Genomic DNA, 144179 nt, shown 5'->3' on the forward strand with positions numbered 1-144179 from the left:
GGCTGTGTCGACATAGCACACTGTGAAGGCCAGTCCTGGATTTTCATATATTTATCTCGTCAGCCTCCACTGTATGCACTCCTAACGCTGGAATTCCTTAAACCTGTATTCAGGGGAAACTGAGGCAGGTTTTCAAGCATCAGACCTTTAGAGAAGCTGGTTATTTCTATTTTGTAATGCTGTATGCAGTGAGATTTTGTCTCACTGGATGTTTTTTCTTCCCAGATGGTCTCTCTGGAGCAGCTGGAAAACTCATTTACACATTTTGTACGACTTCAGAATTACAGAGTGCAAAAGATTCTTGTCCCAAGTATTGCACATAAGGTTGCAACCTGTAACTAAACTCCCATCTTGCTTTTGTCGGCGCCACAACAGGACAATGTATCGCTGGTCCTTTATTTCAGAAAAGCAGCTTACATGGCTCATAATGGAAAAATACTATTATTAAAATTACAGGATTAAGCACTGTTATATCGCAAACTGGTTGAAACAGATCATTAAAAGAAAGATCTTCCTTTTGCATGTCCTGTAGCTTGACCAAGCTGCACTATAAGGAACAGGAGTGAAAAGTCACTGTCATCTAGTCTGCTGCTCGAGGAGAGCTCGTTTATAGTGAGGGAAAGAATCCAGTGCCCAATAAAAAGGGATACCCGTTTGGAAGAGAGCAGGAATAAATCTGCCTGAAGTATCGGCTAAATACTAGATGACTTTGTAACACAAAATAGTAAATGATCTTTTGAAGATACTAGTCTCAAGTTAAGAGTGATGGAGGAGTCAGAATATAAGTCTTTCAGAACATGTGGTAATGCTGCTTGAGTTTCTTATCCCGTGACACAAGCAATGAAACTTCACATTTTTAAGGCTTTTTTTTTTTTTTTTTTTTTTTTTTTTCCCCAGTGGTGGCCCAGCTTTACAACATCTTGGGAATGGAATCATAGAATCATTTAGGTTGGAAAAGACCTTTAAGGTCATCGAGTCCAACCATTAACCCCGCATTGCCAAGTTGGCCACTAAACCATGTCCCCAGGTGCCACAACTACAGAAAATGAACAGGATCACTGGTGAGGTATAGTTTCTTGGGTAGAAAACAGGATCTGCTTAAAAGCTCTGTTAATTTGATTTGGCCAGTATCCTGATTCTAGTTCTTTTAGAAGAGTTTACAAGGATAGTAAAAAGCAGGAATATACTACCTATAATGTAATTTTTAAGAGAGCTGCCAGCAAAGTTTCTTTCCCAATGTCAGATACAGATGGGTGAAATAAAGTGTTTATTTATACTCTAAAAGGGGATTCCCAGTCAACTACGCGAGTGATATAAGCATCACTGGTATATTTGGCAAGTTATATCAAATTGTGCATACGGACTTCAGAATGCAGACACTTGGTTTTCAAGACATTTCTAATTCCAAGCTGATTGTACAACATGTACTATATATGATGCCTGTTTTGTATGTAAACACTATAAAAGTAGATAGAGGTACCTAAGAATGATGCAGAAATGCCATTTGTTTACAACATTCGTCATTCAATACAATGCAGTAAAAAGCCTGTCTTTGCTCAGAAGTGTGGTTTGTTTTTCCTCACTGGCGTCCTACTTGATAATATCATACTATAGTAATTTAATATGCAAGAACTCATCTTAGCTTCAGATTATTAGCATTATCACCAACTTTAATAAGTACACTTCATATTAAAGTCTTCTTTAAAAAAATTCTTCTTTTAAGACTCAGGCAACTGAAAGTCTAGTCATAATTATATCATAAACATCCATCTCCAAGGTTGATCATGCTAATAAAACGAGTCATCTAGAAGCATGTTTTATCCATGTGAGCCTGAATTTCGCACAGTACTGGTATTTAGCAAAAAATATGAAAGAGGAGGTTATGTGTGAAATTAGAAAAATCAGATGCTCCTGAAAACTGAAGAATAGAGAGAATTAACTGATTTCTGCCTTTAAAGAAAGAAGATATTATTTTTCTTCACTGTGTGCCAGGATGAAACACATTATCTACTAGGGAGGGTCGTGATTATTTTCCTGGAAGCAGCTCTCAGTCAGCTTCAAAGTGGGAAAAGTGGTAAAGGCAATAGCAAATGGAAAGTACATCAAGAACGTGTTTTCATATTTTGAGTTGGAAATGACCTTGGGTGTTGCCTGATCCTTTTATTGCTACAAACATTCATACAGCGACTAACGTTGACACTGGAACACTCAGAAACAAGTACGTTAATTAGTCAACTTGATGAACAGGTTTGTGGTCGTGAAACTCCTGCCAGCCTACGTGAGTAATTAAAAGCTCCTTGCATTTGGTTTGAAATAGAGACATGAAATGCAGGACCTCCGTTGTATTCCCAACTGTAAGTTACTCTTTGAACATCTGCAAGTTGTGTTGTAAATGGTCCTGGTGACTGAAATCTCTTAGCAATGCCACGACCGATAGCCAGACTGCTTCTGCATGGAGCTGAGAATTTGTGCTCTCTGAAGGTGATGATTCCAGCAAGCCTGGACAGGTTTTCAATTTGAAGGAAGAACGGGGAGGCATGTTAATCAAACAGCTCATCGTTCGTCATCTGGTGGACACAGAAATCACTTCTCCTTGTAGGTGTATAAAGGGAAGGTCTGAGTGGCCTCTTCCATTAAATTTTCATTTAATGAAACAAAACCTCCCCCTGCTAAGACAGGAAAGTGCCTTTTGGCCAGTCCATTAGTGTGGTGAATATAATTGTTAATTCTTCAGGCTTCTGTATCTAAGCACGGAGACTGCTAGAAACAGTAACTGCAGAATGTTGGTGATGCCTGTGAATTTCTAGACAAAATTCATCTGGAAAACAAATGCAGCTGTTAGAATACATGCAAAAGGTTGCAGACCAGGCACTCTAAAAAGTGGTACATGCTAGAGTTAAGTTTGCTTGTACAACCTTGATTTAGGAATCTCGTGGACAGATTTACAATAGCCTTTAGTGAAATAATTCAGTGCTGTTTTTTTGCAGCCTCCTTGGAGTCAATCAGGTTGCATACTAGCAGAACATTTATCTTGTTGTAAAAGCTGGGAGGTGCACAAGGAGGCAGGAGGCTACAGGAAAGGGAAAGGATAATTTCATGCCTCAGAGAACTGAGCATTGTCCTGGGTAACTGAATTCTATCTGTGTTTGTACCACAGATCACCTGTGATACCAGACAGGTCACATAAACGAAACTTTTCACAGATGGTGACTAAGTGTATATGCTTCATTTTCAAAGGTTTTGTATTTGAGACACTCGGAAGTGATGAATGACCATAGCTGTAGGCAAGTCCTAACCCTGAAGCATGGGAGCATGGGAATTACCAGAAAAAAGGGCCACAGGAACTTCTTCTAAGCCAATGATCATCCTTGGGAATTGTTGAATCTGTTTTATGAAGTTGTCCCAATGTAAACTGACTGTGTGTCTAACCAGGTGGGGGAAGACATTCATCTTTAAAAACATAAGAAAATCATTAAAATTTGGTAGAGTCACAAGCAACACACCAGGACTGTTCCAGAGGAAAATGCTGGTAAATAATATGTGGTACTCTGTCCTTCTTTGGACTACCTCTAGATATATAGGGGAGCCAGTGGGAGAGATGACAAACTGAGGAAGACAGGGAAATTTCTATCTTTCCAGTTTTTAAAAGTGTATCATTGATACAGCATAGGCTAAACAACAAGGTTTTAAAGAGTGTAACAAGCCACTCACACGAGTGTCTCCATATTAATCATTCATTTGAAACGGGTTGCTCAAGTACATTTTCTAATACAGATCCTAAAAAACATTTAGATGCATTGCCTGCATCTAAAGGCAATGTTAAGCTTTGTATCTGCTTCACATACTTCCCCATCCTGCCATTATATCTAAGTCTACTGATTCTTTAATTCTAACAAGTCCTTTCTGAAATTTACCCCACCCCATAACTTAGGAGTTGTGCAAACCCATCAGCACATACTCAGCTCCAAGGTTATGACTTAATCCATTGCAGTCAGCCTTTCTGAGTCTTGGGTGTGATGCTGACTTCAGCAAGATCATGGTACCTCGTTATTGCTTGACGTAGTTGTTGATATTATTCTTACTCCTCCTCACCTCCACCTCTCTAAAAAATTTTAGGTCTTAGTACAGTCTCAGCTGACATCAGCAGTTGCTTGCAGTTGCATCGGAAGGTGATCCAGCTGAGGAAACTCGCCTGAGACTGTGAGATCAGTGTTCACAGAGTCACGATTCCTCTATAATCTTGTAATTGTCCACTGTTCATTGTAGACCTCATGTGGAGCTCACAGGTTTTGATGGCAGCTTCCATCACTTTCTTTCTAGAAATTGATAGAAAAATGACTCCCAAGTAATTATTCTACAGTATTTGGAGACTGATCAAATGTCTTGCAAGTCAATGACTTTCTGTCTATTTATTGAGTACAACTGGAAACACAGACACCTTGGCAATATTAAACTTGTCAAAATCAAACCTGAAACTCCTGGTTTGGTTTTCTGTTTGATGCCTCTCTGGGCTTTGCACTGAAACTCAGGAAAATGATACTTGTGGAAAATGGGGCAGTGAAAATGCTAGAAGTGGTTGAGCAGAGCCAGGGGAATCCCCCTCTACAAACCAGCCCACCTCCCTTCTGTGTCTCTGAGGACAAGATCCATATGCTGCCCCTGAAAATAAGCCATTTATTTCTGAAAAATTAGGAAAGAGAATACTGAGAGAAAGAATGTCTCTAGCTAGTCACTGGCTGCCTCATCTAGAGTAAGTTTAAAGAAACTAAAACCACATCCACTTAAAGAAGTAACTTTAAAGTGTTCTCCTAAAATACAATCCAGCTTATTTGTATTACTACATCATAGAAAGCCACTGGTTTAACCAGATCAACATTTTGCGCGTGTACTTGGGAGTGTGACTGGATCAGGGAAGCAATTCTATATTGGAATAATGACAAGGCAGAAGCCACACAGTACGTGATGTGACGGTGGTCCATGCAGGCTGAAATTCAGAAAGCGCAAGGGCCATTTCACCCTGTTCATACCATGTAGAACAGGATGTGTGAATTCCAGCAGATCTAATTTCAAGTTAACTCCATATTTATACTCGGGGTGCTCATCTGTTGCACCAAGAAAAGATCGTCTGAAAAATGTGATCCCTGTTAGTAGTAGCTAAAAGGCTCATTCAGCTCATCAAGTAAAGCAAGCAAAATGCTTACTGGCAGGAACAACAGCCGTATGCTTGACCTTTACCCATTCTCTCTTTTCTCGCTTCACATTCAGGACCAGGCTCGACGCATTCTTACGGCGCATGTATTTGGAAAGAGAGGGCTATTTTTGTTCACTGTGTGGTTTCTCAGCATAGTGGGTCTTTAGGAATATTTCCTTTCACATCAATCCCTTTAAGCATTTTATAGATCATAGTCTGTTCTGGGAAGTTAGTAAATTTGAATTCATGTTTTGAAGTTCTGTCGGGACTCGGAATACGATGTGCAGAAGGCAGACAGCACAGTTGATGAATAAAGCAAATGCAGACTATGGAGTCCTGCTAAAGCTATTACCAGAATATTTTACATTTTCCATGCACCCAAATTAAACCCTTTATACAAGCAAAGTAATCCAAAACCATCTGGCACTAGAATTTGGGATTTCATAATGCTTTAATGCAAACCATGTGAGCAGGGTGTCCAAAATGTCTGTGTCAGTGAGCTGAAATAATACATGTAAGAAAGATGAACTTTGCAATAGTTCTGTCCAGTTTTCATTATGTCCAGTCAATGAATACCTTGTACCACTGCTGTTCAGCAAGGATAACTTCTGCGCTGTTACCTTTCCTTGCCTGACACTTGTCACTTCACTGTTCCTGAATGCAGAGGAATAACCAGGATCAGAGAGTCGAAGCCTAAACTATGAAGCCAGATGTGCAACTCCAGCATAAAGCTAAATAGCCACATGATTTTTTTCCATCTTGTTACTGAATGACAGTAAGAATTTGCTACTGTGGGTCATCAAAGACCTATTTGGCCTTCAGTATGGAAGAGATGCTTCATCCTTTGCCTAGCTGTTCTCTTGATGTGCTTTCCCACTCTACATTTCAATTTTATAAGCAATGAGAATAACTCTGCCAAAGGGAACTCAGGATCACTTTGAATTCAGTGTCACTCTCCCCTCCTCTCAGGGCTGAAACCTACAATGAGTCACCACTGGGTGACCGGGCAGATACTGGTTCTGTGTAATGGAAGCCCAGTGTTTTCAGAAATCTGAGCAGATTGCAGCCAGACTGACTCCGTGCACATTTAACAAGCATAAAGTCTCTCTTTCCTGACCATGCCTCTCCAAAATGTGCTACAAAAGGTCTTGCCAAAACACTGTCTTTCCAGCCTCCTTGGGGTCCCTGCCAGTTATCTTGCCCACATGGATCCATTAATTCTTCTCTGGGCATTTTTTTGAGGGTGTTGCCAGAAGCCACCTACACTGTTCACACGGGGTGCCTGTGTCCTGGGGACACTCACAGGCCTGTCTGGCCTCAACCAGCCTAGTTCCTCCACTCACAGCTCCTGCACATGGGCCCAGGAGCTCCACTGTAGCACAGTCCTGGCCCTCCAGCCCTGCCCCAAGCTGGGTTGCAGGAGTGCTGCTCCACCACAGGTGCGCCTGGCCACCGGCCCCACGGACCCTGACCTCCGGGCTGACCTCCCAGCCTGACCTTGGGTCTGTCTCTTCACTATGGACCTGCCCAGCAATCACTGGACTGTACCCTTAGGAGACCTGACCCTGGCCCTGACTTGTGGATTGACCTGTTGGCCCTGTCTCTTGTCACTGTCAATGCGTGGGATGATCTGGACTCATGGCGGAACTTAGCTGCTACCTTTGGGTCTGGCTTTGGGTCTGGTAGGTCGCCATGGGACTGGACCCTGGCTGTGCTACCGCGCTGGGCATCGGGCTCCCTGCCCCGAGGGAGCAGCTGGCACTCGCTGCTCCCTGGCAATGGCGCAGCCTTGTCAGACTTGAAGTCCTTCTCAGATCCCCCAAAGTCCAAAAAATCCAAAATTTGGTGACAACAGAACTGAAAATAGATGTGGAAGAAATCTTCAGTAATGATTTGAGAACTCTGATTATTCCAGCAACCGCGCTGCAAACCAGAAACACTGTCCTGTGTTTATTTTGCATTAACCCATGCAATGCCCAGCTTGATGGGTGCCGTGAATGCTGCTGCCTGCTGGGCTGCTGGGACTGCTCTGCTCCTGACCTGTGCTGCACGCTGCTCAACCTGAGCTGGTGATGGTTCTAAACAGCAACGCTGACCTTGGAAGTCCTTAATACTGCATTTTGAGAGCCAAGCAACTGAGGAAAATCTAGGCTACTCTTTCACTGAGTGTTCACTTCTCATTTACATCAGATTTTAGCAGCATAGGAAATAAACTACAGCTAAATGCGTACCGCTGGTGTATAGAAGTGGGGAATTTCATACATTAGTCTCATCCTCTCCTTAAGAACTTCTTCCTGTGCCACCACCTTTGTCTTTTCCCAAAATACCTTTTTGTGGATGACCTGAGGTGCTAACCCCAGACTTGGGGTACAAGAGGACTTCCTCCCCGCTGCACAAATGTTATGTGGTGTTTCTCCTCTTCTCTTCCCATGTCTTGAACCTCCCTGCCTCTAGATAAACTTTATAACATTCCTCAGTCCTGGTGCTTTCACAGAAGAGGTGGCTCCTAACCAGATAAGATTGTTGCATCTCTAATGAGAAGAAATTGAGGGGTGCCAGCTTTCAGCTTGTACCTTGAAATGTGTACAACATGCAACAGGCAAATGCTGTGCCTGAATGTAAGAGACAGCTTTACCCTGCCAGGGTGAAGCAAGAGAATAGAGGACTCATCTGGCACCAAGCCTTTTTAGGCAAAATTTCAGATGAGAAAACCTTGTAATAGTGTCAGTAAAGTAATCACAACAATTACATTAATCCGGTTGTGCAGGACTGAGAAACTTACGGCAACTTCAAGCCTCCCTGCAGCACGTTGAAGATCACCATATGGTTGCTCAGTTAGGTCAGGTAATCACAGAATCATCAGATGGTTTGGGTTGGAAGGGGTTGTAAAGATCACCTAGTTCCAACCCCTGCTGTGGGCAGGGACACCTTCTGCTAGACCAGGTTGCTCAAAGCCCCATCCAACCTGGCCTTGAGCACTGCCGGAGATGAAGCATCAGTCAGGCAAGGACGAAATAAAGGCAGGAATCGATTTTATGAAATTTAGCTATGCTTCTATTGAAGCCCTAGGCAGCTATTTCTTATTTGTGAGCAGCACAGCTTACCTCACACACCAGTCACGCTGGTTTATATTTCTGTCTTCAGTATCTGAGCAGGTAGAGCAGGTTAGGAAGGCCAGCCTGGCCCACCATGATGAGCAAATGCCACACCACTGTGGTGGGGCAAAGACGCAGGTGCTCGTATCATCTTTGCATCCAGATTTTCAGCCACTTGTCTACCACCAGAGGATGCAAAGGGACACTCAGTTTAGAAATGTAGTTTCCAGACCATCTCTCAAATCTGCAAGCGTTATTCCTCTGGAGTTTCTCTCATTGTCCCTACCTTGAAGAAGCCACCCGCAACTCCTGGTTATCCATCCTTGCCGACTTCCCTTTTCTAATACCCTCCCAGAACACAAGCTATACTACATTAGCAGTATACTAAATAGTAACATGCTATATTAGGATACTATACTAGTAGTATAGTACATTACTACTAGTATAGTATTTTTAACAGAAATGTTTACTGATCATTTAGTAGTTACTTTATTCCAAAAAAATGGTAAATTCTGCTTTTCCAATCAGAAACGTCAAGTATTTTGTTATTCTCTTTTTATAAAGCTGTGGTTCTGGATCTTTGGCTACGGCGGTCACCGCCAGTTCAATGTCCCTGTGGCCAGGCCGGGGCAGAGGGTGGGCTGATGCATTTTAGGGCTTTAACGTGCGCTCCCCAACACGGCGGATCTCCATGTCAGCCACAAGAGGGAGGACGTGACATGCAGAACGCTGAAGGTTCCAGTTCACCAAAGGAATTTCCAGTTTACAGGACAGTTAACGCTAGTTTACCTTAAGAGTCTATTTTAAAGCAGTTTAGTCAAAATCGGTGCAAGAAGTTGGCTGACATTTGTAGCCAAGTATAAGAATAACTTATTTTGGGTTGCCATAAACATATCCCAAATTGACATAATCTAAACTAAGAGTCTTTGCAGAGGTGTTTATACCAGTTTAACTGAGTTGGTTGAAACCTCTGTGGAAGATTAACTAGTGGGACTTCTGTGTTTGGATAAACAATAAGCCTGAAATACACTAATTTAGCTTAGAATAGGAATGAAAAAGTCTGGTTTATCTTCAAAAGTAAACTGTGTACTATATTCATCATCAGCTTCACAGAAAGTCCTGCCTGAAGAAGAGACGACTCATCTGTATTTGTTTCTATTTTGCATTAGTTTTTGTTCTTAATTCTGCCTCATACAAACTATCTCTTGACGCTGGGGCATTCTGTGAGTGCAGCAACACAACTGAGAACAAGGGAGAAAACATGTTCTAGCACTTGGCCATTTGAGAACTTTGCATTTAAAGCACAATTTGTAGCACCTTTCTGGTAGCTCTCCAGAAAAAAATGACTCAATTTGTTTTAATGATGGTGCTGAGATGTTGCTGGTTCGTTTGTTTGCTAGGATAGAGGGGGAAATCAAGTCTGGCACGATTCAGTTTTGAAAGGTCTAGATCTGTAGAGTATCTTCTGAATTTTTTTTCCCATCACATGCTTCTCTCAGTTAAGATTGCCTTGTTCCTCCCTTTCATACACTTCCTCCTAGGCTTTGTAATCTACATCGCCTCAAGGAAATGCAGCTGTCATGATGGTTCACAGATCAAAATTCAGCCTTTAATGTAGCTAAGGCTTGGTCCATTAACTACCTTGAAGATTATGACCAAAGCCTTAAACTGGCATCTGAAATACGAAACTTCAGCATGAGTTAATGAGGCCCAGGGAAGCTGCACAGGAGGCAGCTATTGTGTCCAATACGATGTGACTATAAAGAGACAAAAGCAACTAGGGCTGCAGTGGGAGTAAGTAGCAGGGCAAAGTAAAGCCTGAGACAGTCTGAAGCAAGATTAAAGAGTAATTTCACGGGAAGTTCTGGCTATGATATGAAAGAGACATAGAAGCTAGCAAAGTCTGAAGACAAGAGTGACGTGACCTTGCTCAGATTCACAAGAAGTCAGGCAGCAGCATTCATCATGTTTAGGAGTTACTCTGAGCCACGCAAAGGACAGAGGGAGGTTGCCCTGGAAGCGAAAGGATGGATAGTGGTATTCCCAGAAAGCAGAGGAGCCACTTGACAGTGGGAGACTCTAGTGACATAGGTGGCAAAAATCCGATTTATCTATGGGTCACATCAGCTAACAGTAAATGGAGGAAAATAATCTAGACTGAGAAAGGATGGAGCAGTGAAGCCATGTGTTCATATCTGTAAGTTTGAGTGAAAAAAGAATTTCAGTACTTGAACTTGTTGTTAAAAAAGTTGTACCTAAGTGTCTGCCAGCACTAGAGTGGATGGACCTACAGTTTTACCAGGTCTGAGCTGCAAGAGAAAATGAGCAAGAAGGAATCAGAGTATCAATTAAGCAGGATACATTCCAACATCAGCATAAAGAGAGAGATGCTAAAATTAAGGATTGATCAGAAATAGCCCAATAAGTTTCCACTGAATCAACATTTTCTGATGGAAAACTGTCCTGGCTGGAACACTTTCAGCAAGCTTGAATTGTTACATTGAAAGTACTAGTTATCACTTCTCCGTGCTAAAAATACCAAGTGCTCACGATTGCTGGCTTTTCAAGTTTATTATAATTCTAAATATGATTATGCTGTGTGACTCATTGGAACAGATCAAATGACAGAAAATGTAAATTGACAAAACTTAGAGATTTAGGTATTAGGACTATTCCATACAGCATATGCTTCATGGAGGCTCCCATGACAAAAATATGTTAAAATTTAATTTTCAAATATTTAGCACTACCTGTGCGATTGAAAGTAAAGTCAGTACAACTTAGCTGGACTCTGCATATTCACTGTCTTCTATTTTACACATCACCAGCTGAATGAACATATATCCATCTGACTATCACAGAGGACAATTGCTGCAATAAAAGCAAAAAAATGAATGAATCAAATTTTGTATTTTCTGCTGGGCGATATTCATGAACAAAAAAATCTTTTATCAGCTGAGACAGTGAAAATGGTGATAGCTTTGTTCATGCAGGTCGTCCTACGTTATCCTTCAGCCTTCCCCACTGAGTCAGACAGGATTCAAAAAAGAATGGGTTTGAGATAGCAGGCCATCACTCCATTGATAATGAGCTATTTTTTTGTGATAGGAAGAGGACGGGACCTGAAGTCCAAGGAATTTCTTTCTAATTCTATGCCCTAATTTGAACAAGGCTATAGATTAACTCAGTTACTGTGAGTGAAGTAATCCCAGCAGAGTTGGTGCACGGCAGGTTGTTAGTGCCAGAACAATTACATCATATACAGGCACACTGTAACCTTCTGTTGAGGGGACAGTTCACCGATGACTTCCAAGAAGTGAAGCTCTAATTTAGAAGCAGATGTTAACCACTTACTGGTAGTGCTTTTGTTTTGACCAGGTATTTATTTTGCTTAGTTGTTTGGTAGCCAGCTGCCCTGTCAGGCTTGACTCCCTGCAGCTGAGAAGCAAAATATGAAATGCAGCTCAATTTTTCATTGTGACTTTTTTTTTTTTTTTAACTTCTTTACACTGATTGAAGTATAGGTATAAAGTTGTAAATCTTTGTGCTTGTTTCCTAGGCCTCATCTCACAGTTCATTACAAATACATGTATGGATTCTACAGCTCGATAAGCACAACTATGACAATGTCTTCGCACAGCATCTGTGCCCCTCAGAACAGCTCAGCCGGTTGTGCCATGGCAATGGTACAGTTACGCAGGCTCCAAAAACATCTTAAAATATAGAGCCCTCTATCTGCATGCTCAGTAATGAATTGTAGGGCTTCTCATCTACGCAAGCCCGGATACAGTTTGTGGTTTATGGATCGCAAGCACTTGGCTGCAGAAGCTTCCACATGTTCTTTATATCCTTGTAGTTGGAATTTTTGAGTCTAGAGCCATGACATGCCAGCTCCAGCACTCCCATACTACCAGTGAACACAGCACCGAGCCTCTAGTATAGCTTGGGGTTTTGTTTTAAATGTTTTGAGGAAGACTTAAGCGTTAACAAACCTTTGTGATCCAGGATTTGACTAAAGTAATCTGAAAGAGTGGTTTCAGATGTTCAGTGCCTTAACCCTTCTCGTCCACCCGCCCCTGCTGCAGCCATTATTTACTTGACATACAGCCGTCAGAAGAGATATTTGTCACTGCTTGTCTGCTAGCTGCAGAAGAGGTTTTCAGATGCTCCCATGCTGCTACACCTCGGTAGGTATTTGTTTCTAGCCACCTGCAGATATTTTGCAGGAGACATTGCTGTAGGGCAGCAGGGAAATTATTGTTAACCCTTTCCAGGCCAGTGTGCAATCAAAAAGTGAGCCAGAAATCTTGCATTAATGGAAGAATAACAGTGTTTCATTTAGGAGCTCCTGACATCCGAAATGCCACCATTGGCATATAGCATCAAACAAGGCTCTTGGCATTCTGAACGTTCAAAGTCAGAATACATGGGAAGTTGCCACTTGCCTTGACTCACAAGGGGAAAGAGCAGGAATTACCCCTGCTTGTCCTCTTGTTGAGCTCAAGTATGAAACTATGTCACTGGAGAAAATGTAAGTCCATGCAGAATGCATGTTTTAAGTCAGACAATTAATGCAATCTCCAAAATTATACAGCATATGCTCAGGATGGCATGTAGCCTCCATTCATTTGATCATCAGCCTCTTCCACGTCCCAGATCCAGACCCGATGCGCTGGGACCGGGTTTGTCAGATCACACCATCACTACAGCAGACTGCCTCAAGGGACCAAAGTCGGGTTGAACTCTTATGACTCTGGCTGTGCAATGCTGCTTTCCCCACACAGGCTGTGGACACTCTTAACTAACATTTACAAATTGCTACTGGTGTGCGTAGGAAAGGAAATATGGCAATAATAAGAATATGATGCAAGATCCCAGCCTGACTTGTTCTGTCTTTGACAGAATTGAAGCCTTGTTCAGACTTCCCAGGGGAGAAAAACTTTAAGAGTCCATTAACCAGGGCGTCAGAGAAACAGCTATAAAAATTTTCTTGGAAGAAATTTGAGTGTACTGGGTGGTACTGACATACCAGTACAGCATCTTATATCTTTCATTGGACAAGAAAATAAGAACATTTGTATTTTAATTTTATTATAGCTTTGCAATTAGTAAAAGGCAATCTATTATTAGCGGTACAGCCTCATTAAAGTCATCTGTGCTTACACAGATGTATGTTTCTCTGTCTCAGCAATGACTCTCTAAAAAAAATCTCATTTATTCATATTGGATCCTTGTGATTGGAAGGTATTTTCAGTTACTATTTCTGATTTCTAATGCTTATTCTGAGAATTAGAAGTACCCATTCACCGCCAAGTACTTTACCATATATAGGCTTAAAACCTTTCTTAAACAACAAAGAACAACACAAAGCTGTTACCCCCAATTCCATGTAAATGCAAGTAGGCCAGTGTCCCCAAATGCATAATTCATCTGTTAAAGACATCTGATTGTTTTATGACAGCTAACATGCAAAGTAAGAATGAAGCTGAAGAGTGTGGGTGGCTACCCATTTTACGGTCATTGAGTACATGCCCCACAGCCGATTTCAGAGAGGCACCTTCCCTTTTCTTGGGATATCCCACGAGTCACATCTGCCTGTGCAGTGCTCTCATGCCCCTTAACACTGTATTTGTAGGCTCACGTCATTCATCTTGTTTCGTCAGGGAAAGTACCTTCAACAGCACTGCCACCATGTGCCCCGAGTCGCTCAGCGGTGTTAGGAAATGCGCCGACAATTGCCCAGCGGTGGGAGATTTGCAAGGGGGGAACTGGGGGGAAGCATGACGGGCTCAGCGGGCTTGTTTCGTTAATGGTCTGGCCTCGCCACAAGCAATCATCTCCTCCATAATCTTTCTTGCAAAACTTTGGAAAAGGAGTGTTTTCAATGGTTTTCATTATGATGCTTTGTCACAGTGATGCATACATAGAATGATTCTTTGACTTCAAACCTAAAAAGTTGGATATTTCAGGCTCTGAGCATGTTCAGACTTCACAGTCAGGGAACTGGAAGCTCTTTCAAGGCCAGATGTAAAGTCCTTAGCCAAAAAATATTTCCACTGAAATTCTAATGCTAAACTAGTACAGCTTTAAAAGTCAGAAAAGTTAATTTTTTTCATTCTGTGCAGCACTTTCCAACATTTGGTGACTGTTTATGACTTTCTACATAACCATTAGGAATAAGGGGGACAGCAGAATTGATTTGGAGAATGGAGACTACAGCTTCAGGGAATCTGTTATTTCAGGGAGTCTGTTACTGATATTTTCTGGCACTCTGTACGTTCAGACAGCATGTGTGAAGGGCATAAATCCCATTAGACCAGCCAATCAGTAAAAAATGGATTAATACCAAGACATTAGTTTCACATGGGAGTGTAAAACTGAACAACATGAAACCTCTCTGAACCTCATTCCTGCTGCGTACAGCACTGTGTATCGTGCTGCTCCGCATCCTTGGCAGGAAGATGGGAATGGCTGTGATGGTAGCACAGAAACTCCAACACATTTTGCCAGGCTGCTTCCAGCTGGTGGAGACGCTGCCTTTATGTACCATACCAGGAAAAGGATCCAAGTTCCTTCACCAGCTGGTGCAGGCTGGCTCAAGTCTGCACTGCATAGCTCGGGGCCCCGTGTGGTTGTCCCGAGATTTCTGTGATTGTTGTTTCATTTCTTGCCTCAGCTGGAAATGCATGAAATAATAGTTGGATTAGTTGTAGCCTACCACAGCTGTGTCTTTATAGGATGATGCCAAAGGTATAGATCTCCTGCCTTCAGGCATCTGAAGACATAAGGACTACTAGAGAAGTATTAGAACAAATTTGGTACAGTTCGTGTCCATCTCTCCTGGTTGAAAATGTCCCCTGGTTTCCTTTCGGTTCTAGAAGGAAACCCAGCAGTAAATTAACCTGACTGGGGGCCTAAGATGAAGCAGTGGCTGAGCCCCACTGAATCTGTACCTTCACATCATTGAATCTTCAGTGGAGTTTAATGATGTAGGAATGATGATCCGCGTATTTGTATCTCCAACTGTTCCCTTGGAGCTTTTATCTCCCTCTGTACAGGAACCCCTGTCTTTTTGGAAAGAGTTCAAAGGCAACTAACACCACGCAGGGCCTGGAGGTATCCTCAGTCCGAGTCCTTGGCTGCCGATGGCCTAGGATGCTTATTAGCCAGCTACAGAACTCCCACTGGCAAGGGGAGGAAGGGGGCTCAAAAGGTGTTAGTAAATGAAAATGGTAGAATAACTGACTCTTGATTTTGGGAAGAACTGCACAGAAGAAATAGCTCCAATAAATACAGTATTTTATACTTTATCGGTAAGTTGAAGTTTTATACACGACCTTGGCAAACTCAGGCAGTAGCCCTTAAAAATGCAGTGCTGGTAGGCAGTTTAACACCCTTGCTTCTATTGTTTCTAGCTTTAATAAATACATTCCTCTTGGGTCAAAGCTCTCCATGCTTAGTTCTAGATCAAAGGCCAACTTTCGTGTTTGAAAAGACAAGTGAAATGTGTTTTCAGCTGTGAATTATTCAAAAGGGGGAGTAGGAAGGAAAGAGACTTTAATGCTGCGATGAAAAATGTTGCCCTCTGGTTACTAAAAATTTCTAATCACTTCAGCCATCTTTTCCAAAGTCTGTTTGGACTGAGGAGGATCAGCTCTCGGTGACTCTCGATTCGCCCTGACTAGTGAAGGTTGCTTTGGGAGACATTCTCTTCAGAGATTCTCATAGCTTTATTGGGGTCGGTGCACATGTGCTACAAAGAACTGGGGATCCGATTTCACGCAGTCAGCACTCCTGCGCTAAGCTTATCTGCTCAAAAGAAGATCAGGATATATAAACCAAATAGCTCCTTCCTCAAGATGGTGCAAAAGCTCTCCCATCCGAGTATCTCTACAGTTATGTGAGGAAGGTATGGCAGAAATATGAATGGCCCCTAAACCAAACCAAACAGACTGAGCATGCAAAAACTGGTGAACTTCTAAAGGTCACGCTGCTCTCATGCTAACTCGGCTCTGGCTATGCATTTCCCGTTGCAAGGTAAACCTCGACTGTTACTGTTATTTGCTCTTTGCATATATGTAATGAAACACGGAGGATTCAGAGATGCAGGAACACCTCTAAGTTAAAGAGTTCTCCGATTTAATACTGAGCTAAAGTTAAAATTTCACTCCTGGCTTGGCAGTTGCCCTCAGTCCTTTGCGGTGCCTCCTTCACCAATGACTTGCCCTGTGTCTGTTCTGGATGCTTGGCTGAAGACACAGAACTGCACGTTGTAAGAGATGCTGAGCCTGAGTCAGCAGCGTGCCTTTGGCCTTGTTAGACACTGGCTGAAGAGCAGAAAAATATGCAAAGCAGATCAGCTTGTTTCACCATATATGCGAGAGCCCAGTTACCTTTATATAAAAAAGCCTTAGGGGTAGGTGTCATTTGGAATTTAGACCCAGTCTGAAATAGCCAAAACCATTTCGGCAATATAATGAGTCATGGATAATGACTTAGAAGAAGACCTCACGTAACCACATGTGAAGGGCAGGCTCAATCTTCAGTGCTGCAGGTACCTGTGCCTTTAAAGGAGCTGACATTCACTTCACCTCCCTGGTATGCAGTGTCAGATAACCAGTGCTCTGCTGAACAATAGATAGAAAGCTGACAGACTTTCAGAGGAGCAAGCTAGGTTTACATTAGGCATTTTCCATAAGGTCTCTTGAAAAGGTACACCCAGCTCTGGAAAAGAGAGCAAGCAATAATTGCACTTAGTAGTGTGTGCGGTAAACAGACTTGAGAGCAGGTGACAGGCTCAGCTAAATAGAAATTCTAATCTTAAAAGTGACTCTAAAAGTGACATTGCGGAGGACTGCTTCAATCTGTCTGTCTTTTGTTCATTTTATAAACACATTTTTCCTTGAACTGCCAAGTCTGCCTGTTCCCCAGAGAGGCTGAAGTCAAGCAGGGTTCCTCCTGACTCATGCTTCATAGACAGCAATTGAAGATGTGTAAGTGAAACTCATTTAACCCTACCCATGACGGAAACTATTAGCATAGTGGTACTTTTCTTACTAGAAAGTAACTAGCACAGCTGAACACATGTGCAGCTTTCTCCTAGGCATCCTTCATCTACCTGACGAACTTCAGGAATGGTTTGAGGTGGCTTAACTGAAATCCTCAGAGAGATTCAAAGCATCACAGTTAGACCAGAAGACATGCTTTACAGTTACAGTTACAGACAGAAATATCAAGCATGAAATAATTTAAACATTAAAAATGATCAGAGGCTTCTAATATCACAAGTTGGTTTTCTGCTCTGTTCTTCTTTGAGCTTAGAGAAAGCTCACTCTAATTAGTATTTCTTCCACTATTTGCCAGGGTCTTCTATGTTTTGTATGGTAAATAGCAAGGAATGACCAAAAAAAGTTCATGCTGTTGCTTGTCTGAACTCAAAGGCTGAAGAAGATTCCTTTTCTCACCTGTACACTACTCTTGCAGTGGCTGTACGACCTACCCATGCCACAATTTCTCATCACTGAAAGGCTTCACTTCCCACCTTCTCATGTCTTTAAGGAAACTACTGGGCGAGACATAGGACCTTGTTAAAGTCACGCTGAAAAATAAAGTATCTCTGGCTTTGTATCAAATTCTCTGACTATGAATCTGTGCAAGAACTGTGCCGAGATGTCATGGTGGCCCTGATTGTCTCATTATGCAAATGAGGGTCTGTCTGGGTTGTACAGTTAGAATACACGACTCCAAAAAATACAACTTCTTATTGTTACTAAATAGTTAAATGATTAGGTCTGAAATTTAGCTGCTATTTTAATTTGGACTAGAGTTTCCATCATCTCACTTTTGTTCCAGAGAGAGAAACTAGATCGATTACCAGAATTAATATCTACCCAGTTTCATTTATTAATACATTTGCACAGTTCTGTTTGGTTTGTAAATACTGTAGGATGGAGATATATAGATATATATAGATATAGAGATATATATATATATGGTAAGTGTGTGTGTGTGTGTGTGTGTGTGTGTGTATATACAAAAAGAACCAAAAAGCTGTTTTCATAAACTTGATTTTTATTGTTGCTTTTTTACCCCTCTGTACAAATTAGAGAGAGCCCCATCAGGAGTCGGTCTCCACTAGGAGAGAAACTCAAGCACTTGCTCCCAGCTGATAACAGGAGAACATGGAGCCCAGGGACCCCTCCCACCCTACCACATAAAACAAGGCACTGAACATGCAGGATCCAGTTTCAACCACAAAGCAGTCTTATCAGCACCAAGGAGTGTCTTTGTTCTCATCCTGGCTCTTGACCTGTATCGTGAAGGTAAATATGCTTCACGGTTTCTTTTCCTATGTCTGTTGCATGGGTAAAGCAAGAATGAACAGCCATGCAAGTCCAGAGACCTCGTTCCAACAATTTCAGTTGAAACCCTGGCCTGATGTAAGTATGTATGCCACTCTTTATGCAACATTGACTTTAATGAAACTTCTGCTTACTTAAAAGGACCTAAAATGCTAATATTTTACATCTACCATACACACCCAGCAAGTACACTTTTTTCAAAATCCCAGTTATCTGTGTATCTTCACTGCTGCTGCATGCAGTTTGGATGGGATGTTGACCATGTTGTTAGTATAACATCCAATACTGTATTATTGGATTATCTTTTAATGGCATCATGGAAAATTCATCTGTGGTTACATGATGGTGGAGGTCTGAGACTAAAATCCAGAATTCTCTCCCAAAAGTCCTTGTTGTAACTGTTGACTCAGAGGACTCTGACATCCTTTCCCTGGTTTTCCCTCTGCTGAGATGCTGAATTGCTATTAGGGCAGTTTGTGAAGCCCAACAATTTAGTGCTCCCTGTTGAACTCATGACACGCTAGTTCACCCAGAATTACCAAAAATCCTCAGAATTATTAGAATCATCAGAATTATCGTGGTCATCAGTTTTAGGACGTAAAAAAAATGAAAGAGTTCTTTTTCTCCAAAATGATATTACTTCTGCATTGTCTTAAGCTATCATTTTTTTAGACTCAGCTCTGTCCCAGATATACAAAAAAACCTAGTTTGCTATTCAGTATTATGGTGTGACTATTCTCTTCTAAGAAAGAGGGAGGCTGGTGATACTTCTAAATGATGTAATAGTCATATGGGAGTTCACTCCCCGGCTCAGATTTGGTTCCTCGTGTTCAGTGTCTCCATCTACAAAGCAATATATATTACATGGAGATTTTAAGGGCATTGAGAGCCTGTGTAAGAAAGGCAAACAAAATATTACATGTAAAATTACATCATTTTAGAATATCAAAGTGCCTGGGTACAGTAACTTCTCTAAGAAATCTGGGATTTTGTTAATGTTGTTTTAATTTTGTTGAGCATTAACCCACAAGAATGAGGGCATAAGGCATATTTCAATCAACAGGGAGAATTCAGTGAAGTCTATCAGAAGATAAGAGTTTTCAGAAGATCAGAAGATGACAGAAGGAGATCAGATAGGGTAGCCTACGTTGATTCTAGGAAAAAAATCTTTAAGCACCATTATAAATGTTATCATCTAAAAATTTATTTATTTGGAATAACATATTTGCTCATTTTAGTGGTGAAGTATTTAACTGTAGCCAGGATTCTTACTTGCTACAGACATCCAGGCATCTGCTTGTCTGCCCTTCCCAAGTCTGTATATCTGCAACTTTGAAAACACTTGCCTCCTTTGGCCTTGGGCTTCTGATCTGGATGAACAACCATAAATCATACCCCAAAACAGTGAGAAAGAAACCAATTAAAAATACTGTAACAACACTCAAGAAGCAAGTCCAAGTCAATAACAGAATGGTATGGCTAGGAAACTGAGCCCCTTGAAAGTATTCTTTACATATATAATGTTTTTTTCATCACCGAATCTGTTACAGCTAGTTCAGATAATTTCCCTGCACACCAACAATTAGGACAAAGGAAGTACAAAATACATGTTCTAAATGAACGTTCAGTCTATTGATAAGTCTGCTTATGATACATTAAGAAATGAGGAGTATACTTATTTCCCCATATGGAGGAAATTCTTAGGGAAGTGGATATTTAGTGTTTTTGGCGGATGGCATAAATGACAAGCACATTGTCAGCTATGATTTGGAACTGCATTTAAAAAATGTGTCCATGAAAACCATGTATTAAGCAAAACAGCACTCTAGCTCAGAGATCTGAATCTGGTTAACATTTGACAGATGCACAATTTTTCACTCCCAGCAAAACAAGAGAGGAGATCACATCCTTCTCAGTCTAAAGCAAAATCCTCACATTGAAGGAATTAAAGTAAAAAGGTTTGGCTCTGCTGATCCTGGTGCACTCTGTACTCGAAAGAGAGATACAAGACCTTCCAGAACGTAACTCAAATAGAAAATGAGAGTCCACTTTTCCCCATAGAGACCCCAAATTGAGACACTGCAAGTTAGACTGCATGGGTACTCTTAATTCCCTCTCAAAAGCATAATTAAGGTTGCTCTCTTTGAAGTTACAGGACTAAATAAAAACCTTTGGATTTGAAATTCAGTTATCTGTGCCTTCCACAATTATCTCCACATCATTGGTTTTAAAATATGCCTTCTCCACAATACAGATTGCTAGGTTAACGGTTTTTTACCGTGTCCAAACCCAGAAAGAATAAGCCAATGCAGTAAAGAGCAACGAGCCTACAAGAAACGTGTCGGGGTAGGTAGGAAGCAATTTTTCTTTAGAGATTAGTTGAAAAGAAACTGTTTATTAGTGGCAGCTACACAGCACACAGATTAGGGTTTCAATAAAATACACTTGCATTTGAGAATAAACCAGAAGAATTTATGTTTACCCTAACGCATAGGACTCACTGTCTGCTTTACAAATATTTACATGCTGAGAGCTTAAGGCTTCTTGTGTGTCCTGCTCTCACGGACCCACTCCTCTATACTTCTTGGTGACAGAAATGCAAAAAGTCGATGAATCATGACCAGTAGTGGTAACTCAGGCCTCACAGTTAAGTCATCTGAGCAGCACCCCATTTTCTTTTTATAACTGCCTTGGGCTACCACGTAGGCTTCCTAGAATGTCTGGCTGCATTTCCTGCCCAGCACAAACATTTCTGCACCATCCACCATAGATAAAGCACTGCCATGTAGATTCAAAGCTGTAAACAAACACATACCACACTTAAAATCACTTTTAGTGAGGTAACTTATTAAATATGATGTAATATATACCCCAGAATTATACTTTGGATCTTGACATTATAAGGATTTCTATTCTGGCCATCCATGCTTTCTCCTGGAGGATTCTTCCCAAGCTGGGAAAAGCCGGGCTCAGAGAGCCCACGGTGGTGTCACACATTTTCTGACCTGGTGGTCACACCTGCTTTTCAGTGCTAATTGCATCTGGGGTCGTGCTAACCTCAAGAGGCTCCTTGGTGGTAGATAGTCCATAGGTGCTTCCAGCTCCCCAGAGACCAGCCCACTCTCAGCATTCACTGGACTTTCTGCCCTGAGCACCTTCTCCAAGCCCTGTGGACTAAGCAGGGAGCAGTCTTAATACTTCTGAGCTCTCTGACAACGGCTGTGTCAGCTCACGCTCTCTGGCATAATCTGTGTACATCTTGAATGTTAGAAAACAGGAAACAAAAAAAAGACAGATCAGAAACTTCCTTAACAAATCAACATTACTGTCTTGCCAATTTTAATTAAAAAAAAAAAAACAAAAAAAACCAACAAAAAAACCCCAGAAGAGTAAGTGAATGGGCAAATTGCCAACGAGCAAACTGCAAGAATCAGCTCATCGTTAAGCCACGATGTGAAGCATTTTCAAGTAGGTGTATCAGGCTGCTAGCCAGCAGCAGGAAAGCAAGCTAAGGCTTTGGGTCATTTAAGGAAAAATTTTGATGAGAAGAGCAACTCTATGGAAAAGTTGCATCAATGTGGGAGACTAGCAAGTTTTCCACTTCAGCTATGCTTGACACAGTGAGACACTGAAGCATCACAGTGGCAACAGAAGTTTCTAAACCGTGATATTCAGTGTTGGGGGTAAATAATATCACTTTTCTTGTGTTTCCTTTTAAGAGTTTGCTAATTGGTACAATGAGAGTGAAGGGTTATCCATGAACAAGGAGCATCAAGGAGAATCAAAAGGAACCGTGATGCAAAAAATAACTGAAAAATTAGAGGATGAGAATACAGCAGGAGATTACACAGGGCACATTTTTGCAATTTCTTCCCAGTTCATCCCACAGCTGGCAGAACTACTTCAGACTGACTGTCCAAGTTTCAAATTAGTTGAACAAGCATGAATACTGAACACCGTCTATGCCAAGGAAACATGCTCGTGTTATGTAATTTGCCCAAACCAGCTTTAAACATGCCAGGAATAAAATTTAAAAAAATGATTGAACCTTCTTTGTGCTGTGGAGAAAACTTACAGATAATGTTAATCGCTCTGTTCGAGACCTCTGCTTTTCAGTTCTTTTACTCTGAATTTGTTACTGGTGAAGAGTCAGAGAAAGTGCCTTGTAAGAAACTCATTTTCAAGCCATTTCACTGTTACACTAATCTATATACTCAATGTATTAGCAGACTAGCGTTCTTGTTCTCTCCAAGTGGGGTTTTGCTGTTGCGGTGTGCTGTGTTCCATTGCAAGACCAATGCTTTCTGGTTTTCTTCATTTGCACTCTTTCTTGGCAACAAACAATTAAGCCTGCCAAAACTCAGATAAATAACAAGGTGAAGTGTGAGGGCAGGAGCCGAGCATTTACCACCTAGCTAAATGAACTTTATTCCCTGGAGGCTGCAGGAGGAGCAGTGGTTTAGTGAGCTGCGTATGGGATGGGCAGTCTGAACACTGTATTCTAATCTGGGCTCTGCTGCTGACTCATCATGTCACCTTTGGGAAATAACTGCCTCAACACACTTGTTTTTTCCTTCCGTGAAGTGCTCACGCTCCATTGTAGACACTAGTTACCATAGTTACAGATCCTAGAATAGTTCGGGTGAACAATTTCTCCATCAGGTAGACTGGCAATCCTTTATTTTGCTCTGTGCTGCCGAAGAAAGGATCAGGGGTGATGGAAAATTAAAAAGCCACTTCAAGCAAGGTAATTCAGCTCCTTAGTATCAGAGACCAGATTTATTCCAGTTGCGTACCGTGAAAGAGTAAGGTAAAAACCTGACACCTACTCACCAAAGGCTGGGTGGAAGACGGTGGCCCTTAACCCGAAGCAGAACTGGTAGTTGCAGTTATGTGTGTATCAAACGAGCCATCATAACTTGGAAAATCTGACCTGTGAGATTACTGTCAGCGGTGACCTGCTGCCAAGCAGCCTATTCTTATTTATTCCACCAAAGTCAACCTTGCTGACACAAGCCGTTTTTAAAGGCACTCTGCTTTGTGCATGCCTGTCCTGTTACTAGGTTACTAGAGAATGAAATATCTCTCTTTTTTTGTAAATCCCTGTTCTTGCTTTTGGAAGTCTGCTCACACAAATCTGTTGTAGAACAGACTTATTTGCATCTTTGATTTCTATTTACTTACCCCTAACTTTTCCCAGCTATTCTTTACATTTTGATGAACTCTTCTTGCCTCCTTTCCCAAGCCCTGCCATAAGATAAATAGAGGATTCAGACTATTTGGTTTTGACCAGTGCCAAGGTTTGCGCTCTCGGCAGCATGCTGATCATGGCTGCAATTCCTGGCTTGCAGGGACTTGGGATCCAGTTACATTTGCTGGCGTCAAGCAGACTCTACAGACCACTGTGCAATACTGAATCTAAAAATAAAAGGGTGAAAAAGTACAAAACCAAAGAGAGCGGGATATTAAAATTCCAGGAAAACTGTAGAAAAGTTTGGAAGAGGCACACAAGCAGCCTCAGGGGAAAATGCTAACATATTGGGGGAGTTTAAATTAAGCCTGTGGGTTTGCCTTTTTTAGCTGTGTCACCCATGTGACACTCAAGAGTTCAGCCTGTGGGTCCAGGTATTTCTGCGAACACAAAGAATGCATTCGAGCCTTTTGGAAAGGCGCATCACTCTGTCTGTCTCAGCTTCTTGCCTTTGCTCTCCGTAAGATCTGTTAACCCCAGGTGCACTCGGTTTCTGTCCGCACACATCCTCCCAGCCGGGTCCCCTGGCAGCCTTTGGATTTCTCCTTCGGATCAAAACCGCTACCGATGGTGCCAGCGGGCTAGCTGGGTGTGGGAAGGAGTTCAGGCTCTGGTGAGTCCCGGGGGGGGTGGGGGGAGTATGATTTTCACAACTTCTGCAGCACTTCTAATTGTACAGTGACATATGGAAGATTAGTGAGTCTGCAAATCCAGGCTAAAGGGGCAGGATTAAATACTTGCTGGACCTGCTTCACAAGGTTAAATTAATTAGTCTGAGATCAGATAGAAAAGCCCGAGCGCTATTTCTAAGGAGCATTTTATGAATCTCATATAAAGACTTTGGTGGGAGTTTCCTCATTTGCTGAGGAAAAATCTAATAATCTTTCTCTACTTAGCTATTAAACCAGAACAAGAATTAAATTTCACCAAGTACAAAGTTGCATTTATAAGTGCAGCGCTTGTGACTGTCCTTTCCAGACCAGCACAGTTCCATTTTAGGGTTTCAGACTGCCTGCGTTTGAATTGTTTGTAAAAATTCTTTCTAGATTTAATCAAGGCCTATTTGCAGGAGACTTTATTTCTGCCCCCTTTTTGATGCTTTGAAATTAAACCCACGATGACTGTGGAACTGAGGTTTAAAAGTAGAAGTATGTTTGCATAACAATGTGTTATATATACACAATACGAGCTCCATGGCTACCCATAATTGCAGTGATAGTGTATCTGCAGCGGTAGCTCCTTGGAAGTTTGCATATAGGTCAGAAGTTTCCAAATGATGATTGAGATTATTATGGATTGTATTTTCCAAGTATGCCACAGTTTAGTCATGGGACTCACAAGCATCTGGGAGAGCTGTGAAGTTCTGCTCCTTCACGCTAAACTGAAAGTTCAGCTCCGTGGACCTGAACCAGCCCTGGTTCATGTTGCTGAGATATTGCAATGTCTCGCCTTACCTCTTACTTCAGCTTCTTAATGCATTGCTGCAACCCAGTATTGCAGTGGATGAAGCAATAGGACTCAACACCTTACTTGCTCGGCCTTGTGTGTTATGCAATTTTAGATTTGCTGTGGTTCTTGATCTTAAATACAGTAGCTCACACTGCACTTGCTAAAGAAACCTAGAAGTGATCTCCTGCTGGTATGAAGTGGATGTTTAAAACTTCATGGGTATTTTTGTTGGGGTTCTCTCTGATACCCTAAGACAAAACCTCTGTTGTCCCAACAGTGTGACCTTGAAAGTACTTCACATGCAGCATTTTATGCAAGTTGTTTTTTAATAGTATAGCTAAAAAGAAATGTTGTAATAACATATAACAATTTAAAAGACACAATCCAAATATTTAAAAACCTGTGCTGCTAATTTACATGCCTTCATTTCCCTCATTAATTTTCTAGGAGAAATTTGGACCTATGTATTTTAATAAACAGCAGAGGAAAAGCTAATGGAACCATCAGGCAGGCATTTGAAGCTGTTTCACAATGTCTCAGGCTGTGTGTGTTCTAAACAAAAACCACCTAAAAATAAATATGCGAAATGCCTGTTACTTATGTATATGAACCCGGCAGATTCCTTCATAGTTTTACAGCACATCAGGTTTGCAACTTAACAGCTGATTAAGCGCACCTTACAGTGAGAGACTCTGAGAGTACAAAGGAACCAAACACGTTGCTCTACTACCTTACGCAACTCACCAAGTCGGTGAGTCTGATTTAGCGTAACTCAAGGCAGAGTTGTGTGAGGACTCGTGGCCGTTATGAAATAGCCAGAGGGCCAAGGCAGGGTCCAAACCCCGCTGAGCCAGGCACTGCACCCGTATAGCAGAGGTTTGTTTACCTTCTTGCTGTCCAGCCCTGCTGGCTCCTGTGTTACCTCATCTAACTATTGTTTCAGCTATAGACCAAATCCTTTGAAGCCTCTGTTTAATAAAGGTGAGTGAACAGGCTGAATTTCTCATTAGAACAGAAAAGTCAAACTCACCCCCTGAAGATTTAGGGTTTGCATTTTTTTCCTAGATAGTCTGAGGTTTAATAAATTTCAGCTATGTATTTGGAATTCATTTTAAGGAAATAACAGTCATTCATATCCTCTGATAGAAAAAAAAAAATCCCAAGCTTTTTGATGACTGTCCACACTTGGACAATATCTGGCAGCAGGTCAGAAGTTACAAGAAAAGCAATAATATCCTCCTTTATCAAAGCCTATGTCAGCCAGGACACTCAGCACACAGGAAGGTCTGGAGTTTCTGCCCGACTCTTAAATTCTTCAGCTGCCTCAGAATCGTAACTCTCTTAACTCCCTCAGTCTTGTGTGTGTCCAGGTTCTCTCCCTCTGTTTGTCCATGTCCTTGTGAAATCCTTCTTCTCACTGCTCGGTAAAAATAAGTTATTACATGCGTTGTATGAAACCCTACCTTACCTTTTCTTATAACCAAAACACAGGTCAAGACAAAAAGTAGGGGACATGAAATACCAATTCCTCTTTTCCAAAACCAAGAACTGAGGCAGAGGCTAAGTAAGTTGCTCAAGGACATACAGTCCACTAGCAGTGAGGGAATCTAAAGAGGCTCACTGAAGCTCACAGGAAGCTATGAGTAGCACAGAGGAAGAGACAAGCAGGCTGTTGTACCAGAAAGATGCAGCGCAACAGTAGGACAGAAAGATGTCAAAATACACTGACATTTAGGAGCGGCAGAAAGATAAATTTCTGAAGGAAGGTCAAGATCAGCAAAAAAGATTTGTAGAAACCTGAAAGATGCTTAGCACAGTCCCAGATCTATTTCAGTGTAATGAGGAAACCAAGTGATAGGAATATAATGTATCATCTTTCTTCATCTTATCTTCTTTCTGATGTACATTCTAAGTAAAGAGTGAATGTGTTTACAGCCTCATGCAAAGTCTGGGCATTGTGCTCTGCCTTTATTGCATGTCTCTGACAGCACAAACAGTGGTCATGGAGTATGCTCTGGGGAACACACAAAAGTTTCTCGACAGGTCTGGCACAGATGTTTTAAGTTTTGGGGCTTCAACATTTAAACTCTCTCTCCACCATAAGAAAGCATAACTGGCGCAGTCTTGACCCCTTGCAGCCAATGTAGAAGCCCATGCTGTTAATTATTTCAGTTTGCTAGGGACTGTAAACGAACAAGTGATTCGGCCTGTAAATAAAACGGGTGGATATCCAGCAAGGGGAACTTCATCAGTCTACAAGATGTCAATAGACACATCCTTAACCAAAGCAACTAACTCACCAAACCTGAAGCACTTGCTTGAAAGGCTGGGCACACTGTAGGGTCAAAGAAATACTTGGAAAATGCTTAACAGAATAAAGTTTACTATTTCTCCTTCTTGACCAAGTGATGGTTGATATTTTATCCATATGGACGCACCCCTCTCCCCATATCACTTTAGGGCAGAGAGACTCAGTATGGAAATCTGCAGTCCAAATAATCTGTTGGCAAACTAATATGCAACAGAAATCAGGATTTTATGTTTGGGAATGTCAAGCGGGCATGGTGATCTGTACCACTTCGATGTATAGTATATATTATGTGTCACGTTATCAGACAGCTTTAAAATCTAGCTTACTGTCTTTACATGCTTCCTGTAACTCCATCTATTATTCTGTACTTTCTCCTTGGTTGTATGTAGCCATAAATGTTTCACGGAAGTCGGCTAACTTTTTGTTAACAGACTTGTCTAATATAACCCAGGTGTCTCCACATGCGTTTTCACTATTGTCAGCGGCAGGTGCTAGCCAGACTGGCACTGAGAACAATTCAAATGTGTGCACAGACTGCAGTGTGCGACCAAAATTCTTTGGTTATTAGATTGTCATAGAAACATTAATAATTCAAGATCTGCAGCACTGAGCAGTGTTTAATGACCTCTACACTAGCCCCACCGCTTTTACCTGTTGCTATATTTTGGGCTTGCATAACCAGTATAGCAGAGCTAGATCTAGCCCTCCAAAGATCTGGGTCACAATTAACCAGAAGCTGCTGGTTTCTGGAGTCACTAACTAAGGTAGCAGCAGAGTCAATTTTGTATGATGTCCTTTATTTTTTGCCTTATTTTAAAGAATGATTGCTGGAGCAAGTTGAATATGTTGTGTCTTGAGTATTATTGAGGCTGGAATGCAGCCAGAACAATCAGGGAGCAAAGCTTCTAGGCAGTTTTCCATATCTACAATAAAACTCAAGTCTCTAGCAAAGTTATCTAAGGAATCCAGGCTGAGAACAACTAATGAAAAAGGAATGACACAGATAGCGCTGTGCTATAAGGAAAAAAAGTTAAGCATTTTATGATTTTGGACAAAGTTTCCTGCACAGTTATATCACTGCATTGCTTTTATTTCTCAGGAGAAACTGAATCAACATACTGCCACTTCAGCAGCTACATTCAGGTTCTCATTCTCTGGAACCCTGGGTAAATCAAAATGATCTTAGAGAGACAGATCCAAAAGTTACAACCCAGCCTTGCCCATTCGTACGTGAAATAAACCATGGCCCTCTACCGAGGACCAAAATGTGTGTACTTTGATCCAGTATTTTAATTATTTGATGCCTCAGCTATGGTGCAGTTTGTTGAGTATTGTTCCATGCTTCTTTAAGAGCCAGAAGACCGTGCTTGTTGTGTTTTGAACATTAGAGTACCTTTCAAGAAAAAAACCCATTGCTGTATGAGCAGCAAAACTAAAGCAGCTTCACTACAGATTTATGTGGTCTCGTCCATAAGGCACCTTTGCTCCCCACTGTGATAAATAAGGATCATGTTTCTCATTTCAGTGTCACCCCCACAGGGGAAAACCTTCAAACGCTGTGGCTAGTTCAGCTTTAGGTAACTGCCCACTGTAGAAGGCAGTACAGTGTACCATGGTTGGTTTCTGAGTTCTTTCCTTCAGCTGGGGAATGAATATGGTTCCTTTCTCTGCCTTCAGTTGCTGACTTCCAAGAAACTTTAGAAATTTAATTTCTTTTGAGACCTTGGCTCATGTGTCAAATATGTTCGAAATTTGGAGCAAGAGATAGACTGAACCATTACATAAGCTTCCTTTCCTTAGGAAAGCAAGCTAATCAAGATTGTTTCGTAGAAAGCCCCACACCCAAATGACTGGAAGCGCATATTTATTACAAACATAGACCTATGCCAAACAACCACCATCAGAACCCCTTTGTCCAGTGTCCTTTCTCTTCCCGGTGACATATGCTTGTGTCTGACAATGAAGCACATACTTTGTCATCTGCTTCTTCAAAGCAGATGTAAATTAACTATTAACAAGTACATTAATTATTTACAAGTTATTGTCAATTAACTATTTGCAAGTTAATAGTAATGTCAAGTTATATTCCCAACTTCAGTTCAGTTGGATCCAAATCAGTAATAGATTATCATTAATCAGGCTGTAGGGGAAAGAATAACGAAGTGGAAATGTATTAACATTTTTTTTCCAGAATGTTAGGTTAGTGTATTTTTTCCTCTAAGCTCCAAAGATATACTGTATTTCATTTCATTGTCAGATATCCCAAACTTCTTAAAAATCTGAAGCAAAAAGATTGGGATGAGTATTCTGGACATTCATAGTATGTTAGATTAATATTGTTGGCTATCTACGCTGCATACCACAATTAAGTCAGCACTCCCGCATCTGCTAGCTAGTCTGGAGTCTGTTGTAGTTTATGTGGTTGCTACTGACTTCATATTTGAAGCCCAAATGCTATCTTTGGTCTGCTTTTTGTGTGTTCCTATGTACTACGGATCGTGCTGCATGCTGGGGTGCTCTGTGCCCCTTCCAGTGCCTCTCTTTAGGTGGGGGAACACGAGGATGTTGGCTGTACTTTTCCACCTAAGCACCAAGATACTGTATGGTTCCTACTGGGAAAGCCAAACGAGGGTGGTGGTGTCATGCCTATCACCAAGAGCAGTAGCTGCATGCAGAGCCAGAGGATGGACCAGCGTTTGCAAGAAAATGAACTGTGTTCCCTTTGCCATTGAACTGATCCTTGCACAAAACCCTACTGTATTTACACAGTTCTCCCACAGAAGATGTGGTTTGGTTGTATTTCATTTTTAATCATACTGCACTGCAAGTTTAATTTAATACCTGTTCATTTTGATACTCAGAATTTATATTAACTTTTACAATCAATTGAATACAAGCAGATTCAGTTTGATACTCAAATTTAATACTTGCTCATTTTGATTACAGAAGATGTACAGAAGTCCCTGCTTAAAGAACCTCATGTCTGAGGATCCTTAGCTTGTTCCCTGATTTAAATCTTGCCAGCCAGGGATCGCTCTTTTCCCTTGCCTCAGATCTGGTGAGAATCAGATTTTGTTTCCCTGGAATGTATCAGGTAGCAGTGTTGGGGGGTTAAAACAGAAACCTTCTTACTTTGGAGGCAGCAGAGAAAGATTCCAGAACCCCATTATAAGGTTTTATTCTACTCTATCTTGTACTCTTATTCATTTGGTGTACAAGAAGAAAGCATAAGTAGTTCCATAAAGAATGCGGACTTTTATTGAAATGGAAGAACACATCTCTCTGGTGCCCAAACACTCTGGTATGTGAAATGATTGTTTGGTTAGGAAAAGAAAAAAATCTCACACCAAAACCAAACACAAGCAAACAAACAAACAAAAAAAATAAAATCAAAGTTTTGGAAAGCCCTGGTTTTGCATGCCCCAAACACCAGGTAGACACCTGCACAAATACTGTTTGCATACAAATAAAACTGTGTACACAGAAGTCTGGAGGAAAAATCTAAAAGCTGAAACACACTATAGAAGCCAAGCCTCAAATCTCCATCTTTTACAGGATGTCATTATTGAAATAGTGATTAGTTTAAGGTAATTGTATTAAAGGAAAAAGTAGAATAAATTAAATGGTAGCAGATTCACAGCCTCTGACACTGGGACTTTTACCTAGTTGACTGAATTTTATGCAGAGGTATTTTTAGCTGCACCTGTAGGTTGTTTTTGCTTTTGTGAAATGTCTACACGCATATCTACAATCTTTTAAACCACTGTATCCACATGCCGATCAAAGCAGCACCACACACGTAAAGTATCATCTCATTGAGATCCTTGCCAACAAGCTCTCTGAAAAAGATGATTCTGCTTTATAATGTCCACAAGATTTACAATGTCCTTTTCTCTTTCTAAAAACGGGGAACCTACAGGTGGACAATGCAGGATTTAAGCTGTCGCTAAGCAGCGACCCTAAACCTGTCAACTAGTGCTGAAAGCTCTTCCAAGCCTGGCATGTCATGTCAGAGACTGTTACTGAACCACAGCCTGCTTCCCACTGTTCGCACGTGGTGTATCATCTGTAATCCAAGTGTGAACTGAAATGGAGAAAAATTGCTTGAACTAACCCCATGAATTTATGCATACCAGGCCAATATTTTCTTAAGCTGAAATGAAATTAAGTCTTCCCAACCAGCAGCTTATTTTTTCTCACTTTTACTTGAGTTAGTTAACTTCTTATCATATACGTGGGAATATTTTTACTATTTTTACTGGGAAACTAGCATTTAATCTGTTTGTCTACCAATTCACTGGTACCTGAAAAAGCTGGCTAAAACTGAGCATCATTCCGCAACTTCCACATCGAAAATTATTCAACCTTTTTTGTTTGAGCATCTGTAGTGGATTTGAAACAAACCTTGTAGTTGTGAGAACTAAACAACTTGAAACAGTTTTGGATTCAGAAGACTGAAACTTCAGGCAGAGAAAGAAGTGCTGCTATCTAGAGTAAAGGCTATCACAGACTTTCTATTATAAATCCTGTACTTCCTGTGCCTTCCAAAATCCAAATTTCAAGTACTTGGGATTTCTTATTTTCCTGGTGTCTAGTTCAGATTATTTTTTTTTTAAAAAAGTACTTAAAGCTATAAGTAAGAGTCCTTGATCTTTTGATGAGAATCATAGTGAGGAATGTGAATGTTCTACCAGAAATATAAAAGCCAAATTTCATTAAATGCCTCTATGTGCTGAAATGGCTTTGTGCTTCAGAGATGGCAGTGATATTGCAGGCATTGTCTTAGCATGCTTTGCAACATTCATTCTGCATTGTCTAGACTGTGCTCGTATTTCTGAATCTAGTTTCTTTGTCAGAGGATTTTGCATTTGGCTTATATGCAATGTGTTATTTTTAATTTGAATCTGCATGGATATATACCTGCAATAGTAAGTGGAGACTTGCTAGTAGTACAAAAAAAGGATTGTCCAGAAGCGGAACAATGCTGTAACGTGGCATACACAGGGCCTATCTAATGACTGACTACAGGAAAAGGAAATGGTTTACTGCAGGAAGGCTCTGTATTTCTAGTGCAATATTATCATGCTCAGTAGACCAGATGGGTAACATTTTAGGGAAACATTTCATCTTCCCACAAGCGAATTTACTTGCTTTCTACACAAAACTCATGTATATTGAGTGAAAAGCCTGGTTTGTCTTTGTCCAATACTGTTCTCGGGATTCTTGTCTACTTTCCCACATGTAGAACAAGGCAGAGGCCAGAGTGAAAGAATGGGCATGATCACAATAAAAAAAAAATCTAACAGAAAGAAAGAGAGCAACGTCTTTGCCTCCCCTTTGCGCTCTTGCAGAAAGAAGTCCACGAAGCTGCTGCACTGCAGAACATAGATCTACAACAGAGGAAACAGACAAAGAAAAAATACTGTACTAGTCACAGTGGTTCCACTCTTAGAGAAGCTGTATATTTACCGTCTACATGAGAGCGCGGACTTCGGTCCACTGACAGACAAGGAGGCTGTCCAGCAACCACTATCTTAATCTGGAGAAAAGAGAGCTGGTAACGACAGTAAATCTCTTATTTGCCACTCAGGATGCCAGCAGGAAGAAGAGGCTATAGGAACAAATGCAGGGTTTCTCAAAGTGAGAAAAAGGGAAGAAGACTTGGTATTTTAGTTCAAGCCCCTTTTTATTTTTCTGCTGTAGACCCATTATTGCTGCATTTATGCATTTGCATTTAATACTGCAGCCTCCTCCCCACTTCTACGTATGCACTGACTTTTAACAGCTAGACATATGAATAGAAGAATCTTTTCAAATTGTGGCAGAGGAAGAGACTTTATTGTAATGCATTTGCCTAAGTGCAAAGTGCCAAATGCAAAATAACAAGAATCACCCTGGTTCTGCAAAATGGGGAAGAAAAAGTGGGTCAGGCTTAAGCATACTCATTGCTGATCTGCTGAATTGCTAAGCACCTGAAGCTAGTGGGTAGCAGCAGCAACTGCAATTGCTTGTTGAAGTTGTTCTTGCCTTATTAAATCAAGTCAATACTTGCTCAATGATCAGAATCTCTCTCAGCTTCCATCTTGCATTGGAGCTCAGGGGAGGAGCCTTGCATGCAGGCTTTACTGTTCTTCTTGTAAGAACTAATAAACAGTATAAAAGTGGAAGCATGAACGATCTGTCATGCCTGGGGATATTATTGAAACCTGGTTACATGTAGATTCATTCTTATTTGGTGATGGCAACTCCCAATCTGAAGTCACCTGTAGCAGATGAGGAATTCCTTGGGTGTATCAGATACTTCATTTACCTTTGGGCAGATACCGAGAAAAATTACAGGTTAGTTAGCTAGTTCAAAAGGGAAAAAAATGCATTGCAATTAGAGAGCCCATTATAAGCAGGAGACTAATACCTGCCAAGCTGCATTCTGGGATGCTGGGATCTGTTCCCAATGCCATCAGATGACATGCAGAAAGAAGATGCAATAAGTACAAGGCTTTGATTTTGAAATTATATACATAAATATATATACACATATATATTATTATTTTTTATCTGAGGGAAGATTTTAATCAGTATTTAATCAAAGATAATGTTTTCAAGGTGCAGAAGCAGTTCTGGTCTTCTTCAGATTACATGTTGAAGTTGGCTATGTATTTATAAATCTTGTTTTGTCATGAGCAAGGGTTTCAAATTGTGGATATGGTTTTACTTTGAACAGTATATCGTATATTTCCCACTAAGTACAAAAATGTATGGTTTCTATCCTAAGAGAACTAAGCATTTAATGTATGATAAATTGGTACTATGTCAGTTGTGAAAAGCATTTAAATACCATAACCGATTTTACATGTGGGCTGGAGACAGCTCTAATTCTTTGTTTTTCCAAGGTACATGAGAGACCCTTGTGACAGTCTGGTGTCCCATTTGAATGTATTCAACTCATACATTAAATAAATACTGTTCAGAAATACTTTATAAGTACGCAGATCTTGAAGCCTACATGGCAACACTGACTTGAGCAACCAGAACTCAGGAATTTACACAGTCCCTGCAGTTAGTTTACAGACTAGTGGATGTGCAGTTTAAGTGGCTATGTTATCTTCCTCTGCTCAGATTAGCTCTTCCCCATCAAAGTTTCCACCCCTATACTGTGAATGGTAAGTGATGCTTTGGGAGTGTACAGGCATGTAGAAGAGGGGATTCTTGTAGCAGTTTTATTTTTGAGAAAATATTGTTAGATTTCATTACAGAAGTCATGATCCTACGTACTGAGAATAAAAAAAAATAATTTGATAATAATTCTCTTTTCCTAATGTAATTGAATAAACCTGTATCTGAAAGACTAGTAAAAATGCTCAAATTAATGATATGCTACTTTATTATTACTGAATTATTATTTTTAGATTTACACAAGACTCAAATCCTTAAGAGGAGTTCAAATCTGTCTAGAACCAGATTAGTGTGGTTTTGTGTATGTGAGTGAATGCAAGGGAAATCACTTCTCTATTCTATCGATAAAAATCTCAGAGCACATTCTAATACACAGATCTCCAAGATAACATTAGGATACTTAAAAGCATCCTGCTCCTATGTTGTTTTTCACATTGCTGCTACTTTCTACTGTGCAGAGGGAAACAGTAGCCAAGGGATGCAGGAGTGTAACCGAACCACATGTGACTTGAGCGTCTATTGTAGAAAGTGGCTGCAATGTAAAGGAACTGTTTCCTCTGGCTACAAAAGTGAGGGATGATAATAGCTACCTTTTTGCAGATAGGCAGCCCTCAATTTCAAAATCAAGTTTATAGTATCCTGTCTTGCTGATGAATGACATACCCATTCGCCAGAATGAAGCTGTAAGAACTAGCTTAGTGTAGCGCTGTGAAAAACAAACCAAAACCTGATTTCATTCCACCTCAGTTTCCCTGCCAGCTTCCTGGATTTAACTGTTCTCTGCCACCTTGCGAGTGGGTGCCTCGCACAAGGTGTTTGCCAGCACTATTCTGGTTTCTTTCACAGGCTTGGCATTTGGAATCCTTCACATATTGCAAAAAAAGACCCGGTGTCCTTTCCTCAGAGTCTCAAAATTCAAAATAAATGCTTTGCCTACCTTTTTCTGGTTATTTCTTTGACCCAATTCTTCTTCCAGACACCGAGCTGAAAGAATGCCATGACAGCCTGATTTCCTTCAGGAGTATGCAAGCAATTAGTATTGTTTAAGGAGCTGATAAATCTGCAAATTTCTAATTTGCATGAGCATATGCTAATTCTATTCAAAGTTTATTTGCTAACAAGGGCTTGTGGGAAATTTATTATTTCACCAAAGAATTTCTCAAATTCTTGTGTGCAGGCTAATGAAGGAGAAATATTGCATAAACCAGAGCCAAATTTTACATTTTACCTAAATGTAAACATTTAGGTCTTAATCAGACACTTGTGCAATACTGTTTATGTAACTTTCAGATTCAAATTTGGTTGTTACACCACTTAAGTCTAAATAGATGCCATGGTACAAAATAAGCACTCATATTCTGATCAGGATCACAGTAAATGAAAGAGATTACTGACTAAAGTGTTTATTTATGGACAAAGGTACTAGAGATGAGCCACGGAGTCAGTAGGACCATGATTCTTTGATACAGAGTTTGATGAAATGAATGCTTAGTGCTTGATTTACCGGTGTAGCCTTCACACTAATCCTTCTTATCCAGTGTTTGCCTCTCTTCCTATTTTCCACACCCACCACGCCTTTATGTTATTAACTGTCAATTTATATGAAAAATGTCACATGTTATTGCACCCTGCCCCTTTGGTTATGATGAACTGCACCAAGTCCCACCTTTCTGTATCCTGTATCTCTGAATGTGAGTCAATGCACACTCAAGAGACATTTTGTCTTCAAAAGACAGTTTTTTATTCTCCTGGTTTCAATTACACACTAAACTCTGAGATTAAAAAAAGATACGATGTTATTGCTTATGTGTCTCCAACTACCAGTGGATTAAAATAATTTTTTCTTATTTAACAAGCAAAATGCAGTATTTCACAGCTCTTTTCAACACTTTTTCAACACTTCAACATGTAGAAAACTTAATGCAATATTGGAGGCTTTTACTTCCAGGTTGTGCTACTTTTTTAAAAAGGCCATATGAGAAACAAAACCATCCTGGTCATGTTAACAGAGCTTTGGTGGTCCCTCTCCTATACTGCAGTAGTAAGACACAGAAAATTCAAGTCAGTCTTCCGTTAGGGGAGTGGGAAAATTATTGAGAATCTGGATATTTACAGTGATGCTTGTGTTGTTTACAGTAGCTTTTGTGCACATGGTGAGCAAAGAGTATTTAAGAAAAATGTATTTCAGAAATCCTAGTGCCAGTAACTATGCTCAGAGATTGAAATATCCAATAAATTCTGTCAGTGGTAACTTCTTGAAACGTTCCTAGATCATAAACATTGAAGCTCTTCAAAAGTTGTACTTGAGTTACCTACAGAGGGTGGACTAACACTCCCAGTGAAGGCTGTGTTAGGGGATTGGTAAGCACATCCTTCTTCTCATATTGTTACATGTCTAAAGGGCAATAAAACCAGCTGGATTCATCTTAAGCATAAATAATTATAGTAGCCCCTAGGGAAAATGTATATATTAAAGTTGCTTTCAAGGTTGACAGCCATTGTAACTTAACTGTTATTTTTACTTGTTCTACCTATACTAAAACTGGCATGAATATATTGTGATCACATCTTCTCTTGCAATATAGCATATATTGTAAGTACTTGAATGAAAAAAAGACTCATTATGTATCTGGTTTGAAGTATGCACAAAAATAATTTGAAAAGTTCAGATTCTTTTGTGTTCCTATAACTTAACTGCTTTGAGTCCCATAAATTATCACTTGATGGGCCTTAAGATTCTGCTTCAGTGGAATTTGTTGAGTAATATCAAAAGCAACTGAACAAGTTAAGAATGAAATATAGCTTCCAATCTAAACTGCAGTGTTCAATACTGAATTGTCCACAAAAATTGTAATTGCTTTCTAACAGGAAGCAAAAGATGTTTAATTTTTCGGAAGTAGAAATTAGTAATTCACAGATCAAAATCTATTCATATGCAGAGATTACTCATCTATAAATTGCAGCTGCTTTCAGAGGCAGTGTTAGATTACTCACTATACCCTGAAAATAACTACAAAGCAATAGAGAATGCTTATGTATCTTTCTTTCAAGCTAATTACTTATGCAAAAATGCATCTGTTGGATGACACTGATGAAGCTCATGACTTTCAAATATTTCCTTGTCCTATACAGTGATTACTCAAAATGTATCTGTTCATAAAGAGAACTCATCAAGAATCTTTCAACAAAATGCTTTTCCATTGGAAAATGAGATTCAAAGCCAAAAGCTTTGCATGGAAATTAATTTATTTTGGTGAAGCTTTTGTCAGGAAAGGTTTCCTTCTTCCAAGATAAAGTTTCTGGTTTAGATGAGACATCCCTTCATTCCAAATTATCAAATAATGTAGGCCAATTGCTTGGGACAAAATAAGTTCCACGATTTTACTCCTCTCCATGTGTATTCACACAAAGGAAACCAGTTCCATCAGGAGAGACTGAAAGAACTACTAAAACCAGCCACCAGAGCTGAGTTTGGGTATCCAACTTGGTTATGGCAGAAGCTGAAGACCTAGCGTGTAGGTAAGAGACTTTACCCCTAATGCTTGGGGGTTTTTATTGACAAGCTTCAAAAATGGTCTTGGCTTTATCCTCTAAAGCTTCTTAGGGAGCTCTTCCCAGAACACTTCCACCCCATGGTTAAGTAACTTCTAATCCAGAAAGATCTGTTTTGCAGATTCCAAGTACAGTTGCACTGTTACAGGCCTCAGCTAGGAAATAGATGTGCAGTCATTACAGCTTAAATAAGCCTGGATTCCTCCCTTCAGGGAAAAGTAGTAAAACTAACTTTCTTGAAAGCAGAGGCATCCTACTTGGAGCCTTTTGTATGCAGCATCACAGCAATCCTCATTTTTCAAGGGTAGGCTATTCAGCTAGGTTTTTCTCCCCTGGTACCGTCCTCTGTCATACTAAGTAGAATCTGGAAGACCAGATTCCTCCCTCTCTAGTATGCTTTGTGACGGGAAAACAAATGGATCATAACTCATTTTCCCGTTTCCCCTCATGGTCTAGTCTTGCAGACACCACTACAAAGGAGACATTAAACCTTTCATTTTCCGTGAGGGGAAAGAATGAAGAAAACCCAAACACAACATGTGTAGTGTTTCCTGAATTCTTTGCCTGTATCTTAATGAGTTGTATGTCTATGACTTCATGCAGTTCCATTACTTGATCTTCAGCTAGCACTCTCTGTACTAGCTATGCACAGACTCTGTGTTGAATAGCTGAAGAACATCTTTAACTCTAAACTGGGTGCTGATATTGCATAATTAACCTCAAAAAGCAAAGGCTGGATCCCGCAATATCCCCAGGAAGAAAACTTCCACAACAGCAACAAGAAAAGCATATGGAGTGTGTGTATGTGTGTATCTATTTATTTTATTATCCTGAGCACTCTGAACTGGAATCTGTTCCTGTTGCCAGTTCTCCTAAAAGTACAGAAGGTAATTTGCCTTTGGGGTATGGGAACTTTTGAAACTGCCTGATAATAAAGGCTTCCAGTAATGCCTCACATTCTGTTCCACCATCCTATCTGTTAGTGATCAACCTGATGACAACATCCCTCATCAATACTTACGGTACCCAGCTTTCATCTAATCATGGCTTTGATGCCCTTATTTACTTTCTGTTCCTTGTGGGTTGCAGCATGCACCTGCTTTTACCACAGGTTTGAGACAGCTTCTAGAGTGCTCCGGCCAAATGGAGGGGACCCCACGTGCTCTTCAGCCCTACTCCACACCAAGAGGGAAGAGCAAAGCCCAACTGACCTGTTTTTCGCAGGAAGGGTAGGGGGAAGTGCTGGGGGCTGGCCTGGACTTCTGGCCGCTTTCTGCTTCTTTTCTTCCTGTGAGGGCTGCACTAATGATTCTGCTTCCCATTTAACCTCAGCTGACTAAAATCATACTGGGTGCTGAAGGAGAGAAAGAAAGGTCCATCTGCCTTGTCACGTAATGAACTAGATGCTCCACCCCAGGAGATGGGAATAGCAGATAGTCAAAGGAGATTTCCACAGACAGGGTTGAAGATGATGTGAGAGCTGGAGCCGCTGGATTTCCAAAAGACTAGCTGGATCACAGGACAGAATCACTTTACTCTTCATAGAATCATGAGAATTAACAACACTGTACTGTCAAAGTTCAAAGGAATTGATCAGGAACTAGAGTCTGTTCCTCAAGCCAGACCAAGAGTATACCATGGATGAGCCGTACCACTGACAACATGTGCAAGAATTTCCCTTTGTGGGATTAAACACTGAGCTGTTATACGACTGGCTTCAGGAGATCAGAGCTTAATGCAAATAAAAATTTGTGAGAATTCAAGATAAGTTGTTGACACGTAACTTTTGATTTTAAACTTTCCACTGGAAGTCTCCATACATTTTCAAAAAAGGATTTGGAAACAATACTACTTGCTATTCTCCGGAACTCCTGGAATGTTTTATCTCAAGTGTTAATTGTCCTCCCCATTAAAGATTAGATGAGCAAAGAAAGAGAAAACTGCATGTCACAGGACAGTTTGGAAACACACTGGTCATCACCTTATTTTTTAGGGAACTTGCTGATTTGTGACAGCATTTGCATTTGATACTTCTCAGACACGATTCTGGACCAAATAGCCTCTGTAAAATAGTGCCAGAGGGGCAACTGAGGATCTCTGCAACTACTACAACATAAGCTGAGTGTTAAGTTTCTTTCTTCTCTTATAGGCCATGGGGAAAACAGGGCTGCTAGCCAGAAAAGTGCAATGTTCATAATATTATAACGTCATCTCAGTATGGTAGGAAGTGAGTAACTTAATTTTGATTCTGTTTACATTTTGGACAGTGAAAGCAGACTGTTTATGCTGCAAGCATGCTAGTTAAACTCTTCCTAGGTAGAGGAAGATTTTACACATGAGATTTTACAGATGTCTGGAACAAATGTACAAATGCTATGAGTGGTAAGAATTTAAAAAAAAACAAAAAACCACCAAAAAACCCCCAAAAAACCACCAGAACCAGATTTTCCTAGTGGAAAAGGATATGCATAGATGTGCTTTCAGAGAGCATGCCCTTCTATGATGAATTTCTCTACTGGATAGTGAAAGTCTTTTTCCTTCTTTGCTCCCCATGCGACATAGCAATGAAGGGAGGAAGATGCCTCAGATGAGGAAGGAGCATGTTATTTGCAGATGGGACTTCTTCTTAGAGGTGTGACATTTACTGCATGGACACCTACATCTGCTTGGCCCAGGAGCATCAGTGAGGTTTACTCCTGTCTGACTTCCATGGTACACTTTGTCTCTCACCCACCAGAAGTGGAATGATACTTACATAGATGATTCATGGCTGAAGTGGGAACTTTATGTAATAAATGCTTCTGTTACGTAGTAAATAGTTCTGTTTTCTATTCCAGTATGCTCTTTCATCCTTCTTCCCGTTGAAAGTGTTAAAGGGGCTTTTTGTTGTTTTCCGGGGTCTCATTCTTCATTAATACAGTTTGGGGTTTTTTGTTGGCTTTTTTGCAGGTTGTTTTTTTGTAGCTTTCCAGTGTTAGTAAGCAGTAGAGAGATCTTTCTTGTCAGTATTACAGTTACATCTAATGCTAGGAGGAATTCTGGCTTATGAGTGAGTGTGTCCCTCATAACCAATGTTGATGCCTCATAAACAGTTTAAAGACCAAGGGAAGCATCCTTGTTTCTATTTCAAAGGCAGAAAATTGAGGCGTCGGGAGGCTGTGGATCCTTACTGAACAAAATGGTTTTGAAATATGTTCTAAAATCTCAGAACTGAGTCCTTGTTATAGTAATACCCAGGAGTCTCATGACATTTAGCTTATCTTTGCCTCATCCTTTCTGAGAGGTATGAAAGTATAAAGTAAGAACAAAGAGCAAGACTGAAAATTGGAGACTAAAACTGTCTCTAATGTCTCACAGAAACAACCTCTGAGACTGCCTTTGCAGCACGGCCTACCTTCCAGAGGCTTCGAACCTCTTCATACTGCGTTGGGCATAGCTGGAGCATATTCGGTGGGTTAGCAGCCTGCAGAAGGGCAGGAGGCGTGCCCCGGTGTGTTGTGCTTATAGGTGCCCTGGAGATGGCTCTTTCCAAGCCCATTAGACACAGCCTAATACATGCACATGTGCAAAACTCACAGCAGAGCTGACTATTTCACCTCAGTCTTTCTAGTTCTGTGTCACCAAGTCCTGTGACTTCTTGGTATTGTGGGAGCCTGCTGAGAACTGGTATCGGTCTTGTGAGGATATGAGAAGTTCCAGCCCCACTGTGGATTTCAGCCCTCCGCAGGACAGAACTCTTCTGAAATGCTGCTTTCCTCCTTTCTGTACCACTAGAAGCAGCGGCAACAGTAAGGCTAGGATAGGAAGCAGAACTAACCCCCTGTTAGAGGGAAGAGTGAAATGTGGGATTGTGAAAGCAGCTCTTGTATTTGAGGTCAAGCAAACTTGAGAATGGCGGTAATAATATGACATATGCTATCCCCTCATCTTTTGGGGATAGCTGAGGGAGTAGAAACCACCAACCTTCCCCACAGGGCAGATCTAATCCTTAAACAGGATTTATTTTTTTTTTTTTTTTAATTTTGTTGTAATGTCACAGTTTTGATTCAACACTTTTGAAGCTACAGGTGTGTCTAACAATGGACATTCCCTGTTACTGCCTTGCTGCTTCAAAATTTTTCCCAACTGATGCATTTCCACTAATGAAGTAATTTTGGTGTTCTTGAAAATCTCTCTCACGTTTAACTCAGCCTCAGAGCTGGTAAAGCATTTCAAATCTGCTTAAGTACATTTCAATTACTCACCTAAGTCACTTGGTCACATTTCTGGTAAAGCCACCATTTGAGCCCTTCACTGCTTTAAACCCAATGCCTTTGTAGTTGTTGCTCATTATAATCTAAAAATTGCTATAATATAGTTTTAAATCTTTTTATTGTGCATTTTATCTTAAAACAACATTATTTCCTTATTAACACCTAGCTCTATGGAGAGAATTAAATGGCATAAAGCTTGAATACTCAAGTACTCCAGAATAAAAGAAAACTGGAATTAATGGAGCTGGATAATAAGAGTGACTTCAACAACCAGGAGCTATGACAGTCTCCAAAGCCAAATGAGTCTGCTGCTGAATTTCACAATGGTGTTACGATGTGGTAGAAAGAGAAGATAAAGCACAGTTTATTTATGGGCTAATTTAAATTCAAGACTAGTTCTAGAAGATGGACCTGGCAAGTTATGTGCAGTTCATAACAGGGCTGCTTTTTTGTTTTGTTTTTTCTTAAGGGAGATACTAAAACTTGTTTTTTCTTTTCCAGCCATATTCCATGCTGGAAGGAGCAATGCTCCTCTCATGTGGTTTGAAATATCCAGCCACTTGGCCAATGATCTCATGCACCAGGGCATATGGAATGACGCTCTTTGCTTGCGTTAGTGTACTAGCACACTGCATACAGCTATCAATTTTCTTTCACCATTCACAACTCAGGACTGTGGTGTGTGTTTTCCAATATATTCTAATAGAAATCTTGCAAGCTATTTTATTTTCTTTCTGACTTCCTTAGAAATGTTTTACGATTATATTTTCAATAAGGTCTTTACAAAATACCTCAGACTTGGGAAAACTTCACATATAGCATGTTACTATAGGAGTGCAGGTTGGCAAACCTGAAATGTAATCAGCTGCCTTCTGCTGCATCTCAAATTTCCTGGGTACCTTTATTTACAAGAACATATGGTAGAAAAGCAAGAGACTAAAACCCATTCATATTTGGGAAGTGATGAACCTCCTTCATGAGGATAGAACCTCATAATGGGGTTGCTTAACACTCCCATATCTATTTCTGTCCTTGAGCAGAAGAAATTAGGTGGTTACATGATGATGCATTTAATGCAGAGTAACTTTGCCAAAACTAAGGTCTCACCTGTCACTTCTGTGCAGTGCTTTGTATTGCTGTGCCAAGGTTAGCAGAGGATTTTTCTACCATGGGACGCTGATGTAAGCATCCCATGCATACAGACGAATGCTGCCCTTGACCTGATTCAGTGCACTAGGGCTAACCTTTTTGCTGGTGATTTTCCTAGATTTTCTCCAAATATTAATTTTTCATTTTGAAAAGAGCAAGGATTTATTCCATGTTCACATTACATCACTCCATGTGACTCCTTCTGTGGCTATTTTTGTAGCCTGTGGTCATATCACTTAGTTCCTAGAATCAGGATGATAAATTTTAACACTGAACATTTATTTAGTTAGTGAACTTCTGTATTTTTTGACTGCAGAGTTCCTCATTTTACTTTTTTACTTCTCTTTTGAGCCTGGCTTTTCTGTAAACTGTTTTGTTTACTATGTTGGGTGGAGTCTGCTATACTTTCCAGAATACCTGCATGGGAAAATGTTATTTCTCTTTCTTCCCTTTTTTTTTGGGTTTTTTTTTTTTTTTTGTGAGTAGTCTGGGATGACAATCCTGTGTGCTTTAAATTTGCTTTTTGAAAACACTGCATGCTTTTCTTGGCAACACAAAGCAATGTTAAAGTGCTATGCATACACACAAACTCTAAGACCACCATCTTTTTGTACATTCTGTGCATCTTAATACCAGAAGTTAATACCTCAGATGTTTCTTTAAGATATACCTGTCAAGGATTTCCAGGTTATTTGCAAATTTTTTTGTAAATACAGGAGAGGTATTTTTTAGCCTTCAAACAAACCAGATGGTATTTCTGCTTCACTGCAAAAACTTTTCTAAGTATTTTTATGTCATATTGCTACATTTTTTTCCTCCGGTTTCTGGGTGTCAGAGAAACAACTGTGTGTTTATCCTACTTAATTAAACAAGGGTCAAGCAAGGCAAAACACGCACTCCAGAATTCTGTGAGGATTTTGTGAAGGAACAACAGCATCACTAAATCTGAGCCATAATTTTTCTAAAAAGCCTAGGCAGTCCTGGATCAAGACTCTGACAGCTATAGAGCATTTGGAGAATAGATCTAGATCCAAATCTTGTGTCCTAAATCCTTTTCAAATTAGGAGATGCACATGCTTTACACTATAAGTAATATATATCAACAGATAGATTACTTATTCTTCTTGGTCAAACTGGAATTAGTCAAACCCTGTACTTCCAGCACATTTTGGGGACAGAAAATCTGCTTATTTGTTATTTCAGTAACTGGACTAAGAGGAAAGTAATCAACTGGCCATTTAGAATGTAAGTCAAACAAAATCAGATCAGCACAGATTGGAAATATGAAAGGGATGAAAATGTCTTGAAGCTACTTAACTGAGATGCTGTCACTTCAGAGTGACAAACATAATATTTTTATAAAATTGGCTGCATTTTGTAAAAGTAGAAATTAATTTCAAAACAACTGTATACATACCTTTTTGGTGGGAATTTTCTATGTAATTCTATTGTACTTCATGTACTTGCTACAGATAGTAAAATATTAAGATCTGTATTTTAATATGTCAGAGAGACAAGTCAGTTGAAATCTGGTAACAAAGTTCACAGATGTCTCTGTGTGGCAGTCAAATTGTAAGAAGTCTCATTACACAAATGGAAAGCACCTGCTTTGTAAATTAGTTCTAAAATTCTCCAGTTGTACCCTGTCAATAGGGTACATGTTCTGTTTTAACTGTGGTCTGTACAATACAAAACTGAAATCTGCATGTGCAGGAACATTTCAATATCGTTCAACTCTAGCGAATCTCCTGTAGCTGTTTGTGTTTGGCAGTATAGTGAAACTGCAGGATAATTATTGCCAAGAAGTAAAGATATTGTTGTTATACAGTAAGAATTATGGGGGGAAGTTGTATAGTTGGATATTGAAACAACAGACTGCCGGCCTTTGGTCCTCAAGTTTGTTCCCTGCCTCCCTCATTAATTCACCATGTGCCCTTAGGGAAATCAATCTCTGCTTTCATTCTGAAGTAACAGCTAAAAGGATAAAATGCTTGCAGGTGATTTAGAGGTTAAAGATGCTATTCCAGAGTCTCAACATAATCTACTGACTCTTAATTAAAAAAAAAAAAAACCAACCAAAAACAAACGTAAGGGATTTTTCCCTACAAACCTAAGAAGGATAAACTGCAGAACAGAGAACACTATTAGCTGCAAGAAGTCATTTGTCAAAAAGTGTAAGTTGCTTCTAAATGAGCATGTAAAAGCCCTTGGCTCTGGTATTTTAAATATAAAATCATAGTAAAAGTGAATACAAAACCCAAAAGGCAACTTACAGAAAGTATGAAACTATAAAAGACTTTCACATGCACAGAAATAGAAAATCAGCCTCTAATTCAGGAAAACCTTACATTGATTGCTATAATATGGGAGGCCATAGTAGGGGGAGACCCTTTTTTGTTTGTTTATGGCATTCTACCTAATCATCTGTCACTGGATTCATTGTGGTTTGTGAAGTGCTGTGAGAACCTAGATAGGAAATGCCTACGAATTCACACCAGAATACCTACTTCCTGCGTTTGCCTAATACTTATTCAAATCTATCTTCAGTCCCTAAAAGATGACAATATAGGCATGGGAGAGATACTTGTCTTATGAAAATAACTTCATAGTTCTCTGTCATCCTTTTATTTTCCCAGCTGAGGAGTCCTAATCTAGTTAATGCTTATCATGTAGAATCTGCTTTATATCTCGAAAAATCCATGCTGCACTTTTCTGTTCCTCTTGATTTTATTAAACATATATTCTGGCACAGGATCAGATCTGCATGCTGTATTCAGAATGTGGGTACATCCTTAATTTATACGATGCAATAATTACTCTCTTCTGTTTTGTGTTCAGCTCTCATCCTAAATTCCTAACACTGCTTCTTGTCTTAACCATTGCTGAGCTGAACTGGCATTTCTGGGGAGCTATTCACAGTAAATCCCACATCTCCTTATCTGGTTGACAAGAGCTAAACCAGAACCCCTTACTGTTTACATACCCATGTAGGCTGCCTTTTCCTAGACTGTTGCTTTGCATTCACTTGCATAAGATTTAATCTACTATTTCATAATAGAACATTGCACTCTTTCAATGTATGTGTTTTAGTCTCAAGCATCTTAAAAAATTGTGTTTATCAGCCAACTTTCTTGCCTTTCTATTTTTTTTAATAACCTTGTGAAGAAGTCATATGAGCTTTTTTTCAAAGCAGACAATATATGTAATCGAGAGGTAAATTAATTATAACACGTGGAATTTATGAACAGACAAAAAACTAATTTAGCAACTTCATCTCTGATCGTACATAATAATATTGCTGGTTGTGTCTGTGTGATAAACGAGTAAGAAGGAATAGCCTCTGAGATGTGCTTTGCATATACAAAAAGATACTTTTTCTGGGATCAGAGTTTCTAACTACTCAGGCTGCAGCTTCACAAGCTAAAGAACTGGATCTGTAGGCTGTTGCCAAATGGGGAGATTCCAGTCTCTGTATGCCTGCCTCACCCACCAGTTGGGCCTTCCTGCTCCTTCCCTTGCATTGATCAGGAAGTGCTGGGATTGTTAGATTACTCATGAAAACATAAAAATCTGACTCACCATGCGGTGTCATGACTGCTAGATCCAGTGTGAGAGAAGGGGCAGAAACGTGCAGCTGGGGTGGAAAGGGGGAAAAGGGACTGCCCCTTTGGCAGCACTATGTAATTAGACTGTTACCTGTATTGTGAAATGGCACCTAAGCCCTAAAGCATAGCGATGCTCCTAGTTTCTCTTCAGAGGAAAAACCTGAAATACAGAGAACTTAACCAAATCCACAGTCTTTCTCCACGTGACAAATGTTCTGATGCAATGTGACGCTTCAACCCTAGACCAAAAACATGAATGGCTTCTCTGCATTATCATACCTGTGACTTGCTTTGAGCACACCATCTCTGATTGTTATGCAGGTTAGTACTCGTGCTGCTTCTGCTGGAAGTGGAAGCTTGTGTCAAGAAATTATATTTCATTAGAGAAATGTTCATTTTTTGGCTTAAAGACTGACTCAGTTAAATCTGATAGCGTTTAATTCTAGTAAGAATAACCTTCAAAAAATTTTTAGCCTCATTCTCTAACTTCTATGAATTGAAAATCCCCCAGTAACCTCTTAATTATAAATAGATAAATGCAGTTGGCATTCTCAGTGGGAAAACATACAGGGTGGCATATGTTTAATGCAGTGCAGGTGATGCAACAACTTTGGAACTGATGGCAGTAGTGAAGGCGGGGGAGGAGAGGACTGTATGAAGGTAGATAGCGATTAAGGCTGCCTGATAACAGTAGCCTTTTTGCTGTTTGTTTACTTTTGTAATATCAATGGGAAATCAGAATAACAAGTTCAGGTTAAGCAGTTTAGACTGAAGATAAATGCTAATGTAACTGAAAGCAACTGTATAGCATATCAACAGCTGCTTCAGTATGACATCCTGACATTCACAACGACATTCATTTATAATACTGTTGAAGCCCAAGGGTGTTATGCCTTGTAGTAAATAGTTATGGTAAGAATAGTATTTATTCAGCTTGGTGCTTTGCAAGTTTTCTACTGCATTAAGTTATCGTGGAAGAATGATTCTATGATAAAAGTTTTCTAGAAACTGCTATTCTTTCTTTTCATTTAATGAGGAATGTAGTATTCAGTGTGAAAACTACCTATTTTCATAAGATAATAATTTTTATTTTTAATAATTTACATATAAGATTATTTAGAATACTGCTCAGCTTTGGCTACCTAGCATTGTATATCCTTGTCAAGTCTTCTTTTATAAAAAATTATTTTCAGTATTTTTTTTTAAAAGACTTTTTAGGTCTCTGGCCCAGAAAAACGATGGAATTTACTTACCATTATCAAATTATCAAATTCTACAGTACTAGCTACTTCCAAATAGTGCTTTCTTACCAAGAGCTGGAACTGCAAAGTAAAGGTAATTAGAACACATTGGCTTTTTGCCAAATTCCAAGGTAGACCTCCTTGGCAAGCATCATCTCAAATGTTTCATGTAAGTTGTTCTACAGCAGTTCCATTTCCCTCTAGGAAAAGCTATTTTATGGAAAGGGAGTCTTAGCCATCCTTACTTCTTGACTATTATATTCTTTACTGTTCTATATCACTACGCAGCAGTAGGATATTTTGTTGTTAATTCTTTCCATTACTCACAAAGCCGCACAAATATCTTGGAGCTTTCCTCAGAGAATTCTTAACTTCCTACAAAAACAAGCAACAAAAAACTACCAGGAAAAGTAACCAGAAGATTTTTAACCACTTGGGTCTATTTCCTATCCTTAAAAGAAACTAGGATTTTCCACATTTAAGTTAAATACTGAAGTGAATTACATGGCCTGTGCTAAACTAAATAAATCTATGATCTATGACTTTACATGAACTGTATTGTGTCAAATATGATAACAGTTCCTATTTCTTACCCATACTCAAAGACTCCCTAGGATTGCTACACAAATTTAAATTCTTGAATATGCCTGCTTTTATCTTTTGGTCACATAGATGTGAGCTTTCATTGTGTTTTTCAAATATATGACCTATCTGCCATCACTCCTTTTGATAAATGGAAGCTTCTTTAATCCCATATTTTAAATACAAAATACTGGCTAACACATGTATACAATAACTCTAACTTTGCATTTACTGTGCTAACACTCACTACTCCCCTCCAACCACCGCAGGAATTGGGATATATTGTAGTTTCAGATTTCAATACTTTGAATATTGCAAGGACAAACTGTTACACTTATGGTAGTGCATGATGCTAAAGCTTTGCACTGATAATGTTTAAATACTCCAGGCTGCTCTAAGGTGTGGTCAAATGGAAACATAATTGTACTAAGGCTTGGCACATATTGTTATATGTTTGTGCATTTCAAAGTAATGGCCCACCTTGCAGAGAATCTGGAAGAAAAGTGGAATGCCAGGTGCATCTGGAAGAGAGAATTTTTCTTTCTTATAGTCAATGTACTAATGGGGAGTTTACTAAATTTAGTAAATCCTGTCCTCTGATACTGACAGGTAATGATTTATTTTTTTTTTTAATCCTTAGGTGTTCTAAGGTTATGTTTGGTTTGCATTTGTTTTGTTGTTGTGTAGTTTGGGGTTATTTTAATCCCATATCTCAAAATTCTATGCTAAATCTTGCCTTCCTACATATCTCGGAACTATATGAAGATGGGTAGGAAAGCACAATTGCAGAAGTTAAAGGGCGAAGTGTAGTGATTATACATAAAATTATAAAAATAAACAATCTCAGTAATATGCTTTACTGTGATAACAGTAAAAATCTGAGGTTAGATCTTTGGTTTCAATGAAAATACCCTGAACTCCTCTAGATATAAACAAAGCAGGTGTGAAAAATTACAATATATTTAATTTATAATAATAGATAAGGTATTCTATATTACAAATATTCTGGAAACTTGCTTATAAAAATATGCAATATTTATTTTGAACAAAACTGTGTCTATAATCACCAATACTTAGTTAAGATTAAGTGTAACTGACTGTAAACAAAGCCGAGAGGGGTGGGGGGGAAAGACAAATAATTTTGCTTGCATTCTTGTCAGCGAAGAGCATGACCCTACTTGAAAACTTGATAAATCAAAACCCATTACTTGGAAATAACTTTGTTGCTTTGTACTGAATGTTTCACCCAAATATTTAGTTAAAATAGCTAATTTTGAAATCTGTGATCCTGAAAGCTACAAAAAGTCAGATAACTTGCCCAAGAGTGCTGGGTCAAAGCATCTGAAGACTGCATACACAAACATAAGGTGTCTTTGTCATACTGTTTCTTATTCGCAATATGGACTTCACAAGAGGAGAGAGATATCCACCTTAGTTTATTTTCAAAATACAGTCTTAAAAGAGGTGTATCTGTCAAGTATGTCCTGGGGAGATGTCTCAGCAACTGATCAGATAGCAATAATGCTTTTGAGTTTCACCCTCCTTGCCTCAGGAAAGATTTAACTTTACTTCAGCTACAGAACCGTCATAAAGCACCACTGACCCTATACTACTACAAGCAGTACTCTGTTCAGTATTAAGGTAATAGCATGACATATATAGAAGAATTAAAATAATGGTATATTGAAGTCATCAGACACCAAGTTGGAATTGTAGGTAAATATATATTATACACTGGCAACTAGTATTTGCTATTCCTTTCCCTCCATTTAACTTCATATGTGTTAGGGGAAAACAAAACCAACTTTTTTTTTCCATTTCCTGTCTGAAAGTTAGCGAACATAGAATCAGGTTACTCTAACTCACAAAGATGTTAGCAACGCTTACTTTATGAAAAACAGGGCTTTAGTGCCCCTCGGCCCTGCCAAATATGTCGCTTTTTTTTTCCTTCAGCCTTACTATCAAATAAAAATGATGTCTCAACAATAATGTTTTACCAGTTACTTGAGTTCTTATGTCACTGTTCTGTTTAGATGAAGTGCAGAAAAAAGGCTTACATAATTTGTTGCTAATAGAAACTTCTGTCTCCACCAGAAATAAGTTTGAAGTCAAGGAATGTCAGAACAAATTAATCTGAATACATCTGAGTATTAGATATACATCTTGAAGGTATTAAAAATACTCAGGTAGAACCAGACATGTTGATACTCATTTCTCTGCAATTGCTGAAAGATTTAACAAATCTACTAACGCATACTAGAGTTTTGCAGTGAGGCATAGCAATAGACTTGTATGTTTGCATTCCTTTGACCTGATGTCTTTGCTAATTACTGTTCAAGTAATTTAGTTGTTTTGCTCACAGCATTGTTTTGGGTTTTATTATCTTGCAAAAAGAAATGAAAAAAAAAAAGTTCTTACAAAAATAAGACCAAAAGGAACATCATTTTGTTTTAGAAGCTTTAAACATAATTAAACTGACTTTTCTGTTGGAGAAAAAGCATATCCTGATGCATATAATCAATCCGATTACAATTTCATTTCTTAGATGGGACAGCGGTAACAGCAACAAAAAGCCTTTAACAAATGACATGAAACATCTGACAAACATCCCCTGTCTTTGTAATCAGAGACTAAATTAGCCATCTACATAAGCATTTTTTTTCAAAATAGCATTACACTGGTGTATCATCTTGCAGAGCTTCATGTGGTGAAATCTACTGATGCATCCTGCTGCCGACAAGAATAATGCTGATAACCTGTAACAGAGATAGGCTGCATTAGCATATACTGAAATTTTCACCGATGCACCTTAGTTTAGTTCTGAAATACTACGAAGCAGCATGCTTTAGACAGATCTGTTATGAACTTGTACAGCTACGGAGCTTAATCAGCTTAATAACAAAATCTTCAACTGTTGTTATATTTTCATTAGTACACTGTTTCTGAAGTTATGAGCTTACAACATAATTCTTAATTGTCATACCCTTCTAAGCACAATTTGCTATATATGACATTTGAGGTACAAAGTATCAAAGGCTAGCTAAAACACGGGCATATTGCCAAAGGTAATGTATGCCTTTGATCACTTATCTTTGTTTATCTGAATCTTTCAGATGAACTTAAAAGACAATGGATAAATAGGCTTATGTTGAAAGCCAAATAGGTTTTTTTCTTACTTTGCATAGCGCTTTATAACAAATCCAGTAAACGAGAGTTCTATTTCTCTTAGTACATGAAGGTATGCACATGGCTAAAATGGACTTTTAATTTGTCATCTTGCTTGGTAACTTGAACCTCTCAGTGATGCCAGGTGTTTATAACCTTATACCTATATTCTAATTAGTGCAGTTTTCTCTGGGAATAACAGTGCTGGAGAGCAGCTTGGATAGATATGCTGGCTAGACTGCTTTTGATTCCCCTGTCTCTTAGAATCTACCTTTGATAAAAGCAGAGTGTGATGTCAAAAAGAGCGTGTTTCCATACACAATACAAATACATGGCTCCTGATCGAAACTATTGAAAAAAAAAAAGTTTGGCTTTTTTTACAAAGAATCACAACAAATAAGAATTACAAAAAGATAAAAAGAAAACTTATAATTTTTTCTTTTGTTGCCTATCATCCCTTCATATGTTTTGAACATATATACACGCACGCTCAGGTATAGTCAGGTACATATGTGCATGTACACACATCTTCCTATTTTACTCTGTTGCTACTAATTCAGTACTCGGGATTCTTCACAGAAAACTGAAATTTTGCTGTCACCCTAATGTACATTATGACAATAAATAACTTCTAGAGAAACTAAGTACTGAATGCAGTTCAGTTACCACACACTAAAAATTCTCCATGCACAGGAAAAATAATGCATAATTGAGGTCATGCCAAATCAGATGATCAGTCTTTTTATGTAACTCTGTATCAGGTATAATAAAAATCATCTCTAGCTGAGCAATTATGTATTCAGGCTAGGTTCTAAAAATGTTTTGTCGGGAAAGAGCTATTTATGCTTTCTTATTTTTAAACTGTAGTACCTAGCTCTGAATAGATTTTATTGTGGTTAGACTTTTTCAGAAAGTCAAAATAAACCCAATAAACCAGTTTGGTTAGGTTTCAAAAATAGAATACATGTATAAATCAAAGTGCTGTATTTATTGTCTGTGAAGTAGGAATGTCTGTTCAAATAGCCACAAACGAAAGCCTAGATTTCTTTCCCTCACCCCCACCCCCCGTGTTGGAGCTCCAGTAATGCTTATTCAGACAGAGTATTAATTCACTGTGCAGGTGGCACCCACCAGTTCAGCATCTCCACATTAAATTTATAGAACATTATTCTAAAATGATTTCCATGCTTCGATATTCTCAGTATATGGTGGTATACTAGTTGACTCAGTACATTTGTCTTCCTAAGTTCTGTCTGTGACGAAAGGAATGTTACCCAGATTCTCAGCCTCCCTATTGGGAACATAACTGCTATCCCTCCAATACATTTCCAGCTACAGGGGAAAACCACAGCTATGGTTACATAGTAAAACACAACTATACTTGTCACACACAATTTAACAGAGATCACTTTGAAACCACATGGCTGTAGTGATATTTTCATGATTTTACTTTTTCAGTCAGCTTGTCCTGCATGTGCAAACAAATGGGTTGCCAAGGTCTATAACAGTAAATGAGTCAAGCGCCGTGGCCTGAGTCCTGAAACAGGGACAATTGTCTGTAAGCAAGACCTGTGCTTTACAGCTCAAGTTTCAAAGTTATGACCAGCATTCTCACATGTCACAACTTTTTTTCACACTAGAAGAAAATTAAATGTTGGTAATATGTGCTGCAAATGCGTAACTAAAATTCAGGACAGCAACTTAACTCACCCTGTCTGGGGAAGAGTGTGAGAGAACTGGATGGGGTAGTGCAGTGCCTCTGAATTTTCCTAGAAGCAAATTGCATTGCACTGAAATTGGAGAACCTGAAATTCTCTGCTACACTGCATGTAACAAGCCCAGAGACACTGGATATCTATAATACCATAAATTACAGCAGGAACATATGGAGGACTGAAAAATGGTAGAGAGTTTGTTGAAAATTTTAAGAATGTTTCATGTAAGATTATCAGTGATCAAAGGCTAATGTAACTTTTTTTTCAGTAAGAGATTATTGTTTACTGTTTGCAGAGCTGTTCTCTCAGAATAATTTATCTATTACTGCAAAGCTTAATGAAATCTTTCAACTCTATTCTGAAGTGTTCCCACACAAACTTGTATTGAAAACCTATTGCAATTGATGTTTTATTGTTAAGTTTATATAAGGTCAACCCAAGAACCATGTAAGTATGAATACCTAATAGATGGATTATAGTATTAGAGATGCAATCGATTCTAGAAGAATATACAAATCGGTAGAGGATAAAAGCCCTTGACATTACAAAGAATTATATATGGTTTTAGATAAACATGTTTCTTAAATGAAAGTGCTACAGCAGTAAAAAAAAAAAAAAAAGTAAAGGAAAAAGTAAAGATACTAAATTAAATTTATATACAGAATGAAGTGGTCAACAAATCAGGGAAAACATGTCTGGACTTTTGCGGAGGCAACTATGGCACAATGTATTCACCTCAGGTAGTGTGTTTCACAAGGTGTGTGCATGTGTAAAACACAACAAAAGAAACTGCATGATAGCTCTTGGTAACTGCCTTAAAGCACTTGGCTTGACCTTGGAAGTAAATAAACTGAAGTGAATTTAAAAATATATGCTGTTATTATTTCATGATTCAGTATCTGTGAGGTTTGTATCAGACAGTCCATTCTGTATCATGAAGTACATGATTTAACTTTACACTGAGACAAAGGTTTACTGAAGGAAATCCTCGGGGGTTGGAACCTGAGGATACACAAGCCTGTGCATCCCTGTCTCATGACTGACTGACCTCCCTTGAGTTTTCTGAGTGCAGGAGCTGCTTAAACTTTGGATTTGCTTCCAGAATCCAGCCTTTCCAGGGAAGTAATGAAGTCACTACATCTATAATCTATGACTGATGACAAAGACTGAAGCTTTTGAAAGGCAGTGTCTTTTGTGTTGTGCCTATGAGAAGTCAGGTGTTATTTTCAGAAGGAAGAGAAAGACTCCCAAGATTTAGTTTCACTATTCGGCTGAAGAGATGCCGAACAGAGTGGAGGAAGGTATGCACCGTAGCCAGCCCAACAGTAACCACATTTAGTTCAATATGGATAACAGAAATAGTTGAAGAGTTTGTGCAGGATAAACCAACAAAAATAATTAATGTGCACAGACTGTGCTACATTTTCCGTTCCAGCAAAACAAGTTTACTGCTTTGTTAACAGCTTCATATATAAGATGTCCTATTGTTGCAATACATGCAATTTAAGTTCTACAATATATGAAAACCCCCATATAAACTACAAAGTTAATTCCCATCTCTCTTTGATCACTGCAGTGACACGGGGAAATAAAAGTCTTTCAGCTGAACTACAAAATATAAATAGCTTATGCATCTTCATACTAATAAGATATTCCTTATTTGGAGTACTTCTCTTGTCGGTTGCTGTTGCTTGATTTGTTCAAGGCCAGTTTCTCCATGGCCTCTGTACATGGGACTTCTTTTGTATCTAACTTGAACTAACTTTCTGCTAAGCAATGATCTCTTACTCAAAAAGAAAAAAAATTCTTAAGGGGAAAAAGATAATAATTTATAGCATATATCAAAATAACATGCAGAAGTACAATGCTTTGAATGTGGCTCAGACTGAATAACCCTGGAGAAAATGGCAAAGTTTGTCTCTAGCAACCTTTGGCTTGAGAAGTAACGGAGTAGTATTTCATACCCAAGCTCCCATAACAAAGTGTGTATATACATTTCTTATTTTTCCTAGCCAGCATTACACTCCTAATTATTGCTACTCATTCCTGTGCAGCTTACAGGTCTTTTAGGTACTAAAGATACAATTAAGGTTAAATGATGCCACTTAAAACATTTTATATTTTTTGAGACTCCCCAAGTAACCATCATTAAGTAGATAAGGAATAATAAATATTGCACAAAGCAAACTGAGCCGTAACAAATAAGTAACAGGTTTAAGGTTTTACATGCTTCTTTTCAGCAGGCAGAAAAGATGGTCACTCAGAATCATCCATCCCATTTTTAACTATGAGGAAACCGAAGTCTGTGAGGCTGGGATGGCTTTGCCTGTGTGACACTCCCACTGGATGGAAGGGATTTCCCAAGTCTACAGCCACTAGACAGATTTGCCTAGTATCTCAAGATAATAGTTACTGTCACTAAGTTAGCCTGCTCTAAAGCCCTACTGGCACTGGTTCTCATTCTCTTTCTAACCATTCCTCAGGCTACTGTTTATGCGGGGGAAAAACCACTTCAGATGGTAAATAAGTACGATTTGATTATATGCCTGGAGAAATGGAGGTCTATTACCTGGACATTCACATGTTAAACATATTGTAAACCCAACCACTAAACACAAACAGAAAACAGATCAACTTCAGGAAGAATGCTAATAATTTTCAGTTTATTTTGCAAAGTTTGTTCAATTTTTGTTTCCCTTCTACTTTAATGCTGTAATGTTTGAGTTTCTTTGCTTGGTTTCCTTGTTTTCTTTTCATTTCTTGTAATTATTGTATTTCTTTGCATGCACTACATTGTTTAACTATCTGAGACTTGGCTTGCTTTCCTCTGTATCTGTGTTCATTTGTTCCATAACTACAATCCTTGCTCCTTCTACTCTTTTAAAAAAAGTTTAAAACTTCTATGACAGGCTTTCTGTCAAAACAACCTCTTCCTGAGGTGGTTATCTCGTTTTCTTTCCTTTTTTAAGCTTTTCATAGCATGTTCTCACTCATATTTTATATTACAAAATTTTAAGCTACTTTTGCATATTTTATGAAAATCTGTACCTCTGTCTGCCATTATTACATGGATATGCTTAGTCTTAAGACATGTGAATATTTATTGTACACACTGCTTTGAAGTATTTTGTTTCTCCCAGACCAACTCTCACAGATACATGGATAATACTCCTGTTAAAGTAATGGAAAATGTGTCTGTGCATCAGAGGACTCCTTCAGTTTAAATGTGACATTTAAGAGAAAAGCTACTCTCTAAGAATTTGAAAAGAATGATTCATGTTTTACGACTTAATCTTGGTAGATAACGCCTTGGTCTGGGTTTGTTTTTCTGGGTTTTTTTGGAAGGTCTGAGCCTGTGGCTATGGGGAAAAGAAAAAGAGAACAATTGATTTTCCTAACAGAAAGGTTGAAATCTCTGTGTGTTTGGCTTGTAAGAGTGCTACAAAAGGTCAGTTAAATCTTTCTTATAGCAATATCCTCTAAACTGAAGGCATTACTACACTGATTCGAATAAGTGGATCACTTCTAGAATGCATGGGAATGAAGTACCCAATCAGAGTATTATTGTAGAGACATGGAAATTACTGTTTCAGCCTTCTAGAACTCCAGGTTGCCATCCCCATTTCAATCTCCTATTACTTGGCAACCACACCTCTTCCTGGAGGGCACCAGTAGCTAAAGAATTTGTATGCTTTTTTGATTTGGTGCTTAGAAGAGGCAAGCCCAACAGTGCTGCTTTTTTTCTTGCCCTTGCTATGCCTCCATGAGGTTAATGTGACTTGAGTTGAACTCAAGCATTGGTTTATATCAGAATAAACCTTCTTCTGTAGAGAAATCCCAAATAAGGCTGAGAGAATTTTGCTGGAGGCTCTTTTTAGAGAAGTGCTTATTTAATTAACAATTAATGTAACTTATATGACTGTAAATGCAGTGTACGCCCTCTAAAAACAGTTCTAGGAAAAATGTTTTACTTTGCAATGGCTATCCTTACAAGTTTTGGTTTGGGATGATAAACTGTTTACCATTTAACATGCAGTGCTGTACATCTTCAAAGCCTGACCTAAAATAAGGTTAGTTTGAGATGCACCGGCAGTAAACCACACCACAGTCCTTCAGTATCTTCACTCTCTCACGGAGGCTGTGCTGAGCTACATCCAGGAGAGTCTGTCTGACAGCTGCTCCCCATCTCCTGCAGGAAAACAGGCTGCACGCTACTTTATTTTATTGTTTCTCCCTAGATACCTTTCCCAGCAGTTCACACCCCACCCCTCTCAGCACGTACCGCCTCTGGGGCATTTCTGCTTGTTCCCCTCAGAAACAGGGTTTGCTTTCCAACAGGTAAGACTGACGGGCTCTACTCTAGACGTGTGGCCGAGGCAGGTCACTTAATTAAGCCGATGCCCCCACTTAACTAATTGTCAAACAACCAAGAGATTTAGCCCAGGCAAGGCGGCGCGGGCTTGAGGAGAGACGACTGTAATACCCGGCTAGCGGCAGCGCTGAGGGAAGGCGGTGGGCGGCCCCGGCAGGGCCCACTCCAGCCCCCCCGGTGCAGCGGCAGAGCTCAGCCTCCGCCTGCAGGTCGGTGCCCGAGAAGGGACGGAGGAAGAGGAGAAGAAGAAGGAACGGAGCGGCGAGAAACACCTCACCTCCCGCCGCGCCCGGGCCGAACACCCCACAGCGCCTCAGCCGCTCCCGCTGCTCCCAAATGGCGGCCCGCGCTGGGGGCGGGGGCGCGGGGCGGGCGCTATCGACTGCTCGGCGCTCCACGGCCAGGCCGAGAGGCGTGGAAGGGGAGGACGGGGAAAGAACGGGAGACAGGCGAAAGGGAAGGAGCGGAGTGCCGAGAGGTTGATGGGCGGAGGATAAATGTCTCGCTGAGTGTGAGGCCGCCATTTTAGATGAGGAACGAAACGAACGGCGCCGAGCGGGACAGGAGCCTGGAGTGAGCCGTCGGGAGAGCGTGACATAGGTAGGAGCGGCGTTAGGCCGGTGAGCGCCAGAGGACACGGCGGGGAGCGAGGGAGGGAAGGGCTGCCCCTTCGCCCCTTTCTCTTCGGCTCTCCCTCCCTCGGTGCTGGCGCCTGGAGCGGCGCCGGCTGCTCCCAGCGGCGGCTCAGCCGCGGGCGCGCTGGCTTGGCCGTGAGGGAAACCAGCGCCGGGGAGGGCGGCCGCCCGCCTCCTGGCAGGGAGCGCGGCCGGAGGAGGGGGGATCGGCCGGCTCCGTGCCTGCGGGTCGCGGCTCGCCGTGGAGCCCTTTGCGGTCGGATCGCCTGTGCGCGCCGCCTCCCCTCCGCCGCCGGGGCCGCCCTGTCCTCCGCGGGCTGCCGCCTCCCGAGGGCGGCCCGGTGCCGAGCAGCCCGGGATGGGGGGGCCGAGGCCCGTCGCGGTGCGCCGGGTCAGGTGGGAGGGGGGTGTGCCGCGGCCGCCGCCTGTCAGCGCCAGCGCGGAGCCCCGGGGCCGTCCCCCGGGGCTGGGGGTGCTGCGCGGCCGGGGCGGGTGTGCCCTGGGGCTGCGGCCCGGCCCGGTGCGCCGGCGGGCGGCATGAGCAGCGGGCATCCAGCGGCACCTGGCACGGCGCCCTGATGGCGGGGGGGGGGGATGCCCGGCCGGGGCTCCGCTTGCTCGGCCTCCCGGGTCTGCAGGTCGCTGCTGGCGGCTTTGTCCCCCCTGCGCTTCCAGCGGGGACTCCCGAACCTTTCTGCTACTTTGATCCACCGTCTTCTGAACCGAGAACGGAAAATGCGTTTAAGTTATATTAGCATAACTGAATGCTTTCTGCTTAGGCGTTCTTCAGTTCAAACTGCTTCCTTGATTTTACTTTTTTTTTTTTTCCGACTTGGATTCAGTTTAAAAAAAGACATCTGAAAACGAGAATAAGATTCTTTAGTTTCTTGATTTCTTCTAAATTCTTACCACTTTGCCATGCGGAGTCGGTGTTACTCCAGAGCCAGGGCTTGAGGATTGCACTGTTTCTGGACTCTTTTTATCTGCAGTCTAAATGTACACACAAATAACCTGCCTGTGCTAACAGCAGCAGTCTCTCGTCCGTTGTTCGTCTTGCCTATGTCAGGCTAAATAACTTCTGTGGATTTTTTTTTTTCCCCTCCTTAGCCTTTAAGTGACATCCATAAATACAGAGACCTTACCTGGGACAATGAGACCTCAAAACCAGTTGTAGTGGAATTGCTACAGTACAGTGTGTGTTCCAGATGCAATTGTAGGTTGTTGTAGGTATGCAAAACGTAGAAGGGTCTGTAATAGAGTAAAGCTAAGATTCTTCCAAAACTGAAGCCAACTTAAAATACCTGAAAATAGTTTTGCACAAAAGACTTCACAAATATTTTTTATTTTAATGCTTCTGAAAAACTCAGCTCCAGATATTGCCTAAAGGATCACTGCATTGTGTAAAACTAGGATATAATTTGAATGGGCATTCTTATCCTTTAGGACATGTCTGCAGCGTTGGTGCAGAAGAAAAGATTGAATTGGTGAATGTGAGAGTTAATTTCACAGTTCAGCCAGTTCAGTTAAATCTGTTCTGTGGACACCCGTTCAGAATGGAAGTGGCTTTAATTTAGTTTTTCCTAATGAAAATTTTCCATAGGTAAACCCTAAGGCTATAATTAATCATAAAAAAGGTATGGATCTGAATATATGTTCGTGAAATGGGTGAGTGATTAATATGGTAAGCAATTTAGTCTTAGATTATTAAATAAGAACTGAATGGTTTACTTGGGTTGGAGCAGTGGTGCTTTCAGTAATCTGGAATGTGTTTTTCTTATGGTTTGTTGCCATACTTAATATCTTCAGGACTGGCTGACTTATTGTGCAACACTGCTGACTAACCTGCTTTGAAAGAAAATTTGGAAGCAGCAGAGAAGATACCTTTTTTTTTTTTTTCCACAGAAGATGTAAAACTTTTTTTTTTTTCAGTTGAATGCCTTTGGTGTTTACCTATAATTTTCCATTTTTTATTCTTTAGCAACAAAGTCTATTTAAATTAAATTACTTATGAAGTTACTGCTGTCTCAGGGCCTGAACTTACTACAACTTATTAAAATAACTCATATTTTATAAAACCACAAACATGACACACGGAAATCATTGGTCAGCATTTCTTGGTATGCTAAATCAGCACTAGTTTCTTCTGGGACATATATTTCCCTCCTCCCCCCAGTTTATTTACTTGGCTCCTTCATTGTTGGGAAATCAGGAGTTGGGGAAAAAACCAAGTTTTCCTTGTTTTCTGTCTTTGAAAACAAATTAAATTGAGATGATGGGAGCTTTTGGTTTGAAAACTTCTGTAGGAGATGGGAACTAAAAGCTGTTGTTTGAATTATTGTGTATAAATAAGTCTTCAATCAGTTTCAAATGCAGAAGTTGTGCTAATTCAGTTTTGTGTTATAGATACAGGAAGTTTAAATTATTTTTATATTCCTAGTAAAGTTAGGAGAGCAAATGAACTAATAAAGTCTAATTCAATGCAGCAATGCAGATTTCTATTTGAGTCTTTGATTTCTGCTGTCTTTCTCTTCCACGACACCTTCAGTCAGTCCCTTTGTCACACTCTTGGAATATCTCTAGCACCCCTCACTTCCCCATCTTTGCTCTTGCCTTACTTCAACACCCTCCAGAGTTCCCCCCGCCCCTTTCTCTCTGTTCTTGTGTTGCTTGTCTACCTTCTTGGCCTGCGAGGTGGGCTAGAGGGAGGGTTTTCTCTTGGTTTGGTTTTGTGAGGTGGGGATGCGCCCCATGCAGCGGGCACACCACAGGTTTGTGCTGTGGTGCCCCGGCTGATGAAGAGGCTGGGAGAGCACAGGATTGATTCTTTAGTACTTTGGCTCCCTATTTCCATAGCCTGTGGGAATTTCATATTTCTGACATCTCTACCAAACTGTTTAGTTGAAATAAGCTAGTACGTCCAGGAGTTGCTGGAGGAGAGGCAGGACAGCTGGGTGGCATGGTCATGTAAGACCAGTTGCCTAGGAAACAAGGGTAACATGTTTTACTGCAGTTCAATTTCCAAAACTTCAATACAGATTCAGTTTGAAACAAATGAATAATTGAAAATTATGATTGTTTTGTAAGAAATATGTTCCTGGACTGTCTTCTAACGTAAAAATGCAGGAGTATAAGGACTCTGTGTGAAGAGAAATAAAGTCAGCATTTTATTTCTTGTAAAAATACTGAATTGCATAAATCAAAATTGTCTTTGGAGAAGTAACAAAAATTGCCAAAGCAATATTAAAACTTGTGGTTTAACTAAAATTTCAAGCATGGTACTTAAGCATGATTTCAGTAAGTTTTACATAAGTTTAATTTGTAAATGAGCAGACATTTACATCTGCATTGTACCAGTTTTGATTGATTTTGTGTAAATGCTTATGCAAAACCCTTCAGTATTTTCTGGTATGAAGTACATCCATTGTGTATTGAATAAGGTTGTGCAAACATTTTGTCAGCCCTAGAAGTTAATGGAAAGCGGAACTGATATAACACTAGGAAATCGGGTAAAAATGCCAGTTTTATGACAAATTTAGGAGGTATTTTAGCAATGAGCATGCATTATTAGCACATAAGTTTTGAGACAGCATGAAGTAGATACACTTACTCTGCAGGGGTAATACAGATAGGTATTTAGGGTTAGTTTTTCTGAAAAGAAGGTCTGTTTTGGGCAAAGTTCTGTGAATAATTCTCAGTGCTCTGTTGGCTTTGCTGTGTACGCTATTTTTTTGTAAACAACAATTTTGCTTTGAAAAGCAGCTGGCGCACGTTTATCCCTTTAGTGACTTGAATATTGTGTTTGTACTATAAATGTCATCTGTTTCACACAAAGTTGATTTTATTGCAGCAGTGTGTACTGACCTTTTACAGTTTAATAGAATATGGTCATCTTGTGTACCGACATGCTGCAATGCATACAGTAGATGAGGATAAACAAAGCACTGTTCTTGAGTCATTTGGAAATGCGTAAAGCATTTTCTTGGTAGGCTTCAGAGCTAAGAATTATAACTGATAATTAATAAGCAGCATGTTTACATAAGTGAGTATAATTTTTTCAGGGTTTTAAGTGACATAGTAAATGGAATTGAATTACCTATTTTCCAGGGTTTTTTTTTTGCTTGCTTATGGGGGATGACAAGCTTTTTAGAGCTAAGGTTGTAATGTAGAAAACCTCTGCAGTTGTGTAGAACAATACAGTGGCTAATGCGGGTCACTGGGTTTGTTTGCAGTTGCAGGTGTGTCTGTGTTCTGCCATTTCTCCTATACATGTTCCAAATGTATCCTGCACACTTGTGTAAATGAAGCAGAGCAGTTGCACAGTTAAATCAAAGCTGATTGGTTTTAACTTCAGGCAAAAGAATTTTAGAATTGCTTTGCAAATAATCTGTGCATGTGTTAGAGTCTGTAAGTAACTGCCTTGTTTTCTTTGCACTATCTGAAAATCTGCAGATAGGACCTGTATCTCCAGCTCTTCTGATATAAGCCCCTTTTTATGTTGTTGTTGTTCTCAGTTTCATTGCTGTGTGGAATCACTTCACTTGCTGTGTTGTGGCTCTGCAGATGTTGGGTTGATTACTGTAGTGGTGCCTGTTTTGTCTTACTGCTGCATTACATTGCTTCATTTCAGATTTCGGCTTATGTTGCATACTTGCTGTTCGTTTGACCCTAAAATATTTCATTTCTGACAAACAGCTGACAAAAGGGTGTTAATTAATATTGCATTCCAATTGAAATACGTAGTATCGGTTAAGAGCGGTTGAGACATCTTGTATATTTTTAGTTCAGGAGCTAGAGGGAGGTTGCTTCACTAACTTGCAGCTGGGTGTGGCATGGGGTTAACCATATTAATTAAAGCTGGCTCAGAGGTTTAGACTTTAAAAAATGGCTCAGAGCCCCCATTATAGTCCTCTCTTACATAATTTTTTTCACTAGAGAACAAGCTAGAGTTTTGAAAATGAGTATTTTAGGAACACAGAGATGGACAAACTATCAAGAGGGAGATGCAAGGTAGCATGCAACTGGAAGGAAAATGTCTTCAGTGCCTTTGTAGGGCTAACGTTTAGGTGTCTATTGAGAAACTTTACTATATGACTAATCTTCCTTTTTCTTTTTCTGTAATGCCTTTTATTTTGCTAGTCATTTGCTTCCAGTATATGTCCCTGTCAACTCTATTGCTAATTTGTGCTAGTTTTTGCCTATTCTACTTTCTTGTGCCATTTTCAGTTATTTAAAAGTGTTTGCTCAAAGTCTGGTCATGCTTTGAATTTTTTCTAGTCATCCTTTCAATCTATGAGCATACCACAAAAGGCACTGCGCTCTTTACTCTCCTGCTACCTGTGGAAGAGATCAACTGTGTCTCCCCCCACTGTGACTGCTTGTTGGACAAACAAGTAAATTATCATTCTGTTTCCTTTATTCTGTAATTTTCCCTGTGTAGAAGAAACCGTGTGAGTTTTTTTACATAAGAGTTTTTTGGTGAAACTGAAGGAAGTATAGTGAAACAGGTAAAGATACATGTACCCCCTTCTGTTTGCCTGGAATTGTTACAGAAATGTGGGAACACAGAGCGGTGGTCCTGCAAAGTAATGTCGCAAATGCAGGGAGGGCCATTAGACTGGAAGCTTCAATGGTGGCAGTGTTGTGTGGAAGAAAAAACACTAATTAATCATATCTTAATGTTGTTTTTTAAAAAAATCCTAATTTATTCCCACCCAAAAAATGCTAGTTACATTATTCCCAAGTGATTATTATAGAAAGTGCAATGTTTTTATACATTACTTGTAAAATAAAAAGCAAGGTGGATTTTAATTCCACTTAATGTGGAGATGAAAGAACCTGTAGTTAGCTCTCTAGCTTCCAGTTGAAATGGTGTATTTTGATATACAGTAACAACTTGGTGTTTTTTTTTTTTTTAAACTTTGTTTTAGAAACTTTGTTCTGAGTCTCACTGAAAGGTGATCATATTTATCACATAAGATGTGACTCCAGCTTCAGATTCGGTAAAACCTTTTAGAATTCCAGAAGTTCAGAATTTACCTAGCAATTGTTCATTCCAAGATTACTGTCATGTTAATATTTTCATTAGTTTGATAACTTGTGATAGAATTTGAATTCCTTCAGGTCTGATCTGTTTCATAAGCCCATTTAAAATTTTTATCAACTCTTTATTGGTGCACTTATTGTTCTATGGGTGGTTTTTTTGTAAAACCTGTACTGTAAAAATTAATGCAATAAGTATGGCAAATGTGTCTGAATTCTCTCTACATTGGAATTTACATGAGACCTATATATATTTTTCTTCATATAGACACACAGTACTGGGGCCACTGTGTCAAATAAACATTAAGGAGAGTTAAATATGTTAATGATCATTCAGTATTTCTTAGACTGAGGGGGAAAAAAATACAGTAGTAACTGTGCAAGTGAAGTGTGCTGCTTTTTTATAGCTTTCTTTTCCCTCCCTGTCTCCCTCTCCAGTAACATTGGAAAGCCATGTCCAATCAATACCCATCTGTAGGCATGAGCAGGCAGAAACCTGTTTGTGGTGTTGAAGATGGGAGGATACTGGTTTCCCTTGTACCTAATTAGAAAGCTAAGCAATTTCAGCCATCTGTAAGTCAAACTGCTGGCAAAGGAGCATGAATTTCTTCTAGCAAAACACTTCTGTCTTAATTTTGATCGCTGGTCTAACAGTTTTAAATGGTTGTACTGTGAGAGGTTATCTTTATGTGGAAACGTGGAGGAAAAGTCATCTAGAGTTCAGGTGCTAGGGAGTGGTTGGTCCAGGCTGGTTGGAGTTGACGGGGTACGTTTGCAGAAATGGGCCAAAATGGGTTCGTCAGAGGATGGCACATGCATAGCTGTGAGAGAATGTAGTAGGTTAAGTAGCTTCCAGAGCATGTTGCCGCCAAAAGAAACAACAAAGTGTGCAAGCCTCTAATTTTATGCTGACATTTAACAAAAAATAAACCGTATTCAGAATTACATCATTCATCTGCGTTAAATGCTTTAGAAGCAAGTATAAAGCTTACACAGGCAATAACAGCATGCTGAAACAAAGTGTTCATGTCAGTGATACAGTAGATTGATTTCAGCTGAAAGTGAGTTCCAGAGCTCACTCTTAGATTTCTCAAACCTTTTAAGTTGACTGTGACTTGTTCCCTGGCAATCAAGAGGTTATAAAAAGAGAGCCAGCTGATGTTGCAATCTAAGCGCTGGCCATACAGTGGAAAGACTCTCCTTTGGCATGTTCACTAGTGCTATTTTTACCTATTCCAGTAAGATCTGCCCTTGTGATGTTAGCTTACAGGACAGTACCTGGAATTACTTTGTTTTACAGAAGTGCTGTGTGCTCTGAAGAAAATTTTCAATAGAATTATCAGGCAGATTGAGACTAAAATTGTCTTACATTTGAAACTGTATTTTCTTTTGTCACCACAAATAATACTGCTGCTGTAATTGTGAGAGATTCACTTTTGTTTGCATGTTTTATGTCTGGCAGAGGATTTTTTTTTTAATTTGTTTCCTTTGTATACTGAGTGTTTTGTCTTTCTTACTTTCTCATGTGGAGACATTAAAAATCACATTGCCTATTTAAAGACGGAATTAACAGGAATAAGTGTAGTAGTAGGTTTTTAACATAACTTCTAAAAAAACCTAGCTGATCTTGGTTAAATTTAAAGTTGATGGTTCCTTTACACAATAGAAAATTAATTTAATACTGTTTTCTGCCAGTGACAAAGTACTGTATCTAACAAACTGATAGTAGTAAAAATTGGAGGAAACAGCAAGAATGCTGTAACAGTGTAACACTAGCGTTCACTTGTAGAAGTATCACACATAGGGTATCACATATGCAGATGTATGGCCATCTGAATCACAGTGCTGAAATGTCTAATGTTTGTGACTACCTAGTCTTGAATACAATATTGTCCAGGGGTATTTTCTAAAACCATCAGCATCTAGTTCAAAACTGAGTTGGCAACACTGAAGCACAAACGACAAACCTGTAATTTTAAAACTCTTGTTTCAAACTCTTGTTCTGACTATTTGTGCAATTAGGTGAATGTTTGTAGCAGAACTTCTAATTTTTTCAAAAGCAATGCTGAAGTGTGATCAGCGATCAACTTCTGTGAGTTCAGTGTTCCCCGTACAGAACACCTGCTTCCCTTTCTCCTTCTCTTGCACTGTGGAGTATCTCAGGTGGAAATCCTGCAAGTAGGCAAACTTCCTCCAGTACAGAGTCGTTTTCTTCTCCCTTGGCTTTGCCATTGTCTTAGGTGAACAAATTGCTTCTCAGGTTTAATTGAATCTCACATCTGCAATAACAGCTGGTATTTTTGTCAACTCTTTTGCTTCTTAAACCCCCCTTGTACCCAGTCCTGTTAGTAAATACTCTTGCTGATTTTTTTTCATTTATTTCTTATCTGTCAAGAAAAATAATGTGATTTTTACTCCCTTAACAGCTGTTGCTTTGGCTGCAGGTAGAAATACTGTACCTGCTGCTTCTTTAACTCAGCATACTTGTTCTATGCTATGCTTTCTTGATTTTTATATGAGATTCCTTTTTCTTCTGCCTGATTCTACAATAAAAATGCTTTGTTTTCAGTCTGTAAAACCTCTACCCCTCCCCATCATTTTTCTCACCTCTTTTTCATCTAAAATTTTCCATCATACTGACTGGATTAAATTTCTCAAAGTTTGTCCCAGACTCTTTTCAGCTCAGTGTTTAGCTCTTTGTTTTCCTCAGAAACTGGTCTTTACAAATCTCTTGACTTCTTAGCTAAATGTGAGGATCGTAACTGTAGCTTTGTTTTTATCAGTTTGCTAGTAGTCAACCTAGCTACTTTGAAACCCCACACCCACTATGCCTATATTGGTTCCTATGAGGATGTCTTTCTCTGGTCCTCTGCTTATTCTTATGGTTCTTACTGGGGTTTTTTTGATCTTCCCTATTTTTCTGTGCTCCGTCCCCCACATACTTTCTGGTCACATCACTTTCCACACCTTATTTTCCTCAGTAATGTAGTCTGTTAAAAATAAACAAACACCACCTACTCTCCCTTGATTGAGCCTGGATTATTTCCTAAACATGTCATTATTGCTGATATATGGTTGTCTTCTGTTAAAACCAAAGATCTTGGCTTTTCCTCTGGTCTGCAAAAGACAGAATTCCTTACTCCCTTCTCCCCAGTCTCTCTGCCTATCATTTTGCATGATGGAAAACATAGTCACAATATTTTGTATATCACATTCATAAATGTTTGCTGTAGAGGGGTATGCAAGTTAGTAAGTAGGGTAAATGTACAGTTCAGGCTCTAAGTAGGTTTTAATTTTAAAATTACTAAGTGGCTCAAGGTGGAGATCCCAAAGTATTCTTCCGATTTCTGATTAGTCTTTGAGAGTTTGCTTGGGTAAAATCATTACAGCATTTTCTTTTTTTTTCTTTTCTTTTTTTTTTTTCTTTTCCTCTGCCTGCTCATTCTAGGAATGAGGATATTTCTAACCAAAAGTGAGCTAGCAATGCAAGATCTCCTCTTGAATTTTTGTATATATACTTTCTTGTGTTTTATATAAAGACGTGAGGAAGCTGGAGCTGTTCAACCTGGAGAAGAGAAAGCTTTGTGAGGAATCTATCAATGTGTGTAAATACTCTGGTGGGAGGAAACGAAGAGGACCCTAGACTAGACTTTTCTCACTAGTGCCCAGTGACAGCGCAAGGGACAATGAGCACAAATTAAAAGACGGGAATCTCCATCTGAACATAAGAAAACACTTTTGTTGTTGTTGTTACTGTGAGGGTGGTCAAACACTGGAATAGGTTGCACACAGAAGCTGTGGAGTGTGTGTTCACAGAGATGCTCAAAACACAACTGATGTGGCCCTGGGCAGCCTGCTGTAGCTGACCCTGCTTGAGCAGGGAGGTTGAACTAAATCATCTCAAGAGGTCCCTTCAAGCCTCACTGACTCTGGGACTGTGTTGCATCTTTGCCTTCTGTAATCATCTCTGCATGGGGTTGTTTTAGGAATTGCTAATTAGGATGGGAACTTTGGGTGAGAAAGCATTTTACTGTTTAATATCTAGTGAATATTTCTGTATATTTGAATTACACTTCTTTCTTTGACTAATCTGAGCTTCCAGTCCTTTAATCAAGACTTCTTCATCTTCCCTAGGAATTCTTCCTCTTATTGTTAATGCTTATACGCAAGATCCAGATAGCCTTCAGAGGCGTAGCTTCTTATTACTTTCTTTTTGTTTGTTTTGGATCCAAGATTTGTGAGTCAGCAAGGTGTTTCTGTGTATAAGTGAGGAACTGATGTCCAAGGAGAAAGTATTCAACTTGAACTTAATTTTTATGTTAGTGAGCTTTTAGCTGTAAAAGATTTTTATGATGTTCTTGAATAAGAATGAGGTGATACTGAGCTGGGGTAGTATCTGGCTGTCGTGCAGTCTGGCCTTACGCAGTGCATCTCGTTACACTGAAATATTGCATAAAGTAAGGAAAGCCTAGAAGGCGCTGAAAACACAACAGTAGAAGGATGATAAGTTAACTGTACTATTGAAGTAATTCACAAAATAATTTTTTGGTTATTACTTTGGTATGTTGTGCATCTGTATAACTTTGTCTATTAAAATAGTAAGTACCTTCTGTTTTTGTGTTACCTTCCACAGATGATGCACTTCATCCTTTTGTCATAGGACTTCACTTGCTTAAAGGAAAACTAAAGGTATAAATAACTTGCTCTGCTTATCTTTGCCTTCTTCCTTACCCTGACCCATTCTTTCTTCTGAGGTCTGTGGGCCCTTCCTGGGGGAAGGGAAGCTTACCACAGATGAGCTCTGTGCTTGTATTTCTTTACTGCTACTAAAATCTGCTTTTTATTTTTTTGAAAAATTCCACAAAATTGACACAATACCTACAGTGTTTGCTTTATCAGAAGTGTATGTTTAACTTCAGCTCTTATTTTAGTCAGTCTCCATGGATATTTACTTTGTAGGGGGAAAGCCCTTCCTCCGTTTAGAACTTCAGATCTTGGTATTTGCCTCTCTTCTCCAAATGGCGTTTGCCTTTCCACACAACTACAGATCTGTTGTGAATAATCCAGACCTAATGTAAATCATGTCTGTGACATCTTACAACTGGTGGTCGGGTTTGTGTTTTTTTTTTCTTTTCTGAGATTTTGTCTCTGAAACAGAAGTCTATTATGGTGATGTTAAATAAATAAAAACCCACCCAAACCAGAACTGTAATTTCATGGATGTATTTAGTAAGATAATGTAAGATAGAGTTAAAATGGAGCATGGTTTCTCTTTGGAGATGCTCGGGACAGTAAATGTTTGACATAGTTTAAGTAATTTTGCTTGTATACGTTCTGTATTTTCTAATTATATTCAGCTTTTATTTGCCATTGTATGCCGGTTTCTTTGCAAATAACTTTACTTTATTGTTTCCTATGTGCTGGTAATGGAGCTATCTAGGCAGTTTGTAACTAAAATACTCAAGTAGTATCATGTTAGATTTAGTTCATATTGCAGAAACATATGTTCAACTATTCCCAGGTGCACTTTGTTATAAAATATATGGGAGAATCATTTGTTCTATCTTCTCACAGAAAAATATCTCAAGGCCCCTTCCAAACCTTTCTTGGTGCTATTGCCCATATTCCCTGCCCCCCTGCCCCCCATCTGTACATTGTTTCCACGCCCAGGCTCTTAGAATTGCAGTATTGACCTCCCGGTGGCACTGCTGGTTCTGGCACAGAGCCCACATTCAATAAAATACATTTATTACTTTAAAGCTGCCCTGAGTGAATGCAGAGAACACCTAACTGTTGAATTAGCTGGATTGCTGCATCCTATTCTAAAGGTACACATAATCTGGCATTGTCTGGTACTTTGCAATGATATTTTAACAGTAACTGTGGTGTGTCTGAACTGTACAGTTAGCTTGTGTACCTAGCAGCTCCCAGCAGTTCCTTGAATAATCCAGTGCCAGGCTGTGTTCCTTTGCAGCAAAACTGAGGTTGGCTTAAACACTGGTATGTTCTTGGTGGTGGTGTCCTCAGTGTTACTTCACTGACCATGTGCAGCTGAGGGAGGACAGAGCCAGTAATTCTTTGTGCTGAGATTCTCAGTCACTTTTGTTTAATCCTTGAGAACTTGTGTGGGAAGGGCATTTGGTAGATTGCTGACATTTGAGTAACTTTTTCATTCTTGGTGTAAAGTGGATGAGTTCCAGGCAACTGTAAACACAGTTTGGGGCTTTCATCCATACTTGAAACAATTCAAGCATGAGCAAGTTCAGAATGCAAATAGGCATGTGTCTGAGAATGTACGTACAGTTGATTGAAAGACTTCGGGGGTTGGGGGGGGTGGGTGGGGGGGAGGAAATGCTTGTCCAAGGTTTCTTGTCTGTGAGAGAAATGGGTGACTGATACTGGAATGATCTGTGTGGAAAGGACAAACCAAACTGATCTTCCTAAAAATTGATTAGGAAAAGTAGCCTGGAGCCATTCTAATCAACAGAGGAGAACAGGCACAGAGCAACCAAAGGTACAGATGGTTTTGGTGACAAATACCTACTGTCGGAGCCCAAAGTACAGCCTGTTGCAGCCAAGTAGCGTGACTTGGTGGATGCTTACTAAGCAAAGTTGTGCTCTGAAAGTTACTGTTAAATACAAAAAGGTGTTCATCTTGCAAAGGATTAATCAATCTGAAAGCCTGTCAGACTGAGTTGTATTGCTTGTGTCCTCCTTACTGTAGAACCCAGTTGCTGGAAAACCAATGTTACTTTTTTCCTTAAATACTTCAAAGTATTAGCAGCATAATGGCTGAAGTAGTGACTAGGAAATGAATGGTTCAGAGAAAAAGATTAGAAAAGATACTTCCAAGATCTGAGGCAGAAATTAGATGTGTAACCTTTCAGTATTGGTTGTTTTTTGGGTTTTGTGTTGTTTGGTGGTGTGGTTTTTTTCCCTGAACAATAACATTTCCTTCTGTTAGTTTGTAAACTTTTTTGGTCAGTTCTGTTAGGGGGAGCTTGCTTTTTGGTGTCGATTTCTTAAAATGAAGGACATTTCAAGGAAAATGCTGACCTTGTAAATGTATGAGTTCTGGTTGGGTTGTTAGATGATCCTAGTTCATGCCCAGCATTTATGTTTACATGGATCACAGCTTTATTTATTAATATAGGAATGGGTCCATATTTGTCTTTTACTGCTATGAAAAGCTACCTTTAAAAATTACTGCTATTTATCACGATAGGTGCATGTTTGGTGTAGGTTTCTTTCCCCCCCCCCAGACAACTGGTCACCCATGCAATACTAAATCAATTGAGAATTGCTGTATGGGAGGGGAACAGAAAAGACCACAGGTGAATGTATTATTGATCTTTTTGTGTCAGAGGTGAAAACTTTCCTTACAAGCAACTTTTAAAGCTTACATTTTCTAACAAAAGTGTTAATTTTGAAATGGATTCTGGGTTTTGTTCTGTGGTGTTTTGCCTTTGTATATGTATTTCATTAAACAGTGTGACTATTAATTGTGTGGCAAAAATGGCAGCGTGTGTGTGTTGGGAAGGGGCACTGTATTTACATTTTCATTAAAAGTTTTGGTGTTTGTTTCAGAAACAAAGGGAAAGGGCAAGGAACCTGAACTCAAGAGGAGAGGAGTTTAGCTTTGTATCCTGTGAACATTCAGACTCCTTCATTGCCAGTTTCAGCATTCCTTAGGGAGACAGACAGGAGTTTTTAGCAGTTCAAACTAAACACTTTTTGCTAGTCTTGGAAATAGTTAAAGTAACTTGAAGTATCTTTTGGATACGAGTGAATGATATGTGTATGATTTGAGTGGATATGAGTGAATCATCTGTAGGAATTTGTTACTGTCAGATTGCATGTTGCATAGCTGTTTTGTGCATTTGGTTTTAATGTGTGTTCAAATGACTATCAAAACCAGTAATTATGCAAAAAGTACTGATGGGAAGTGCAGTCTTGATCACAGTGTGCAGTATACCTATGGGAGGTGGAGGAGTAGTATGAGGTTATTCTTTTTTTTCTGCTCAGATTGAATGTTTAATATGAAACAAATCATTGGTTTCATAGCAGTACTTGGGTCTACAAGGGGACTGATACACTTTAATATCTCCAAATGTTCCTTGAATGCTGCTTTTGCAGTTTTTCAGTTGTAGGCACACTATTTGAAGTAGTTTTCATGAAAGTGAAGAGTTGCAGGAAGAAAAATTTTAAAAAAATTAGATACTTGAAAACATTCAGCTGGCAATGGATTGTTTGAGCATGGCATAAACATAATTCTGGTATCTGGTAATGGTTATATTTCAGAAACATGCTTGTAACTCATTTAGAGGAAGAAAAGCTAGTTTTTCTGGAATAGACAAACCGAAATTATGTATTTATAAAGGCATCACTGTAAAATCTCATTTATTTTAAATTGAATTTCCCTTTGAAACATATCTGACATCTTTTCACTAGAGCGAATTGGTGTAAATCTTGGAAGAGCTGGAGAAAATAAATGTAGTTTCTGTAAAAATAGCTTTCATCAATTGCTGGTTGGAGCAAAAGACACAAAATGAATAAACAAATCAATGCTAGGGCAGCGTGCATGTCTTACCTGTTAACGTGGCCAGAAGGTGGACACACTAACCTGTGTCCTAGGACATAGTATGTCCCTTTTGCTGCTGTTTGGTCCTGTGGTTGGTGTAGAAATCATGTGCATGTGAATATTATGTTGTGTGATTATATTTAAATCTTTTTTGTCAGTTCGAAGCTGGTCAAGTGGTTGCCATGCTAATTCTCTTACCTTGTATCTATGTATGCAGTGAGCTGTTTGAGTTCAAAGTGGATGTTTTAGTATATACTTATGAAATTTTTTAAGCTATCTTTCTTTACATTAGAAGGCAGGGGAAAGGTCTAATTCATTTGTAAATTGCTTCCTATGAAGCAGCTTTTATGAATGTCTCTGTTCTTCCAGGATAATAATTTGGAGTAAGAACAGTGACTAGGTTTGGGAAGTGAACATGTCCAGTGGCTGCCCATGTGGTATCAGTCAGGCATTCTTGACTGGACTCTTCTTGGCCTGAGTGGAGAGGTACTTCTGAGGACCTGGAGCCTCCTGCCATCCCACATGAGGGTTGCCTCTGAATAGTTGCAAAAGTTCACAGCAGGACAATTGATTTCTGTTTCTTTACAAGCTCTACCTTACCAAGTGCATGTGCTTGCACCATAGAAGCCAAGAGCAGGTTTAGCAACTTTTCATCATGGATCCTCGGTCTCTCCTTAGGAGACTTCAAATAGCTTTTTAAACTTCCCTTTCTTCTCCTCTACCTTTCTACCCATAGGCCACTTGCAGATTGTTGTCCACTCCAGGCCAGATCTGAGCCAAGTTCTCATCTTCTCTCTTCAGTGGTGGTTCCTTCTTGAGGTGTGTGAGTAGAACGCAGAGCCTTCAGCTCAGGCAGGAAGGAGGCCTAAGGGTGGCATGTTCTAAATTTGCCTGCTGAGGTCAGGAGGTGCTGTCATTTTGTAGAAAAAGAACTCTCAACATTTGTGAGCAAACCCAAGCTGCCACGGAGACAATAATCAGCTGCAGCCAAAAAGGTGGCGAAAATGTGCTGGTGAAGCATGGTGGCAAGAGAGAGCAGGGCATTGCTGGAAGAGTGGATTATGCCAAACGTACACAGTCCTAGAATAGCCACCATTTACTTGAGGCAAAGATCATAAGAGTGAGAAGCATGCAAATGCCTGATCAAAGATACAACTGACGTTGTATTGTACAGAAGGCTGATAGCAGTTGCTGCCTTTCTGACAACCTCAGAATGTGTTTCTGGCATCTTCTGTGTTCTACAGTGTGCAGTAGGCCTTTCATATTTGGACAAGAGAACACCGTAAGCGCAGGGAAGTACCTTTTTTGGTACAAAGCTTAGCTTTTGTCAAGGTGTGGATCTGAACTTTTTGTCATTTCCTGTTTTCTCTTGAAGTTTTCAGGAAATGTTGACAGCATGTCAAAATATTAAACATAAAGGCTGTAACATTAGGGTGTTGTCAACTTACAGCAGCAGCGACAGCAGTGAGATTTTGATGGTTGCCCCTCTATTCCTTAACTTACTCAGTCGAGAAATCCAGTTGAACTCCTCTTGTTTTGCCTCATGTGTTACCCAGAAGGGTGAAATGAAGTAGGGTTCCCCAGAGTGGGTAAGTTAAGAGGAGGAAAGAGAACAAGCTGTCTGGGTTTTATCTTGCTTGCCCCTCTTATCAAACAGTTTATCTCAACTCTGTTTTTATTGTTACCATTTAACCTGTTGCTCTTTGAGCTGTCCATATGCACAGTTGTTGCAACTGAATGTAACTTTTTTCACCTTTCTGATTCTTGGCAGTAGGGTAATGCATATGAACTGCAAGATGGTTGTAGTTGCTTGTGCATGCTGAACTCGGTTGTATTCCTGAATTTTATCTCCCCTCCTTTCTTACTTGTTCAGAATGTCTCTATGTCTTCCTATTCCTTGCTCCCTTTTTTCACAGCGCAAGACTGTTGTCATTTATGTGCCATAAATTAAAACAAAATAAAAATAATATCTAAGTATCTAAATCCTATTAGATTTCAACTGTATATTGAGTTTGAAGTCGTTACTGACATTTAAATATTTTGAACCTTTGAACAACTGGAGCTGCACAACTGATGGATTGGTGCAGGAATAACGACGACTGATAGGAGAGGAAGAGAGGGTATGCACCCTGTCAGGGAAAGAAATGTTCGTGAAATATCCAAAAGATCCCGTTGTAGCAGAGAGCCTTAAGAGGCCCCAAGTTCTGCAGAGTTTGCGTGGGAGGGTAGGTGCTTCCTATAAACCAAACCTTTTTCTTTTAAGTTTGTTGTTACACGTTTCCTTTCTAGCTACTAGTCGGATCTGGGTTTAGGGCTGTAGCAGTGTGAAGTACTTGGAACACTAGCTAAGGCTTTTCAGAGCTGTGCTGTGAGAGAAAACACTGTGAAATTCAAATTTATCCTTCTGGGCATCCCAAAATGGACACTTAACACTAGTGGAGATCTTTTTTTTTTTTTTTTTTTCTTTCTTTCTTTTTTTTTTTTTTTTTTTTTTTTTTCTCCACACGAATTCCATTACGTTGGCTCTTTAACAAACATTGTTGTCTTGTCTCTGACATAAGCACGTGAATGTTTGGGATAGGAGGAGTGTGGTTGTTTTTTTTTTTTTTTTTAATTTATTCTTCTTATTTGCATGGGTGCTACACAGAAGGGCATAAGGAAGTGAGTTGGAGGGTTCAAGTAATTTGCAACAGAGGAGGACAGGACCATGAAATTAGACTTTAATAGATGCTGATAGGAGTGTTTGTTAGTGTATATTGAATTGAGTTGTTAGTGATTTCAGGGGAACATTATGGGTCTTTCAGGGCAAGTCTTTCCTGTACCGTAAGGGGATGGAACTAGGGTTGCTTGGCAGACCTGTACTCTGGCATTTCTTGACTGATTTGCTCTTCGACTTTGCAGCTTTAATACGACTTTCTTTACCTTTCATACAGGTGAACAGGGATATAGGTGGTGTGCACAACCACTGAAGACTGATTTGGAAACAGTCTGCTAACATGACAGAAGATGTGCACTTGCACTATGTAGTTCTGAACATCAGTTTCTTGGATGTTTATAGAGGGATGCAGTTTTATGGAGGAAATGAATTACCATGCCTATTTTCACTGTTCCTTTTTTCTTTTTTTTTTTTTTTTTTTTATTTTTGAAGGCTTCGTAGTGAATCTAACTACTTGGAAATTTAGTGGGGAGTATGTTTCTTTGTTCAAAACTGTCTCAGACTTTGATTTCACTTAGTTTTGAACAAGATGGATTTGGAGTATAATTTGGAGTTCAAGCTGCATTGAAGTTGTGATAGCTGGGGAAGAAAAATACTGGTACTTTTATCTTTGCACCTGAGTGTGCAAAAATATATTATGTGCTGATTTGGAAGTGTGCAGAGGGGGCTGTTCATGTCCCTTCACTGGCAGAGGTTTGTGCTGAAATGTAATAGAGCATAGTGTGTGTGGGTTTTGACTTTTTTTTTTTTTCCTGTCTCATACTGTGTAAACTGTGATACTAATAAAATGCTGTGTATTTTGTTGTATACTAAAAATACGAAACTTGCTACCTTTTTTTTTAAAAAAAAAAATCAACACTGCCCCCTCCCCCCCAAACCAAAGCTCCAAGATCACTGATAAAAATACAATTTTCTCAATGAATTTTTTTAATTATAAGTCTTGATGGGCCTCTTAACAGTACAGTCTGTGCTAATTGTTTGCATGCCATATCTGCCTTACATGACTATTTTGGCCTGCATCTAGCCACTTTTCTGAAGGCCCCTCAGGCACTGATTATTTAAATTAACACGATGGTAAAGTGCTTCTGTGATATCAGCGGTGCAGTGAGAAGAATTATGTATATATTTCTGATGATATGTTCATGTGCAGAAAGTCAAATGCTTTCAAGACTCAGGCTAATTTTGCAGATGTGGGTGAACTGTACCATGTATCTGTAGGTTGATCGTGTCACAAGGGAGAAGGCAGAGCAGTTTTCAGATGCTTTCAAAAGAGGCTGTGAAGTCCATTGTCTCGGGAAGAGAGAATACCACTGTATAGCGAAGTATGTTGTAATTTTCCCTGACTTTCTCAATTTTTGTTTCTCAGACTGCATCAATGGAGCACATTCAGGGAGCTTGGAAGACGATCAGTAATGGTTTTGGACTCAAGGATTCTGTCTTTGATGGCCCAAACTGTATTTCGCCTACTATTGTCCAGCAGTTCGGTTATCAACGCCGAGCATCTGATGATGGCAAAATATCAGATACTTCCAAAACTAGTAATACCATTCGTGTTTTCTTGCCCAACAAGCAGCGCACGGTGGTAAGTCTACATTACCTTTGTGTAAGAGACATTGTACTGTTCCCTTTGCTAACACTATGGCAGGTATGTCAAGCTCACACAAAGTCTTATTGTAACTAAGTGCGTTGTCCTCGGTTTGTTAATTCCAGAGGACATATTTTGAAAACAGTGTGTCTGTATTTTGAGAACCTGTATTTCCCTACCTCAGTGCTGTATTTTTCCAATACACATGAGCACGATACTTTACTCACTGTCTTTGAATGTTAAATACGTAGTTGGCTGACCTAAACACTGATGCCTGCGTGAAGTAAAATACTTAGTCATTGCTGTCACCATTTTCTTCACTTGGATGGTCATAGTGAAGTATGGTAGTTAAAGCTGAAGTGAAACTTCTTGAGGGAACGCTTCTATTGGATTTCTTGGAGTTCAGTAGACTAATAATAGTCTTATGCCAAGTTCTCTGAAATCTAAATTAAGCCTTTTTCTACACTTAAGGTAACTCCATTTGCCTGCATTTCTGTTACTTTTTATAGGCTACCAACTTGTATGCATGCTGTATAAAATCCAGTTTCACAGAAATTTAGTAATTGTAAGAAATGGAAACATTATAAAATGGATTCAAAACTTCCTTTACATAAGCATGCAATAGTTACGTTTGTGGCAGAAAACATGCCTGCCTGGCAGGTTGGCCTAATGTGTGGCAAGTGAAATCGGAAGGTGCAGCAGTCTCTTGTTACATCATACAAGCATTTTTATTTATCTATTCATTAACTTCAAAAGTGAACAGCTGTGCAGTTTTACTCTAACTTCTAAATAAAAAAAATTAATACTTTTTGGGTCCCAAAGCTTAACCAAATTCTGTAATCACTGACTAAAACTTTTTTCCTTTGGCCACAGGTAAATGTGCGAAATGGGATGACTTTACATGACTGTCTTATGAAGGCACTTAAAGTAAGAGGTCTGCAGCCAGAATGCTGTGCAGTTTTTCGACTTCTTACTGAACCAAAAGGGTAAGAGTCTGGAATGTTTTATGTGAAACTTTCAACTAGAGAATGTAATAATCTTGGGTTTAGAATAGCAGCGTTAATGCTTTCTTCCTCTCTCACTAGTTTCTTTTTAAAAACACAAGTTGTTTGTGAACACTTCCATTTTGCTTTCTTTACCCTCCTCTAGGGCAACTCCTTCAGCTTCCTGGGTATTAAAAAAAATATTTTTGTTTTAAATCTAAGTATTAAAAATGTTCGAAATTGAGGGGTACGCTCAAGTGCTTGTAGTGTTCTTGCAGAGGCTTTTGTCATGCTCTAGTTGAAATGATGATACGCCTTTGTATTCGAGATGTGTTTTTCCTCTGCATTTGTAGTTGATTAAACTTCAGTGCTAGTGATTCTTAGCCATCACTTAAATGAACATCTCCTTTGTGTGCTCAGTTTTAAGGCTCTGCATTCCTCTACAACTTTTCAATGTTTGGATTTAAATCTCACTTCAGATATTCCTTATTTTTTGTAGGACCGGGGATGCTGCTATTAAATACCAAATGATTCTTTTACAAGCTGAGGGAGTGAAGGTATCTCATGGAGTTAATACATTTAACTTCACACCTCTTAAGGCTTGGGCTTAATGCTCTTTTAAGCCTCAGTCATGAGGCAGTCATTTGTGGGTTTACTTCTCTATGTAACTGAGTCCATTCTGGGGTCACCAGTAACTTCAGTGCTGAAGCACGTAATATGGCTTTCATGTCACTAAGTCTGCCATTCATAATTTCTTGTTTTGTTTATAAGGGTATTTCTGTGACTCGATTACAGCTTCTAGGTGTCTTATTTCGAATAATCTTTATATCTAAATGACTTTTACGTTAAAAAATAGGAAAAGAGGTGAATTGCTACATTTTCAAAGTTGCTTCTAATTTTTTAAGTGAATATAGCTCACTATAAGAGGGTAGCCACGCTTTTTTGTATTTGTTTTCAGTTCACTCAAGAAAACTCACAAAACATAAATCATTGATTAGGCCAGCTTTCTTACCTCCTAACTAATTTTGTTGTCCCCATTTTCTTTCTTTCAGAAAAAAGGTGCGTTTGGATTGGAATACAGATGCTGCCTCTTTGATTGGAGAGGAACTGCAAGTGGACTTTCTTGATCATGTTCCACTCACTACACACAACTTTGTAAGCTTTTTATTTTCTGTATTTTGATGTAAATTGTGTAAATTGAACAATGTATTCAACCAAAGGATGGTTTAGGCATTGGGTACCTTTTGGCTCTAAACACAAGGTAGGGATTTCAGCAGTGATGACTTGATTCCTTCATCCCTACTTCCCACAGATTAGATTGGCTAAGTATCCATTTGCAGTGAAATGCCAGGATTCTATTTATGTTTAGTGATTCTTAGGTGTCAGAGACTTTAAAAGCTCACATTACACGTATTCTTCAAAGATCTGATGATTGCCACTTTTATTTTATATAAATACCTACTTCTGTAATTGTCATACTAAGATACCATGTCCTTAAAGTCCAGAACCAGGAGATAATTTGCATTTTCAGCCTCTGGCTCATCAGTCAAGAAAGAGTGGATAAGTCTGGCGGCTTTATTGGACTGTTGGTAATTGTGAATGTACAGGGGTGCTGTTAATTCTGCAAGGTCATAATGTTTTGTGAACTAATGCTGCCTCGTAATTTGAGAGAGTAGGTTTTTTTGGGGGTGGGGGCAGCATTGAAGACTTTAGATTTGTAGTTTCTTCTCAAAAACAGATTATTTGCCCAGTGTAGAGCAAATAGAGAGCTGCTGTTTGGTTTTTTTTTTTTTTCTTTTGTGAAGAGATAATGCCTAACAGTTTTACCTGGCATTACTTTGTTCTCCCTGAGAAGGAACTCTGTTCCTATATTCTAGCCTTTTTGTTGTTTTGTCCAGAAATGTATTGTGCCAAGTGGCAAAACTAAATGATAATCATTTAGATCCATTAGAAAGGTTAGCATTAATTTACAAAAACTGGAAGTAGCTTTACTTTTACATTTTTAGAAATCTGGAAGATGTCCAGATCTGGAAGAAGCTCAGGCTTTGAGGCTTCCTCCAACAGTACGCTCCGGAGGAAGAAACCCTTTGGTCCATTTTAGTGTTTTTTGGTTTTTTTTTTCATATTTCAGAAGCCTTAAAATAAATGTTAGATGTCATTTAACAAAGTAGAATTTCCTGAACCTGTTGTATTTACTAAGGAATTTATTTCATATGCAGGAGGTATTGGTTAGTCATAAACAGACAACAGGCATTTTGATGAACAAACAATAATTAGGCAGTTCTTACAGTCTAATCCTCCTTCACTTTGTGATACTAAAAACTTAATTCTTGGCCCACGCAACTCTTACCACCTTACTGAGTGCACAATATTGACAAACACTTTTCCTTTTTTTTTTTTTTTTTTTTAATTTAAATAATTAGATAAACAAAGCCCTAAATGTTTGTAAGCTTTCCAGGTTTCTAACCAGACTGGAAATATATGCAAGAATACTCAGTTGTGGTTTTAAGTTCAGTAGCACTTTGGGGGTACTGAAACATTTTAACATGGTATTTATTTATGTCAAGCTCTGAAGTTGTTAATGTCGGCTAATGAAGAGAAGCTAGTAGCTTGAATTAATCGTTTAATGTTTTCTAGGCTCGGAAGACATTTCTAAAGCTTGCTTTCTGTGACATCTGCCAGAAGTTCCTGCTAAATGGGTTTCGGTGTCAGACATGTGGTTATAAATTCCACGAACACTGCAGCACTAAAGTTCCAACCATGTGTGTCGACTGGAGCAATATCAGGCAACTCTTGTAAGGACTGTTCCTTTTTAATAGCAACACTAACTCTCTGTGACAGACAAGCATTGTTTTTTTTTTAATCTCATTATAGAGATAAAGTTGGATTATTGGGGTGTAGTCATTTTCATTGGTATACAGAACTTGTGTATTGATTTCATGAAACAGTCAGCAATGGTTGTCTACTGCCAGGTGAAGAAGGCCATTTACATTAAATGCATTTTGTTCTTGCTGTAAACTTTAATATTCTGGGACAAGCAAACAGTTTCTGAATGACCAGGCAGTTGCTATAATGCCTGCTGTTTCAGCAGAGTAATAGTAATTCCTCTAGCATAACGCTTCTTTTGGAAGGAAAAAAGGTCATGATTCAGTTGGTTTTTAGCTGTTGGGAGCGTGAGTGTTCAGAACTAACACAACTTTTGACACCCTGTTGAAAATGCTTGGAATGATGAGAAAACTGAGGAAGGATAATACTTTCCTAATGTTGATTAGAAATATGTTAGAAGAAGTTGTTTTATGCAAAAGTGTTAAAATCTAGAACTGATTTTATGTGTCTTGGTGAATGTTTTTTTTTTTTGTAACGGAACTTGGTCATATAGTTATGTATTTTCTTATACTGACCGGTCATTAGAGTGTAAGATGACTTGTGCCACTCGATGCTACCTGGTTTTAATAGAAATATAAAAAAATTGGTGTTGAATACCCTTCCAGGAAAATCTGAGGTTTGATGAAAAAAGATTTGTATCATAAGTTTAGAAAGAACACGTAGAAATTTTCTTTGGGAGTCTGAAGTCATAGTTTTCAGTCATACCATACGCAGAGGGAAAATACTATGTATAAGAATGCGTTCATGAAGTTAATTATGCTGGAAAGAAACAGCCCTTTAAATTTTCAGCTTTCAAGAGCATTGTACAGGAGGTAGTGTAGCAGTTGAAATTGTAATTGTTTTTGTTGATATTTCAGATTGTTCCCAAATTCAAATATCAGTGACAGTGGTGTCCCTGCACTACCTCCCTTGACAATGAGACGGATGCGGGAGTCTGTCTCCCGGATACCTGTTAGGTAAGCTAGTATTTCCTGTCATTTCTGTTTTGGGAAATACAGTCGTTTAAAAAAAAACCCCAAAACCAAAAAACCCCAACTCCTCAAAAATAAAACAGTCGTATAGAAGGTTGGGACAAATGTCCAAGAAGGCAACACCACTTCATTGTAGGTAATATATAGTGACCTTCCTTGTTCTGAGATTCAAGCAAAAAGTGATTTGGGTTTATTTTTAATTTTTAGTCTTAAGACTTTAAGAGAGTGTATTAAAGGTTTTCTGGGGACCTTTGTTTTCCTGCTTAAGAAAATTCAAGGCTCCCTTTGTTATTTTTGTGGATTAATTTTATTTGATCAGGTGGTATACATGTAAGGGTTTGTAACTCGTTTTGCATGACTTGCATACATAAACTAAAATAACATTCTAATGTTACGATGACAGATAAGAGTTTAAAGAGAGAACAGTGGAAACTGAAAATATGTTCCTCAAAGAAAATTCTGACACCTACAGAGAACATTCCTGTAGTTTTAAATGCTAGAATAAAAATTGCTTTCCTTTCAAAGGGGCCTGTCTTCTGATCCTAATTTATGCCTGTATTCTTTTCCTTGAAATTCTAGAGGCTGGAGAGGGCAGGCCATCTTTTGTTTTTTCTACATCCCTTTGAAAAATCGTGGCCTTTTCAGGAATGAGGCACAGAGCACGTAGCTGACTTGCAAATGGTTCTATGCATTTATTTATTTATTTTAGTGGGAACTGCATCAGGAATTGATCTTATGTTCTCTTTGCCATCTTACTCTATCTCCAGTATCGTTGAACAATGACTCATTAACTTGATAGTTTTTTAAGCTTTTTGTGAAGGCTGGATGGTTTCAGTTAAGATACTTGTGTGATTTGGGATGAATAAGGTTTGAGTGACCTTAAGTTGTGATTTATAACTCTTTGTTGAACTGGATTCTAGTGTTGGCCTCCTTTTAACTGGTATTGGGTTTCACGACTTCCTTGCTGGCTGTTCTATGCGAACCATTGAACAGCCTTGCAAACCTTTACAAATTCAGGGCTTAGCAGTAAAAGTAGCTCTTAAGCTGTGCATTTAACAGCGAGCAGTTTGTTTAAATTTCACTGATCTGAATTAATCCAGCAAAGCCAGTATTTTATCAGCATATTAAATGTGATTTGGTGGGGATTGAGGTGAACTGTGGCAAAATTTATAATGGCAGAAACAGACATGTGAGCTGACAAGATCTTCCAAGATTTTTAATTTGTTTCCTAAGTTAAGCTGAGAATGATTCAGCTGACCAAATAGTTTAGTTAGTGTGCAAGTCCCAACTTTTTCTCTGTTTGGAATTCTGCATGTATTGCTTTTGGACAGGTTACATTGAACGGTATTTTTCAATTGCTAGAGGGGAAAAAATAACCACAACTTTCATTTTCTCTCTTCTTTCCTTCTCAGTTCCCAGCACAGGTATTCTACACCTCATGCCTTCACATTCAACACATCAAATCCTTCCTCTGAGGGCTCTCTTTCCCAAAGACAGCGATCTACATCCACACCAAATGTCCATATGGTTAGCACTACAATGCCTGTAGACAGCCGGATAATTGAGGTAATACTGGTAGGGAGGGAATAGCATAAAGTTAAACTAAAATTGTGACTGGCCATCTGAAAGTCACTGGTTGGTTTTTCTTCTTTGCTTTCTGTCATTTGCTTACTGTTTGCCTTAGTTGGCTGAGTGATGAAGAATATAGGTGTCGTGTTTGCATAGAAAGTTACTAGTTTGTTCTTGCTGTCTTTATCAACTCTGCTGAAGTTCTAGGTAGATTTTTGGTAATTAGATCTGTAAAGATGTGGGGGGAGTTTTAACAATCAAGTTTCACAGACCTGAAAAGAAAATAAGTTTAGTTTTGCTGAAGAAATGCTTATTACACATGTCTAAAAATGTTCTTTCAAACTTAAAATACGGGTTTTTTTGGGGGTTGGTGTTTATTTTAAATCATACCACAGGTACTGCAAGGCTGCGTATAGTTCTCAGAGTTGGAACACTCGAGTCAAAACTTATTGGCAATATGTTTTGTGTTATACCTTTATGGAATTAACAGCAGTTCCAGGCTTGTGTGCTAAAGCCGTCTGTATCTGAGAATATTTCTGCTGTTACTTGCTTTCAAGCACTTTCTCTCTTTTTTTTTTTTTTTTTTTTTTTGCTTTTTTTCCCCCCTACCTTTGACAGTAGTGAGAGACAGCTCTTTGAAGTCAGGCCTGAAGTGGTTGGTTGTTTTGTTTTGTGATAACCTTAGCAAACTAAGGGAGTGGTGTTCAGGAAAGGCTTGCAGAAAGCAAGTGCTGAACTGCAGGACTTCAGAGAGTGCTGCTGTTTGGGGTTTTTTTAGCTCTGGAATAGTTTTTTAAACTCTTGAAGCCAGGCAAAAGCCTTCGACTGCTGAGTTCACTTGTGTCTTCAGCTGGTAGTTTATAGGCTTGTGGGAAATGTGAAGATTATCTGAAACGTTCTAGAGAAGTCCTCTGGACCTTTGGAACTGAAGACAAGTGCACTGCAGCCCTGGGAAGGTTTTTTTGGTTAGAAGCTTTTTGTCAGCTGGGATTTATGGGGAAAGATACCTTCCCTTTCTCTTCAGTTTTTTTAGGCTTACAGCTGTTTTTTACTGCTTCAGAAGCCTGGCTGACGTTTTTTTACGGCATGAAAAAATAACGAATCACTCAAAAGAGAATATGAACTAACTTTTCGTATTAATAGTGTGATGAGCCTTTACAAGGAGACATTGCTTTGTTTATGCATAGCAGTAAAGACAGAAATACTTTCTGTTCTGGCTCTCCAGAATATGATGAGGACTAAATAAAAATGGCTGTCATGTCTTAAAGGCAATAGCTCCTTTTCCAAAAGGCTTAAAAAGAAATGTTTAAAAAAAACAAATGCCACAAAAAAGATAGTAGAGACCTCCTAGTATGACATGAGAAAGACCACCTTAATAAAGTGGTTTACCAAAGGATGGGTACTAGTGAATGTTTGGGTCTGAACAGGAATAGTTACTTAATTTTATTGCACTTAATTATTATATATCAAACAAATTAGGTTACTTTTTCTTTCATTTATCCTAACATTTAATGAAAAAAAATATTTTTTTATACTTCCTCTCTTCTTTTCTTTTATCTCTTACTGTCTTGGCCTAGAATAACAGCCTGAATGCTTCTCCCAGTTCCTGGTGCAGACGATTTTGTTTGAGGGGAAGAGTAGGTATTTTCTCGGTGCCTGTTGTTTTCTTGTGATTAACAGGATTGCTATAACTTGTAAGCCGTGGCAGTGTCCACATGAAAGTTTAATCTTGAGTTGATGAAAATCTTTATAGCATGTTTATACTTAAATATTGAGGACGCTAATTGGAAGGGGCGAATTGGTAGAAGAGATTAATTTTTAGTTTAGCTGGATGAATCCATACTGGTCTGAAATTTGGTGTGAATTTGAATAGGTTTGGATTTAGAGATGCATTTGGTCACACAGTTTTTAAAGGAAAACCTTCTCAAACACATCTGTTGTGTGGCTTTTTTCTTCTGGAAACTATTTTGTTAAATATAACCGTACAAACCCCTTAGATTAAGAACGTGATGTACTATTTTTATTTCACGTCAAAGTTGACAGACTACAGCACTGTGAGTAGGATTATTTGTGTTGTAAGAACAACTCTAAAGAACACTGGTTTTGGTTCATTTGCTGTGGAATTTGTAAGCAAAAAAAGGTATTTACATCGGTATTGAAGTTCAAAAATATCTTTTTCTTAAATAAGAATTATGTATGTACAAGTATGAGAACAATATTAAATTTAGTTATCCTTTGCCAGCTTGCTTGAAAGCAGTTAATGTTCTCAGGCTGATGTACAAAACCCGTCAACTGTAATTAATTCAAGTTCTTAAAGATTTTTATTGTCCTCAAAATGGACAAAAGTAGTAACTTGCAGGAGTTCTTTTTTGGTAGTTTATGTAGATTTTAATTCATTTGGGTGAAGAGTAGAGATACTATGGAAGAATACTATGGAAGAATATAGAGTCAAGTTTGGGAGAATGCAACTAACTAGCTAAAATTATATATTTCATAAATGATTCTTTACTAAGGATAGTCTGAGTTAATTTGAAAACCGTATGGTGGAATGTAGGCTTGTTTTGTCTTCCTATGAAATCTTGCATTTATTACTCTACTAATCAGTTGGAAAGTTTGAATTGACTTCTATTAACTTTGACGGTATTTAACATTTCTGTAGTGCATGTTCTTGCTTTGTACTTACACAGTACCTGGATATTTTACCTTTCCTGTATGTACTTTGGGATAATACATAGCAGGTGAGAAAAGTTGTAAAGTCATGTTTGTCAGAGCTTAGTTTATCTTGTGCATGGCTGTAGAATTGTGTTGTAAAGTGCCTGTGGCATGAGGTGAGAGTTGTCGCACTGTACCAACTAGTGACCTGTGTAAGAATATGGTTTGCAAATGTCATCAAACCTTAATCTGTGGAAAAATGTTTTGAAAATTAGATGTTTTTGTATTAGGGCACTAGATGTAGTCTTTTTTTGGGGGTTGAAATAGTATGGTAGAGGTATTTCAAAATGTTTATTGACTTGGAATATTTTAGGGGCTTTTAAAAGTTTTCCTACTTGTAATCCAAAACCTTTTTGAGAACTTGTCCCTTAGAGATAGAGGACCATCACAGGAGCTATGTTCAGGTCTGAAATAAAAGCATGTATAAAAATCCAGTGGTGGGAATGCAGATAGTATTTCTGGTGTTTCTTCTTGTTCTGTGTCCTTTTTTTTTTTTTCTTTTTTTTTTTTTTTTTTTTCTCCTCCTCCTCTCCTTTTTTTGGTAGTCGTACCTTTCAATATACTATGAATATTTTTGATGTTTTGTAAGAAATCATGGATTGCATGGGTTTTAGCATATAGGATTCTTGTAACTAGAAAATAGCCAAGCTGCAATCTTTTGGAGAGTGTTGGTCAATACTGTATCGCACTTGACCAAAACCATCAGGAATTATTTCAGTACTATTTCTGCTTGTTCCTTTGTATGCTTTCATATATTTATTAACTTCATTATCTGTCTTCTGTGTTTTAGGATGCAATTCGAAGCCATAGTGAATCAGGTATGGTTTTTACAAAAATAATTTATAATATTATTCTGTGTGTATTTTCTGGTTCGTGAATTGTTTTTCTTCTGTTTTTTTTTATTTAAGCCTCACCCTCTGCTCTGTCTGGCAGTCCTAACAATATGAGCCCAACCGGCTGGTCTCAGCCTAAAACCCCAGTCCCAGCCCAAAGAGAGAGAGCCCCTGGATCTAATACACAAGAAAAGAACAAAATTGTAAGTATGGTAATATTTTTTTTAAAAAAAGATGTTAAACTGTGCTGGGGGTAGTGGTGTGTTGAGATACGTTTCTGTACTTAAAAGGCAGTAAAAGCTGATGGTCATCTTGGATTGCTCTATACCATGTGTATATAATAGCAGTATAATGTTAACTACCTTGGAAAAGATAGCACTATTGCATTGCATTATAAATACCCAGAACAGTGTGTTCTGGATTGAAAATTAATTTCAGACAGTATTGTGAAATTGTTTTTCAGTACAGATTCAAGGACTACTTTTCTAAATCTTCAGGGGCTGTATCTTTTTTACTTTTTTAGTCTGTTTAAAGTTAGCCTTATTATCACTATTTGAACCATGTTGCCATAGCTTCTATAGAAAGCAGATATTGATAATACCATTGTTTCCCAATAAAATTAGTCAAAATATCCCAGAGAAAAAAAGATTTAACAAAATGAGAGTTTTCACTCAAAGGCTTGATTTAAACTAATGGGCAGGGGTAAGGAAAGAAAAGATAGTATAATAATGAATAATATATGTAATTTTTTGAAGGCTTACAAGATTTAAAAATGAAACTACAGTTGCTTAGTGGGACTCAAAGTTGTTAATCACTTAGATGTTTGAGAATTCTGCTCTCATCATTTGTGTTTCTTTTTAAATATGTAAATGAGTTTTAGCATCGTGATTTTGAAACAGTAAGTTTCTTAAGTATTTCAGATGTTTTTAGGTAGTTGCTTATAAAATATTTGTTCCTCTTAAGATCTAAGACCAAGGGGTTTTTTTGTAAACAAACCCACCACCCCTCACAAATTGAGGCAAGAACAAAAGCCCAAACTGCAGGACAAAACTCTCAAGGTTTCAGTGCATCTTAAACTTGTATGATGGAAGTTATTTCATTCTTGGTGTGTGTATATATAAAATATTTGTTTAAATACTTAGAGTAAAAGCCCTGTCGATTTTTGTTCCAGAGGCCTCGTGGACAGAGAGATTCCAGTTATTACTGGGAAATAGAAGCAAGTGAAGTCATGCTTTCTACCAGAATAGGGTCAGGTTCTTTTGGAACAGTTTACAAAGGCAAATGGCATGGTAAGTTCTTGACAAGTGTTACCATATTCTCAAAATGTTGATAGGGTAGGACAGCAACCTAGAAAAAGGTAAAATTGTTTTAATGGTGCTATGTGCGTATCAACCACCAAAGGTACTAGGGGAGAGATACAAATTTCCTGATACCAGTAGTGGTGAAATGAAGGCAAAGAACAGACATCAGAATCTGAATCTGACAAAATGCCATCAACATGCTCACTATATTGCAACCAATGTTTTCTTTATTACAGTGTTCTACAACAGCTTGTTTTCTGAAAAGATTTCACGTTCCATTAAGAGGATTGAATTAGCAGAGTTAGCTTGGAATTTTCACAGACTGATGTTAAATTATATTTACCTTTTGTTTTAATACCTCTATGGTTTAATTAGCATACTTACATTCAAGGTGGCAGGGAAGGGAAATAAGCATAAATAGTTTTTTTTGTAGAGATTTTCTAAGGGAAAAACAGTTGATGTGAGACCTTATGATATAAAGGTAGCTAGAATACTTTGAAAAGAGGCACACTGCAGAACTGCAGAATTAGTTTTGAAATTCAGGGCTTGTGATTTAAAAAGAAACACACACAAACCCCTCCAGGGCCTAATTGTCATAAAATAAGCTGACCAAAAAAAATCTGGAAACTTATCTTCCACTCTCTATTTTAAAGGAATAAATACTTGCATGTCTTAAAGCCCAAATATTGTTAGCATCAATGGAAGGACTATTCTTATGCTAAAAGTGATATTCATGAACAGTTAAACTGATTTTCATTATGTAAGTAAAATGGAACACAGAAATCAAGAGGAAAAATAGGTTAAGTAGGATTTTGCTAAACAGAATAATAAATGAGAATTTCTTGTCAGTGTTTATTTTAATAAAACAGTTGCAGCTCCTCGTCTTGTTAGGATGTTTTGGAGTGTTAAACAGGAGATGCATGGAGCTACACGTTTAGAAAGAACCCTCAGCTGTGTGCAGAAGATGGCTGTAGAGCTGTCTCCTAACTCAATATTGATAAGATTGAATATCTTATTGTAGTAACTGTTGGTAGTTTTCCTGATTTCTCAAGAAAGTCAAAGTTAAATTACTAACTTATTTTTTTTAAGTCATTTGCGGTGTGGTCTTAAAAGATTTAAAGGTTTATATTTCTTGCAAATCTTTTCTGTTTAAAATAAAACTGGGAGTTCACTGCACAAATTAGTGAAACTGCAGACTTTTTTGTAGTAACCTATTCTAATAATACAAATGCAGCAATAAAAACGTCTTGGTGAAGCTAAATGAAATTAATTTGAAGCGGGCAGGTTGCTGCAAACTTAAGTAGAAAGTCTAGATTAAGTTAGAGATGTTGGGTTGGGTTTCCTAACGTGCCCAGCTATGAAGGGCTGTTTGCAATGAACCTTTGGAGAGCACCTGTAGAAGACTGTGTACAACTATATGCAAACCGTTTTAGGTTTCCAATAAGTTTCCCTGACTTCAGTCTTCCAAAATAAAAATGAAGTGTCAAAGACAGTCTTGCTCTGAGGAGCGCGTGTCTCTTGAACAGGTATCTTGCACTTCCATATTTTTCCAGATTGTTCTGATGGTTAAGTACTAATTTTCATATTTGCACCGCTTCTGTTACAGACCCCATTTGGATCCTGTAGTGTCCTGTAGCATGCTTCTAAATTTAAAAGGCGGAAAGAGAACCAAGGCAGTTTAAATGGGTTGGAAGACTACCTATCATAAACACTCACATTTCCCCTTTGACCCTGGTAATCAGTTCTAGGGTTTTGGTGGTTGGGGGGTGGCGGAAGCTGATTTGTCTTCAGATTGCTGCTAAACAAAACAAGTGCTATTGTGTATTTGTTTCTGTAGAGAAAACTGCTTGGGAAATGCCATCAAGCCTAAAAAACGTGGCACCTGATTTAGTTAAGAACAGTATACGTCGTCTGTGGAGCAAGGATCATGATAGAGAATATATTGAAAAATAATCTGAAAACATGTGGCCTGTAATCAGTGGATGCTGCATCCTTGCCTTGTGTGGGCATAGCTCGTAGCAGTAGACTTCAAGCATTGGTAGACCATTTATTGGTCTTGCATTGCGTGTCAAGAGGAGTTGCGGTAGAAACTGGCTGGTTTTGAAGCCTGTGATTTTGGTAGTCACGTGAAAGAGTGTAGTCTTTCTATCAGTTCTTCTCCTGTTCCAGCCTGTAAGCAGAGACATCTGTAAATGACAAAACATAATGCATACTGCAAATCTGTGAGATGGTTCTCTTTATGAACATGCTAGAGGATGAAATAGGAAGTGTATTGCATTTACTGATGTTAAAGGAGGAAGATATAAATGTATAATAATGTGTTCAATATTTGCTCATCTTTGACTTCAAATTATACAGCAAATTAAGCAACTGGTAACTACAGTGGAAGATACTGCAGTTAACTCAGGGTGCCCTGGAACTTTCAAGTACCAGTTCACATACCCTTCTTCATTGGCAACTTTTTTGTTTTTTTAATTAGGCAGTTAGTATTCCTAATGTATTCAGTTGATCATTATATTCTAGAGACATGCTTAACATATTTTTCACGTATATCTTTGAAGAGGCCATATTAAGAAGAAGAAAATTAGTGATTGTGTGGTAGCAGAGAAATCTGCCACTCAGGATTTTTTAAATGTAGGTGATGATTCTGTAATCTTAAGTGGCAGCAGCCTTTAAAACTATGGGATAAGCCTATGTCAGGAGTACAGCACCTCTCAAATCTTTTTACTGCATGTGGACTAAAATCTGAAATTTCAGTTTTCCTAAGCTGCTTTTATCTTTCTGTGACAGTGTCAAGGCAAGTTTAATCCCCCTCTTGAATTCTAAAATGTGGTCCCTCGATAGTTAAAATGAATATGATACTTGCTTCTTTCACTGAGGAATCAGTCGGTCTTGCTTTCAGTGCTCTTACTTTTGTTAGAACAGTTGGCTTCACTCCACTATTGTACCTTTTTTGAATCAAATCAGTTCCACTGTTTTCTGGATGTATGCTGTAAAGGCTTTTACAACTTCATTCTGTAGAGACAGTCTCCAAACAGATAGCACTGGGTCATCATATATTCCTCTCTGTTACCCTTTAACAGATACTGAAATTTAAAGCAAGCACTGACAGTGGAAGTGAATCAAATGAAGATTTTAAGTAAAACTTTGAAATGTATTAGCTTAATAGTAAGGTAGTCGGCTTCCCATAGTCCCCAAATTTGTTATTGAAATACTATAATCAGTTATATTGTTCATGATTTCTCTGCTATTCCTGGATAATTTATCCTTCTCATTCCTGAAATTTAGCAGTATTGAAATCTAGAAAGTTTGGTTTTTAAATGAAGCTTATATTTTAAAAGGATGTGTGTATGTACCTATATGTTGTTTTTATAGGTAAACATATTAAAACTTTAAGATCTAAACTTATATATACACCTTTGTATTTTTATATAATTATGCTGGCTAAAGCTGGATAGAAAAAAGGGAAAGTGATGAAACTTTGGATACTGTTTGGAAGCAGAGAGACACTGATGTGACTGCTTGAAATAATGTGCTGAGAATGCACCTACACTAGAATACCTTCCGTGTCTATTTGAGATTTTAGTAGCTTCATATCTTGCAAAAAGAACGTGTAGTTCTAGCCAGGTGTAGCTGTTAAAAAAAATAAAGGGAACAATTGATGACTTCTTCCATTAGCCTGAAATTCAGGTAAATGAATTGCTTGATACTACAGGCGTTTGTATGTCTGCAGGAAAGTCATGACTTGTGTACAAATTAGTAGAGGTATCTTGTGCACAGATTAGGAATTTGAAGTGTACTGTGTGTTAATGTCATTTTTTTTTTTTGGGGGGGGGGGAAGCACTGCATTTAAAGTAATTTTTATGGTAAATGTATTTTCAGGGGATGTAGCAGTGAAGATACTAAAGGTTGTAGACCCAACCCCAGAACAGTTCCAGGCTTTCAGAAATGAAGTGGCTGTATTAAGGTGAGTTGGTAGTTTCGTTGCTAAATTCTGTTACTTCAAGTTACTGTATTTGACTGCTACCCCTCCTGTAAGCAGTCGTGCCCAATATTCTATGTTTGATAAGACACAAAAAGCAGAGATAAAGAATAAAAAAGAGAGAATATAGTGATACTTCTGAATATTGTTGTGGAGCTCTGAGACAGCAGTCATAATTCAGAGTATTTCAGTGGTTCTTCACTGTTTCTGAAAGTTGTCCTTGGAGATAAAGCATACTAATACCCATAACTGTTCAGGTCACATTTGGTATGCAGTAAAAGGTGACAATTAATAAAGTCTGTCATAATTCTCATCACTGGACAGAATACTTGAACTGTACCTTTTAAAATTGCAGCATAATTCCTTTTTTTAATGTATACTCTGATCTACATAACTATTTTCTGCTTTCAAGTACTGTTTTTGTGGTGTCCAGTTAACTACCTGTAATGTTAATCCTGAAACTGAACCAGAGTACATAAGAATTCTCTTCTCATCTGTTAATTTCTTCGCAGTTTATGACCCTTTTGTTTCCTATTGAGGTTCAGTCTTCTATCTACGTTTTTCACTTTTTCACAGCTTTCAGGGTCATTTCTGTTATTCCAGTAACTTTTTCTAATACCACTTGCAAGCACGAGTCTTGGTTACTAATTTCAAAACCTTTGAATTTTCATGACACCTTTTTTCTAAAGGCTGATTTTAAATAATTTCCTTGGAAGTGAAAGTATTTTAACTAAAAAGCAGAAATTCAGCTGACGTTGTTTAAAAAATATAAATTGGCAATTCTGGTGTATTTTTATTATTTTTAAAAACAAACCTTACACACACCTCCACCTAGCAAAAAAAATTGCAGGGAACTTACGTTTTTGGACACAAAGACTGAAATAGGTTCCTTCAGCCAGGAATGCATTTTTAAAAGAATTTGATAACGTTTTTTGTAAAGATACTAATTTCTCTTTCTCTGCTTCTTTCTATTAGGAAAACTCGGCATGTTAATATTTTGCTCTTCATGGGCTACATGACTAAAGATAATCTGGCCATTGTTACGCAGTGGTGTGAAGGAAGCAGTCTGTATAAACACCTGCATGTTCAAGAGACCAAGTTCCAAATGTTCCAGCTCATTGATATTGCTCGGCAGACGGCACAGGGAATGGAGTGAGTAGGATAAACAATGCTGGCTATTTTTGTTCTTGGAATGGTGTTTCCCTTCTCTTCCCCAAACCCTAATATGCAAAGTTACTGCACTAAAATAGTAACAAGGCACAATGGTATATCAAGGAAAGATTTTGTGCAGCCTTAGTTCAGCACTGTTGTGTGCATTCTTGCTTTTGTTAAGTATCTTTTTTCTTACCTTAGTTCACGTTAGACCACTAGTCATTTTAGCAGTCACTTGTCTCTATTTTATCATCTTTTGTAGCTTGAGTTCTTACTGCAGTGCACTGGATCAGATCCTATTTTAAACATAGAATTATTTTTTTTCTTCCCTGTATTGCTTACTGTAACATTGCAGTGTTTGGCAAACACTAATTAATACTTGCGGTGCTTCTGTGAGATGAGAGGATGGCTGTTCCTGCTGTATGCTTACAGGGTTCACAGTTACAGGATTATTTTGGAAGCATTCTCCAGATACCTGAGCTGATACAGTAACCACATCACTGGTCTTTCAGAACATGTTGTAATGTTTGTAGCATAGAAGATGCTGTCATTGTCTGATGCTGTCAGTGCTCATCCGAGTTTGTGGGAACAGCCTTCGTAATGGCACTTTTCTGCTTTGTCTTTCACAGCTATTTACATGCAAAGAATATCATCCACAGAGACATGAAATCCAATAGTATCCTTTCCTAACTTCATCGTATTTCCTTTAACGCGAGAGTGATTTGTTAATACAGAGCTTCCTGGGGGGTTGAACTAGCTGTTTCAAATGTATGTAACTCCTAACGAGTAATTCTTGTTGATTGGTAAGAAATTACTTTTTAGCAAGGACTTTGATAGAACATACGTGCTTGCTTACCAAACTGTTGTGATAAAGATGGAAAACGATGTGCAACAGTTGCGCTCCAAAATTGTCTTTTTTTACTTGAGTGGTGTTGATCCAATTCTGTTACCCAAACCCTGTATTGGAGAGGAGCTGCACTCTACCTGACGGGAGGTATGTGTGCACATGTGGGTTTTGATACTATTTCCCATATATTTTTAATAAATTTAAAACACTTTCACATGACTAGCAGAAATGAGGCAAAAAATCTTACTTTAAACTCAACAAAAGACAACCTTTTACCACTGTATTTCTTGCAAAAATATTAATTTAGTAACATATATGGAATAAAAATGTTGGAAACCGATGTCTTTTGCCTTTGAAAATGACTGCTTTTGAAATTGCCAAGAAGAGCATCCTTTGAGCTAGCAGCATGAATTGTAACTTCCTTTCGTAAAGTGTGAGCAGAATGTTTTGCAAATGTCATCATCAAAAAAATAAGCCAAATTTAGTAGTTCCATAATGTAAGAGGATTCCCATTTTCAGTTAAGCTAGAAAAATAATCATTTTAGTATATAGGAGGTCAGGAGTTTGGATTCCTGATAATGATGACCATTTTTGTGACATAAGTGAACTCTTCTCCTGACATGGAAATGAGAACTAGGGAGTCAGTCATGTTTCTATTTCTGAATCTGTGAAGCAGATACACACATCTGTATTATTTGTATTTATTTCCAGTTCAGATAGTTAAACTGTAGCTAAATAGATCTGCCAGACAGCTTTATGTAAATAGATTTTGTTTCTGCTCTTAATTTTTATTTAGTTTTCTTTTTTGAGTCGTGATGACTTCTATGTTGTTTCCTTGTATGTTTCTTGACACCAGTTATTTAAGTACCTGCAGTCACTGCTGTTAATTAACATAGTTGATTTCTGTCCTAACTCACCATAAAGATAAATGTGCAAAATAATGCTGAAACATCTGGTCTTACTTAGTCTTAAATGTTAACTCTGTAAATACAGAGGCCATAGAATTACTTTTCCTGTGTTTAAGATACAGCTTGTAGCAGGTTTTAATAAAACAATCAGCAATTTGGATGGTTGGCTTGCATTTGTGATAACCTAGCCAGACATTTCATAATCATGTCAGAAAACTCGGAGTTGTTTAGTCAAGTTTTCTACAGAATTTCTTTAACAAATGTTTAGATATATTTCTTCATGAAGGCCTCACAGTGAAAATAGGAGACTTTGGTCTGGCAACTGTAAAATCCAGATGGAGTGGATCTCAACAGGTGGAACAGCCCACAGGTTCAATCTTGTGGATGGTGAGCAAAACATTTCACTGCTTATAAATAGCTGGGTTTCATTCTGTTAATACATGTTTTGTTAGTTGAACGCTATCTTAAAGCTGTAGATCTGAATGAATCGACATACGCTGTTAGTACAGTGTAGACATACTGTTCCAGTTGTAGGACAAGTTAAAACTGAGGAATGAAGGGCTGGAGTGCTTACTTGTCCAAAGTAGACACCATTCACCTAAGGATTTCTCCTTTTGATTTTTTTGGAGTAATTTTAAATATTTAGGGCAGAGACAGGGCTGTCAGTGGAACTGGAAGGAGCTGTTCCAAGGGAAGAGGAGAGCCTTTTTCCTGCTGTAATTGTGCCTTTCCCCAGATGGGCTTGTCTAACAGGCTTTAAAATGCTTAATGGTGTCTTTGTGGGATTCTTCAGACCTGCCTTTCTTCATCGTGGCCTCTTCTTCCCCTGCTCCCTGCTCGGGACCTGGCAGCATCCCTTCGCGCAGATGCTGCTGATCGCCATCGGGCAGCTTCGGCAGGGGGCTAGGGACAGGGTGGGGAGTGCTTCCAGAAGCGTGGGAGTGAGCTCAGGTCATCTTTGGGGCTGTGGCAAGATGTTTCATACATACCCTGATGCTGCTCCTCACCCGGCACTGGATGGCTGCGGGAGGTTCTGAGGCAGCTCAGGACCGTAGGTGAAGGTCAGTTGAGGTACAGAAGTTTTCAAGTTCTGCTGGAAAGTTTCTGGAGTTTCTTTTGGAAGTAGTACTGCCCAGTCGTCGTCTGAGAGGACATTCCCAACAATTACCTTTGTTTAACTTCTGCCAGAACAATGCAGTTCCACAATTTTCCTTCCAAAATTCACCTGGAGAAAATCTATTGAGTAACTTGTCAAATGTGGGACTTCGTTAAAGTAAATGGAAAAAGTGGTATAATGCCTGTTACAAGGTTAAAAAGCATCATTGAAATTATGCAAGAAAGTCTTACTTGGCACTCTCAGTATTTTCTTGAAGTTTCACTTGACCCATGTTTGTTAATACTTTTGCAGTTTATTTAAAATTCAACATGTACACCAACCAGCAGTATTTTCCAGCTCCCAGGACAGGGCACTCAGCAACACTTGTGGCAGGTACTTCAGGGAAGTGTAACCAAATAAAACTGAGTTGCTGAATGCTATGTATTAATACATTTTAATTCTTTCAGTATTTACCACTGAATGAGCTGCAGGTGTTACTTGAAACAGGTTTTCCTTTTAAAAAATTGTTCTTTATTACTAGGCTTGCAGCCTTCATTGTTCCTCATGTATTTGCATTTTGAGAAAAGTCAGGAAGTGTTCATTTAGAATATCAGGATGCTGATATTTTTAATGAACAGACCCAGATTTGTTTATGACCTATAAAATACGCAAATCACCTGAAACAAAGTTACAAAAGCAGAAACCAGTTTTTCTTTAAAAAAGATACATAAAAAGCCAAAGCTTTTTACAGCTTTCTGTAAAAGGATTTAAAACTAACTTACCTAATGGTATGCTTATACACATGAAACAGATCTTGGAAAAAATCCAAACCCTTGCATTTTTTAATCATTTATAGACTGTCTTTGCTGAGTTGTCATTGTGTAGAAGGAGAGGTTGATTCTGTTCCTTGAAAGTTGATTTAATCTGTTACTGGGGTTTTGTTCTTGTACTTTAAGTAGTACTTAGCTCAGTAATTCTGAGGGACTTCTTTAGTGGGAGAAAAAATTCTTAGTCAACAGGAAAGATATCTTGATAGTTTATATCTTGTTGTATTAAATTATTCAATGTCGTTTAAGTTCTTTAGCTTCATAATTTTGCTTTGTTTTGCAAAGATGTGAGAATGCTCTTGCATTTCTTCCCTGATCTTTAATACATTCTATTTTGTATTTGGCTTTCACATTTTATGTAGGTGTTTTGCTATCAATTTTACAAGAGATTAAGTCTGTATTAGAATTTTATATTTTTTCCCCTTTAACATCGATACCTGTTTAAGAACTGATGGTGAGAGGGACTCAGACATATGTATAACAGAAGGCAATAAATAGTGCAACATGGAATAATAGTTATTTTTCTAATGGTAAAACACTTTTTAAATTCAAGTGTTGTTTTTTTGTTTATGCTCAGCTGTATTGATTTTTTGGGGGTTTTTTTTGGGTTTTTTTTACTAAGATGTAGAGTAGCACTGCCTGAACTTTTTCAGAGCTTTAGGCAGAACTTACCAAAGGTTTTGAAGGTATCCTTTGTTCACTAATTTTTAGTTGAGCTTGTTCTCTGCTTTCCACATATTTTCACCTTCTCTTATCCTTTGCATTTCTGTTCATATTGCTCATAACTTTAATCGTTTTTTCCTCCTTCCACAGGCACCAGAAGTGATACGGATGCAGGATAGTAACCCGTTTAGTTTTCAGTCAGATGTCTACTCCTATGGAATAGTATTATATGAACTAATGACAGGAGAGTTGCCATACTCCCACATAAACAACCGAGATCAGGTAAGAAACATCCTTTGAATACTGCATTTTATTCCTGAGCACAGTACGTTTTGTTGTCCTTGACAAATGCAAGATAAAGAGGAAAGCAAAATAAGAATTGAGATGTTTACAACATGATTTGCTTCAGCAGTAAATCTCTGTAATTTAGTATTTGCTTAAATGTTGACAGTGACAGTTACTCAAAGAAAATGTTTATTAAAAAATATTTTTTTTCAAGTGCCCTGTCAATTTATTCATGGGTTGTAGCAAAAGCTTTATCAATAAAATCTTGGTTTATGTATTTGTGGCTATATGAAATTTCCCTTCTGATCGTAAATACGCTGTTCTTGCATCAGCAAGATTGGATTCTGTGCTTTTTACTAAGTGAAGACAAAATAGCAGCTGTTGTCAAACCTTCTAGTGTTGAATGTTAGTTTGTGTGACTTGGTCTTTACTAAGATGTATTCTTGCCAGTCAGTTAACCAGTAATTACAAAGAAGCACATTAAGGACAGAAACCTCAACTGTTCTCTTTACATGAATGCTTTTTCTGGCTTAGCTTAAAGCTAACTCATTCTGTAGGGCATGAACTTAAAACCGTTAAATCTTTTTGATCTCTGTTTTGCTGATCCTCAGTTGTGGTTTGTGTTTGGTTTTGTTGTTTGTGTTTTGTGTTTTTTTTTTTTTTTTTTTTTTTAAATAAGAGCTTATAATGAGATATGTGTGTGTATGTGGGACAAATTACTAGATTTTAGCCCCTGTTTAGTTACGTTACATAGTCTGTTTTCCAGGTAGAAGAGGCCAGTTCTGTTTAAGGAAGTTTGTTTTTCTTATTTTTAAGGTCATCTACAAATTGGGATATTAGAATGTTTTAATTCATAATGTTTAAATCATATGCAAGCTTTAATAATCGTTACTGTTGCAAAACATGCAACACATGACTCTCAAGTAAGTTTTCTGGGGAGGGATAGAGTATTTCCTGGAGAACACCACTGAGATCTCCATTTAGCACCGTTATATTGACCCTTTTTTTTTTTTCTTTCTTTTTTTTTTTTTTTTTTTTCTGAGATGGCATTAGTTGAAAGAGAAGCAATGGTTGCACCATTACCTGTTCACCCTTCCTTCCCCCCGGTAAAACCCTCAAAGTCCCCTCAGCCACCCAAACCTACCACTGTTTTAGCAGATAATAGTCTTAGCAATACTATATAGGCAACTATTAAGGGTCCTGGAAGTCTGATGAAAAACCTAAAAGGTGACCATATTAACTTGGACTAAACCAGACAATGTATTTTCCAACACTAACAGCATCTTTTATTGTCTCAAAACAAAACCAACCCTGTTTTCTTTTCTGCTGCATCAGTTACGATGATCTCTTTCAACTTGCTAGCTGTACATCTCCATTTGAACGCTGTTTTACAGCGATACCTGCAAATACAGTTTCCTGACTGTATTTGAAGCTTTTTTTTTTTGGTATTTGAAGTATAGAGAAGCTGTGCCAACCTGGCTGGCTGGTTATCAGGGCTCAGACTGAGGATCAGTTGTCACTGTAGCCTTCACCTGAAGGAAACTGCTGTGTCCTGTTCATGTCACGTAGCATCTGCTGTTTCACTCTGAACGCAGTAGCTCCTTTGCTTATTGAGCATTACAGACCACCGCATCGCTCTGACCGAATCATGTCCTGCGTGACACACGTGCAGGACCGTTGTTTAGGTTCATTAATTTGGATTCTTCTGGTGTGTGTGCCTTTGGTACTCATGTTTCATCACTTTGGGACACTAAAGCGATCAAGCAGTGAAACAACTTTTACAACTTTGGTTTTTCTGCTACTTGCTTGTTCTTTTTCAGATTATTTTCATGGTTGGCCGAGGGTATGCTTCTCCAGACCTCAGTAAATTGTACAAGAACTGCCCCAAAGCAATGAAGAGGCTTGTAGCAGATTGTTTGAAGAAAGTTAGGGAAGAACGACCTCTGTTTCCACAAGTATGTTTTCTGCATATAAGTATCACAGTATTTTATATATAGCCATTGGCACACAAAACATTCTACACAGATTTAAGTTTTGGTTTATATAAAGGGCAGCCTGCTTCCTTATTTTTGTTTCTGTATGTGCATTTTTCATAACCCAGCTCTTAGGCTGTTTGTAATTCTGATTGTATGTAGCTCCTGTGAAGATCATCAAAAAATATTATGCACAGACTGAGGCAGTTAGACTAACACGAGAGCAATTTGCTTTCAACGGCTGGCCCATTTTAGAGATAAGCAACTCCCCCACCCCCATAAAAATAAAATCTCTCTTCATATTTACACTGTATTTTAGTATAGGTTTGAGGTGAAATGAGAGACTATTCCCCCTTCCCCACAGCTATGAACAAGCGAACAAAATCCGCCGGGGGATGTAAATTCATGTAGCAATCTTTGGTATTTTTACCAGGGATACTTTACCTTTTCCTGTCACTGTGAGGATGACGAAGGTACTTTCTTATACTCTTTAAATAGGTGGAATTAAATATCAGCAGATTATGCAAAAATAACTTCTTCCTGTTACAATCAAGCGTAACTTGTTGTTTAAAAAGTTCTTAAACGTCATTTTGTGAACAGACTGTTAGGCAGAAGATGCAATTAATTCCCTGTTACCCTGCTGGAGATTCGCATAGATGCTTGTTAATTGATCATAATGTCTTTTAATTACTGACAAGTACCCTCCCATCCTCTGAAACTCAGCGAGACCCCTCACAGCGATGAGACTGTATGGCAGAGCTGGATTATTGGAACAGGAGTGTTCCTAGAGTGTGTTTTCAGGGCCTCCACACAGTATACTGTTGCTGTTAAAGATATTCTTAAAGCCATAACAAATGAAGGTTTAAGACTTAAAAGAGCTGCTGGTCTAACAAGCCTTCTTTTAACTTTACCTGTCTTCCTCAGATACTGTCGTCCATTGAGTTGTTGCAACATTCTTTACCCAAAATCAACCGGAGCGCTTCTGAACCATCTCTGCATCGTGCCGCCCACACAGAGGACATAAATTCATGCACGTTAACATCCACGAGACTACCCGTGTTTTAGGACCGTGCTCCCCTTCCCGTGATCTCTCCAGTGATGGGGAAGGAACAGAAGTAACAGAAGTTGTGCTTTTAATTGCCTCAGTGTACAGGATCAGTGCCAGCAGGATTATCTGCATCCCAGTTTTAAGAACAAGCTGCTAAGGATTTCTGCAGTTCTGTCCTGCAGGGACACAGCTCCACATCGCCTTTTTCTACAGTTTCTTTTACTGGGACAGTTACCAGACTACAAATCAAGAGATCTATTACTATTTTTTTAATAGATGCACTTGAGCCTTATTTTTCCCATACACAGAAGCGATGGATGTTTCTTTGGCCGTGTTTCTGGATTGATTTGAATCTGTTGATAAATTGGTATTTTTTACAGCGAGGATGGCTTGCCTCGGCGTTTGAGGAAAGGTGATGCATCATGGTGCTCGGTGATTGCCCCACGCCATACGCCACTTCGGGGTGGGGTGGGGAGTTTTGCCTGAAATGGGTATCCGCAAACAAGGCTGAGGGAAGAGGAAAAAACTTTCTGGAAATCAGCTCCTGCCGAAGAGCTTTCATCAAGCCAATGAAATAAGTTAAAATGCTAATTCAACACAAAATAGTTTTGCAATAGTTTTGCACATAGAAGAAAAACTCTTGCAAAAGAATGGAATCTGTTCTGAATTGTACTGCTCAGAGAAGGAAGCTAGCCAGGCTCGCTATGGTCATCCTCAGTAACTTCAGCAGCTTACTTTGGTACTATTGACTTGTTTCTTGCAGCCCAATGAGGTGGTAAGTGCAGAAAGACAGGCTTTTGTGGCTGAGAAAAGGCTAATTAACATTACCCGTATACTTCTGCAAATGAGCGTAGTCTCCATCCCATCTGAAGCTGTCGTCCAAGAGATGCACTATCAAGAGGAAACTGAGCATATACAGTTTTTCTTGCTGATTTGGGTTTTAATTTTGTTTTTATTGCTCCTGAGAAAATGCATTTATTGTAAGCCAAGGTTCCTCTGATTATCTTATTTTAATAAAATAAATTAAATTTTAGGTTTAAGATTCAATGTCATCATTTAATGTAGTAATCCATAGTTCTGACATGTACATCTAGATTTGAAAACCTCAGAAAATTACATTCTGAATAATGTTTTAAAAGTTACTGGGATAAGTAATAGCAGTTCAAGTAAAAACACACTTGATACGACAGCCGATAGGTTTCCAATCATTTCCATTACAAGATCATTTTTATTCTACTGCGATAACCTTTCAGCAGCGTCTACTTGCTAAGCCGACTGGATGGTACATCAGTGTAGGTATTTGAATACACCATTTTTGAGCAGCATTACATTTTCTGTGAACCTGTTGTTTACTTGGCTAGAATTGAGTATTTTGCCTTGGCTGAACTTAACAGATGACAAAACCCAGGTGGTTTAATCTAAGAATTTATTTTTTGGAATAGCATTCTGTTTAAGGATCTTTATTAGGGAAAGAATGGAAGCCAGGTTTCCATTGCTGGAATGGAAGCTTGGGCTTTTGTGTCTGTCCTTGGGCATACAGGTCATTATGGGGCTCCTCTCTGAATACACCGCTGAGGTCCAATGAGTGAAGAGACAAGACAGCTGTAGTCACTCTTGTCTCAATCTAAACAGCTGCTGAAAATTTATTAGGCAAAATACTTGTGCTGTGAATTCTGACAGCGTACATGGGCAGCTCCTAACTGCCTGTGACGCCCGAATGGCTGTTCGGGCTGCTTATTTCCAGCAGGCAAAACACCCATGGAAGGGAAGAGAGGAACTTGTAGTACATAAGCCAGCCACATACTTAAAGAATAATATCTACACCGTCCTCAGAATATCTCATAACATGGGTGAAATATCAATCCTTAAGTGATAATTGAGCGTGACCATAAAACTTGCTTGCTAAAAAGTAAGTTGAGGGTTGAAGGAAACTGTTCTGTATAGTTCTGTGTGATTTGTAATAATATTCCTGGTATTTTAACTGCAACCCTCTCTAAATGTAATTTATCTGTCATTTTACTTCTATTTTAATAAGTTTGGGGGGAGAGAGGGGAAAGGAGAAACGGTAAAAAAAGCGTTTACTTTAGCTGTAATTTCCAAAAAGAAACCGTTAACTCCTGATTTTAAAATGGGTTACGTGTCTCTTGGAAAATAAAAATATTTTTGATGATTAGGCTTATTTTGACCAGCACTTAATGTCAAATTAGATGAAAGCTGCTAAGTGAAGAATTTAAAAGGTCTGAGTTTCAAAGTCTGATTGCTCTTAAGTTATAGTCTCTAGGTAGCTATGAAAAACAAGCTATCCTTTTAATTTCAGACTACTGTTAATGTCGTCTTGGGGCAAAGCAAATCAGGAATGTCTTGTTTAAGGTAAAAACGTCCTCTTCATTGACACTTTTTGGTGTATTTTGTTACTGAAAATATTTCTTTCTGCAAAAAGAAATCTGTGCAAGACCTGCTAGAAACAAGCTGCCGTGGGGAGGCTCAGGGCAGCCTCAGGTATGCCGGGGCACCTCCTCTTGAGCATTCTTCTTGGAGAGTACGCTCTTGGTGATACTTTCATTTTGCTTCACCTCTGTAATTAGTGATGAAGAATTGCACTAAAATGACTTAACAGAGTAAGACCTTCACTGGTGCCTTCATAGGCCAGTTTTAAAAAGAAGCAGACAAGCAAGTGGTTGTAGATACTGCCAGCCTAAGGCCTGACGCTGCAGTAAGCATCGTTAAACATTAACTTCAGGGGGACTTGATTGTGGAGAAGTTACATTTCCTAGGTCAGAAGAGAGAGCAAAACCCGCACGCTCAGTTTGAGGGAACCTGGCCAGCAGAGATGGGAGGAGTTTCTCCCTCTTCTGCTGGCACCCTTACAGAAATGAAATGTTTCCCTCCAGAAGGTTTCTCAGCCTCAGTTTTGACCCGGAAATGCAAACCAACCACTGAAGCAGAACGATAAGCCCCCCCACTAACTGGTGCCATTTATGAATCCAGGTTACGGTTTCTGCTGTTTTGCTTTATGGCAGTGACCCAGACCCCAGTTCTGCCCCTCAGAGCGGCGCCCCGTGTGCCACGCTGCCCTAAGGGTTTCACACACTCTGCTTCACAACGCCATTTGTCCCCTCAACAATCAAGCCCTCTGAAATGCCATTTGTCCCCTCAACAATCAAGCCCTCTGAAATGCTCGAGTCGTTAAGATAAGCAACCTTTCAAGGGCAAGCCCTCTTACCTTTAGCCCTCGGCTGCATTGGCCCTCTTCTTACTTTGGGGCCGTATGCTGAATGTGCTGGAGAAAACTGCCTGTACTCGGGTGTTTCCATGCTCTATTACGCAGCAGCCGCTTCAGCTGCGTCCTTGCTGAATTTTCAGTTTCACTTGCAAAGTTCATACAAAGGACAGATGGCAGAATTAACTCCTTGAACCGGTTTTCACCATCAAATTGAAACCTGCTTTTGCAATATAAACATGAACTGAATTTTTAACAAAAATAAAATTCAGTAATAATTCCATTAACGCAGAAGAGGTGTGCCTTAAGACCCGGCGCCTGCTGGGCCTTTCACATTGCTGTCCTTCATCTGGAAAAGGCAAAGGGGTGGTGGGGGGCAGCACCGGGGCAGGACCCCCCCGTCGGGCAGCCCCCCTACCTGTCACTTCATGGGAAACGTTTGAACTTCTGCTGCGGCTGGGGGTGAGGCTGTTCCAAGACCCCGTTACCGCCTCAGAAGGTGCAGATGGCAGAGCCCAGGTACCCGTCAGCCACACCATGAACTTCAGGAAAGCGGCTGTTAAACTAATGGGTTATTTTGTAACTGAAATTACCGAGGTTGCACAGTTGCAAACTGTAAGATCACTGCCGTAAGGAGATCAGAAAACTTTTAGTTACTGCATTTAATCTTGGCTACTTCTTTTAACCTGCATCAAGGGTTTCCTCGATTTAAATTGAACAAAAACGTAACTACAACTGTTGCAGTGACTAAAAGTAGCTACTTACTGTCATGACACAGTTTCCAAAATCCAATTCATGCTCTAAGTTTAATTTCGCTGTAAGTTGTGACTCCAGTGTTGCTCTGCCTGAACGTATTAGAGTTCTATTTGCTTTACAACAGGTGTGCTAAGAGACACTTCCTACCACTACACACACTTAGTATTTTAAAACAAGGGTAGGAGCGTAACGGGCAGAGTCCTTGAGAGCCAGGCAGTGTCCCGGCCCCACTACTGAAACAAACTCACTGTAAGAATACAGTAAACTCTATCCTGAACTCTAGGTACTGCTTTGAGGTGTGACGTATTAGTTTGTAAATCTCCTTTTTAAGGAAGAAAAAGCTACACTGACCACACTTCCCAGTGGGGTTTTGTAGATATACATTGAGTTGATTTGGGAGGGAGGGGGGAGCACCCAAAATAGATTTAGCGACAGTTTTTAACAGCTTCAGCTTTAAATGTTAAGAGAGGAGCTGTATTTACACTACCACTCAGCTCACAAGACAGCTTACGTTAGGCCAAAGAGGGAGGAAACCCTCTCGGGAGTAAGGGATTTTTCCATGCAATCGATTTCATTCTTTAAATATATTTTAGTTGGGTTTTTTTTTTTTTTTTTTTGCCATACAAAAAACTATCTGAAAACTTTACCAGGACTGCACAAGTAAACCACAGGGCACATTCATTCGAACGGTGCTGTAGAAAGTGTAAAGCATCGCTAAATAAATAGCTCTAGATTGCTATAGACGAAAGCACCTTCCGTTCTCTTTACTGAGAAGTAGCAGAATCCTCCTCGGCCCCAGAAAGGTGCATGAAAAGTTCTCCGAGTTCTGTCACTTCGTCGTCTGTGCTGCTCACAGTCCTACTTTCTCTGTCTTCAATAAAGTCCCACAGGCGCACGGAATTGAAGAACTGGAATAGAAGGAAAGCTGGCTGAGCACGAACCAGTACTCGTCACCGTGCAGTCGCAATGCCTGCCCTTACCGAGCCTCGCTGCCTCGTTAAGAAGTAAGTCGGTGAGAAGCCGAGATTCGGAAGCTGGGTTCGCGCTAGGGTGTGCTGCCGCTCAGCAGCACGTGCTGTTCAATTCGAAGCGGTGGCCACTCGGTCACCATTACGGTGCGGGCAACCTAGCCGGCAGGAACGCGCTGCGGGCACGCGATGAAGGCGCCGCCACAGCCAGTTTTCAAGAAAGCTTTAAACTTGGTAGCTGGTCTTACTGCCGGCGACGTGCAGGCAAGAGAGATCAGTTTTTAATACTGTAGGTGAAAGCTGGATCAGCAAAATTCCTTTGAAGAAAGGTTTGCCATGAGAAAGACTGGCTGAAAAACTAAAACTATTATAATAAATTTTTGCTCTTCAGTAAAAGGTGCCTTCTCCTTCCCTAATAACAAACCTTTCCCTCAAGGAAAGTTGCGGGGGTGCTTCCTTCACTTCTCCGAGACCCTGCATGGCATGAAACGTATTTAAGCAGTGTAAGGTACATTCAAAACATGGTTTTAATTACACTTGACTGGAGTATTCCCTTACCCGCACGGTCCCCTCAGAGCTGAGCTGTTTCCTTGGTTTTTCAGGTTCAGCTCGTGTCCCATCCGGATACGCATGAAGGTAAAGACACTTCCCTCCGAACGGGCAAGTTCCTTTCCCTTGTTCAAAATACTTGCAGGGCTTTTTCCTGATTTAATTAGAAGAGAGAGTTATTGCCTTCAGCCAGGAAAGGAAGTAGATAGAGTTCACTCTCCACAGCTTAACTCGTCCTCGGTCAGTGATGCAAAGTACCGGTGCTGCCAGTACGCCCCGGGTTGGGTCTCCCGTTCCCTACCTGACAGCCCTCAAAATAGATGGAAAGATTACTAGAAGTGAAAAAAGAAGTACATAAAGGAACAGCATTATAAGAAGAAAAAAAATTCAACTACCTTAAGACATGGAAAGTGAAGGATGCTCAAAGAACGTCATCGATCCTACACGTGCATCTTCACCACCATGAAAAAATTTGTTGCTATTTTTCTAGCGGCACAACTCTCCTGTACTTTCCACCACTACCTTTTTACGGAACAGTTCCTCCCGTCATCTCCTCTGGAAGCCCTATGAGCACACTTTGTTAACGTACGTTCCCATCTGCTCTGTTGTTCAACCAAGCTGCGCAAGCTACGCAGCAAGTTTTGGAAAGGTGTTCCTTACAGGGGCAGCGCAGCGGCACGCGGGGCCTGGGGGACTGTTCTCCAGTGAGAAACTGCTGAAGAGGCTGCACAATGCAACTGGACTCGTAAACTCAATATGCAAATAGTGATGAAACTGGTTCCCAAGACATTGCTACAGTCCATCTAATAGCAATTAAATGGAGAAGGAAATGTCAACATAACAAAAACACCCCAAACACCTGAAATCCCCGAAGGAGGCGGTGCATTAAAAGCAGGATGAATTTGTCTTGGTTTGGAGCTCAAGTAGTCTGTGACCTCCAGGTTGTAGGTCTGAAATTTATTTTCGTCCTGCGCTGGCATGTAAATTGAATGGATTTGTGGTGGCGTGACCCCCTGCTCTTCGCTTAGACTCCACTTTAGTAGCATTTTTTCATTCCACGGAATACTAAATCCTCAAGTTAAAGTGACTGCCAAGAGATCTATCCATAGAATTTCTGTACAAAAGATGTTTTCATCTACAACACAAAGCATTAGTCTTAGCTGAGCGCTTACGCAAAACCCCTTTTTCTATTTTCTTCTACAGGACAGGTTGGCAGGGGCCAAACCCGACTTCCAACGCCACCTGGCACTGCGGCTGCAGTCACACAGACGCTCACCTTGCTGACAGCACGGCCAGCTAAAAACTGCAGAGCTGGGGCTTCCCAACGCAACTTACCACCCTCAATTCAAAGCCCTTACGGATTAAAATAAACCAGCCGCAGGGCATTGAAAACAAACTGTGTCTGATGAGCCTCAGTTAAAAACGACTGATTTTCCTCCAGTATTTTGCCTGACTATAAGGTAAAACAAGCCCAGATGCTGGATTAAACGTTTAATGGCGCAGGGCCGCTTTCAGCCATTCTGCTGCGTTGTAGCAGGACTTCAGAGACTTACAACCTTCCTGAGCAGCAACAGCTCTGTACGGATTTCGGCAAGGCCTGGGTTTTTTTCCGTACTCCGAAGGCCGTGCGTCAAGGGTGGTGCACACCACGGGATGAAGCTGCACAGCCTTCAGGAAAATCGCGACCACCGGCTCGGGGCAGGCACAGCTCCGCGGATGCCTTCAGAAGGGCGAGCGAGGAGGTAAGTACCGCTGCCTTCCTGACGTGCCGGCTGCGCAGCCCCGACACATTCCAGGCAAGCGCAGCTCTGCAAAGCTGCTGGAACCCTGCCCCTCAGCAGCCCTCTCCCAGCGCCCCCAGCACCAGGCACGTCCTCGCTGCGTCAACAAAAGGCACGCGCTCAGGCAGTGGGTTCCATTTCCAGCAGACATTACAAAAACCCGGTGGAATTTTTATCCCGTATTTCAAGAGCACGACATCTCCCTTCCCTACTTGTTTTCCTCAGTAAGCGACAACCTTCCAGGCAACTACGTCCAAGGGATCGACAAGCCAATTTTGGCAAGTGAACTGAAACAGCTTCGGCGTTTCAGAGCACAGTGAGCACGCAGAGTTTCTGATCTAGAGTTACATGACAGACCCTTTCGTGGCAGTCACAAAGTTAAATAAATGCGTTAACGGAGATTAAAAGTTTTCTGTAGATTGGTTTGTAATTAAGAAAGCTTCAAAATACAGGCACTTAGACTAAGTCTTAGCACATCTATCTTAAGGACAACGTAAACAGTGTTTGTAGTTTGTTACCAAACTTACCCCACTCCCTGCTTAAATGCTTCGATCAGCTCGTTCTTCTTCTCCTGGTCTTCCACCCAGTACGCACTGGGAATGACAAACTCGGATATCACACGGCATTCCGGGCAGGACCTTAACGGAGCAAAACCAAACAGCAACGCTCCGTTACTTTCCAAGAGTGACACTCCTCAGTAAATCTGCAGTCTCCCAAGGGAAAGGGAGATGGTTTGTCACACGGAAGCAGCAGACACCTTTTCACACGTCAGCACGGCACACACGTGCGTGCTTGTTATTAGTTTTGATCGAAATAACCCACTCAGTGCAGCCAGGGCCCACGCTACCTTGTGTTTGCTTCTAGACTTGACCAAAAGGAATGGGTGTCTCCTCTGTATGCAGAACTAAACTGCATTTGCTAATCCAAATACAGAGAAATAAACCGTAATGATTGTGGGACACCGCGGCTCCCACGCAGCAGAAAGCCAGACCAGCTGAGAAGGGACAGAGGAAGGTCCCCGAGCCTTTGAGATGTGATCTGACTGCTACCAGCAGCGACGAGCTGTGCGCTTCATGGTTTTACACGATGGATTTCTACGCAAGGAACTACAAGAACCAAATACGCAACTTCAGTCCCTCAGCAAGCCCAGGAAAGGCTGTTACCACGGTCCCACAAGTCCCACAGAACACCCCGTCTCCCAGCAGGCAGCGCTTCCATGACTAAGCCAAGTCCCTCCTTTAGGTTAACTTTGCAAGGACCAGTATGTTCACCATTATGGAGAAGTGTAAAAAACCATGTTTGAAGAACTTGTAGCAGTACTTAACCCAAACCCAAAGCAGAGTCCAGGGCACTGTTTCTTAAAAAAAAAACAACAAACAAAAAACCACCCCAAAAACCAAACTCCCCAAACCCCCACAAAAAACCACAACACAAAAACCCCAACAACTCCTTCCCAGTCCCTACTGCGGGCAACAGCACCTGGCCAACAAAAGCTTGACTCCAGCACAGGTTATGTCCTAATGAGCTAACGTTCACTTCAGTGACATCTATGATCAAAGTTGTCCAGAACAACCTATTTTGGCAGAATACTGAAAATATTTCCCACCTTTTCCTCGGTGTGCTTGTAACTTGAGAGAGTTTTCAAAGAGATGCTCAAAAAAAGGAAATTGCCCTAATTGGATGTTTTTCATTCTCTCATCTGAGAATGTTTGGGATACATTATTTATAGAGCTCGACGATGAAGGTGTTTACTCAGATACAGATAAATGTGTGATTAGTGGGACATCTAGCTTAAGTAAGCTGTAATTTAGAGAAACATCCAGTAACTGAGCACATACATGGCAAGAATAAGGAGGGAGGGGTTTTGCACGCAGGGTACGGCGAAGGGCGCTGGTTAACCAGGTCTCAGCAGTTCCAGAGCCCACGTGTGCACACGCTGCCCCACCGTCAACGCAGCGAGAGAGGGCTAAGCCACCAAGGGCCCGTACAGGACCACAGCACGTAAGTAAACGGTTACCAAAGGTTACCCGACGCATCCTAGTGGTCTTGAAGGTAGTTCTCGTGGCCACATAACAAGATCCTGGAATTTGCCAGCACCTGGGACCAGGATTTTCTGAGCTCAGGTCTTACTAATTGCTATGTTAATATTTACAGCTTCAGAATCCCTTACCACCGGGTTTATTTCTGTATCGAGTCAAAGCACCCCAGCGAGGCTATCTCACTGACACAGGCCCCAGAGAAGAGGCTCTGGCTAACATCAACTTACTTTATGATTTGATTCTCGAACTGCTTGGCACACCTCCACTGCCGGATGCAAGACAAGCAGTACGTGTGATTGCAGTTGGAAAGGATCCCAAACCTCCGCTCAGAGGCTGACGGTTTCTCGTACACCACTTCCATGCAGATACTGCACACTTTGTTCTGACTTGCCTGAAAGGCAAAGGCCTTCTCCATGTCATGCTCAAAGGTCGCCATGCACATCTGTCACAGGAGAGACATCACCGGTTACTGCAGCCCACGTAGCAGCCCGCTCCTTGTAAAACAACCGTCTATGGAAAGAATCTATTACAGGAAAACCCAAGTACACTCATTAAGAGCATCACTCCTACCTTCATCATCATAATTTAAGAACACTACGTTCAATCACGTATTCAAGCCCTTCCGGTGTTCTCTGCAGCTTCAGGGTATCAGGAGTAAGGGCGCGCAAGCACTTCCCTGTACCTCTTTCTGTATCTCTGTCACGGAACAGGTATTGCGCAAGGAGATGTGTCAAAGACCCCCACAAACCATCTAATTCAGGACCCGGAATGGGGGCCACACTCAAAATGTTACTCTGCTTATCATTAAGGCCACACTCACTCACCAGATACCCCAGCTAAGGGATAAGCCTCTTATCCAGGCTTCCCTACATCACTTCTGCTCACAGTATCCCAGCAGCGACAGTCAATAACCAATTTACACTCTCACAGCCCTACAAGGTGAGCTGGTGGTTACACCTGCATAGTTTTACTTGTCAAAGGTCCCCGGACTTGACAATTAAAATAAATTTCAGAATAACAATAATAACAATAACAACAATAATAATTAAAAAATAAAAAGGACACACAGTAATTCCACATCAGAAGCAGCATTTCGACTAGCACACCTTCTCACCCAGCACACACCTCTGCTGCCGGAGCTGAGCACCCAGCGGCCGCGGTGACAGACACCCTGCCAGGTACCAACGAGCTCTCAGCAGAGGGGAGAGCTCCTACAGCAGCACCTGTTGCAAGTATACACTGACTGCCCAGAACCTGAGGTTTTTAACCCCTTGGATTTTACTTCAGACTCTGAAGGGACTTGTAATTCAGTAACTGCTAATGCTGCTGGTCTTTCTCCTCCTCAGCCCTGAGGACTGGTAGCCGGGCAGGGAAAAGAGCAGCCCCTTAAGCCCATCTTCACCCGACCAATTCCTCATCGAGTCCCTCCAGCCACCCCACTTCAAGTCCAGCTCCAAACCCTCTGTACTCCGCTCCATCTGTCCCTACGTGACACTGCCCTCAAATCAGCCACCACCACGAAGAACATCTGAAGAGGTGACTCAGCAGACTGACAAGGCTCTCACAAGCCTGCAGCAGCCCACAGTTTCTCTCCTCCACTGTACATAACGTACCACCGAGGTGTCGTGTAAGTTACAAAAGACATTTTCCCAGCACTTTAGGGTGGTCTGGGAGAAGGCTGCAGGCAAGTTTCTGATAAGGATGAAATGGGAAAAAAAGAAGTTGCTGTAAAAGGTGCTCTGCATCACTGTTACCAATTAAGCCCCCGATGCTTGAACAGACCTCTTAGGATAATTTTATAGCTAGAAAACCAGCAAAACAAAAGCTCTTTGGAACAACAGGCTCTTCTACAAAACACATCCTTAGATTTTAGCGCAAACAAACCAAATCTTGCACCGAGCCAAGCGAATCTACACCATTTTCATGTTAATATTACCATCTCGTGAGCCTTCCTCTGTTCTTGGTCGAAAGGGTGAAGTACTTGCAATCCACAGATCTCACACACATCTCCGTGGAGGTAAAGGCAGCGATCTCCGAAGTGGCACGCTCCCGCTGCAGCATAAGGACACAGCTGCTCTCCATCCGCACAGGAGCTTCCAGCTACCGGGTCTTCCAATCCGCTGCAAATAGCTTCCAAATACGAATGGGGCTTCATTTCCGGATTATCGTTTTGGTCACTGCAACACACCACATCGCCTGCGGTGCTGGGTTTCTGCTTTTCTTCATTCAGGCCACACAGATCTTAGAAAACAAGGACACGGTATGAACCACACAAGACACTGCACAAAACCCACTCAAGAAGCTCCATAGACCTTCTTTCCAATGATTGCCAGTTATTGGTTTGGGACTTTTTTAAAGTTTCCTCTAAGCCTCTTTTGCTCGCAAACCACAAGGCTTGTCACAAATTACCAAGCAAAAAGTTCCATTTAAAAATTTCGTGAGCTGTTTTCCATTTACAAATAGGCTAAAAAGTCCTCTGGTACACAGGAGGGCAACTGGCCCGTTCAATGTGACTGCGAGAACAGGTGGGGACAGCTTGCAGGTGGCAGCGGGGCTCGGCTCCTCTGCCCTGCCCGTCAGGTGTGGACGGATGTCTCCATCCCGTGTTCCTAAGGGCTGGCACAATCCGTGCCAGGCAGCCCGGCAGAAAGCAACCAGGTTTCTTAGCATTTTAAACGCCCTCAGGTTGAGAGCGACACGTACCAAAAAAGATCTGACGGGCAGAGATATTTTAACCAAAAAACCCTAAATCAAAATAATAAAAAAAAACCCCACCCCCAAAAATCCCCCAAACCAAACCCCATCTTTTGGGGAACACCAGGCTAAAAGTCAGTCGGCTGGACACGGCCATTACCAGGTACTGACAGGCCCAAGCCTCTTGAGGAACGAGGCCTCATCGGGAGAAAGTCTGACCACACCTCTCCAGCTGTCCAGGAAACTCAAGCAATAAAAGGAGAAAAACTACCTAACTCCTGTCAAGCATCAAGGAGGACGAGCACAGCACCGCTCCCACTCACTTCTGTCCCTGAGCACCAGCGTTTTCTTCTCCCGCCTGCCAGCCTCATGCAGTTTGCTCCTGACGCCCGGCGCGCTGTGCTCGGCAGGATGGCGAGGGTTGTGCAGTGCTGCCGACGGGAGCGGAGGCGGCGCTGGGGCCGCTGCACCCCCCGACGCAGGAAGTCGGGTGTGATCATACCTGCGAAAGGAAAAAAAGATGGAACAAGTGTTACAGAGGCTAAACTTGGCACAGTGGCAGGACACCGCCCCGATGAATACTTAAACAAACCAAAACTGAATAGCTACTTTTTTTTTTAAAGGATTGTTCTGACAAGTTGACTGAACTTGCTCAGTCTCTTTCAAAGCCAGACCTAAAGGCTTCTCAGTCTCAAAAAATGGATGCCTCTGAAAGCACACCTGTGTTTTCTTCTCCAGAGACACACAGCATAGCTGAAAGAACATTAGTCATGCACACATAAATTAGATCCTCGTCACCCCCTCACACAAACAGGTTCGCTGGCATTTCTCAAAAAAGCAACATCAAAACGCTGTGCAGGAAGGAGTGACATTTTGTGAGCTTCGCTTTCCCCTGCAAGCAGCAACACTTAGACTTTATGCTCCCACACCCCAGAAGATGCAGTATTTGCAAACAGGATAGGAAAGGACTCGAAACATCCAGCAAAGCGATGGAACATATTCCAGCCGCAGAGGAGAAGCGATCAGTGCGGCAAAGAGGCTGCTCCAGTAAAGCCATGGACATACCCAAAGGTAGAGCATTTCTGATGGGAACGAAAACATTCTCTGTCTCGGTTTCTGGTCCTGTACTCAGGACCTGCACGTGCCCAGGGACCTGCCATACACATAAACCGCTTGCGTGCATCGAGTGCCTCCAGCTCCAGCAAAACTGCTGGAGTGAAACAGCAACAGGCGCTGCAGCCACCTTTAGGGTCCAGTCAGGATATGACGTGGGCCCCGTGAGTGACATGGCTGCCAACATCACCCACTACTGATCCAGTGCGAGCAGCTAATGGAAGCTACGGAAAACACTAACGTTCCATCGCCTGAGCCGAGCTTGGTAGCACGAGCTAAGGGAAGGAAAGGAAATACAACCAAGCCATTGCAATCACTGCCACGCTGCTGTCATGCGAAGGCACAAACAGGTCTCCCAGCTGTGACCAGAATTCCTGCACAAAGGAGCTGCCCCTGTGGCACATCCCCGATGGAACGGAACATTAAGTAACACACGGTATTTACTGCAGCGTTTCTCCAGCAGTTTTACCCATCAGTCTTCAGGGCAAGGCATGATACTGTTCAGCTTTCCCACCAAACCCAGGGGAGCGACTGAGACAGAACTGAAAGTCCTTGAAACTGTGCAGCAGGTTCTGCACGAAGGAGGCTACAAGGTCCCTCGGGAGGGCCGGTAATAGGGAACGCAAACCATGCTGCCCAACGCTACTTCCCATGAAGTTGCAGGCTCCGTTTTTGCATTTAATAGGTCTTACTACAGTAAGAATGGGATAAAAAACATACATGAAACCTATGGTTTAATCACTACAGAGTAAAATAACTGCTGAAGCCAACCAAAATTGAGCAGAACTATAACACCGGACCCATAAGCTGGTTTCGGTGCTGGGAGAAAAAGCCCATATTTACTATCTTATTTCGTTCCCTTTACCATCTTATCTTGAGCTCAGATTCCCTGGGGTTTAAAGCAGTCTGCATGTGATTGCGATGCCCGGCTCTTCCGAACCGGCTGTTCCACAAAGCACCCGGCGTTTACCTGCACCGCGCCCCGTAGGCACACTGTCCCTTCTGGTAGTACTTGCAGATGGTGGACGATCTGCTCGTCGATAAATCGTGCGAGAACAGGCACTTGCTGCCCTCCCGACACACGCCCTGGAGGTAGTACCTGGGGGAAGCAGCAACGGTCAGAGGTCCGTGCGGAGCCGGGGGGGGGGGAATGGGCCCTGCCCGCTCCGCCACCGGGGCCCCCGCCGCCGCCCGGCCCGGGCTGCCCCAGCGCAGGAGAGGGCGCTGCCGCCGCCGGGGCCTACACCGGGGCCCAGCCTGGGAGGCCTCCACCGCCTTGTCCTCGCAGGCCGCAGGCAGGCCCCGGCCAGGCGCCGAGCAGGCCGCGGGCAGGCCCCAGGCAGGCCGCGGGCAGGCCCCAGGCAGGCCGCGGGCAGCTCGGCGGGGCCGGGCGGCGGCAGCGCTCACCTGCAGGTCACCTGCTTCGTGCTCATCCTGGCCCGGCTCCGGGCCGCGCCGCCCCGCCTGCCCGGTTCCGCTCCGCCGCGGGCCGGGGGCGGGGCCCGCCCGGGCACTATTCAGCGCCGCGCCACAGAGCGCGCCGGGGCGGGCTAGAGCGCCGCGCAGGCGGACCACGGGGAGGCGGGCGGCGGCGCGGCGCCATGGCGGAGGCCGCCATCCTGCGGGTGCGGCACTGCGGGGCCGACATCTTCTGCCGCCGGGCGCCGCCGCGCTGCCCCGCCTGCGGCCGCCCCCTGCGCGGCGCCGGGCTGCCCGCCGCCCCCGTCCGCCTGCCCAGCCCCTTCCGCCAGGGCCACCGCCAGCGCTGCGCCTTCCTCCTGCGGCCCGCCGCCGGCACCTTCCTCGGGTAGGGCCCGCGGGCCGCCCCCGGGCTGCGCGCTGCTGGGCCGGCACCCGGCGCCCGCCGTGCCTGCAGCGGGGGTGCCCGCCGGGCCCGCCGCCGACGCCGCTGCCTTTCTTCCAGGGGGTACGACGGGCGGGCGGACCTGCACGTGGGGGTGACCAGCACTCACGGTACGGAGCGCCTGCAGGCCCCGCGGCTCGGCCCGGTCCCGCTGCCCGGCCCGGGAACCCGCGGGAGCAGCGGGACCGGCCCCGCCGCCGCCAGCTGAGGCCGGAGCGGAGCCGCCGGGTGCCTAGTGCTCCCCGCGCAGGGAAGTAAAAAGCTTTACAGATACGCAGGAAATCTCCACTTACGTTTTTTGCTAATTCTAAAACTCCCCCTAATTAAACAAAATTTTAAAAAGCCTCCTAAAAAAACCTCCAAAAACATACCAGGCTCTCCTAGAGTAAGCCCACCCTGCAAAAATCACACTTTATGTGTTCGTTTACTGTGAAGCTGGTCTAACTGGGGGGGGGTGTGTGTGTTAGAAAAGCTGCCTGGTTGTCCTTGCTTTCATCATCAAAAGCCACCCGAGCTTGCCCTGCAGAAGCAGAGCAGGTGTTTGATGAAAGGACCGCATTTTTCTACCTGTAGCCACTGAAAGGAAGTGACTACAGCCAGCCTAAGAAATGCCAGTATGGAAAACTAGTAGCAGCTTTCATTACTTAAAACACACGCCCCCCCCCCTCCGCCATGGATCTGATTCTCCAGCGGCACCTGACAATCTGCTGCTCTATTTTCAGGCGTGGTGTATAATTACGACGATGAGGGCATTCACAGAGCTGAAACTGGATGGGAACAGTGCATCAGCATCCCACTGGTACAGCCAGACATGTTTGGGCTTCTTCAGCAGTGGGATAAGCTCCTAGAGGAATTTTCTGAGGGAGAGACCTGGCTTCCTCACAGGTAGGTGGTTTGAAAGCTGGATGCAATAGAGTTTTTAGTCTGGGATGATAAATCAGGCTGTTCTGTTTTGGACCCTGAGAGGCTGCGGTTCATTCAGAGCCTTGCTCCTTCAGAACACACAGGCCTAACAATCCAGCGCAAGCAACGCCGTCAGGCTGTCAGGAAACCTACTGGCCCTGCTAAACAGAGAGAGTGTTTTTAAGCTGTCAGTAATGAACTCATCTGCTAGAATGTAAAAGCTCTAAAATAAAGAGATCGTTCTAGGGAAGTTTTCTTCAGCAACAAAAGAATTTAGCATGAAAAGACAACAGTTCAGTGAAACATGGAGTGCTGCTGTGTAGAAAAGTCCAGGCATGATTCCGTCATTATTTCTTCAAGGTTTCAGCAGTTTTAGGTGTATTTGCATTTAAAAGCTGACTACATTGATGGGATTCTTGCCCAGACCTTGCATCCAGTTGTCAGTGATCAGAAATGGGAAACATGGTCAGGCTCATTTCCAGCTGATCCGTAACATTGCTTTGGACAGTTCAATACAGAAAGGCTTCCACATATTTTGCATTAAACCAGTATGTTCCAGCAAGAATGTTCAGTTGTTTGTAGCTTTCCTTGAAGTTCGTGCCCGATGACAGTGTTACAAGTTACGAAGCCCAGCTAAACCGTGCACTGCCACATCACCAAGCGGGCTGGTGACAAAGCAGCCTGCTCCCCCCAAAACAGCCAGTGCCTGAGCTGTCCCTCTGTAACTGCCCAGCGACAGCCCGTCTGAGCGCAGGTCCATGAAGGATTTAAGGTAATGAATGCAGATGTCATATAAGAGGAAAAAAACAACCATCAAACCAAAAGCATTTTTCAGCAGTTCTTTATGTGCTGCTTGATAAAATTTCAGAAATAATTTATTATCACCCTAGCACCAGGAGATGAAAGAATTTGACCTAGGAAAAGAGTTTTTAAATGTTTATGGAACTCATAAAGCTAACAGGATTTGTGTCTGTGGACTGAGCCCTGAGCTGGTGAACCCAACACTGTTTTGTTTCCAGATGTTTTGTAGTGCACAACAATGGTGGCCACTCCTGAAGTTACTCAGTTATTTTTCTTTAACAGTTATTTTGGTAAAGCAAGTACACTGTGGCAAATTGCTTGCTTACTAAGTGGGAGCTCATAGGTCACTCCGTTACCCTTAACAAACGCCAGAAGAGCTTTGAAGAAAACAGCTGTCCTGACCTGGGCTCAGGGTTGCTTTTCATACCCACAGTCCTCAGACCTTGCACAGACACCTTGTAAATTCCCAGGGGTGACAGGCAAGCCTCACAGAAGATTCCCTGTGGCAACGGAGACCACTGAGGCACCAACAGTACAAGGCAAGGAATGAGTCACAGGGCTAGGAAGAACAAGGGAAAAATGACACAGGCTGAGGCAATTAGGGAAGAAGCTTGAGGATTAGGCAGCTCTGTATTAAAGACAGTTATACAGTGTCACGACGGCGGGAAGACACAGTCACTCAATATGAGTGAGCAGCAGACTTCATTTATTGTACCTTACAAGTCACCTTTTATGCCTTGTTATAATTAGCTCATACATATTACAAAAGTTAAGCTCATTATTGGTTAGTTGCCTAAATACCAAGCCCGCCCCTAGTTTCTCTTCTGTAGTTTTCTGTTCCCACCTGCAACATGCTTTTCCCACCGAAATCTTCCTGTTATTGTGTAACAAGAACAGCCAAAGACAGTGTATTTTGCTTTACTTCAGATAAGCTGAGAGCGATGTGCATTTTTGTCCAGCCAGCTGGACTATGTCTATGTGACCCTTTCCAGCTAGCCAGTTATCCACAATACAGGACCAGTGGAAAAAACTGCACTATGTGAGTGAGGGAATGGAATAAATTACTGAAGTTGTTAGTGGCCAACATGAAACATTTGGGAGAACCCAAGAAACAGTCTGACCGTGAACAGGTAAAGGCCACATGCTCATAGGGTAGGGTAGCAGGGGAAAAAAGATAAAAAGGGCACAAACATTTTAAATGGCTGCTACTCCTACTGGGTATTTCTGTCCTTGCACAACGGCACAAATTGTTGCCAATGGGAGTTTGACTAGCACACTCTATAGCAACCGTATCAACATACTAGGGACAGAAATCACTTAATTTGAAGTAACCTTCCAAGTTCATGCCACACTGGGGGAAGCCCACATAGTGGCACAATTAACACTGCTGCAGGAAGAAGTTTTCAAGATAACAGAGTAACAATACATCAAGAGCACAGGTTAACAAGGTAAAAGCCAAGTAAGTATGAAAAAATACGAACTCATTATTGTAAGATCTGTAGCCCTCTTGCTTTTTTCTTTTCCTTTTTTTTTTTTTTCTTTGTTTTATGCTCACAGTTTCTAGTACTCCTGGCTGGAAAGTGCAACTTGCAATACATAGAACGTGTTTAAACACCAGCATTAAAAGAAAGCGGCAGTAGTTCTTGGAGAGCACATGCTTCATTTCACTCAGTAAAATACTCCTCCATGCACAGTACTTAATGGATTAGTGCTAGCTCTTACTACCAGTGTATTTTTCCTAGGTATGAAGAACACAACCACAACTGCTACACATACGCACTGGCATTCATTAACAGCATACTGACTGCACAAGGAAAACGGCAAATGAGTAAAAGTGAATTTACAGAGAAATTTGTGATCCCACAGACAAAGAAAGCTGCTAAATACATAACTCTGCATCAGGAGCTAACAGCTAATGATTTCTACATTGTACCCCTTCCTGATCAAGAAAAGCAGTGCTGAAAATAACAAGCTGCTATATTAAACATCTACAACAGGCAACAGGAAGTCTTAAGACTCCAGATCTCAGGGTTTAAGATGCACAATCTACTTAATGTATTCAAAAAACACAATTAACTTTACATGTTAAGCTGCACATCATGGAGGAATCGGGAAACTGAATTTGTGCATTAGAATGAAATTACATACAGTGTACACACCACAGAAAATTTGTTTCTCAGTACTATTTGTATGGAAAAACGTTTTCCTATTTACATTCACTCTATGTTCTGTTCTGCCAAGACCAGGAATCGTAACTGCAATGTAATTAAGGGTTTTAACAAGTGAACTGTGGTAACTTAAGCTGTAATGCACCAAAATGTTTTTTTTTCCTGTCACATTTGTTTACTGATGAGTGAAAAAAAAAAGGGGGGGGGGGGGAATTTGTGCTTGCATGCTGCTGAAATCCAAAGTCTGACTTAACGCACATTCACTACATGTAAAGTTATTTTCTTTTACTTTAATTACTAATAAATATAACAATAAATCAATCCAGCCTCTGTCAGATGTATTTATTTTCCAGTTCTTCTTTACTTTTTGCACATTTGTTCCTCAATCCAAGACAGGTGCTTAACGTTAAAAGATAATAATTTAGTGTCTCTGTTAGTATCCGTAATAAGAAATGGACTCCTCAGGATTCCTCTCAGAGTTAAAACTTTACAACTTAACAAAAAGAAATTTAAGTTAAAAAAAATTAAAGATATCCTCCAACAGCACTTTTACCTGTTGTACATTACATGGAAGTGTATGCTGAAGTCAGAATTGTGCAGTCCATAATTTTGTGCAATTTCACTTTACTTTTGGTTCTGGTTTAAGAAAATAATTTCAGCTTTTTTTTTTCCTTCTGCTAATTTCTGCAAAGAAAGCTGGTTTTAGTCTAGATTCAGGTCCTGTTTTCTCAAAGATGGAGATGTAGTCATGAACGATTGGGGTTTTGTCCACATCCAGTTTATACTTTTGTAGACACAAACCGCACTGACCCTGCCCACCCAATACTCTTTTTAAGTGCCAACACACTTCACATACTTCCCCCTTCATGTTCTTCCACTTCTTGCTAAATTCTAAGTTATAGATCCTTTAAAAGCATATTAAAAAAACACAACACAATAGAGATCAGCTTGAAACGCGCAATTCTGCTGCTAAGAGACCTCCCATCCACCTGCTCCTAGTGCAAGTCAGAATTCTTTGACTAGGATTTAGCTTACAAAGTAACTGTGCTATGCTACTTCTGAGCAAATCAGAGCCCATACCTCGTTTAAATATTGTATTTAAAATGGTAAAATATAAACACAATGGCAAGTATCAGTGCCATGGTACAACTATCTAATGTAAGTTATTTGCTACAACAGTGCTGATCTGCAGGTAGAAATAAAAACACCTTGCCACGTACAGTCAATGCATACATACCTGTCCAGCTTAAAGAAGCTGTTACGCAATTAACTTTTTCATTTTACATCTTTCCAGCACAAGTTCTATTAAATGAAAGCAAAGACAAGAAGATCTTCCACTTTGCCTACAGTTTCCTGCATTCAGGACATGGCTTTACAATCTAAACTGCCTAAGTAAACAAGAGTGTGGTTTTGCGTTTGGTGGGAACAGTCCAAGTTGACAGAATTTTTACCAGCTCTGGAAAATCTGTGACCAGGAGGCAAACCCCCTTTTGTAGTGAATGAAAACAGCAGAAAGAAAATCCAAAACTCTGTCGTTGTCACCAGCTATAACGTCTCCTTACTGTTGTAGCAAAGGGAGGGGGGGAATAAACATCTTAACAGCGTAGTGAAACAAGGAAGCCTATTGTTCAAACACCAAGATGGAATTCAAATGCCTGAATCTAAAGCAGCAACACTTAAAATGCAGGGTAGTTGATACTTAAACCTCCTGGCTCTACTTGAAAGACAGCTGAATACCTGCTGGGTTGGTTGGTTGGTTTTCCGAATGTGTCTTAGCAATAGTAAACATCATGTTTGGGAGCCTGCAGCCTAGGTGATTAAACCTTACGGAGAAGTTAGAAAATAGCAGGCACCTAGTGTGGCAGGGCAGAACGGCTCAGCACTGCCCTGTACCTCACTATACAAACGCCGTGGTGCCTCCCAGTCTGTTCTACCACATAACGACAGGCCAGGGCACAGAGAGCTACGAAAGCACTATGAAAAAAACCAACCACCAAACATACAGACTGTTGTAGTTGCTGGATAAAAGAAAAGCAGTGATGAAACTGAGACTTACACTGGCCAAGCCAGAGAGGCTGACTTCCCCTCACTAGCTCAGCAAATCATCGTTATTTTCTGCACAGTAACCCGTTCTCAACAAAAGTAAAGGGCATCAACTTGTGGTCAGGGTATTTTACTCTCACGGAGGAATCTTGTGCTGCAAATCCCAAAGGAAGAAAGACATTTTACCCAAATGGAGAAAGATGCCTAACACCTAACTTTGCCGTTAGGTGCTTTGACTCCAGAATTAATTTAAATCCTTGCACGTTCTGAGGGAAGTTCCTCAATTCTCATCAGTGGTTGTGAAAATAAGCCACTAAATTCCAGGGTCTAGGCACCTAACAGCAGCGTGTTACAATGCTCAACAATGCAAAAACCAGATCTCTCCCCAAATCTAAGCTTGTGCAACTTCAGCAAGGCTATGAAGTCAGGTTTTGTTTGAAGAAGAATGGTACCACAGGCATCCCAAAAGGCTACTTGACTGGCTGGAATTGCTGCTGTTTTTTAACAAGTTAAAACCCAGTTAAAAACCAGTTAAAGGACTATCAAGTTTAAATTCTCATTTCTGAAGAAATGTAGGACCTTGGGCTGAGCCAGGAAATTAAGATAGCCTTACAGCTCCCAAGTTCAACACTGAAGAACCTGTGAGGTATTCCCAGAAAATGTTCAATCCCCCATTGCTTAGGCTTTCAGGCAGACGGGTTTTGCACTTCAGTGGCTCTGCAGGCCACAGTGCCTATTCAGCACTAATGCCTGGATCTGTCATAATAGTAGAAGTACCATTACTAATCACTGCAGAGTAGCCACCACGCAAACATACACATTTATCAGTTTTAAGGGAACAAACAAGTATTTTGAGTCAGAACACAGGTTTAATTTTTTCCCCTTCAAATGCATTATTATAGTTCACTTGTGTTTTTCAGTACAACATTCTCTCCAGTAAACAGGATTTACCTCGTTTTAAATAGAATTTATACATACCAGCTGAGTATGTCGATAGAAACCATTCTGAGGCAATGGTTCATCGTGAGAAGATCAGGTAAAAAACCAACAAGAAGTGGTTTCAAAAACAGTAAGTTTTTCCTATACAGTCAGTTAAAATTCATCTTGCTCACTGCGCTCACGAGAAGAAACCCAACGAGATACAATCAGTTCCTGAAATAAAAAACAGCGATTATTGGGGGTGGGGAAGCTACAGAGAACCAGTGAGGGATGGAGATTAAACCTTTAGCAAATTGACATATATCATGCGACCACTGAGAAGTTTTAGTAGAGGACTACATTTGTTCCTGAAGTGAGCTGGTGTCTCACATTTTTTCTCCCTTAATTTTTAAACAAGCATTAACCTTACAGTCTCTGTGGGTATCCCTGCTTCCCCATGCAAATGCTCACAATTCACAGTAGCAACAACATTAAAATTTCGATTAGATCTTAAGTCTTTAAAAAGCCTGCAATGCACTCCTTTGTGCACGGACGGGGCACAAAGGAATCTAGTTATTTTATCACAGTTACGCGTGCAAAAACCAAAGCATGCTAAAGAGCAAGCAACAGTTCCAAGGGGGCCCTTACAGTCAGCTGTCCAGCTGCCCCAAGGCAAAGCCACACTGCCAAAGGAGAGAAATAATTACTCACCTGAACCTTAATTCTTTTCATACATTCTGGTGTCGACATCTCTTCTTCAGTCATGTCAGAAGGTCTAATCAAATAGCATAACATAAGTTCCTGTTAACAGAAAACATGAGTACATTCATTTCAACCCATTTCTTTCTAGACAAGTTTTAGATTCGTTAGAAATGCAGCTACCAAGTCTCCTACGAGGTGTGTTCTGCCAGCCAGGTTGGGGAGAGCTGATACACATATCTCGTTTTACTTATCAAAGCATACAACTGCCATAAGATAAACTAGAATGGTAACACAACACCTGAGCACCCCAGCTGGGAGTGTGGAAGCACTATGTTTGAGGCTCTATCACAGTGAAAATTTTTTGGAAACTTTCAGTTTCACCCTTCAAAAGAAAATCCTGGTAGATGGAGAAGACTTTAAAAACAGAAGTGGCAAGTGGGAAAGAAGTGTCCCTCGGGTCTTCCTTCTGTTCCTCACACAACTTCTAACAGGTGACAAGACTTTAATAAGCTTCTTCCAGAATTCATCTGGATATTGACAAAGGAAACTTGCTTGCCTACTGGCAACTCAACACGTTCTTCAGCAGACCAGAAACAGGAGGATTCTCTTTCCAGCCTCACTCCCACTCCCTGTTCTTTGGAACTAAACTGTACATTTATCGTTTTAAAGCTATTTTAGAACTAGCATCTTACACTTACCTTAGAAGCATTAGCAGTTGTTCGGTTCAACCCAGACAAAGACTTCCAGCTGAGTGGTCTACGAAGAGAACCTTCAAAATTATCATCAACTAATTCAGCAATAACAGAGTAACTGGAAAACAAAGCAGATAGGCCGAGTCACAGAAAGAAAACTACTCTTTCAGGAAGATCATGAAACTTAAGAATCAGAACCTAAAAACTGGCGTTAAACAGTATGCCAGCATGCAGTAAGCAAGTTGTGAAACAAGTCCCTTTCTACTAGGAAAAGAGGAGAAAAGGTGAAGTTGTGAATATGCTCACTGGCACTTTCCCTCCCCACCCTTCTGCTAATGTTTGTAGCATTCTCTTACAGATGCCCATCTGACATTTATAACCAATTTATTATCTAGGAGTTCAACCTGCCTCGCTAACAAATAAAGACAATTATCATCCCTTAGAAGTTTTTTCTCCCAAATTACACAAATTATTCATACTATATATTTTTAAAAGTCAGTATTACTAAATCAAATCACTTTCCTGAGTGCATTCATCATGTGGGTGCTAAATATGCTCATTGCAACTTTTTAGTTTTTAATGTCTTACTACTATTATATGAATTCAATGAAATTGTGTTATTTAGTACCTCTGCTAAAAGGACTTTTGCATTCCCAGGATGAATGCCTCTGGCAAAGTATTTTGCATGAAGAATATGTGCTTAACCAATGAAGATACTAAATTTGTGTGAGAAAAATTTACTGATTTGAACTAGGAAATTAGACAGAAACATGAGCTTCAAACCTTGCATGATAGAAAGGGGGGCCTTTTCGATACAGCACTGAAATGAGAGAGAAACACCTCAGTTAGATAATCACGGAGTTTCCATCCGAGTTTAATACCAGGCCCACGAATATTTCCAAATGTTTTGTCAGTTTTAATTACACAAGAGAAAACTTCAACACTTTTGAATTCTGCTCAGAATTAAGTTGCCCCAGCAAGTGGAGAGAGAAGGAAGAGAAAAAAAGCCGTGGGAACAGCAGGGTGACTGAAGGCAGGGGGTGGCAGGTAAAAGATAAAATAGAAGAGCCAAAGGACAGTTAGCAATTGCAGTGGGATAAAGAATTCTTCAACAGACTCATGCTTTTAACCCTGTATTTGTAAAGAAGTTGAGCCACTGGAGTAGAAGTAAAAGATCACAATAAGCCATCAAATTTCTGTTCCAATCAAGCATTTTCCACAAGTTTTAGGAGAGGCACGGGTCAAGTTCTTACATACTGCCCACCAGAGCCACCAAAAGTTCCTTCTTTATATAAGGGTACACAAGACTCGTTGAAGCTGGACTGCTGCCTTGAGAGCTAAATGGTTGCATTTCCCGTCTTCCCTTTGCCATGAGCTTGAAGAGGGGCCTTTAACTAGCACAGCTTTTCTTACACAGCTGGCTAGCATAGCCCCTGTCAGGAAAAGGTCGAGTAGCACTTCATTCCAGCGACAACCACGATTTGCACACTATTCATTATAAGCAATTGTAGTAATATCAGCTGTAAGAAGGTACTGCCAAAGAACAAGAAGGAGCTCAGGAGTAAGGCAGAACTCTTGCCAGCCTTAAACTAATCCAATTCCTTTGCCTGGCACAAATCCAAAGGCAGCGATATGCTGAACAACAAATTCAGACCCAAACGCGAACAGTGAACAAACTAGTATAAATTTCATGTGTACATCAGGCGACCAGTAGCAAAACCCCACCTACAGCCCAGGGTACCAGGAGCAGTAATGATTAATTCAGCCAAACCTACACCCCGAGCTAAGGGACTAGCTCAGCACAACCTCGACATACTCAAATACACACCACCCCCCCAAATTATATAACTATATTAAAATACCTGCTGGTCTGCATGCATACATTAAAAAACATCCCCCGTTATGCACATTTTCCTGTAATGACAGGCACTACTGTACTGTTCATGTTGATGTGAGCTGAATGTAGTTCTTGAATTACTTAGCAAGGGATTATGGACCCTACTAATTTTTTTCTGTGAGATTAAAACCCCTACCATTAACAAACAAGCAAGTCCCTTCCCCCTCCTCCCCTCACCCCCCCAAAAAATAGTAACTCGTACAGAGAAAGTTTTAGCAGTAAGTTCAGCCAGCAGAAGCCCAACTTCCATTAAACGAGACTAACAATGAGATGCGTGGAGAATTGGGATCTAGATGCAAACTCGCTATTCCCAAGACTATCATGTTAACACTGCAGAATCCCAGCCTGGCTGGGGTTGGAAATGACCGCTGGAAAGCATCTAGTCCAACCCCCTGCTAAAGCCTGTTCACCTACAGCAGGCTGCTGAGTTGCATCCAGGCAGGTTTTGAACTCCTCCAGAGAAGAGACTCCACAACCTCTCTAGGCCGTAACACAGCAGAAAATGGGTTTAGATGGGGACAGAGAAACTTGGGAAGGGAATTGCAGTGCAATCCTGTATTAATTATTAACCTCACGAAGCAAAACAACAGGCCATTTGAGCTGTCTCTTCAGCTACTAGATATGTGATGCTATTTTCCACTCATATCCTAATTTTATTGCTAAGTTATAGTCTGGCCAAAAATGTCTCTTGCCAACTACAAGCAGCAAAACCTGTTCCAGGCACGTGGCTCCTCATCACCGAATTCATCTTTGGCACCGGAGTTTTGCACTGCCTGAAGAGAAGTCAGTTGCACATGATTCAATTTTTTTTTTTAAAGCCACTCACAGAGATCAGTCCCATACTTCAGTCCGACTTTGGGGACCCAACCCTTACTGCGGAAGTAGTGGTACGCCATGTAGGTAGTTTTAAAATCAGGCTTCACTTCGCTGAAAACTTCCCATAGCTTCAAAATGGTTAGGGGCTCCTAAAAATCACAAAGGCATTAACGTGACTATATTAATATTAAGCAGATATAGAATACTGTGTGTAGTAGCGCATAACAGCCAAATATCAAATATCTGCGAAGAGCAAGAACTTCAGGCAATAAATTATGGAATCCCTAAATATAAGACAGAAACCTGCTGCTCTATTTAGTGGTTTTTTTAGCATTTCACCATCAGTCCCATAATGCCCTTGATTAAAGGAAAATTTGATATATCTTAAACTAGAAGCACAGGTTTCAATTATTTTGTCATTAGATTAACAATAGCTTGATATACTTACAGATTAATGCTTAAAACTCCAAGGAATTTTCCTGTTTCAGGAAAGAGACTGTTTACCATGTTATTCCTCCCATACTTGCTTTCCCCATACTTCCTGCCTGAGTTACAACAAAAACCTTTCCCTACAGAAAGACTGTGCTTAACAATATTTGCCTTGGTAAACTTAACACTTTCAAAGCCATATTTCATAAACATATCAAAATACCATTACTTATAAGAAAAACTTCCTAATTACTTTGTTTGGTATTTCCTGCTTCAGAATTAACAGCATAAAATACTGCCACAGTAGTAAAAATTTCAGATCAAAACATATCCAAACTGATGTTATCCCCAGTAATCCAAAAACTAATCCAAATCTCTTACCTCACCATAATAAATACTTAAACATCCCAGAGCATACACCAAGAAAAAAGCCTGAAAAAATAAACAGAGTAAGTTTAACTGATAATTACTCTTGTAGTTCATAATCCATGTAAGAACAAAGGCCCAAAATAATCTTATACAACCATCCTGTCATCACAACAAACAAGTTGCCTGAAGATTTTCTTTGAGATTTGTCTTCATGACCTTTACATTTCAACAGACACAGCACTACAAAAAAAAAAATCATGAAAAATAATCTAGTCTGTAGACTACCGAAGGCACGGTGTTAAAACTAACATATGTGAATATATTTAGAAGCAGCACAACCAAAGCAGGACTTAAATAAATGTTATATTCCTGGCACTTCTATACTTAAGTGCTATCACTGGTCTCTTTTTCAGTGGGAATATTCGTCTAAAGCAAATGGGATTGGAGCCTATATATTTTTTAACCATATCTGTAACTATTGCAGATTATTAAAAATAAATTTAATGACTAAGACAATCCAAGTAATTAGGAGACACTGGAGAACTCTGTACCTTAGAAACAGGTATTAAATTATATTGTAACATAGATTAATGTTTACTTTTCAGATTAAAAGCAAAACAACTTGTACTGTACTTGAAACATACCTCTTCCAAGCTGAGTTGTAAATATTCAAAAATCCTGAATGGATTTTTTCTGCATACTAGTTTTTCCTTCTTGATAAGCTACAAGAAAAATTTACTATATTACTAAAATGTTAAACTGGAAAATATACTGAATTCTGAAAATAGCACTGACGCTATCATTTTTCTAAGATTAGGATACTCTATCCTTACATTTCCTTGCGCATGAGCTGAGTCACCTTCAGGACATAAGCTACCTTCTTCTTCCTCTTGCACCAATACATATTCTGGAGCACATTCTTTTGATCTGATCACCTCACAAGATCTTTGCTCAGTGCTCTCTTTAGCCTTGCAGCTGCAATGCACAAGAAAACCATGCTTCTGGCAAGATGCTTCCGCTATCTCTTTCAAGTCACTTTGTTCCTGTTCTTTAGAGGCACATATGGCCGCTGGATCTCCTTCCAAACCCGCTTTCTTGTGGTCTTCGTTCTGATTCTCAGGACTTAGGGCTACTACATTTCCAGCACCTGTAGAACACTGTCTGGAAAGTTCTGTATTTTCTGTATTTGGGCCCATTGTGTTGCAACTATTACTGGTTTGCTCAGCTCCATCCTTTTCCAAAAGTGGTAGCTCAAGAGGTTTAGTGTAATTTTCGAGAATCTTGGTAACCGAGCAGTCATCAAATCCTTGCTGTCGCAAAATACTTTTAGCCCACTGAACATGACACTGGTACCTAGTAAACAAGTAGAATAAATGAGAAGTTCTAGGGCATTACATCCTTTAATTAACAAATAAAAACCAGCACCTTAAAAAGATTTGGTATAGTTCACAAACAAAATTTGAACACCCCCCACTACCTGCTACCCAAAAGACAAGCATGCACAATGTAACAGGACTCCAGTCTTCAAGAAGCTGCAGATCTTTGGTTTGCCTTTCAAATTTTTGCGGTAACAAACGCCACTAGTGAACGCTGCACAAGAACCATGCATTGAGGACTACTGCTATATAGTTTCAAGCAGCAAGAACTTCATCAGACAAAAATTCCCTTCTCCCATAGAAGCTTTAAGCCTGAATTCCCTGCAAAACCATCTTGGTATCAGAGCTTGCATGATTAAAATACGCAACAAGACTTTGTATATAGAGCTCTCACACTCTTCATCTATTATATACAGCTAACTACTGAGAACACTACCTTCAACACTGTTTTAACAATCTTTGAAACAGCAACAGCATACCAAAAACACCAGTGTAAAAATCGTAAGTAGAAACCACCTTCAGTTTTAACCAAAACCCTCACATCTCTGAGAAATAACAATAATCCCATCAGTGAGATAGTAGCTGAAAGCTGTAAATATTTCTAATATTTTTCAATTCTCATGGAGTTTTTAGTACCCCTTCAATTATTTCTCCTTGGACGAGAACATTAATATTCAGTGGAAGACATTAATCATCATTCCGTGACAGTTACAGGCAGCTCAGTGTAGCTGTCCTTATTCAAACCTGGGCAACTCTGCTACAGTATTCTTTATTTCCCCCAATAAAATCCTAACACAGCAATCGCAAACCAGGTAACACAGAACTACAAAGGCAATTAAATGCAAATGTCATGTGTCAACATAAAATACAAGTCCCTCTGAAGTCTCATAATAAAGCTATACAATTCAGTGCTGAACTTTTTGTTGGAAAAAATAGACTCCTCTTTGTCCTATGATTAATCACCATATAATTTGCGCTTACAGAGCTCTACTGATACAGACCATGATGCACTTTCTGCACCAATGTAATTACACTCGCATCGATGCTCAGCTGTATTTGCTGGCACATAAAGTAATCACTAAGTAGACAAGTAAGAATGACAAGTGTTTCTGCAAGCAGCAGCAACTGTAGCAGCAGCAGCAGCTATATTGCTACTGTTTGTCTTACCCAAAGTTGAGGACTGAAAGAGCATAATTTTTAAATTTAGATAAAGTAAAAGTTCAAGAGTTATAAGATTAAAGCAGAGTAACTTGCACACTTTTTGCAGTTAGTTCATAAACTATTTAAGGTGAACAAACTACCTATGGGGTCCAACACCGTTTTGCTAAATGTGCAAATTAGCAATGTTAATAGAGACTTTAAAAAGAAAGGTAAACCATTTATCTGTTATAGGAGTTCAACAGCTGCTTCAGCCCACACTGTAATTCTTCAATAAGGAAATGGGAGAGATATTTTAAATAGCCTGCCCCAGAAACTTCCTTCTCCTCCTCAGCTAAGAAACAAGTTTATTATGCTTGATATTATTACAAATGAATTACCTATGAGCTTAGATGAAAAACCATGCTCAATATCACCTACTCTATTTCTGGTTTTTCTAATGTGATTTATAAATGAAATAAAAAGAAAATAAATAGAAGTCATCATTATTATTTATACTGCCAACAATCTGAAAACCAGTAAGCAAACAGAATCTGTTTCCTAAAAAAATCTAAGAATTAATGTAAATTAACTTACTTTTTAGATGTAATTATAGGCAAGTTTAGGTTAGCACCTGTATAGAGAAAAAAAAAAATCATACATTGTTTCATCAATATAAAAATGCTTTCTTGTGATTTCAATCACTGAAGTAACCTGCAGCCCTGTAATTACCCCCATTTTCAACAATGTATGCCATTTTGGTCCCACTTGTATTCAGGAAGGACACAGCAGAACTAGAAAAGGTACAGAGGTTACAGTTTGAACATGAGGAACAACCAAATACAGTGTTTTTCTCTGGCCTGTAAAAAGCCAACTACAGAGGGATATGATAAAATCCAGTGATGTCTACGGAGAGTTAACTGTCACAGAAAAATAAAGAATGACAGTCTTTCTATAACCAAGAGTAGACTAGATGTAATTGGCTATAAACACATTACAAATGTCACATATTCTTGCCTCATGATTTCACAGACACTATAAATCTACTGATTAAACCCAAGAAAAACTGGACAGTTATATGAAGAAAAGTCCAAGGATGATACCTTTACTTACAGACTTCCTAAGCAACAAATCAGTGAAGGCTAGAAGAATGCACTAAGGAGCTATCGACATATGTTTCCTGTTGTATTTTTCCTAGGCATCTTGTACTGGCCATCATCAGGTATGGGGAGAGAGAGATCCTTGAGCTGACCCAGTAGAGATTATTTTTCTGTATGCAATTTATAAACATATATCTTCAATGAGCAAAGAAAAGTGAAAGGTACTATTAGAATAGTGATGAAGGTACAAATGGGCACAATTTACCTTGCCACTTAGCAACCAGTGAGGGGTCTGAAATGCTGTACATCGGCCGACTTTTTGAAAGGATACCTTTTCCAAAATAGCCCTTCAGAGAAAAGGAAAAGTCCTCATTATGACACAAAAATTAACTTCTTTCCAAATTACAAAGAGATTTAACTCAAAGATTTAACCAGCAGAGAGTGTTGAGTCTTTTTTCTCAGTTCTAAATACTTGTCAGGTGACACCCCAAGTAAATTTCAAAAGCAGATACAGAAGAAAACACCTGTATATCAAAGCTGTGACAATGCATAATAGAAAACAAAGAGATGGATAAAGCTACTGCGTAAGAATGGTGGTGAAATGGTACTTGGACATAAAAGGCTTAAGCGTAGCTTATATTACTCAGGCAGAAATCACTCTGAAGTGAAAAGTATACGAACACTTATAAAACATTAATTCTCCAACCTCCTGAGCTTTAAAAACAAGAAAATGCTTTTACAAGGTTGCATAAAATGTTGAAAGGTGAAATAAACATAACAAATGTGAAGTCTTCATAGCTGTATTTTAGCTCACAATGTCACTTCATTCCAAAATTTATTTGCCGGGATAAAATACTTTTCAGATATGACACAGAATGTATGTCTTGTAATGATTCCAGGAGAGGAGGGAGACACAAGAGAATTACTGGAGGCCGAAAAGGAAGGAAAGCATAAAGGCAGACAGATTTTAACATAAGTAGTATGCCTTGCCTACATTTAAAACACTAAAAATACTGTGCAAACAGGGTACAGCACCTTGTTATAAAGCTGTTCAATATCATCAGGGTTCCGCACAATAACATTACTGTTAATGATTTCAGCCCGGCACATTCTGAAATCCTTCCCACCTACATCCACAGGAAAGGGAGAGTCGTATGACTCAAAAACTCTTCTTTTCCTTCTTGGGGGATGAAAAACCGCTTCAGCCATTTCTTAAATGTTTCCTCCTACAAAGTGGAAACAAAGCATTTAACATTCAGGAGTTAAAGTGCACCTATTTTTATATGTTTCAGCGGTATTCCCTTCCCAATAGCAAATCAGCAATGAATCCTACAGCTCTGTCCAGGTGTAATTCCGCAGCTGCTGTGCCAGACACCGCAGTGATGATGTGCGGGTGCAGCTGGAAATGTTTTTAGATAAAAGTAGAAGTTTTAGAGTTATAAGGTTAAAGGAAACAGAGTAACTAACTTGCACACTCTTTGCAGTTAGTTCATATACAACTTAAGGTGAACAAACTACATATGTGGTCCAACACTGTTTTGCTAAATGTGGCAATTAGCAATGTTAATAGAGACTTTCAAAAATAAAAAAAGGTAAACCATTTATCTATTATAGGAGTTCAAGAGCTGCTTCAGCCCACACTACAATTCTTCAATAAGGAAATGGGAGAGATATTTTAAATAGCCTGCCCCAGAAACTTCTCTTTCTCCTCCTCAGCTCAGAAACCTCGGCTGCTGGAAACGTTTCCAGACTCAAGCAGACGACCGAGCAGAAAAGCACAGACTGCAGCACACCGGTGCCTAAATATAAACTGTTTTCAATAATTACGGGAAGAAATTTTGACGAGCGAGGCACCGCTTGGCGGGTTTCTCTTCGTTAACCCGGGCAGCCCTCCCGCAGGGCGGCGCAGGGAGCCCGGGGCTCCAGCACGGCGCAGGCCGGGCCGCCAGCGCCCTGCCGCGGCCCGGGGGGGTGGCCCGGGGGGGGTGGGCCCCGGGGGGTGCCCGGGAGCGGCCTTCGCGCAGGGCCGGGTCCGGCCCCGGCGGGAGAACCAGCGCCCACCGCCCCGCCCGCTAGGGCCTAGGCCCGGGCCAGCAGCGCGGCGCCTCGGCCCAGCCCCCACACAGCGCCCACCCCGCCCCGCCGCCGGCAGCCCCGCCAGGGTCGCGGCGCTGGGGAGCCGGGCGGGGAGCGGGGGGTCCCGGCCAGGCCCCGCGGCCACAGCCCGGCCGCCGCCGCCCGCCCGTCGCCACAGCAGCCGCGCGCCCCCACGCACCCGTCCGCGCCGCACGAGCAGGCCGCGCGCCGGCGGGCAGCGCCACCCCAGCCCGCCCCGCCGGAGCCGCGCGTGCGCACGCAGCGCCCCGGCCCCGCCCCGCCCGGTGCCCCTCCCCCAGCCCGCCCAGGGGCCGCGCCCGCCCGCGGAGCCCCAGCCCCGGGGTGCGGGTGCGAGTGGGGCGGCGGGCCGGGCCGGCCCTGGGCTGCGCGGCGTGAGGGGTGGCGGGGGTGGCGACCGGGCGAAGGAGCGCGGAGGCTTCCGCACCGCCGCGCTGCCGGCCTCGCCGCTGCTGCAGAGCGGCCGCTGCTGGCGGAAATCACAGTGAGGGGAACGGGCGGTTTTGTGCGGAACGCCCGCCCTGAGGGGAACGGGGGCGGCTGCGGCACACGGGCGGGGGAGGCCCGGTGGCTGTGGGCGGGGAGGCGGGGGGCAGTGCTCGGCTCCGGGCGGCTGTTCCTGGCGGTGTAACAGGCCCCTGACACGGCGCGACCCGTTAGCGCCCGGGTAACGCGGTGCCCTTGCACGACGGGCAGCAGCGGGCCGGGGAGGGCGCAGCTGGTCGCCGCAGCTGAGTGCGCTGGTGCGACTCGACAAGGGGAAGTCCCTGAATAAAACCGAAAGCATTTTCTCTAGCTGGTGGGGAGCAAACGTCTCCTTTTGTTTTGATGAGACGCTGAACTTGTTACCCGTGTGAGCCTCGCTCATCAAATTCATCATCGCACACACACTCGCGATGCGGCGACTCTTTTATTCTGAGGATTTTTATTTAGTTGTGAGGTACCGCTATCAAAGGAATGGATCCAGAGCATTTTGGCTCCAGGGAGGCTGACCCTCAGTAGAGTGCTCTGATTGACGTCAGCGAATTCACTAATGAAAAGTTGTAAAAATACATCATTCTTACGAGGCATTTAATGTTTTATTCCCATTTTACAGAGAGACTTGTGAGCCGTGGGGCGGGCAGTGATGGCTATAAGGCCACACTAAGGGAAATGTAGTGCAAAACACGAAAATACTAAGCTGGTGGTGTTACATTTTTTCCTACAAGGTCCACTTTATATACTGGCTATGAATGTTAATTTATTTGGAATGTTGATTCATATACAAAGTGTTGAAGCTAAACCACAGAGAATTCTCCTGTATTCGTGCCACCAAGTACACAGCAACACTCTGATAACTTCAGGTTCATTTGTAGAGCTCTACCATTCAAATACCCGTACATTAAAGTATGCTAGGTAACAACATGAAAGCAAAGATGTCACTGTTTCAAAATTCCTTCTAAATTCATCAAACCAAGTCTCATTTTAGTGGAAGCAGTGTTTATCTGTGCTAGATATATGTATATTTTCTCATTGTGCAAACACATTAGGTTGAGAGGTACCTTTCAGTGAGGAGCAGACAAAACATGAAAAAACTTTAGGTCAGTTGCTTTCCTTCACATCTCCTTATCTTCCTACAGCCTTGAGAGGGAAACCACAGCATACGCCATCCAGTCAATTAACTGAATCACGCACACATTCCTTTGACCAAATATCTGCTCCCATTTCTGATTATAAGCCCAGATTTGTGCTTCAGCCAGAAATTTTGCTGTCTGAAGGACAAGCTTGCTTTAAGATGAGTCATGTCAAATTTTTTTTTAGCATATCAATAACTGTACAGACACTTCCGCAAATATCTGGATCTCCCTTTTTGTGATGAGACAGCAGATGACAAGGTGGCAGCTAAATGATTAGGCCGTAGCTCTGAAAGGCAAACCCTCAAGATTATAGTGATTCACAAACTGGAAGTGAGTCAGAAATGTCATACTGCAGTCAAGAGTGAAGAAGAGTGAGAAGAGTGACCTCTGAGAAAAGACTAAGATAACTCAGTCTAGAAAAGGTAAAAAGGGCAAAATAGAGCACTGCAAAGAGGGAGATATATGTTGTTCTGCGAAAATAACAGCAGGAACAAGGAGATTATATGGCAAAATAATATTTTACCTGTGAGGTGAGGACAAGACTGTCATTACCTGGGAGGATTGTACAATGCCCCTCACTGGAAATTTTGAGAGCAGGTTAGACAAACATCTTTCAGGAACAGTTCAAATAAAATTAATCCTGCCTTGAGACAAGGGACTGCACTAAAAGCACTGAAGATCCCTTTCCTGGGAGTTTTCAGGATTTATCCTGCCAGGAGCTTTTCTGATCTCTCTGCAGTGCGGCAGAAAATGCAATACTCTGCACTGCCCTACAGAGGCTGAAAGCCCGCAGCTTTTGCTAAATCACCTTTCAGCTGCACATTTCTGTTTTACAGTCTTGCGCTTCAGCAATGTCATTATAAGAACAGACTATTTTTGTTGTCTCTCACTGATTCATTGTTTCTAACACAGAGTAATTGAATGCTTGCTGTTTCTTGACACTCAGATGAATTATTCCATTGCTCTTTATTAAATTAAGGTCCAAACCAACGTCAGCTTTCTGAAAAGACTAACATGACCCTCTTTTCTAAATCGTGATGAGAAGAACTTGGTTGTAACCCTTCAGTTCTAGAAATCCATTGCCTTAAACTTTGACACAGTCGCCTTTGCTCATAATTTTCAGTTGTCTGCTGCCTGACTTTCAGTGCCCTGTTTTTTATATTGCCATCCCCAGAATTTCCTATAGCGTGGTCTGATTCGGGGACACTGGGGCATGCGTAGTAGTTCCTCTCAACTAGCAATGTGTTTTGCCAGGGGGAAGTTGCTAGCTTCTGCTCTGTGCTGTTACAGGATTTCTCAGTAGGTGGTAGAGGAGAAGAACTGAAAAACGTTGAGGTGGAAAGAGGTGCTCCTACCACCAGGCGTATTAAACCCTTTCTGTGACCACAGACGTGGTAATATCCTTTAAAATCTGCATAAGCATTTGCAGTCATGTACTCTCAGCCTTTCTGCAGTTGTGCCTTCCACAATGACTGTTCATCTGGAATAATTCCTATTAAACATTCCATTTATAAAATAAAAGCTAATTTAATATTATATTAGCTAATATTTAAGAGCTAATATTAACTAATTTGCGTGTTATGAAGATTCTACTGCCAGTAAAGTTACATTGCCACATGCAGAAAAGTGCTAGGGAGTTTTGCTATCCGAGGTGGTTGCTTTCTGGATGTTTGGGGACTTTTATAGGCAGTCAGGAAGTTAATTCCCAGTCCTATCTCAGCCAAAACATACAGGCCAGGTACTCTTTAAATACATATTTTACATTCTTAGGCTTATTAAAAGAAACAGAAATGTCAGCCTGTAAAACTATTTGTCTATGTAGCAAGTTAGTAATAAAATCATAAAAGAATGACCTATTATTCTAGCCTCTTTAGGTAATTTTGGATCGTGTACCAAAAAGAAAAAAAAAAAAAAGTTTTGCATAGAATTCCATGAAATTCAAGTCATGATTCATCATCGGATTAATTTCTGTCTCTGGTTTCCACAGAATGTTCCCGTAAAGTTTTCTTACCCCATACTAGTTGGGGTCCACAAAAGAAACATTATGACACTTTGTTTTAAATAAAGACTGTTCCTTTCTCACAAGGTGATTTGAACAGTAGTTGGAGGATGGGCTGCAGTTATTTACATTAGCCAGTTCCAGTTTCCCCAGACTGACAGAAATTCCCATGGAAATTCTGGTTACATTAACTTTGACAGAGATACAGGACTGTTTTTGGAAACTTTAAAAACAACAACTAGGGAATACTTTTCATTTTTATTAATATGCAGTATCTTAATTTTGTTTATTAAAGAAATAAATCAAGGTTAGTTTCTGCTTAGTTTCAGATGCTTTTCACAGGAGACAAAAAAAGATAAGTCAGACAAATATTGGCCAAGCATCAACCCAGTAAGAAATCCCATAACAGCAGAAATCCCGAGGTGGATGGCAATAAAGTGAATAGCATGAGAAAAGAGAAGATTGAACATGAGTATGTAGCTAGCATACTTACTTCAGACATGGAAAATGATTTTGTTTTCTTGGAGATGAAACACACTTTGAGCAGGTATTGTTACAGATCCGTTTGATCTGGCTGACATCCCGTCACATCAGTGGATGACGCGAGGGCTCTCTGCCGACATCGCGGTGCGCAGTGTCGCCTTTCTGTCCTCATAGCTGGCTCTCAATTTGTGTTACAAACTGTATGCATTTGAAAACTATGTGAACATTCATTTTTTCTGCGTCAAGTCTTTCAACACCCCCAAAGTTATTGCTTTCCTGCTCCTCATGGAAACCAGTGCAAAAGATCTGAGCTTGTAATTTTGGGGGAAATTAAGGGCACTTACAACCTCTGAGTTCTGCCCATCCCTTGAGCTCCATTATCAGATTTATTTACCTTTTGTTGAAGGAACATTTGTTCCTTCATGGGTCATTACTTTTTCTGCTTCATCAGTCACCTAGGTAAGTTGTTAAATGACGCACAGCTTCTGTTTTGCCAAATTCAGACTCTGTCACCTTCACCTCACGCAACTAAGCAATGGGCCAGGCAGTGAAAAGCAAAGACAAAACTCCAGGCTTCAGCAAGGTAATCAGTAAAAGTCCGTTTCATTTTTATTATTTTTAATTTCAATTGGAAAGAAAACTGTAATAATTCGGTGTCTCCACTAGATGTCCATGTTTCAGCAATTTTCAGTTACAACGTCAGTGAACCTAGCAGCCCTGTGCGAAATGCATGAAAAATGCTATGCTCCATTGAAAGATGTAAATACAAGATAGATTTTCATATTAGTGAAGTTGCGCACCTGGCTTTTTGTCTAAAAAGGCACTGAATTTAGCGCAGAACGCTCAAAATCCACCTTTTGCTTTGTACATCATCTGCTCTCAGTAAAAGGTCCTTTACGGCTGGCAGACTTTTCAGATACCGAGTATTGCCTCTCTGGTTGTTTACAACCTTGTTTTTCATATTCTTTCCCAACTCATGTGCTTTGTATTAACTTGTAGGAATAAATAGGTGGAAAAAGAAAGCTTTCAAGATTTTTAGTCATGGGGTTTTGGTTGGTTTGTTTGTGTTTTTGGTGTGTGTTTTTGTTTTTGGTTTTTTTTTCTGTTTGGCTTCTAGTTTTCCTATGCACAGTTCTTTTTTGCATTCAGATATGTGCAGAATCCTAAATCAGTGGCTCCAATTTTTAGATATGCCTGTGTGATTGTTAAGTACTTGCTTTGCTCATTATATTTTTCTTCAAATATTGATGTCTAATATTTACCTACTTTCTCTGGGTATCTAATGGGTGTTGGAAGGCACAGTTATGTTCGTGAGCACGTCAGTATGGTAGCTGAGCACACGTTCTTTTCTATGCTCACAATTTTAAACAAACCGTGTGCAGACAGCCTTTTGGCCTTGGTATTCATTTACTGGAGATGCTTTTCACTGCTTTGTCTGGGCAAGGGAACCTTATGGCAACTGCAAAGAGCGAGGCTTGCGCTCCGTTTTAAGCGTGTGCTCATCTTCTGCCGAAGCGGTGAGTGTTGGGGCATGGGAAGTGCCAGGCTCCATCTCCAGACATCTCTGCATACGTGGGCAGGAGAGGATCTCTGTCATCATCTGCTCGTTTGCCTCAGCAAATCTGGAGGGTTATCTTTACCTTGCCAAATTGGTGACGTTCTTTCTCACTTCCTTGAGTACCTGCAATAGTGCAGAGATGCCAGTTTATGTCTCCATGATGTTTTTGTGATTTGCACACCCATTCGGTAACGAGAGACCAGCGGGGTGCTTCAAATACTAGGGAATTCCAAGGAGCTGACATGAAGGCCTTATGTAAGATTACCAAATTCCATTCTAGGAACAACCCAGAAGAGAGATTTTTTCACTGTTTTTCTTCTGGTTTCCCAGGCATTTCCAGTTTTGCTAAATGTAAGGATAGAATAGATTTTAGAGAATGCTGTGTACCAGGCCATTTTAAGGCAGCTTCCAGGACCAGAGGCAAACTAGTCACTAGTGATTTATAATTCCCATAGATCTGAGTATAACATCTAAAGCTGAATTTGTCTCCAACGCTTTTACCTCATTTATAATATTAAGGAAACAGAGTAGTTTATTTTTGTTATATAACAAAATGAAAGTTTGGTGTCACTCCGTTTAATCTAGACCATGCCTGATCCAGGAATGTGCTTTAACATGGCTGGCTGTCTGCCTTTAAGCACATAAACAATCCTACTGGATTCAGATATTATCTGAAATGTGTCTCAAAGCTCATCCTAAATGCTGTCTAGGTTCATGTGTCACAACTGACAAAAGGACAAAATAACAAGCAAATCAAGATAAATCCCCAAATCATCACATTGTAAGAACTGAAATAAAACAAATAAATCAGTTTCTTGCCAAAAGTATATACATTTTTAAACACAGCACCTCCCCCCCCTCCCCCCCCAAGAACATCCTCTTATGGAATATATCCCAATCTTCAGTATTTATTTTCCGTTTGTTTAATAACAGGAAAAGGTTTGTAGCTCTTTTGTTGAGTTTTACATGTCAGCATCTTAATATTCCTATGGCATTCTTAAAACTTTTACCAGGAAAAAAACCAGTGCCGTGGCCTGTACTAGGAAATGTTCTGTTTATTTTAAATGCATTTATGAGCACACAAAGGCAAACAATTACCTACCATAAACCAAGGGGACGACTTATAATGGCTTGGTGGCTCATTTGTACTTCTTTATATAGTTCCTTGGCTCATTTGTCCCTGCCCTTCCTGTGTTCTGTTTGTTACCTCTCCCTACCTTTTGAACTCAAATGTAGATCAAATCCTTCTTTTCATTTCCCCATTACCTGCTGGGCTCTGCTTCTTTTGGTGTCTCAGCCATTATGCACGTTGGGCTAAAGGTTTATCCAACATCTGTTACTGGATCCATAGGAAAAGAATTGTGACTAGTATGAAGAAGTGAACCCTAAAACTGAAGGGCTGCTTTTTATGTACATAGCCCTTAGGCCAGACTCTGAAAGCAAGTATGACAAACAGCTTTCAGATTTTGTTAGACTTCTTACAGAAGTACTTTAACTTATTTTGGCCTTGCCTCTTTTATTGTGGCAATGCAGTAACTACAGAAAATTTTGGCCTAATTGTGTTAAAAAATAGGATACTTCTGGCACTGTAGGATAGACCAAACTATATCAAATCGGCTAGCTCTCTTCACACGGCTATGACACGACGTTGGCTTGTTTAAACAATGAGTAAGGTACAAACAGCTAGCAACTGGATTTGCTGGGATTGTAACTGTGGGCACAGTAGCATTTGAAATCCAGGCTTCAGATTAAAAAAAAAGTAAATAAGTCATAAAATGAAGCGCAAACATCTTGTTTCCATCTGTCAAACTGTGTAAAGGACAGTCATACTGGAAAGAATGGTTAGCTTTATGGGGGCTGCTGGGGCTTGGGCTTTGAGGACATCTCATATACTTGAAGTAGTTGGGGGAGGATGTGTAATCTTCACCCAGTTGTTCCGCATCATCACTAACTTAGCTACACAACAGGTCTCTGGCACAGACACCAAAGTTTCAGAGGTAAACACCAGGCTCCAAGACCCAGGCTTCGTTGGTCATGTCTACCTCCTGATTATTGTCATTAAAATGAGATTCAGCAGAAAACCAGGATCATTACCATGCCTTTAAAAATGACCAGTCTCACAGCCACGGAATAAACATGCAATGCTGCTGATCTGAGATGGTTTGCCCATAGTTAGTTTATCTAGGAAGCACCTTTCATAACTCAGATGACTGACCAGGTATCACTAGAACAGGTAGGTCAAGCATGGCCTTTTAAAACTGCACGTTGCTTCAGCTGAAGTCGTCTCTATAGGAAGATACTAAGCCTGTCAAATGGAATTTAAATACTGTTTAGTAGCGAGGGCTCTGTAAGCATGACATGATAAAGAAAACTGGGGGCAAAAAAGGGGGAGATGGTCCAGAAAGATTTCCTACATTATGCTAAGAATTGAAAAATGTAATTGTATTAACCCTGATCGTGAGCATGGCCGCTGCAAGTCGTGACTGTTAGTATGAAGATATTAATAAGATCACATTAACAACATGAGCAAATTAAAGAGGTTGGCACAGGACAGAACGGGTTGGTCAGGACTTTTCTGAGCAGTACAACCAGTCAAGAGTGCTGCAGATCTTGGAGGATGCGTTGCAGGTTGAAAATTAGCCCTGCTAACCTGCTGAAAGGGTGGCATTTTAAGTTGCACGCCACTTGGAAATGGATGAACTAACACAGAAGCTGCCATATTACAGAAGGCTTTGCTCTCATTGCTCAAAATGCAGGCTTTTACACCTTGGAATAAGTAAGTGTTGGAACTATTCTGCAGCAAAAAGAGAAGACTAAGCGCTTTATTTTTACCATGATGTAACTGTGCTATTATCCAAGCCCACACTTGAAGCTGATCTGGTGTGTTTAACTCAAGGCTAAACTGAAGTGTTTGGTCTTCACTGTGCTTTTATCTCAGGATTGCTTCTGTGCTTTGGTTGCCACAAAGTAATAGCTTTTTCAGCAGCCAAGTCAAGCCCTTACTGTATATTTCTGCAAGGTTATTTTCACACATGATAAAATTTACAACAGGCTACTATTCTTTTGCTTCTTATATAAATCCTGAACAGAAGCATGTGGCCAAGCAATATGGGTGGCTGTATTTGAATATGAACAATTCTGTCATCGCATTGCAGCATGTTATGAAACCTACTGTGCAATTTATGACACGATTGGATTTCATATCACAAGGGAAGAAGCTGATTAACAGTCAAATGACTACTAGGTATTGGCATGCAGATTTATGAAACAATAGATACAAACAAGTAAGTCATACACATATAATGGAATGTCCCAGCAAAACTATACATTAACACTCCATTTCTCATATCCTTTCCCTGACAGCAGCAGATAGAAATCACACACATAATTTACTGATCTCAAACACTGATCTTTCAACATTTGTCAAATTTTGTATAAGTGATTTCCATTCTGTTGTGTCCTGAAACATTAGAGAAAGATGAGGGATATTTGAATGGTTTAACACCTACAACATGTCACAGATGGATAACTCCATCTGCAGATGAATTTGTTCCATTCATTGTATTATACCCTCAAAGTCCCGTAGGAGAATCACAGTTCTGTGAAATGCCTTTGGGACCCTGGATTAGGTATTTGGATCTTGGATTAGGAAGATCACTTGTAACCAGAGAGTGCCCTGATGAATACACCTTCTGAGAAGGCTCACACGTATGCTTTTTAAAGTGTTTAAGGTCTGAACAACTTACACCTACTCAACTTGTTCCAGGTATAGTTGCATGAGTTTCATATACAGACTGTCTAGAACAACAGGATAAAACTTCCTGGTTTGTGACAGCGTTGTCCACCCGGGGACAACAGGAATCACTGTGTGCTGATACTCAGAACTTAATCATTTGGGCAATGATAATAGAAAAATATTGTGAACACGCAGTCTCCAAGGCACATGTATTTCATATCTGCATTTTGCGTACGTTCATATTACACACGAGTTGCTGTCAGGGGGCAGCTGCAACTCT

General features: G+C 40.4%; 4 protein-coding genes across 10 annotated transcripts; 2 read left to right on the forward strand and 2 right to left on the reverse strand.

Annotated features, from left to right (window-relative positions):
• The first annotated feature begins 58914 nt into the window (after nt 1-58914).
• On the forward strand, nt 58915-103097 carry RAF1 (Raf-1 proto-oncogene, serine/threonine kinase). Of its 4 annotated transcripts, none has more exons than XM_005239321.3 (18): nt 58940-59065; nt 69773-69828; nt 77803-78018; nt 78895-79007; nt 80057-80159; nt 81642-81799; nt 82748-82846; nt 84274-84427; nt 87933-87960; nt 88051-88178; nt 89147-89264; nt 93159-93243; nt 94234-94410; nt 95040-95086; nt 96434-96552; nt 98902-99033; nt 100857-100991; nt 101934-103097. In XM_005239321.3, the coding sequence occupies exons 3-18, from the start codon at nt 77812-77814 to the stop codon at nt 102072-102074; spliced, it is 1944 nt and encodes a 647-aa protein (XP_005239378.1). In that variant the 5' UTR covers nt 58940-59065; nt 69773-69828; nt 77803-77811; the 3' UTR covers nt 102075-103097. The 4 variants fall into 4 exon arrangements, with proteins under 4 accessions (XP_013156151.1, XP_013156152.1, XP_005239378.1 ...); XM_013300696.3 differs by having other exon boundaries at nt 58949-59085; XM_013300697.3 differs by lacking the exon at nt 69773-69828 and having other exon boundaries at nt 58915-59065.
• Nucleotides 103093-116723, reverse strand: MKRN2 (makorin ring finger protein 2). Its single transcript, XM_055806047.1, has 8 exons — nt 116585-116723; nt 116148-116276; nt 114388-114566; nt 113307-113611; nt 111598-111812; nt 109859-109969; nt 107560-107704; nt 103093-106941 (listed from the first exon to the last, which is right to left on the reverse strand). The coding sequence occupies exons 1-8, from the start codon at nt 116608-116610 to the stop codon at nt 106798-106800; spliced, it is 1254 nt and encodes a 417-aa protein (XP_055662022.1). The 5' UTR covers nt 116611-116723; the 3' UTR covers nt 103093-106797.
• Nucleotides 116639-121234, forward strand: MKRN2OS (MKRN2 opposite strand). Of its 3 annotated transcripts, none has more exons than XM_055806048.1 (4): nt 116639-116984; nt 117102-117151; nt 117764-117926; nt 120488-121234. In XM_055806048.1, the coding sequence occupies exons 1-4, from the start codon at nt 116779-116781 to the stop codon at nt 120705-120707; spliced, it is 639 nt and encodes a 212-aa protein (XP_055662023.1). In that variant the 5' UTR covers nt 116639-116778; the 3' UTR covers nt 120708-121234. The 3 variants fall into 3 exon arrangements, with proteins under 3 accessions (XP_055662023.1, XP_055662026.1, XP_055662024.1); XM_055806051.1 differs by having other exon boundaries at nt 116672-116984; nt 117102-117135; XM_055806049.1 differs by lacking the exon at nt 116639-116984 and having other exon boundaries at nt 116996-117655.
• Nucleotides 121235-123805: 2571 nt separating this feature from the next.
• TSEN2 (tRNA splicing endonuclease subunit 2) lies at nt 123806-134720 on the reverse strand. Of its 2 annotated transcripts, XM_055806045.1 has the most exons (12): nt 134668-134720; nt 133428-133618; nt 132658-132739; nt 131890-131926; nt 129613-130132; nt 129424-129501; nt 128792-128842; nt 127992-128130; nt 126052-126088; nt 125275-125386; nt 124586-124675; nt 123806-124108 (listed from the first exon to the last, which is right to left on the reverse strand). In XM_055806045.1, the coding sequence occupies exons 2-12, from the start codon at nt 133599-133601 to the stop codon at nt 124049-124051; spliced, it is 1380 nt and encodes a 459-aa protein (XP_055662020.1). In that variant the 5' UTR covers nt 133602-133618; nt 134668-134720; the 3' UTR covers nt 123806-124048. The 2 variants fall into 2 exon arrangements, with proteins under 2 accessions (XP_055662020.1, XP_055662021.1); XM_055806046.1 differs by lacking the exon at nt 134668-134720 and having other exon boundaries at nt 133520-133608.
• Between the last annotated feature and the right edge of the window lie 9459 nt (nt 134721-144179).

This window comes from Falco peregrinus, chromosome 5 (genome assembly GCF_023634155.1).
Source record: "Falco peregrinus isolate bFalPer1 chromosome 5, bFalPer1.pri, whole genome shotgun sequence".
In the NCBI taxonomy this organism is placed as follows: domain Eukaryota; kingdom Metazoa; phylum Chordata; class Aves; order Falconiformes; family Falconidae; genus Falco; species Falco peregrinus.

Excerpts from the sequence above, each read along its gene's own strand:
- RAF1 (XM_013300697.3), top strand. The coding sequence starts at position 77,812 with ATGGAGCACATTCAGGGAGCTTGGAAGACGATCAGTAATGGTTTTGGA. Across the intron at positions 78,019-78,894 it reads CCAACAAGCAGCGCACGGTG|GTAAATGTGCGAAATGGGAT; the intron begins GTAAGTCTACAT and ends CTTTGGCCACAG. Across the intron at positions 87,961-88,050 it reads TCGAAGCCATAGTGAATCAG|CCTCACCCTCTGCTCTGTCT; the intron begins GTATGGTTTTTA and ends TTTTTATTTAAG.
- MKRN2 (XM_055806047.1), bottom strand. The coding sequence starts at position 116,610 with ATGAGCACGAAGCAGGTGACCTGCAG. Across the intron at positions 114,567-116,147 it reads GCCTACGGGGCGCGGTGCAG|GTATGATCACACCCGACTTC; the intron begins GTAAACGCCGGG and ends TTCCTTTCGCAG. Across the intron at positions 109,970-111,597 it reads TTCGAGAATCAAATCATAAA|GTCCTGCCCGGAATGCCGTG; the intron begins GTAAGTTGATGT and ends TGCTCCGTTAAG.
- MKRN2OS (XM_055806048.1), top strand. The coding sequence starts at position 116,779 with ATGGCGGAGGCCGCCATCCTGCGGGTGCGGCACTGCGGGGCCGACATC. Across the intron at positions 116,985-117,101 it reads GCCGCCGGCACCTTCCTCGG|GGGGTACGACGGGCGGGCGG; the intron begins GTAGGGCCCGCG and ends CCTTTCTTCCAG. Across the intron at positions 117,927-120,487 it reads GAGACCTGGCTTCCTCACAG|GTATGAAGAACACAACCACA; the intron begins GTAGGTGGTTTG and ends TATTTTTCCTAG.
- TSEN2 (XM_055806045.1), bottom strand. The coding sequence starts at position 133,601 with ATGGCTGAAGCGGTTTTTCATCCCCCAAGAAGGAAAAGAAGAGTTTTT. Across the intron at positions 132,740-133,427 it reads TTGAACAGCTTTATAACAAG|GGCTATTTTGGAAAAGGTAT; the intron begins GTGCTGTACCCT and ends TTTTCTCTGAAG. Across the intron at positions 131,927-132,657 it reads ACTGGTTGCTAAGTGGCAAG|GTGCTAACCTAAACTTGCCT; the intron begins GTAAATTGTGCC and ends TTCTCTATACAG.